At 38.8% G+C, this 142,416-nt stretch overlaps 4 protein-coding genes across 4 annotated transcripts; 3 read left to right on the forward strand and 1 right to left on the reverse strand.

The window, feature by feature from the left end:
• The first annotated feature begins 6,531 nt into the window (after nucleotides 1-6,531).
• ticam1 (TIR domain containing adaptor molecule 1) lies at nucleotides 6,532-9,991 on the forward strand. The gene is made up of 2 exons (XM_058401440.1): nucleotides 6,532-6,617; nucleotides 7,435-9,991. The coding sequence occupies exon 2, from the start codon at nucleotides 7,560-7,562 to the stop codon at nucleotides 9,102-9,104; it is 1,545 nt and encodes a 514-aa protein (XP_058257423.1). The 5' UTR covers nucleotides 6,532-6,617; nucleotides 7,435-7,559; the 3' UTR covers nucleotides 9,105-9,991.
• A 1,673-nt stretch (nucleotides 9,992-11,664) lies between these two features.
• Nucleotides 11,665-20,678, forward strand: timm44 (translocase of inner mitochondrial membrane 44 homolog (yeast)). Its single transcript, XM_058401674.1, has 13 exons — nucleotides 11,665-11,798; nucleotides 13,130-13,237; nucleotides 13,333-13,509; nucleotides 14,467-14,547; nucleotides 14,939-15,088; nucleotides 15,215-15,351; nucleotides 15,730-15,815; nucleotides 16,913-17,005; nucleotides 17,815-17,939; nucleotides 18,025-18,075; nucleotides 18,204-18,293; nucleotides 18,811-18,921; nucleotides 20,090-20,678. The coding sequence occupies exons 1-13, from the start codon at nucleotides 11,769-11,771 to the stop codon at nucleotides 20,207-20,209; spliced, it is 1,359 nt and encodes a 452-aa protein (XP_058257657.1). The 5' UTR covers nucleotides 11,665-11,768; the 3' UTR covers nucleotides 20,210-20,678.
• Nucleotides 20,679-37,342: 16,664 nt separating this feature from the next.
• LOC131360209 (cortexin-1) lies at nucleotides 37,343-51,554 on the forward strand. The gene is made up of 3 exons (XM_058400434.1): nucleotides 37,343-37,512; nucleotides 45,246-45,404; nucleotides 48,346-51,554. The coding sequence occupies exon 3, from the start codon at nucleotides 49,096-49,098 to the stop codon at nucleotides 49,342-49,344; it is 249 nt and encodes an 82-aa protein (XP_058256417.1). The 5' UTR covers nucleotides 37,343-37,512; nucleotides 45,246-45,404; nucleotides 48,346-49,095; the 3' UTR covers nucleotides 49,345-51,554.
• A 775-nt stretch (nucleotides 51,555-52,329) lies between these two features.
• On the reverse strand, nucleotides 52,330-121,599 carry fbn2b (fibrillin 2b). The gene is made up of 65 exons (XM_058400433.1): nucleotides 121,469-121,599; nucleotides 119,099-119,382; nucleotides 110,730-110,812; nucleotides 109,610-109,714; nucleotides 104,894-104,989; nucleotides 104,663-104,758; nucleotides 97,835-98,032; nucleotides 94,111-94,236; nucleotides 89,656-89,781; nucleotides 86,229-86,381; nucleotides 84,522-84,698; nucleotides 84,284-84,430; nucleotides 83,661-83,780; nucleotides 83,412-83,537; nucleotides 83,156-83,278; nucleotides 82,144-82,419; nucleotides 81,836-81,889; nucleotides 81,161-81,286; nucleotides 80,660-80,785; nucleotides 79,689-79,805; nucleotides 78,972-79,109; nucleotides 78,547-78,597; nucleotides 78,290-78,415; nucleotides 77,932-78,159; nucleotides 77,536-77,661; nucleotides 77,212-77,340; nucleotides 76,957-77,082; nucleotides 76,479-76,604; nucleotides 76,228-76,350; nucleotides 75,884-76,009; nucleotides 75,678-75,803; nucleotides 75,443-75,565; nucleotides 75,188-75,310; nucleotides 74,038-74,163; nucleotides 73,835-73,957; nucleotides 73,075-73,197; nucleotides 71,819-71,980; nucleotides 71,475-71,543; nucleotides 71,182-71,307; nucleotides 70,326-70,451; nucleotides 70,079-70,228; nucleotides 69,401-69,472; nucleotides 69,182-69,307; nucleotides 68,907-69,032; nucleotides 68,639-68,764; nucleotides 68,310-68,426; nucleotides 66,956-67,084; nucleotides 66,248-66,367; nucleotides 66,006-66,131; nucleotides 65,643-65,795; nucleotides 65,395-65,460; nucleotides 64,292-64,411; nucleotides 64,016-64,135; nucleotides 63,311-63,433; nucleotides 61,969-62,100; nucleotides 61,388-61,513; nucleotides 60,333-60,539; nucleotides 59,469-59,594; nucleotides 58,624-58,746; nucleotides 58,395-58,511; nucleotides 57,687-57,815; nucleotides 57,206-57,325; nucleotides 56,061-56,292; nucleotides 55,309-55,465; nucleotides 52,330-54,998 (listed from the first exon to the last, which is right to left on the reverse strand). Exons 2-65 carry the CDS (start codon nucleotides 119,272-119,274, stop codon nucleotides 54,624-54,626), a joined length of 8,595 nt encoding a protein of 2,864 aa, XP_058256416.1. The 5' UTR covers nucleotides 119,275-119,382; nucleotides 121,469-121,599; the 3' UTR covers nucleotides 52,330-54,623.
• Between the last annotated feature and the right edge of the window lie 20,817 nt (nucleotides 121,600-142,416).

Genomic DNA, 142,416 nt, shown 5'->3' on the forward strand with positions numbered 1-142,416 from the left:
ATGTCTCGCGAGATTATGCTAATATGAGGAGGTTTTTTTTTTTTTTTTTTTTTAATGAACACAAACATAGTTATGGGTTTCACAAAACACTTTTTAGTGTTTGTAATGGCATCATATCAGACAACGAAAGAGAAAGTGACTGACATTTTTAAAGAAAATGTTTAAGGGAAAGCCTTAAAACTATTGTTGAAATAGAAAAAAAAAATTAAATGATTAAATCCCTGGAATAATAACAAGCAGGTCTCTCACACCCCCCTCTCCCCAATATTCCCCAAGCCCTGCCTTACGGCTTCAACGGTCCAATCGAGGCACTAGCGCGTGAGCGTGGCCTACTGGCCAATCCTAAAGCGGAATGGCGCGTTTGTCCTTTGTGGTGATTGGCGGGAGAATGGACTGTCATAAATACAATCAAAATGGCGAAAGGAGGGCTATATTCCAATGTAATTTTTATGTTGACATATTTTTTCTTACCCTCTATACCCACAACACAACTTTTCAAAGTTGACAGTGGCGTGGGCCTATAATCGTGACCGTAGTAACACATGCGACCTAATAGCAACCAATATTCACATTATATAACATGTTAGTAAACAAGTCAAACTCACTGGTAATAAACAACTATTTGAAATGGATTCATTTTTTGTTTAGGGTTCAGTCTTTATTTAGACCTTGTTGAAAGACTTTATGTTGTAACACTTCGAACTGTGTGGATTTTCTTTGTTATTAAAAATAAACATTGTTTAAAATAGTTCAAACATTTTTAAAGCCAAGTCAAGTCAAGAATCAAGAAGCTTTTATTGTCATTTCAACCACATATAGCTGACGCAGTACATAGTGAAATAAAACAACGTTTCTCCAGGACCCTGGTGCTACATAAACATACAACATATAATTATAATTACAAACACAAAAACAACAACACAGAGCTAGGACCGAAGTTTGTTCTAGGCACATACAGTGCAAAATGTGCAAACAGAGCAAGGACGAGACTGTGCAAAAAAAGACAACACAAAACAGGACACATAGCGCAGAAAAAGAAATGAAATGAAACAAATGAAAAAGTGGAATGAAATGAAACAAAAATGAAATGAACTTTGAGAGACTAAATATATATATATATATATAGCGGCCTGACAATATGCATTGTGCAAAATGCAATAGCAGCGGTTGAGGTAGTGCAAGTAGAAATAAACATAGACATAGCAGCAGATAAGTCTTACATCCCAGGAGAAATATATGTAAGGAATAAAACATGACAAGACTTGCTGCATGAAAATACATTTGCTTTTCATCTATCTATCTATCTATCTATCTATCTATCTATCTATCTATCTATCTATCTATCTATCTATCTATCTATCTCTGTATATATATATATATATATATATATATATATATATATATTTATATATATATATATATATATATATATATATATATATATAGGACCTTAATGTGTGTGTATATATATATATATATATATATATATATAGGACCTTAATGTGCTTCTTCTTGAGCTCATCTGACCATAATACTTTCACCCAGTTCTCCTCTGAATCATTCAGATGTTCATTGGCAAATTCACACTGGTCTGTACATGTGCTTTCTTGAGCAGGGGGCGCTGCAGGATTTCAGTCCTTTACAGCATAGTGTGTTACCAATTGTTTTCTTGGTGACTATGGTCCCAGCTGCCTTACTGATCCTCCTGTGTAGTTCTGGGCTGATTCCTCACCATTCTCATGATCATTGAAACTCCACGATATGAGATCTTGCATGGAGCCCCAACCTGAGGGAGATTGAGAGTTATTTTGTGTTTCTTCCATTTGCAAATAATCGCACCGACTGTTATCACCTTCTCACCAAGCTGCTTGGCGATGGTCTTGTAGCCCATTCCAGCCTTGTGTAGGTCTACAGTCTTGTCCCTGTCATCCTTGGACAGGTCTTGGCCATGGTGGAAAGTTTGGAATCTGATTGATTACTTCTGTGGACAGGTGTCTTTTATCCAGGTAACAAGCTGAGATTAGGAGCACTCTCTTAAAGGGAGTATACTCTCCTTAAGAGAGTGCCCCTAATCTCAGATTGTTTCCTGTATAAAAGACACCTGGGAGCCAGAAATCTTTCTGATTGATAGGGGATCAAATACTTATTTCACTCATTAAAATGCAAATCAATTTATAACTTTTTTGAAATTTTATTCTGTCTCTCACTGTTCAAATAAACCTACTATTAAAATTATAGACTGATCATTTCTTTGTCAGTGAGCAAATGTACAAAATCAGCAGGGGATCAAATAATTTTTCCCTCACTATGTAGTTAATATAGAACATCCACTGGACCAGTTAGTTCCAGTTAATCTCATATTTTATAGCAGCTATAAACATACATTTCTGCACCAGTTTCTTCTTCTCTTTTTAAGTGAATAAGGCAAAAAAAATTGTTACAGAGAAACCTCCCTTACAGAGAAAGTGTATCCCTTCTCACAGACCGTTGTAAAGCCAAAAATTTTAAATAGACATTTATTTACAGAAACCTTCATATCAAGAAGTACATAGTATACATTATTAAATTAAACTCACATATTTACATATATATTCATTTATTATTAGTCTAAGTGTCAACAGTAGACTTGTGTCATACAAGTGCCAACAAATAAGCGGTTACTATAGTAAATGATCACATATAAGAACAAGCACATTAATATAAACAGTCCTTTCTTCCTTTCTGTTCACACACTAGACATAAGACTTTTCAGACACTGCTCACAGTCCTGCCATCTCCAGAAGTCGTCCGATGACTCTGCCATTGTAGGCTGTATTAGGAGGGGTCAGGAGTCTGAGTACAGGAGTGTAGCTTTGTGGAGTGGTGCGGACAAAATCACCTGCAACTCAACGTAACAAAGGCAAAAGAGCTGGTGGTGGATTTTAGGAATCAGACGACTCCCCCAGGCCTAATCAGCATCATGGGCACTGAGGTGGTCATTGTGGACAACTATAAGTATCCAGGTGTCCACACAGACAACAAGCTGGAATGGACCAAAAACACTGATGCACGGTACAAGAAAGATCAGAGTCAGTTGTACTTCCTAGGGAGACTCAGGTCCTTTAATGTCTGCAGAACCATGCTGCAGATGTTCTACCACTTTGTGGTAGCCAGCATCATCTTGTATGCTGTAGTGTGCTGGGATAGCAAGGTAAAGACTGTCAACTGCGACAACTGTAGTCTTACTATAACCCCTCCCCTTTTAGTAGGAAGCAGAGCTGATCCAATGAACACTGTATTACTGTGTTATTATGTGCACTATCCCAATTCACAATATTTACAATATATACAGTGAGGGAAAAAATTATTTGATCCCCTGCTGATTTTGTACGTTTGCCCACTGACAAAGAAATGATCAGTCTGTAATTTTAATGGTAGGTTTATCTGAACAGTGAGAGACAGAATAACAACAAAAAAATACAGAAAAACACATTTCAAAAAAGTTACACATTGATTTGCATTTTATTGAGTGAAATAAGTATTTGACCCCTTTGCAAAACATGACTTAGTACTTGGTGGCAAACCCTTGTTGGCAATCACAGACGTCAGACATTTCTTGTAGTTGGCCACCAGGTTTGCACACATCTCACATCTCAAGGAATTTGGGCCCACTCCTCTTTGCAGATCCTCTCCAAGTCATTAAGGTTTGTGGCTGACCCTTCAGCTCCCTCCACAGATTTTCTATGGGATTAAGGTCTGGAGACTGACTAGGCCACTACAGGACCTTAATGTGCTTCTTTTTGAACCACTCCTTGTTGGCTTGGCCGTGTGTTTTGGGTCATTGTCAGGCTGGAATATCCATCCACAACCCATTTTCAATGCCCTGGCTGAGGGAAGGAGGTTCTCACTCAAGATTTAACGGTACATGACCCCGTCCATCGTCCCTTTGATGAGCTGCAGTTGTCCTGTCACCTGGGGATGGTGTACTTGGGGTCATAGGCAGCATTCCTCCTCCTCCAAACACGGTGAGTTGAGTTGATGCCAAAGAGTTTCATTTGACCACAACACTTTCACCCAGTTCTCCTCTGAATCATTCAGATGTTCACTGGCAAACTTCAGATGAGCCTGTACATGTGCTTTCTTTAGCAGGGGGACCTTGCGGGTACTACAGGATTTCAGTCTTTCACGGCGTAGTGTGTTACCAATTGTTTTCTTGGTGACTATGGTCCCAGCAGCCTTGAGATCATTGACAAAATCCTCCAGTGTAATTCTGGACTGATTCCTCGCCGTTCTCATGATCACTGAAACTCCATGAGGTGAGATCTTGCATGGAGCCCCAGACCAAGGAAGATTGACAGTCCTTTTGTGTTTCTTCCATTTGGGAATAATCGCACCAACTGTTGTCACCTTCTCACCAAGCTGCTTGGCGATGATCTTGTAGCTCATTCCAGCCTTGTGTAGGTCTACAATCTTGTCCCTGACATCCATGGACAGCTCTTTGGTCTTGGCCATGATGGAGAGTTTGGAATCTGATTGATTGGTTCCTTCTGTGGACAGGTGTCTTTCATACAGGTAACGAGCTGAGATTAAGAGCACTCCCCGAGAGTGCTCCTACTGTAATCTCAGCTCCTTACCTGTATAAAAGACACCTGGGAGCCAGAAATCTTTCTGACTGATAGGGGATCAAATACTTATTTCACTCATTAAAATGCAAATCGATGTAGAACTTTTCTGAAATGCGTTTTTCTGGATTTTTTTGTTGTTATTCTGCCTCTCACTGTTCAAATACACCTACTGTTAAAATTACAGACGGATCATTTCTTTGTCAGTGGGCAAACGTACAAAATCAGCAGGGGATCAAATCATTTTTTCCCTCACTGTACATTAATCATACCATGTGCAATATCATACACTATATTGCCAAAAGTTTTGGGTCACCCCTTGAATTCAGGTGATGTTTTTCAGGGGTTGGGCTTGGCCCCTTAGTTCCATTGAAAGGAACTCTTAATGTTCCCAACTTTGTGGGAACATTTTGGGGATGGCCCCTTTCTTTTCCAAATTGACTGTGCATCAGTGCACAAAGCAAGCTCAATAAAGACATGGATGAGCGAGTTTAGTGTGGAGGAACTCCACAGAGTCCTGACCTCAACCTGATAGAACACCTTTGGGATGAATTAGAGCAGAGACTGCAAGCCAGAACTTCTCGTCCAACATCAGTGCCTGACCTCACAAATGCGCTTCTAGTGGAATGGTCAAAAATTCCCATAAACACACTCCTAAACCTTGTGGAAAGCCTTACCAGAAGAGTTGAAGCTGTTATAGCTGCAAAGGGTGGGCCAACTCTATATTAAATTCATGTGCATGTAAAGGCAGACGTCACAGTTTTGGCCTGGCTCACAGTCTCCGCTCTAATTCATCTGAAAGGTGCTCTATCAGGTTGAGGTCAGGACTCTGTGAAAGCCAGTCAAGATCCTCCACATCAGACTCATTCATCCATGGACCTTGCTTTGTGCACTGGTGTGCAGTCATGTTGGAACAGGAAGGGGTCATCCCCTTATCTATCTATCTATCTATCTATCTATCTATCTATCTATCTATTTATCTATCTATCTATCTATCTATCTATCTATATGTATATATACTTTATACTTGTATGAATGTTATTATTATTATTATTATTTTCTACTGAAGCACCAGAGAAAGCCTGTCAAATAAGCTGCATTTGACAATAAAGTCAAGAAGTCAAGAAACTTTTATTGTCATTTCAATCATTTAAAGCACTGTGAAATGTTTCAGCGTTCCTCCAGGACCACGGTGCTGCATAAAAACACAGAGCTACATAAAACTACACAAAACTACAGGTTAAGGACTAACACTGACACGGTTCACACAAAAAGTGCATGTGTGCAAGGACAGAAGGCAATGCAAAACAGACAATACTAAACACTAGAATACAATGCACTCAAGTTCAGGCCTCACTTCCTATAGCTACATAGTAGTACACTATGTATGGCTTAGGAGCATTCTTTTAAAATTGACCAAGTTTTAAGTTTATATATTTAGTTATATATAAGAAGTAGGTAGGGTGTCGTTAACGTGGCTTTTTATTCTCTCTTTTTAACCTGCTCCAAAATTTATGTTGTAGAGTTTTACACTACATGCCCCAACACATCCATTATACGCCCTAGTCTTTATGCATTTTATGTATTAAAGCTTGGCTACACATATGCATTATAAGCCTTAGGTTTTATGCATTTTATGTATTAAAGCTTGAGGTTTTAAGCTTTAAGTTTTAAATAGATTTTGGGACGTTGCTTAAAATCTCTTCCAGTCTACTACAAACTTTAATTTGAAATCATTCCTAGTGTTTCAGAAACAGCCAACATTAGTACGGGTTTTGCAAAACTTTACACATGAGACATGGACCACATTCATTATGTCTGTCTATATGATTTAGGTGCACTATAATGGGTTATAGAAGCCATTATATATCACACCCTATGGAGTGCACTTGCTCAAGCCGTTTGTAATGGAGCCGTCGTTCTTCGACCCAGTGACGTCACCGTTCTCCCAAACAATTTCCTGTTCCTGTTTCTCTATGGAAGAATCCAAAAGCAAGCAGCGTTACTGATTTAGAGGTATGTTTGTAAATTACACAGCAGTGGATTTTTGTTGTTGTTGTTGTTGTTGCTGATGATGTTGTTGTTTGTTTTTTGATTGTCATATTTTTAATGGGTTAACAATATTGTGTGTGTGAGTGTGTATAAGTGTGTATAAGTGTGTAATCAGGATCAGATCGAAAATATATTTTAGCTGCTTTATTTCCTATCAGGCTCAATTGATTTAATTTAAATAATTTAAGGAAGCTAATAACACTTAATAATCCAACAAAGCCTTAAAAAACATTCAAGATCCCTTCAACAACTCATGTACCAAGGAAACTGTCATAAGTATCAGATATTGAAAAGCAAACAATCAACAGTTTAGAATTTAAGCTGGTCTATAAACAAACTAAATAAATAAATAGGAAATGTAAATCTTGTCACTTTTTCTAAAATGTCTGTTTGTGAACATTAGTTAATGTTAAAAGTTAAAAGCAGTTGTTTCCATACCTAGAAATGTATGAGGGAAAAAAGAAGTGTGGAATTTCTGACCCTACAGTTTCCCTAATATATAGCGCATATTTTTTACATGAAGTCTGGAATTTTTCACAAGTGATGGGAGGTTTTAACTTTTCGTAACCTTAGGCTTGCTGAAAGTTCGCCATTTCTCTCGGTGACCTCTTTTTCTGCCGAGATTAATTGTAATTAACATTACCACTCAGGGTTGATTTCGAGTTATTTATTTTAGTGTTTAGGGTTTTTTTTTTCTTTTTCATCAAGATATTTTAGTCAAAAAAGTCTGATCAGTGCAGTCGTGGTAAATGGAAGTGAAATAGATCTGTTTCTTTTGCAGAGATATGGACACAGATATATCAGTTTCATCAGCCTGCTTAGTCAGTACTCGTGTAGAGCATCAAGATTGAACATGTGTGCTGGACATGATGGTTTGGCCAAAACTTGTATTACACTAAGAACAAAATGGCAGAAGAGACAGCACTGGTGGACGAGAAGAAGCTGACAGAGCTCTGTGCGAACCCTAACACTGGGGTGAACAGCCCCTTGGAGCGATCAATCTCAGAATCAAGAGGCACAGAGTATATCTCCGGAGAACCCACAGCTGCTGAATGTCTGATTATGGGTGCCTCCCTCCAGCCAAGCAGGAGGACCTCTGAAGCATTAGAAGCTCAGAAAGAGCCACCTAAACGAGATGATAGCTACCCATCCTCTCTTCGCTCCACATCCACTTCCTGCAGCTCCTACAGCCTAGAAATTAGTGTATCCACTGCTACAACCAATAACAGTGGCAAAGAATCTAGACCACTGCCTCTAAAGACACCTCCAGAAAGCAGAGCTGGTCAAAGCCATGAGGCCAAGCCCCCAAGTTCCCATGATGATCAGAAACCAGTTTCTACAGTAACAAAGTCATATGTCTCCTTAGATCCCAAGCCAGTCCAAGAAAAGGAACACTTATCAGAATTAAAGTTCACTCAGTGCCTAGATACGCATGGCACTTCTGAGATTGTAACCCCCAAGAGCCCAAGAACAGAATCCAGTCTGGAGAAGACATTTTTGTCCACTCCTAGTGATGATGGCAAGGTAGGAGCTCAACCAATCTCAACTAGCCAGCCACAAAAAGCATCTTCCACACAGTATGAAAGCTATAGTACAGAGAAGAAAGCTGGCCAGGAAGAAGAGGACATGTTTTATGCCTTTGTAATCCTGCATGCACAGGAGGACTTTGAAGAAGCTGTTAGACTCAAGTCCAGGTTGGAGTCGATTTCCTCAACAATTGGAGCAACTTTCACTGAGGACTTTGCAGTGCCTGGAGTCTCAACCTTCAGGTGTGTGGAGGACGCCATCGAGAACTCGGCCTACATCATGCTGCTGCTCACGCCAAACTTTAACAGTCATTTAAATGAGACAAACACAGATTCTGCACTCATGAACTCAATTGAAAAGCCACAAAAACAGAACACTGTCATCCCACTGCTGCCCCGGACCAATCGTTTGACTCGTGATCAAATGCGTCCAATTTTGAGAACTAAAAACCCGCTAGATGAAACGAAGGACAGAGACATTTTTGAAAAAATGGTCCGAAAGGTCTTGGACTCCAAAAATATACAGAAACAGAAGTTAATGTGGAAACGTGCACAACTGCTCAAAAAACATCAGGAAAAACAGCAGCAGTTACGGGAAGAGAGACAGTACCACAGGGATATTAATCGAGAGGCTACAAAGGTTCGAGAGTTAGAGGAGGAAGTACGGCGCCTGAGAATGCAACAACAATGCCAGCCACCTCCTAATGCTCACCAGTCCTATCCATATCAGGGTTTTAATGGAAGAACCCAGCCGCCTGGTGACATGCCAGTCCCTAGCCCGATGCCTTCATATTACAGTGGAAACATGTGGCAACAACCACCATCCAACATCTGTATCCAGAATGCTAAATGCATCATGATCGGGAATAACTCCACCATGACTGTGGGAGGAGTTGTAGACTCAGATGATGAAGATAATCTTTGAAAAAATGAAACCTTGTCCTGAATCACAAAAACAAGTGCATTTCACATAACTATGAGAATGGGATTATCCACTGGTCAGGGTTAATATGGTATATGGTATGGTAATACTCATAGTGTGTGATCACTTCAGTTCACTTCACTGTTGACTTTTTCACAACACTGATTAATCTTTCCAAAACTAATTCATTTTAAAGTTATTTTTTACTGCAATGGTTCTCAGTTTTTGAGTTTGGCTGCAACTCCCGCAAATTTCCAAAAAATTCCCTTCCTCTGGATTCACACGTCCACTCAGGTGACTTCACTGAATCCTTTCAGCTGTGAAATCCTCTACTTTTGTAAACATGTTATGATGCTCTGCTGAGACTCCTATCATCTGCTGAAACATCTATCAGACACACAGAATAGTATAGCATTGTAGAACTAAACCTAACAACTCATCACCATGCTAGTTGCCTCTCAGCCACTCTGTCTTTCAGCTTATAAAAACAATGTGATGAATACAAACAGTGTGAGAGATTTAATGGAAAAGTCATTCTTAAAAATATTGTTGTGAGAAAAATGGAGGTGTTGGGGAATTTGAGTTTCCTTTTGTTTTGTTTTTTTGTGTTCATTTTTTCATTCTTTCATTTTCATCTGCTTTTTTTAATGATTAATTAAACTAGGTTATCATACTGTTATCATGCTGATAGTTGCAATGATTTACAGATGCTTGTATATGGTTGATGGTTTCTGCAACATAGTGATTACCAGGACTTTTAAAAGAATTTTAAAAGAAGCTGTTTTTTGAAAAAATCTCAAATATTCATAAATGTATCACATACTAAAATTACAAAACGTCAAATTGTGAGGCTTGTTTTTGGACAGCCAGAGGCAGATCAAGTTGATCAAGCACAAAGAAGAAGAACAGGGAGGTATATAGAAGAACAAAGAAGACGGTGATCACTTCTGAGAAATGACACTTGAATCACAAATGAAAAATGGTGCAATTATTAAGCCATTGTCGTGTATCATTATTGTATCATCAATAAAACGATTACTCTGGACACTCTGGAGTGTTCTTATTTCAGAAGTGGTGGATTATCAGAACTGTAGTTCTGTAGTGCCATTAAAAGGTTCAAAATTGTCTGTACATTTAGCAGCATCTTAAAACCAGACTTTCAGTCATGTAGGTTTTACCAGCTGAACCCGTTTAACAATGTAGTTACTTCACTTCCACCCATTGTCTTCTTATATTTTCCAACACTAGGAATTTATCTTCATGTTTACAGGGGTGAATAAATATACACCATTCAGCTATAACTGTGTGCTTAGCTTGTGCTGCCTAAACAGCTCTGACCCGTCGAGGCATGAACTCCACAAAACCCCTGAAGGTGTGCTGTGGCACTATAAGACGTTAGCAGCAGATACTTCAAGTCCTGTAAGTTGCAAGGTGGGGCTTCCATGAAGCAGATTTGTTTATGTAGGACAGATACTCGATTAGATTGAGATCTGGGTATTTGGAGGACAAGCAACACCTTGAACTCTTTGTCCTATTACTCAAACTTTTCCTGGACAATTTTTGGAGAGTGGCAGGGTGCTTTAGGGAATACTGTTGCCATGTAGGGATGTACTTGGCCAGCAACAAGTAGGTTGTATGTGTCAAAGTAACATTGCCTCCCACCATCTCACTCACAATGACTAAAAGATACAGCGTTTTTCCTTAAGCTTGAGAAAATGGGATATACAATAAGAGGTAATACTTCCAGGTTTTTTCATAAATGGCAACCCTTTATTTCATATTTCACAGACCTTCAGGTTTTGCCGGAGTAGGTTTTCTTTTCTTTCGTAACTTAAAATATATGTGTGTTTTATATTTGTCAATTGAAAAGGGCCAGGACCCAGGGTGGGTGCGTTGGGGTGGGTTGTTTGTTTGTTTGTTTTTTCTCTTTGTTTCTTTCCTTTTTTTTATTGTCAGATTATCATTATTATTATTGTTGTTGTTATTATTATTATTATTATTATTATTGCTGTTGTTGTAATTATTTTCCTTTTTCATGCAAAAACTAAAATGGGATTCTGAATGTTAATCATTATGTGACTCATGTATGTTTCTAATAAAAAGACTTTGCAAAGTAACATTGCCAGAGCCTCACACTGCTTCCTTCCCGTAGTGTGTCATAGCACCATCTCTTCCCTAGGTATGCGATGCACCTGGCTGTTTACAAGATGTATAAGAAAACATGATTGATCAGACCAGGCCACCTTCGTCCATTGCTCCATGGTCCATTTATGATGCTTACATGCCCATTGTAGGTGGTTAGAGTATTGGCTATGCTAAATTGCTCCTAGGTGTGAATGTGTGCATGGTGCTTTGCCGTGTACTTGAATCCCATTATCCCATTTAGGATGTATTCCCACATGTGCCCTGTGTCCCCAGGATTTCGACTCCAGACTGGAAACAAGTTAAATATAGATATCATTGTTCCTATACATTTATTTTATGAAAATTTTCTGATCAGGCTGAAGCAAATAACAACATTGGTATAGACAGAAGGCTGAATAATCTCAGGTCTACTGTCACATCCACGTGAAATTGTGGAATTCATTAAGTGAAAACGTGGTCGTTGTCTCCGCCTCCGGAAATGCGTCACAAGGTCAACAGACGCACACAGGCAACGCGACCAAGATGGCGGCCTCCTTGTGTCACTTTTACCAGGTGAGATTATTTTTTCATTAAAACATTTGTTAAGCCGTCATCAAGCGATGGTATGTATGATTATTAATATGTGCTTTGGCTGAGAAATATTATTTTATGATTTGTAAGGATGGAGCAGTGAAAAGAAACAAGCAGAGGTAACAGCTACTCAGCTAGCATTAGCGTGTCATGCCGGTGAACCGTTCCTTTTACATTTTTCTGACATTTTCCAACAGGATCTCGGAGAATTTTTCTGTTTATTTTGATGGATTGTATTGATATTTGCAAATTCGGGGGGAATGTGAGGTATTGTATATAAGAGCATGATCATAGCTGCAAACATTAGTTACGTGCTTGTCTCCTCGTTGCTCTGTGTATTGCAGGTTGCCTGCATGAAAGGAAATCTCCAGTCTGTAACACAATAAACATTTAATATTGGAGTGATTGTGATGTGTTTAGTGATTGTGATTTGATTTGGGTTTTTTTTTGGTGCTGTATTTTTATTATTCCTGTGTGAAGTTATCGGTTGTGTGCCCCTCTGACGTCACAGGGGGACTTTGATGGTTCAAGATTCAAAGAACGTTATTAATCCCAGGGAGAAATTCCTTTGCCATGTTACAGTTGCTCTAATAAAAATGGAAGAGAGAAAGCAAGAAATATATACTCTGTTATATAAACCGTAAAATAGAATAAATAAATACAAATCCTGTAAATAATGTAGAATAGTGATAATTTTAATAAGTGATAATGGTGAAGTTATCTGTATTGTACATGAAAGGCCCATAATTACTATAGCACCCATTACTGATTATTGCACATGAAAATGTCCCAACACTTAAGGGAGGAATTGTACAGTTTAATTGCCACAGACATGAAAGATCTCTTAAAGCGCTCAGTACAACACTTAGCAGTGATCAGTCTCTGGCTGAATGTGTAGTGGATGAGAGCGGTTGTCCAGGATTGAATGGAGTTTTGACAGCATCCTTCTCTTAACAACAACAATGTGAACTGGGTCCAGCTCCATGCCAAGCACAGGGCCAGCCCTCCTTATTTGTCCAGTTTATTTCTCTCTTCCACCTTCATGTTACTTCCCCAACAGACCGCTGCATAGAAAATGAAATTACTTTTTTAATAAGCGAAAAAATATATTGTCAGTAGTTAATGTGGTATACAATATAATTGTATAATATGATATATTTAATAAACAATACGACAAAGATAAAAGGTGCAGAATTGGGAAACTGATCACTGCAATATGCTTATATCTGCATACTGTTCAAAGCTATACATTGTGCTTTGAGTGTTTTTTGGATTTTTTTAAAGTTGTTTTGACTCCCTCTCTCTTTTTTCAGCACTATGGCAGGAGGAGTTTAGTATTACTCACTACACGCAGTTGTTTGTCCACATATGACAGCTCCCGTGTGCACAGGATATGTGGGTCTGTCACAAGTGCCTCACAGGTTTGAACTATCCCAAGTCTATGCATGTTTTTACACTTGTAATCAGCAGCTGGATCTTTCTGTAAAGTGACAGTGTAATCTTTGTGCTTTTGCAGGTACGGTATTTATCAGCAGACAGAGGAGGGCGAAAAGGCTTTTTAGGTGAATTTCTGGACACCTTGAAGCAGGAGCTGAATAAAAACAAGGAGATGAAAGAGAACATTAAGAAATTTCGTGAGGAGGCCAAAAAGCTGGAGGAGTCAGACGCACTTCAACAAGCTAGGCGGAAATATGTAAGTTCTTTCCTATAATGAGCGTCATTGATATTTACGGAGCAGACATTATGATTAATTCATACAGGATAAATAACAGAGATAGGAGTGTGTTATGATGTCGCTGTCCTCTGGAAATATCCATGCATACAACATACTGTAGGTATACAATATATATGGATCATTTTTCAGAAGAATAAAATAATATTTAAAATAAGTGCGTAAATTATAACAGCTTTCTATTAGTGCCACAACTAATCAGCTACAAATGCCATTGCTTTTAAGGGAATGAGCTGTTGACTTTTTATATTGTGTGCTTTAATCTACCTTGTAAACTAGATATTTTGTCCTGCTCTAACTATTCCAAATTGTTGGAACAGTTCATATGTAATTCTGGAATAATTCTCCCTGCAGACTTTCTGCTGCTAGTTAAATAGTAAATACTTAAAAGGCCTCAAAAGAAGAAGGAGGAGGAGATGTGTGTGAGGGTTCAAGGGAAGACTAAACCGACATTGCAAGCTTACAAGCTGCACTTTCTGCAGATTTGTACTGACGTGTGTACGATTGGTTCAGTACTTTATGTAGTGCTATTAAAATTTCAGGAGACTTTCCACAAACACAGGTTACCTGCAGTAAAGTGACAGAATGAACCTGTTTATTAGGATTAATCACAGGCTTGGTTGTTTAGTGAGTTTGTCCATGGAGTTCACCCAGCTGGCATGAGCATTTTTTGTGTGTGTTTAAAAAAAGCAATAAATAAGTCACTCTGGATAAGGGCATCTGCCAAATAATGCGAAGGAAAGAAGACAACATCTGTTTGCTGAGTAATTATTGCCTTTGCATTTGTGCAATATGCCAAACATTAGCTCTGCATAATGTATACTGAGGCCTTTAGTACATACTGAGAAGGAAACTTTCATTAAAATGGTTATATCACCAAATTATTGTCTTTCTCTGTGTTTATTGATCTCTCTGTAGAAAACCATTGAGTCTGAAACAGTGAAGACTTCAGAGGTGCTGAAGAAGAAGCTTGGGGTGCTGTCAGAGACGGTCAAAGAGGTGAGTGGACTTACACAGTACATTTAGGACGGATACATGGGTTGTAAATGGGAGTCTTATTAATGATAAAATAATAAACATTGTCCGAAAGGTAGTTCACTGTTCATCTTTGTCACTTGGCTTGTACCCTTTAGTTTGTTTACTTAGAATGGAGCATGCAGTATAGCTTTAAAGCTTTACTCTAAAAGGTAATTACAGTCCAATATCTAAAATATATATTTTTTTAATAACAGTACATTACATCTGCATTTCTCAAGGTGAAATTCACATATTAAAGGTACAAATTAATAGTTTACAACAAGGTTATTGTATAATATACAAGTATATTATCTATTTTTAGAAGACTTGTGCTCTGTGTACAGTGTATTGATGGTTGGTTGTAAACCTGTAGGGTTTTGAAGAGGTGGGTCGCTCGGACATCGGGAAAAAAATCATGGAGGGCATGGAGGAAGCAGCAAAAACAGCTAAGCAGTCAGCAGAGAGCGTGTCTAAGAGCGGAGAGAAGCTGGGAAAGACTGGAGCTTTTCGAGCAATATCACAGGTCAGAAAGAAGACTTAGAAACTTTGTTTCGAGCTTATTTTTGCTGTGAGCATCGTGGAAACATTCACGATGACCTTTTAGTCAGATATGTCCTAAACCCAGATGCTTGTGTGTGATACTTCTCAGGGTATGGAGAGTGTAAAAAAGGAAATCGGGGACATTGGTCATAGCGGACCATATAGAGCACCCAGTAGGTTACGGAAGAGAAGTGACTTCTCATCTAAAGCAGCAGAGACTGAAAACAAAGTCTTTGATGCTAATGAGTAAGAATGAATGAATCTGTTCCTTCTCTTCAGCATTTGTGTTCCTTTGTAGTTAGGACTGAATGACTTTTTGTTAGGTGACCTGTCTCTCTCTCTCTCTCTCTCTCTCTCTCTCTCTCTATGTGTGTGTGTATCTATCTATCTATCTATCTATCTATCTATCTATCTATCTATCTATCTATCTATCTATCTATCTATCTATCTATCTATCTATCTATCTATCTCAGGGTGTGTGTTGGGTTGGCAAAATCTCCACAGGAATGTCTGTCTGGGGACATTTGCCTTATTTATTTTATTAATTAGCTGCATAAATAATGACATGAATGGAAGGTCCTTATGCAGATATTATTTGAAACTTGTGTCTGTATGTGTTCTCAGGGAGGCGACGGGTGTCGTGCTTCACAAGGACTCAAAGTGGTACCAGCAGTGGAAGGATTTCAAGGACAACAATGTAGTTTTTAACAGTAAGTCTCTTCTGTCTTCACTCTTGTGAACTCTTGATGCTTTGGGAGAAACTTGGATAAGGTCTTCTGGTTGCTCAAATGTTTGTCAGCAGATGGCACTGTAGCCTCGTCTGAACCCAATGTGTCTTCAGTATCAGACGTGGTGCTAGATGAAAGTTGGCCTTAGAGCTGTGTATCATGTTTTTTCCTGTTAACATTTGTCTTAATGAGGCCCATGAATGAAGCGCTGCAGTAATGCATTAATTCAAAGCGAGCTACATGAGCTGGAATCTGAGTCTCACAGTTGAAGTCTATGATTCATTCAGAATGAGCTAAAGGATAAATTGGATGTTATCTCATGCTGGTATTGGCAGGGTGTCTGTCTTTTTTTCTGTTCGGTTTACTTTAATTTTATTTTCTAAGCCACGCAACAGGATGTTTGAGAGTTAACAGAAGAGGTTTGCATTTTTCAGTTTTTTCAAAATCTTTTATCTGCAGTGGAGTTCTATCTGCATAGGAGTGCCTCCTATTAACTCTCGGGCTGTTAACCGCTGTCAGCATGACTTATTATATATCATCTTATACTTGCACTATTATAAATGATTTGTAAAAAGAGTTATGATTCATGAAAATGGAGTTCTCGTAGTCAGATGATCTTGGCCAAAAAATATGAGGCTGTTAATAGAGGCCAATTAGGTCACACTGTGCTGTGGGTTAGACCTTTATGTAAAGGGACATCAAATTTGCACTTCACAACAGCTTTGAAGCTGGTGTAGACAAGAATTTATGAAAGATTAGAATTTTTTTAGCATCATGTAAACTACATGACTGAATCATCACAGACTCGCCTCAATCCGTGTTGAGTTCAAACAGACTTACTGATGTGGTGATGAGGTACACTGTAGGATACAGTTGTCCATTAAAATTCACAAAATGTTGTCAAAGAGCTAAGTAAAATCATTGTTTGGCCTTAAGCCCGATTTGTATAATAAAAATAATAATAAATTAACTGCTACTTTATGAAAGTCTGTGTTTACTGTATTAATTAGCTAAATGTCTTATAATGGTCACATTGGCTTGTTGATTCTCTAAACCCTTTATTGCTTTTTTAACTTCAGGATTTTTTGAAATGAAGATGAAATACGATGAGAGTGACAATACCTTAATCAGAGCGTCTCGTGCCATCACGGATAAGATGACCGATCTTATAGGTAAAGTGAATCAGCACCTCTGCACCTGTGGTTTACTGATATCAAATAGTAATAGAGTTGGTCTGGAAATAGGTTTTGTTTGTTATATTCAAATACCTCTGATGAAATGGGGAGTAGAAGCGTACCTGATCAGCATCCCTTCTCTGATAAAACATGCATCATTGAGGTTGTGACAGTAGCTGAACAATGAACGATTTATCTTAGGTCATAGTTTGTATAATTCCCCTATATGCTCATTTTCATGTCTTTGGACATGTCTGACCCTGATAGCAGGCAGCAGATTTCTAATTATGTTCAGTAAAAAGACTTGTATTAATACTTTAATGTACAAAATACACGTTTGTTCTGATTTGGTAGATTTTGTTGATGGTTAATTATGTGGAATTCGGAGCACACTGACAGCATTGTCACAGTGAGGGACCCATGTCCTCTGGGCCTGTCAGTACCATTAAAACAGACACATCCTCTCTGCCCATCGTTCCCAAGAAAGGGGCATGGTGTATGCCTTCAAAGAAGGTGTGGCCTCTGCGGCAGAAAGAGGCATGTTTTCTGTAGTGGTCAGTCATAAGAAAGTAGGTGTGGCATTTGCACCCATTAGTCTTGGTGAATAGGAGAGACCTCTTCTGCCTATTAGTTTCAGTGTAGGATGTGTGGTCCCCGTAAAGAAGGCATGGTTTTTGTCCCACAGGTAGTTTTCTGCAGAACGAGAGAGAGAGAGAAGGATGAGAACACTATAATATAATGGCATGATGTATTCAAAATATCTAAAAGTAAAAAAGAGAGCATTGGTGATCTTTGTTCCTTCATAGGTGGCTTGTTCTCCAAGACTGAGATGTCTGAAGTTCTCACTGAGATCTTGAAGGTAGACCCTAACTTTGATAAAGACTCATTTCTTAAACAGTGTGAGAGGGACATCATTCCCAACATCCTGGAGGTGAGTGCAACACATTTAACTGTAGCAAAGTGACATGTATGCTCGTGTGCCATTTTGAATTTATTCTTCTTTCTGTTTTTTTAAGGCTATGATTCAAGGCGAGCTTGAGGTCCTGAAGGACTGGTGCTATGAAGCTGTATGTGGATATAATATATATAAGTATTACCATGTGTTCATGTGATGTGTTGAATTTTCTTACAGAATGACTTGATTCTGTAAATGACTTTTTTTTTTTGCTTTTTTTTTTTGCTTTTGGCTCTGCAGACCTACAGCCAGTTGGCCCATCCAATTCAGCAAGCTAAAGCGATGGGACTGCAGTTTCACTCGAAGATCCTTGACGTCGACAATGTAGATGTGAGCATTAAGCCGACAATATGCAGGAAATATGTTACAATGCTCTTTTCTGTTCACATTCCACACTGCTTTTTTTAAAGGGAGACATATATGCTCTTTGGCTAGGCTGCGTGCTCAAATGAATTCCCCTAAACGGATTTTATTAGTAAAAAAATATATATAAATAAAAAAATAAATAAAAAGTGAGGTGATTTTAAAAGTGTGTGCACATGCTGACCTGTTCACACTACATGACTAATTAAATAGCATGAAATGTATTATGTGTCCGGCGAAATCATTAGAACAGTACCATTATATTTATTTTCCATAAACAGACCATTAGTATTCACTTCAGCGCTCTCGCGTTCATTTTTATTCTGAAGACGTAAATCAGTTTGTAACAACTAATGGAGCGTGTATGCAAAAGACAAATGCTTTCTTCTCAGGAAATGCAATTTAAAATCTAATTCAGTTGTGTGTGTGTGTGTGTGTGTATGTATGTATATGTGTGTGTGTGTTTGTGTGTTTGTGTGTGTAGCTGGCCATGGGGAAAATGATGGAACAAGGCCCTGTCCTCATCATCACCTTCCAGGCCCAGCTGGTGATGGTGATCCGTAACACCAAGGGTGAAGTGGTGGAGGGTGACCCGGTGAGTTATGATGCATATTGAGGAGGTGGGATTGTTGGCCCCTGGTTCACTAAGTGTCCAGGTGCTGGTCTGTTTTTTAGTTAAAACAATGTGTAACATGGAACCCAAGTCCCAGAGCAACAGTTAGAGCTAATGTAGCACTTCACTCTGCCCTAGCACTAGCGTTCATTTTATTATTAAGTGTGTTGGCACACACCTATGCAACAATCTGTGCAGGATATCTGCAAATGCAGAAGTATATATCAGAAAACCAGTAAACAGAAATTCTGCATATCACTGCTGTGGTCACTGGTATGACATATACCTACAGAGAAACTAAGCAGCAGAAATTGTAGCTTTAGGCTACAAGTCATCAGTTAAAGGTAAAATAATAATTTTTGCCTGTTTTTTTCCCCCATTTTTGTCATTTCAGATCAGCTTTTATTAGCCTGGTGATATTGACTGGACCTGCTTTTGGTCAGAGCTGAATTAAGAAGCACATAAACACTGGCTGGCTCATTAATATGACATGAAGGCTTTCTGACAGCCTGTCGATGCGGTTTTAATGTAGATGGAGCTGTTTATTACAGCAGACCACTGACTGAGACACAAGACAGGACACTGAAGTAGCCAGGCCATTTTAGACCTTTAAGAGCCGAGAACATTCTGTTATTTAGACAGTAAAAGAGTCATTTTTCTGCATGATGATGCAGTCAGTTAGCCAAGTCTATTTCAACCAAGTTATGTTTCTCACATAACAGTATATTCACTCATTTAATTTAATATTGTGAATGTCTGTTTGTAATTTCATTTATCAGTGAACTAAGCATATAGCATTTGCTATGATAATTGTGGAACAGATTATTGGTTCAATAGACTTCCAATAAATGTTGATCATTAAGGCTCATGGTATCAGTGCAAAACTAAAGAATTAAGTCAGACAGGTTGATTGAGTACATTTGGAATAATTGGCAAAATGGGAAGATTAGATTTTCTTTTTAATGAACTATCCCTTCAAAAAAGGAATAGTGTCACTGCACGTCTCTTTCTCTCTCTCTCTCTTTCCCGGGACAATATTTTATCTGGGATTATCAGCCCTACTTCATACTCTGCATATTTTAAGATATATAACAAGGTTCCTTAATGCATACGTGTTTCTCTTTCTGTCTGTGTGACCTCTGGTTCTTAGGAGAAAGTCCTCCGGATGATGTACGTTTGGGCTTTGTGTCGAGACCAGGAGGAGTTCAATCCCTATGCTGCCTGGAGGCTGCTGGACATCTCGGCTTCAAGCACAGAGCAGGTCCTCTGAGGAGCCTGAATGTGGACACACAAACGCAAACACACGGCTCAGGATGGAAGGAAGTGGCTGTGCACACACACTCCACTGTGTGACACTTTCCCTGAAGCATGACTGTACTACATGAGCCGTGTCGTATCACTGGACCTGAGAGTGATGTCACACGGTTGGATGTACGTGACTCTCGCTGATTGTGTTGCATTTCCACTGCAGATTTGTGTTCAGTTCGTCCCTATGCAGTGGGGTGTGTGGAAAAGCAGTGCCATTTATATCAAATAATGACCTTAAAGGGATAGTTCAAACGGATATTCTAACTTCGCTACGGATAGTGGAAAAGTTCAAAAGCCAACGTAATTCTAAAATCCACCTATTATTAGCTACATTAGCATTTTTGCCCAGACTATATCTTTAATGGTTGAGATTTGTATAATACAATCATTCCCAGAAGTTTATGATCAAATAAACTATAACTGTAAGAACATATTTGAAGTATTTAATCACATTTAAAAATGTGGCAAATGTTTGCAAAACTGATCCTTAAACAGGAAGTTCCACGCACTGTAACATAATTTTTCACTGTTTTTTTTTAAGTTACAGCATGTAATACAGTGTTAAAGTAAAATCAAATTATACTATAATTAAAAAAAAGAACCAGGAAAGAAATTCTGCTGTTGCTAAGGCATAGACCGACACATTAAAACTGAATTTTAAAATAAATAAGTGAAAAAGGTTCAATGTGTAAATGAGATCCATTGTGAATGTTTGAAACAAACATAAATTCATGTTGAAGGACAGGTTTCGCCAGAATGAAATTCATGAGGATATGTTTTGTTTGAAGCTTCTAATGAGCCATAAGGCATAAGTAGCTAACAATTAAAGGAAGATGATCACAAAAGACTGCATAAGGGGGCATGGCCTCTGTGCCTGTCAGTCATAGAAGGGGTGTGCCCTCTGTACCTGTCAGTCATAGAAGGGGTGTGCCATCTGTGCCTGTCAGCGTCATAGAAGGGGGGTGGTCTCTGTGCCTGTCAGTCATAGAAGGGGTGTGCTCTCTGTACCTGTCAGTCATAGAAGGGGGGTGTGGCCTCTGTGCCTGTCAGCGTCATAGAAGGGGGGTGGCCTCTGTGCCTGTTGGTGTCATAGAAGGGGGGTGGCCTCTGTGCCTGTTGGTGTCATTGAAGTGGGGGTGGCCTCTGTGCCTGTCAGAGTCTCTACAATCTACGACTGAGAGTTTCAGCAAAAGAGGTGTGGTGTCTGTACCTGTTGGTCTCAGTGAATGAGAAGTAGCCTCTAGCACTTTTATTCCACTAAAATTGATTTGTTTACCGACTCCCATTGAAACTGCTCTAAATCATACACTAACTTGTGGGCTGCTTCAAATATATTTGATTGTTAATCCCTTACAGTGTGTATTATATCTTCTCCAAAAAGCAGATGCACACTATAGCATGAGAATGGGGGTTGGCTGACACAGACATGGGGGTTGGATTTATATTCCAGCACTGAAAAAAATGATGAACAAGCGCAAGCATTCATCCATCGCTGAGCTCGGCTATTTCAGGCCTGTCTGCCATGATAAATCCCCCTGCTGAGGCTCACAGCTCCTCAACACCCACATCCCTTGATATGATTCTTGTGGGTGCCAGCGAATACAACACACCTCCACAACCTGCTCCTGCCTGAAACCATATGCAATTGTGTGTTAACACCAATACATTTAGCCGATAAAACACCTCTGACTCTCCGCAAGCATAAAATCTGTGCATTATCAAGAACAATTCCTTTATTAGCAGAATTAGAAAAGGTCATCCCTCGCTACTTTTCACAGGCTTGTGACTCGGAGAGAGCATGCTTTAGAATAAATAGCACGTCTTGAAGTTTCCACAAATGGCCAACGGCGTGAAGAGACATGCAGGAACACTGAGGTGGCAGATTAGAGACACTTTGTACAGGTGTGTACAAAGATAGTGGCTGTGTGTCTGCATGCAGGAGCCTCATGAGCATCACGGTTCTTCAGTGGTCGCCAAAAGCCCTGTCAGAATCCAGAAGCGAGCTCGTGCCGAAATTAAATTTGTGATCACCCCAGACAGACACACCAACTCGGTTACTAAAAGCCATAAGGCAGATTCTTTTAACGAGAATCTATAATTCTGTCCAGGAAGGAAGCAATGGCTAATTTGGTTTGTATTGATCACGGAGTCTTGTCCCGGCTTGACAATGTCCCGATTGTGGCTTTCAGGAGAACACTTTATCACCAGATTTAACGTGAATGCAGACATGCGTCGGTTGTGCTCCAGACCAGAATAAATCGCACTCAGCTCTCAGCTCTCTGGTGGTCAACTGAAGTCCCTGCTTCAAAACCAGCACAAATAGCAAAACAAAACAATTTGGCAAGATAGCAAATTAAATTTTATTGGTCACGTACACAATCCTCCACAATACGACATGCAGTGAAATTTTTTTTTTTCGTCATAAAAATAAGTATAGACTAAGTATAGAGTTACAATAAGAAAAAAAAGATGATGTAGGATGGCAGAATAATAGTGCAGATATGTGCAATTGTAATGCAATATATGCTGTGCAGAATCTAGTTGAGGCAATGCATAGAGAAGTCCTAAAAAGTCCAAGTTCTATGTGTTGTCCTGGTTGAGGTAATGACTGGCCTGCAGGAAGAAACTCATCCTCTTTCTCTCTGTGTTGGTCTACCGGGAGTGAAAGCACAACAGAGAGAAGAGACCATTGATATCAAACTGAATCAGTGTTGCTTTACTCAGCTGTGTTAGTAGTAACGATGTTGGCTGGATAACATTTTCTTTAGTTTTGCTCTTGATTAATGGAAGTCTATCTCACCCAAAGTCTTTTCAGTAAACAAATGCTGAATTCTTTATTTACTTCAGTCTCATTTATAAACTAAACAGTTCAGTGGATTTAAATGGAGCTATATATATATTTTTTAAGGGATAAACATGACATGGAGACCTGCAATGCAGCCAGACAGGAAGCTGAGTTACTTGTACCACCCTGAAGATGATTATTTTCTAGTGACATTCACTGTTTTTATCCAAGGAACCAGAAACTGTTACAAAGAGCTGACATTGGAGACTCTTTCCATAAACATTAAACATTCCCACACAGAAAACTTCACCAGAGCAACAACACATTATTATTATTATTATTATTATTATTATTATTATTTAGATGTTTATAGATTAAAGTTATTCATACTGACTGCATATCTAAGTGAGAACACTGAAGAACAAGATGAATCTTTAGCCAGAAATATACATTTTCTATGAGAGTTTCATTATTTGTCAGCTACATTAGCATCATATTCATTATTGGTTAGCTACATTAGCATGATATCTCCAGTGAAAAACTACAGAAACAAACATGACGGCTGTATTTAAGGTGGTGATTGGGGTCAATTTGATTTAGTTTTTCATCCAAGTGAATCACCAAACAATGAAATCTCTTCATAAAAGTCTGAAATGATAGCAGTGAAGTCAAACATTGCTGCTGATAAAAGTTTAATGCTGATATCTTCATTGTGTCAGTGACGGCATCAGATATAAACTTTAGCAAAAGGAAAAATCCTAATCCTTCAGTGATGCACTTGAAGAGAAGTAGTGGATGAATTAGTATGCTTACACTCATAAAATCTTCCTAGCAAGAAATTACAGCTTTATACGCTTTGAAATATTAATGTTGAAGTGTCAGAGTGGCATGTTTGGGTGTAAATCCTCATGGCTTTATGGGGCCTGCCTCAGGAGCGCAGTGAAACAGGCTGAGCTCAGCTGCACAGCACAAATTCCCATCAGTCATCTCTCACGCAGCATGTTAACATGTGTCCATCGTCTCCCACACGCTTTCAGCTCCCAGCATCTACGCTGCCTCGGTTCTCACACTTGACCGTTGCTCATCCATAAATTTCAAGCAATTTCACTGGTATTGATTTCACCAGTAAAGATTTTTCATGTGTGTAACACGCTCTGGCAGATGTTAGCTTTGTCCGCAATTCATAAATAATATAAACCAAAAGAATATCTTTATTTATGTAGCACTTTTTCTCTGAGCTTTACACAGAAGATGAAAGTATTAATGATCAGCCATTAATAAACTAATATTTATAGAAAATGATTCAAATCATGAAAATAACCAAGAATGATCAATAAATCAGGCTAAACAATTGACTAAACTATTTAAAATAATTACATTTAATATCATCCAGAATTTTTTAAGAAAATGAGTTTAATAAAACATATATTACGATACAAATACAATGTGCTCTCTTGTCATTGTTTCATTATATCGTTGCCTACTTTTTTTTTGTCTTCTGAAGCATGATGAGTTTGAGCCAACGCAGCCAAGACAGAGGGTGCCAACATTTTTCAACCCACGATAAATCACAAGGAGAATGCCAAAACAAGTGTGGATGGTGTGCATCTGTTCTGTTTTGTTCCTTGCCACAAAGTCTCAAGCAAACAATTACATAGAATGTCCTTGTATGCTATAGAATTATGATTTCCCTTCACTGGAACTAAGGAGCCGATAGAACGGCTTGTTAGTCAAGTTTCATCTCCTTAGACAGTGAATTTCACACAATTTCACAACTATCATGTTTCTGCTTAGCTGTGTGCTCTAATGAAACATTCAATATGACATTCATTATACATGCATGGCTATAGGGGACAGAATGATTCCAAATTGCTGTATGGAAAAATGTGATTCTAGTCCAGTGTGGCTACCCTGAAAATAGCCTATTAAACTGAATGCTTATGTTTTCCTCAGTCTGATGCTTTTTTTTCACGTAACATCACTGAATGGATCTGAAAGTAGTTTGATGAAGATATTTATAAAAAGGATTATGTGTAAACTTGGCCAAATTGGCAGTGGTAGCTCAAGGCTCTGGGTTGTTGATCAGAAGTTTGGGGTTCAAACCCCAGCACTGCCAAGCTGCCTTGAGCAAGGCCTACAACACCCCCTGTTCCAGGGGTGCTACATCTTGGCTGACCCTGTGCTCTGACCTCAACCCTCCAAGGATAGGATTTGTGAAGAAAGGGTTTCACTGTGCAGTAATGTATTTGTGACAAATAAAGAATACTTAATTTAAAATATTCAGTGAAAAAGTGAAAAAAAAATAGTACAGAAGCATACATTTGTATAGTACAGTGTGCTTAAGTTGTGCAACAGGTATTTACTTTTTATTTTTTGAGACAGGAAACAGCTTTTAATTGTCCTTGTTGTCTTGCTAAAAGTACAGTGCATGCTCTTTCCTATTCTCAAACTGACACGTCGCTCAAGGAAGCAGTGTCTTAGCACTGATCAGAGAGAGGCATGTCATTCTTCTTCATGGCTGAGCCTGAGCTATGAGTGAGTGAGCATGAACTGTGTTTGCCATATTATATGGCGGTATCATGTGTACACTGCTGAAAGAACATCTCATTAGCATGTGGAGAGTGACAGTTTGTCCATGAGCTGTCTACTGTAATAAATAGCCGTATTAAAGTGCGATACAGCTGCTCTGAGCCGCGGCTTGCTCGCCTATGAAACGGTGGGCATGGTGCAACAAGGCTGCTGTGCTTTGATAGATGAGCCCTACACCTCTGTTACGCATTTAAAGAACAGAAGGGGGAGAGAGATGGAGAGATTTAGGAAGACGGCCAAGCTTTTGATCAAATATGGAAAGACAGGAAATTAAACCATGGACAAAAATATATAGAAATCATCCTTTGTGGGGTTTTTTTCCATGCTGATGACTGATTAAAAGAACAGAGCCCATTTAATTTTTAATGGAGTAGTCCAGTCCTGATCTGAGTCTTAACTAGGATAAAAGATTGAATATCATGCAATCTGCATACTGAAAAAAGACACAGCTATCAGAAGAGTGTGATTCTGGAGTTAGGGCAGAAAATCTGAAAATCACAGAAGAGAAAGAGTTTACATATGAGGAGAAAATTCTACAGATAATGCCTACCTACTTAATCTGTAATATGTATCACCAAAAAGAATGGCTGTATCTCTTTTTTCATTAAGTATATAATCCATTTATGTGAACAAATTAAAGTAATTTGGAGATAGAAATAGAGCAGACAGGTCTCCTTCTGTGGTACTGAAGGCCTCCATCACTGGTACATTTTACATGTACACTTTTTGGCCACAGGTTTCTGGACACATGACCATCAAATCTTCCCCAACCAGTTGCCACAAGGTTCAAAGACCACAATTATCTCTGATATATCTCTTATGGCCAAGGCTCATTGATGTATGTGGGGAGTGAAGGCTAGTCCGTGTGATCCGATCCAACAGACGAGCTACTATTGCTCAAATTGCTGTAGAAGTTCATGCTGGTTCTGATAGAAAGGTGTCAGAATGCACAGTGCATGACAGGTTAGAGCTGTTTTGGCAGGTGGTCGTAATGTTATTCCCAATCGGTGTATAATGGGCAAGTGTAAGGATCTGAGCGACTTTTACAAGGAGCAAAAAGAAGATTTAAAGCTGAAAAATGTAAAATCCATCAGTTTTGCCCATTCAGCTAGAATAAGTCAGGGATCTTGTGGAAATAACCTTTATACAACTTTCCAAATGGCTTTTATGTTTTGCCAGTTCCACAGGCAGTGTATCAGTGTTTCTTTATCCTCCTGATCTGAAATAATCCTGTTGCAATTTTGATTAATTTACTTTAACAGCACCTTTGACAGTAGTTTTGGCTGTAAGGCAAATGACAGGCTTATATTAATGTGCTTGTTCCAATATGTTTCTATAGTAACAACTTACACAGGGGCTTGTATTGATGATGCACATAGGGGCTTCTACTGATGTAATCTCACATCTCTAACTGTTGATATGTTTACATAAAGAGACGTTTATTTAACATGTGTTATAGGGTCTCTTGTGTTTCTTCATTGTAACAGTCAGAGGTACAGTGTATAAATTCCCCATCATAGGGAAAATCTTAAGGACAGAGCAGTTTACCAACATAAACAGAGCTAGTGGAAATGTACCTTGACACCAATGATTAATACTCAGTAGGTTACTCATGTCTGTAGCAGTACTGGTACTGCCTTGTGCATATTTTCATTCTGAATGTATCCCAACAGACAACCTGATTTTAAATAAATAAAAGTATAAAAAAGCTATAGTTTTATATACACTCAACATTCACTTTAAAAGAAATGCCTGTACATCTGCTCATGTATGCAGTTATCCAATCAGTCAAACATGCGGCTGCAGCACAACATAAAATCACGCAGATACAGGTCAAGAGCTTTATATAATGTTTTCTTCAGTCTTGAGAATGGGGAAAAACTGTAGCCTTTGTGATTTTTACCATGGCATGGCTGGCTTTTCAGTGTTTCAGTAATAACTCAACTCTGGCTTTTCATACATTGATGAGATATGTTATGTTGATAAGAGAGTTCAGAGGAAAATGCCCAGATTGATTCAAGCTGCTGGAAGTATATAGTAACTCATATAATTACTCTTTACAACTGTGGTCAGAAGAAAAGTATCTCAGCATGCACAAAATATGGAGGTTGATGGGATACAGCAGCAGATAACCATCCTGGGGTCCACTCGAGCCAGCCAAGAACAGGAATCTGAGGCTATCATGTGCATAAGACATCTGAAGACTGGGGAAAAAAAATCACCTGGCCTTCAATTGTCCATTGTCTGTTAGTCTGTGCCCAGATTCTTTTTCTTGGCTGGTTGGATAACTGTATAAATAAACATGTCTGTGAGTGTGTCTCTGCAGTGATGATGGGAGACTGACTCTCACTTCCAGAGGCTTTAGTGTGGCCATGATCCCTCCATGTAAGGAAATCTTTCTAAATGTGGTCGACTTAATGATTAATGCAGTGTGATTAAAGGGGGCCTCACCCGTAAGAAACATCGCTTAATTTGGCCACCACAATTAACTGTGCCACTCCCTTTTTTCCATAAGTAACATCATTTATTATTTATGTGCTCTGGGTCAGTAAGGCTTCATTTCAAACCAGCTGTAATTACATTGGAAATGGCATTTCATTAGTTAACTGTCATTTTAGCTTTGGAGAATAAATGAGTTCCAGGCTGTTCTAATATCTAATGTTTTAAAACCCTGTGAACAGTAAAATCCTCAGTATTAAATTAACTCTTTGCTCATTTGTGATTTTACAGAATATATAGAAACATCAATTTATGAATTTAGAATCAAAGAATAAAGCCTTTCTGATGATTTGTAAGCTTTACCTTTACCATTACTACATGCATACATATTGCCAGTTTCATTTCTATCTATCTATCTATCTATCTATCTATCTATCTATCTATCTATCTATCTATCTATCTATCTATCTATCTATCTATCTATCTATCTATCTATCTATCTATCTATCTCTTAAAATAATTCAAAGTCATATTTAAAATCAAAAAGGTGCTTTAGGTTGTTAAGCTTCTACATGGATCCTTTTCTGAAAATGAATCCTTTATGGTTTCTCCCAGAGGAACTCTGCAGGTTGAACTCTGATTTTGAAATCTGTTTTAATGGATTATGTTAAAGTTAAATTTAACTTTATTTAAATTAGATCTAATGAAACGTATAATTCATAATGTCTATAATTAAATTCAAATTCCAGTAGTCAGATGTACTCGATTTAAGTCTAGATCATAGCAACAGAAATATAATTCATGAAGTTCTTTATTTTCAGTAAAACTTGGCAGAACCAAAATAAGTGTTCTTCGAGCAGTAGCTGCTTTAGATTTGAAATGGGTTTTACTAGTTATACACTATTTACAAGTAAAACCCGAGAAATCTATCACGATTTAGGGACATGCCTAATTACATTTTTTTTCAAATAGTTAATTTAAATAAATAAACTTACTCACGGTTTATGCATGCTGAGGTTCATGCTTTTTAAGTAGTAATGTAGTAAATAATGTTAGGTAAGGGATCCTTCATGTAAAGTAAATAAAATCTGATCATGATGCACTAGGTCTTCATGTCACTGTCTTCCTGACTTGCTTAGTAAATTATATGAGTGCCAATGTGTTCTGACATTCGTCAGTCAACCGAATCAAATATCAACTGGAGACCATTCAATTTAATTCATTCCAATTCACCACTGTTTACTATTTATGTTTCTGATGTTATGACAGATTTATAATAATCACTAAAAAAGATCCTTTTGTTTGAATTATTTTTTATATTTTAAATAGGGGATATTAGCTAAGCAGGCTGAAATAATAAACAAGATGAAGAATCACTAAAAGGTGCACAATATTGCCAAACGTTTTGGGATGTCTGCCTTTACATGCACATGAACTTTAATGACATCCTATTCTTAATCCGTAGGGTTTAATATGAAGTTTCTATCGGGTTAGGATCAGGACTCTGTGCAGGCCAGTGAAGTTCCTCCACACCAAACTCTCTCATCCATGTCTTTATGGGCATTGTTTTGTGCACTGGTGTGCAGTCATGTTGGAACAGGAAGGGGTCATCCCCAAACTGTTCACACAAAGTTGGGAGCAGGAAATTGTCCAAAATATCTTGGTATGCTGAAGCATTAAGAGTTCCTTTCACTGGAACTAAGGGGCCAAGCCCAACCCCTAAAAAAACAACCCCACACCATAACCCCCCTCCACCAAACTTTACATTTGGCACAATGCAATCAGGCAAGAACCATTCTCCTGGCAACCACCAAACCTAGACTCATCCATCAGATTGCCAGTCAGAGAAGCGTGATTCGTCACTACAGAGAACACATCTCCTGCTCGGCCATGAAAACCCATTCCATGAAGCTCTCTACACACTGTTCTTGAGCTACACGAAGTTTAGAGGTCTGTAGCTATTGACACTGCAGAAATTTGGCAACTTGCCTCAGCATGCTCTGACCCCACTCTGTGATTTTACGTGGTCTACCACATTGTGACTGAGTTGCTGTTCCCAATTGCTTTGTTATAATACCACTTGACCGTGGAATATTTGGTAGATTTTTTACATCATTTCACTTTATCTATTTTATTTCACTTACATTCCAGTACACGTTCTTTTATTTCTTTTCTGTGCTAAGTGTCCTGTGTTCTTTTGTGTTGTCTTTCTTGTATTTATTGTCTTTTGCACTGTCTTGTCTATGCTCTGTTTGCACCTAGCTGCACACTGTGCACTTTACGTGGCTAAGACAAACTTCTGTCCTAGCTCTGTGGTGTTGTTTGTTGTTTTGTGTTGAACTTGTTGTTGTATGTTTATGTAGCACCAGGTCCTGGAGAAACGTTGTTTCATTTCACTATGTACTGCGCCAGCTATATGTGGTTGAAATGACAATAAAAGCTTCTTGAATCTTGAATCTTGAATAGTAACGATTGAATTCACTGAGCTCCTGAGAGGAACCCATTCTTTTAGAAATGTTTGTAGAAGCAGTCTGCATACACCTGTGATTGGAACACCAGAATTCAATAATTTGGAGGGGTGTCCAAAAACGTTTTGCAGTATAGTGTATATTTAGACTATGCAAAATTGTAAAAACAATACAAAACAAAACAAAAAAACTAAAAAACAGGAGAATAGTGTTGTGTAGATGAGGAATTGGTCTATACAGGTAGGAATGTGGCATATCATCAAACAGAACAAGTAACCTGGAATATGGCAGTTGGAAGCAGGAGACATGAACAAGGCATGTGGACCACCAAGATAAGAAATTTCCCTACATACCGATGAACATACACATTACCAATGCCCTGACACAAGTTACTATATTTCCTTAATAGCAGGGTCACTGACAAAAATATATTAAAGTACATCCTGATTGTGTAGCCCAATTTATTACAACCCATAATGGATCTACTGCTGAGATAAAATATTAAAAATTTGCACAGATTTTCCTAAGTGAAGTCCCTGTAAATGCTACGTGACCAGCATGCAGACTGTTCTGTAAAATGTTTGATCATCTCCAGAAGAACGGGCAAAATGATTACATAGCATACTCTGCCAGTCAAAAGTTTCTGAGCACCTTGAGTTTCACATGTTTCATTGCAATTTAATAACTAGTATTGCCACAGACTGAATACAGTGATACGGAACAGCAATTAAATATGGAAAGCTAAATCTTTGTGGAACTTATTAACTGCTCACTCTCAGATCCTAATGAGACTCTAAATGAGCGCATTATTAAAGGCTAAAGCCGTAAAGACTGTAGATAAAAGGCTAGTATTAACTATAAAACATAAATATATGGTGAACAGAAAAAGTGTAATTAGAGAGCTAATGATTGTGGCATTTTATGATTAAATTAGATCTAGAATGTTCCAATAAAATAAAGTCATTTCCAACATTTATCAATTCTTAAAACATTGAGTAATAAACGTTTCTCCATTTATACCTATTCCCAATCATAAATCTTAAAATATAGGGCAGGGGTGTATTATGTTATCCACAAAGGGTCAGTGTGGGTGCTGGTTTTCATTTCAGACCTGATTCCACCTTTTAATCAGTTGATCTTGGCTTTAAAACAGACGTGTAGCTTTTGCTTGGTTGGAATGAAAACCAGGACCCACGCTGACCCTTTCCAGGTAAAACTGGACACCCTTGAAATAGGTCTTTACTAGCAGTGTACATATGATTACTACATTTAAATTTGAAACATTTGGCAAAATAACTTAGCTTCAGCTATGCTCTAAAGAGAAATATTTATCATAAGAACTTATATTTCATTTGCTATCTAGTGAGATCAAAATGTATGAGGCAACCTGTTGACAGAACCAGAAAAAAATGGTTCAAAAAATTCATCCTATGGGGAGCAGAGGCAGGCAGATAGATGTTGACCTGAAATAGTCAGGAAATGGATAAATATATGCAGCAAAAAATACTTCAAACAGTAGTACAAACCGCAGTGAAACCTGAAACTCAGTCACCTTAAACTGATTGCTTTCTATAAGATCAGACAAATTCAATCCTGAAGGTCACTGAAACATGTAATGTGTTCATAATGTGTTCAGCTCCCTCATGCATAATAAACCCATTCCCACTGGGATTACTGGAGTGATGGCTTTCCCTGGAATGTTGATCGATACTTGTGGGGATTGAGGAGAAGGAGAAATGAGAGGCTATCAGTCCTAACTCACTCCAGCAAAAGGCACTGCTGGACACGCCTACTTTATCATACGGATAACCTGCAGGGGCTTCATGCTGCTCATGAGATAAAGCTGTGACTGAAAGCACTGGTGTGTGGGAAACATGATTACACTAAACTACTAATATTAGCTGCTTTCTTCGGGAGTGTATTTTTTGATGTTTGGAAATAAAAACAAATCTTGGATGCTCAGGATAACATCTACATTTCAGACTTCACTGCCATCCAGAGTTGACCACCCTAGATTTTAGGGTTGGGGGGGAAACCTGTAAAAACAAACAAAACCAAAACACCAAAACAAAAACAAAACAAAAACAAAACACCGCAACAAAACCAAAAACACAACAACAAAACCAAAACTTAACAGCAAAACCAAAACACAAGAGCAAAGGCAAAACACTACAACAAAACCAAAAACTCAACAACTGACCCAAAAACACAACACCAAAACCATAACACCAAAACAAAACCAAAAACACCACAGCAGAACCAAAAACACCACAGCAGAGCCAAAAACACCACAGCAAAATCAAAACACAATGATCTATAAACAGACAGTTTTTGGTTCTCAAGAGACAGAAAAGAAAAACTCTTGCACTACTGTTAGGAGATTGCAATTGAATAGTGACAATGCTACAGCCATTATTAACAAAATAATCTTGGGGAAATATAAGAATGCAGAAAAAGGCAATTAGTGCTTTTCACAGAGTGTCCCTGAGAGTGCATCAGCAGCACTAATTCAAAAGTATGTGGTGGCTTTGACATCTCAGAGGAAATGTTTGCCAGCCATCACCCATCCTATTAGGGAGAGAGTGGGAATTGGCAAAATGATCAAATTGGGATAAAATGGAGGGTTTTTTTGAAGAAAGCTGGCACCTGTTGCCAATAAAAGTTCTAGACACGTCCCTGGAACCTGACTTTTGGTTCCATGTACTGAAAATGAATCTTCAACATGACAGCTGCAGATTTGCCCTGTTGACTAATTATGCTTTGATTTGTTGCTTCTTATTGCAGTTGGTTTCAGCAGTGTTACAATTCACACACTTACATTCCTCCAAAGACCAAATTAAGCATTATTGTGTTCACTTGTAATTAAAACAGGATCGTTTTAATGACTACTCAGAGCTACTGAAGGTGCCTTTAATTCTGCTTTTATTACTGAAGGATAAATTCACTGTCTGAATCGTTAACTTTCTGCATCAGTATCATGTATATATTAACGTGTAGTCTTTCAGTGATTTGTAGGCACCTTTAGACTGCAGCTTTTTATTTGTGTTGTTCTTCTATGAAGCTTGAATTAATACCCGGTTTTGCAGTAAAAGATATATTGAGACAAATTCTCACTTTTCATTATGGAATGCTAATACAACACTTCTCCTTCTTATCCTCCCACAGAGAGAGAGAGAGAGAGAGAGAGAGAGAGACTGTACAATGCACATATAAAAGAAAAGCATAACTGTGTTCTTACAGCCGCAAGAGTTCTGGATGTGAAGCAGCCACTCAGGGATTATCAGACCAAAAACAGACTGCTTAATGGCCTATTAAGTAGTGCTTTGGTGTGGGAGTGCATGATTAAAACAAAGAGGTGCTGATAATCAGCATTAACTCTCTCTATGTCGCAGAGCTCTGCACAGGAAATAGCAGGAGAAAAACAACATAGCCCTTCCTTTGATTTGGTGTGGCTCTACCTCAGTTTTTTTTTTTTTCAGTTTTCTCGGATGTGACAACATGAAGCCAGCAAGTGCTCAAGCTTTATTAATGCTTTTCTGTGATATCTGCTTAGCTTAGGACTACTGCTCAGAGTGTTACTATAAGGACTCATTTATTCATGGTACTATGAAAAAAAGGATAATGGATTAAGCTGAGGTCTGAGCGTTATATCATTTCTCTATCATCAATAGTGATTATAATCCACTGCTGCTTTCATATGATTAATCAATCTAGAATACAAGTGACTTCATTTAGTTCATCGATGTTAAAGCAATTTAGACGAACGGATAAAATATTTCAGAATCATGTGCTAATCAGTATTTATTGTAAAAACAGCAAAATGCATAGACTTAATTTTAACATTAAAAGTAAGAACATTGTTGCTAAGCAACCAGGAAACATTAATGCAGAGCAAAAAACTACCTAATAATCAGTGCGAATGATTCAGCTAACTAGCAAGTTACTGTGATACTGTGAAAAAATAAAAAGACAAAGACGGTAATGAATATTAACATTTGCGTAAAACGTGCTGATAAATTACTAAGAAAAGACTCCACATGTAGCATCAACAGTTAATCAAACCTACCATCGATATAGAATTAGGAAACATCCGAAATAAGCCCCAACAATCTGAAAAGTTTTATACCTTCCTACATAGAAGATGAACACTGTCCCATTTAAACAGTACATTTCTGACAGCTCTGTGCAGTACAGCTGTGAAGGCAAATTGATCTTTCTCAATATGGCAACCACCCTGGAAGTTCAGTTTATGCAAATTTTCTGTCCCCTTGTGAGTCTTTTCTAAGTAATTTATCAACATATCTGAGAGAAACGCTGACATTCTGATACTTTTGTCTTATTTTCACTGCCACTGCGTCTTTACATTGTATAAAAGGCTGAAAGGCTGCTAGCTAATTAGCTACAATCACTAGCATCAGTTATCTTATGCTTGTCATCCATATTTCCCAGTTGCCTAGAAACAGTGTTCTTATGACTTTAATCACTTGAATATGTGTTTGCTTTTACATGGCAGAAGCTTAAATATGTGACTGAACAAAGCAAATCTTTATCAAGCACACAGATGCCTCCAGCTGTTTTTCCACATCAGTTTTGTCAATGTCCAACCACAGCATATGCACAATTCCAAAGTAGTAGCTGTATTTTTCCTGTACTTTTTAGCTGCATTTGCGCTTTAAATTTCATGCAAAAAACAAACACCCAAACAAACAAACAAACAAGAATAAACCTGACACACCACTAGCTAAAATGGAAATTGGCCAAACTATACCTTTAAAGTGAACCCAGCAGTGGATCTTTGACCAAACGAAAGTCATTTAAAGACCTCCAAAGGTTAATGAGGCTTATTGTCCAGGGACTGAGGAAGATGCTGTTCGTTATGGAAGAAGGGCCATGTGGTGCTTGAGGGGAGGACAGTAATGACACCCCATGGATCTCATTATTGAGGTTATTGATTCGATTGAGCCACCTGCTAGCCAACTCTCTCACTTTCCCCATCTCTCTTCCTATATTCATTTTACGCTGCCCAGCAGGATGTAGACTGCTGGGGTGTCTGCCTATTACATTCCACAGTGGAGAGCAGTGTACCTCTAATTGTGGACACGTTTGTGTGTGACAGTATGGCTGGAGAGGCATCGCTTGTACAATCTGACCTCATGGAAAATGTGCTATCCATGAGTGGCACAGCTGAAGACTGGCTGTGAGGAGGAAGTGGCAGCAGGTGGCACAGATGGCCAAACGGTCGCCTGCCCTCGCCCGGGGCTCTGGATCCCATCTACACCACTGAGACTGGTCTGGCATCTTGGTAGAGTCAAGAGGGCGCAGGTCGAGTGGAAACCTGTGGACACATTAATCAGAAAATAAGTTAATGAGGTATACTTATACAATACCCAAAACAATTGGTTCTGATAATAGCTTAGTATGTAGCACTGATGCTAGCTCTGTTCTCTGATGCTGGCACATTCATATATTGTGACACCGCTGTTTCAGTGTAGCTACAATTTATTTATTTTTTTGGCATCAGAAATAAGGCATGGCTCTTTCAGCTGAAATCAGAGTAGTTTGATGTAGCCTGTAGAAATCACAATATTTTCCAATGCAACTCAAACTTCAAAATATCTGCTAGACTGTAAAGCTTGTTACTGCAATTTAAAGACTAGAGAAACAGTACTATTGTCACATTTGTAGCAAAATATGCAGTGTTGAATTGTATTTTAACTGTGTTTCAACTGGCCTGAAAGGAGAGTAAACATATATATCTGAAGCAACCATCTCTGCACTAATCCTAGGTCTGCACTACACCTACACCTACCTGTACACTGAAATATTGGCAGGGGTTTCAGGCCAATTCACACCTTCACACCATTCCTGCTAACAAATGCATTGTGCCACAGGTATGAATCTTACACACAGCAGTTAAATAGCAGGAATTCCCCTCCGTTCATTAGAGCTGTAGCCTCTTAGATAATGAAGCCAACGTCTTAATAACCTCCAGCCATTCTGGTCACCAGGACTATGTTTGTTGTCATGGTTACACTCCTCTATGATTAGACTACACAGTAATCAGGAGCATTGATATAGAACTGTATTTGATATAGAGCTTTCATATTTACAGGTAAAGTATCTATGCCACCTAATTTAGAAAGAAATATATTTTCCAAGCACATGGATAATAGTTTGAAATGACAATGCATTATCTACAAGGACACAAAAATTTACCTATTTGTTGTTTACAAATCTTTGACATCGAACAAACTTCTTTATTTACTACTACTTCCACTACTACAAGCATTATTATATAGCTATTTTATATAGCTATATACTTTTGTATGTATTTTTACTTATGAATGTTTCATGATCTACCTTGCCTACTATTATTTATTTTGTATTGCCACACTGACACTACTACTCTAATATTTATATTGTCTCTGTTATATTTGAATTTCTTATTTTATCTCAATTTCTTGTCTCATACATACCTATCTGCAGCAAGAAATAGATACAATAAAATAAGGGAATGACAACCTTCAGCTCAGTAATATATATAGATTAGGTTTACTCCGTTTTTATGCATGACGCACTCGCTGTACATCTACCCATTAAACGAGTCTGGCACTGCGCATGTGCAGCAGCATATCAATATAGAAAGACTGCAAACATGTCAGTTAATAGAAAAAGTGAAATAAAATGATGGAACCCATTTAACCCGAAATGCACGAAGACATACTTTAGGTTATGTAGGATGGTTGTTTGCTTGTGCGTGGGTGAGAAAAATCTTTGTATTCGTTCCTGGTTACGAATCGACTCAGTGATTCAATTGTTGCAAAGAGTCGTTCATAAAGAAATGAATCGCTCACGAATTGCTTGTCACTACCCGTTGCTCGATGCTGGTATTCGAGTTCGTTTAGCGGGGCTGCAAAGCGACTGAAGTTTCACTTCACTTGCCATCTGATGCAGGGCATATTTGCCTTTCTTGGCGTAACAGAGGTAAGATCTGATATCTTTAGTCTCCGTTTTTATTTGCACGCATTGCATGATTTCCCGTTTTGTGCTGTTTGATGTAACGTTACATCCTTTGGATTGCAGACAGCTTCAGAAACTTCCATCAGATTTATTTGCCACATTGGTTAAAATAGCAGAGATAATATGCCGGGGGGGGAAAAAAAAGACTGAGATTTGAAGTAATCTTATTCCCAGGCTTCATTATTTATTACTTGAATGTAGTAGTAATGCTGTGTCATATATTTAAGTGCAGAACAGCCTCAGTTTTAATGCTCTATTCTGCATCTGTTGAAGAATGCATCTCATATATACTTAAAAAGGTGGAATCTCTCAACATTATTTGTATAGATCTATTGATCATGCCTGAATGTATAAGTATATGTATAAGTATGTACACTCTCATTCACTGTCAGAAAACAGGTCGCGTATTCTTAATGATGCAAGGGAGTTTTTTAAAGGTCTAAACGAGTTTATTGGTAATCTACATTCATATTCAGTGTGAGTGATACATAATTACGGTACAGAAGATGTCACTTATGTGTTCAAGCAAGCAATTCTCTGTGCGCAAATCATGCAAACATAGGAGAAAACAACCAATAAATATTTGCATGTGAATATATTTATATATATATTTATATAACTACATTTGACTCAGTACATACTGCAAACATATTAAATGTGAGTAGATTCATTGCTGTACCTGTAATCACTATAATCATGATAAATGCACCGTGGTGAAAGTTTTGGTGCAGTCAGGAGTCTCAGTGGAGTCGTTTTCTTTTTACAATCACTGCTCATGTTCGTCGTAAAGAAGCCATTACTAGTCTGTGATTCCTGTTGCTCAACCCCAAAACAGATTTGATGAAATAACACTCGGACTGTAATTGCTGGTCAGAGGTAACACTGGTCATAACCTAAAGATGACATAGAATCGTTTACCTCAAACCATGACCTTAACCAGAGACACTGCTTGCATACCATACACTGAAAGAAAGGCTTAAAAAGCGACCTCATTGGTATGTTATTGGATTTCATCTTGAACATAGTGGAAAAAAAAAAAGTTTAAACCCATGTAACACTGGGTGTTGATTTGTTTATTCTAAAAATATATTTTTAAATAAAAAAATGTTTATTGTTTTGTGTGAAACACTGACCTTATTGTTCATTTATTATTCATGATCGATATTTGGAGAATATAGAGGTTTCTAGCAAGGTTGGAGACACTTGGTCTACTTTACCATTTACAATATTTTATCAACTCATTGACTTGTTAAAAGAACCATCTACAGCCAAGTCTGTACTTCCTAGCAACCAAGTTTTAGGCTAAAATCACTTTATCTAGTTAATGTTCTCACAAGGACTGGCCAAAATACAATCCCAAAGCATCAGTATTTTACAGTGGATTTTGGGTCCTTCTCCTCATCCGTAGTCAGTCTTCTTTTGTCACCCAAACATGTTGTGTTTAGCCAAAAAGTTTGATTTTGGTCTCACAGACATTTCCAATTATAGTTTCAGTGATGCTTGATGAATTTTTGAGCTGCATTTTTTTGAGAGGTTGTAAGGAAGGGCATCTTTCAATGTTTCTCAAGAGCTTGTTGTTATGGAGATGGCATCTAGTAGTTGAATTGGTATTTATTTTTATACCTGACTTGTGCGGCTCAACAACAGCCTGTCTTTATAGTGTTAGGAGCCTTTAGTGTTCCTCATAGTGACAGATGATAACGTGATTGTCATTGTGTGCAACCTCACAAAGGTTACTTAAAGCATTCAAAAAAATACTGCAGGTTAGAGGAAAGAAGACATAATATGAAAGACGTCCAGGTTTTGAAATCTTCTTATGAAGAAGGTCAGTTTTTTCCCCCGCACACAGATTAATATCAGTAAATGTTTTGAACTGAGCTTGGCATGGATTAAAGAGGAGGGTTCAGTTTCTTTTCCAGATCCCTACTGAAATATTCATTTGAGCTATAATTTGGAGCCATTTGATAATTGACACCATGTCTGGGTTTTTATGATCTTCCCAGTCAAGAGTGCCGATTTACAGTCTGGTCCAGTGGGTGTTAACTTGTTTGTATTGGATTCTAGCATTTTGGACTCATGTACTGCTCAGTCTGCTAAAGAGGCAAATACGGAACACTGCTTTTGTTTAGTGTTTTTTTTTTTCGAAAGGGTTTTGAATTCTGGAGGCTATGCTAAAAAAAAACCCTTCATATCTGGTTTCTTTTATTTTTAATCCAAGCTTTCTTCTTCTGGTTTACGAGCTGTAGCTTTTCATGCACACACCGTTTGCTCTACATCAGCATTTTCATTTTCTCCTGCACAGATTTAATTACTGTATTTCATTCTGTTTCCGCTGACAGAAGTTCAAACTTAAATCCGTTTTTATAATGCCGCTCACAGCACAGATGGTTTGACCTTTTTTCTGTCCCTCCCCATTGTCCCTTGCCGTCCTTTTGACATTTGTTGCGTTTTGATGTGATGCCCTCAATGACAGACCGCTGGAAGGGACTGACATGTCCGTGGGCGGCTAGTCCCCGGCTGCATGTCCTCACAGCAGGTCATCACGCAGTGAGGAAGTGCTGTCCTCTGTATGTACACTTCAGAAAGTGCTGACTTGTTTTTTTTTTTTTAACAGGGTGTGTGCAGTGAGACAGAAGATTCTGGGCATCAGTAGGGTTTGTGTCAGTCCTATGACTGTGACATTTCTCTGTTAGTTCCCCCTTTGAGTTTGTTTGAAAGGTAGAGCTCACTGAGGACCTGTGCTGCTACATACACTCACCCTGTCAGTCACTCACTGCCATCTGTGCTGTCCATTCCAGCTTAATATTTCATGCTGGGATTTGGGCTGGGAATTAAAGATGCGGCAGGTGGGTTTGACAGAGTGCTGGCATATTCCCTATGACTGAGCTCCAGGTAGAAAGTGTGCACTCAACCAGTCAGTTTGAATAAACCTGTATCATGTAACACATATTTTAAATTTGTCACTTGAGTTTGTACTCCATGTCCATTACATTTTATGTACATTTTATGATTTATGTAGGTCTCTAACTTCATCTCTCTGGCGCTATCCATTTGGCCATGCCTCTCAAAACACTGAAGTAGTAGGAGACTTTTATTATAATATTCATGCCATTTCTAAGTTATTCGCGAATTCTGAAATTCTTCACTGGTCCTAACAGGATCAGAGGCAAAACCTCCTTCACTTTGGGACTGCCAGGCACAGAAGCTGAGATGCCTTCATTAGGACTGACAGATACAGAAGCCACGCCTCCTTCACAAGGACTGACAAATACACAGGTCACACCTCCTTTGTTATGATAGCCAGGCACAGAAACCCATTAAAAAGCTTTTATGACACATGCAAAACTGTTCAAATAGCACACTTTTTTTTGAAGCAGAAACAGTAGCACTGAGTCCACATTTTGTTCTGTGACATTTTGTTCCAGATCTACAATTGTGATTAATACCAAAATTAGGTTCTGCTCTAGGCAGTTAAGTTGTTCTCATTGGAAAGCCTCAGTGGTCTGCGGTGGGATGGGAGGCAGCTGTGTTTGACATAAAGCCTATCAGCAGCAAGGGGTCTTTTGTGGATAGCCACTGGGTTCCTCCATTACAACGGACATCAGTGGCACAGACTAGGAACAGAAAATTACTCTGTCATTTTCCAGCACAGCCAGCTGGGTCATGTCCAGAAAACCACTGTTAGATTTTTCTTTATTAGTCCTGCTACTGCTTAGAACGAGATTTTTAAAGTGATTACTTCAAAGCTGGCCAATGATAGATGTGACTGTACATTTATTTGGAGAGGATGGAGCAGGGAGTTTAGCAGTCTGAGAAGAATTATCATTTTCAGAGACACAGCCAGGCTCAGTGAAGGGGTGGAACAAGGATTCTCTAGTGGGCTCTTATTTTGAATTTTGGCATACTAATAAACATGGCACAGTAGGCTATTCATTTTCCCACCTTCCTGAGCTTGAGCACGAATCGAATCTGCTTTCTTCTCCTCCCACTTTTGGGCAGCAGCACTATTGTTTTCTAGTTTAAGAATTATTGCTGAGAGTCCAAGAGAGCAAATTGGTCATGTCTCCCCTGTCAATCAGATTACACTGGTAATCATGGTCATCTGTGAGTTTATGCATATGGAAGGGAATGGATAACACTTTCCTTAAAGTGTGTTACCTTGCCCTGTGATGCAGCATGAGGAGCAATTTAAAAAGCACTTGTTAGTCATCACCCTTGAGGGTCGCTAGCTTTCATACAATGGCGAGAGCTGGCTGGTGGATAAGAACTGGCTAATGTGTGTGTGTGTTTGTATTGAGGGTCATTTAGCTGTCATATAAGATTGTGGGATATTAATTCACGCTCAGTTTATTATATTTTTAACCGATATCTAGCTTTATTAAGTGTTGACTGCTGCTGGATCTTAGTCAGGAACTCCCTTGTAAGGCTTGTGGATAATATGTGTGTGGACCCATGATTCTGAGTGGAACTGTTATTCAGTACTCAGTTTCAGAGTGGCCCATGGTTCATGGTTCAGGGTGGGCCTGGGCTGGTTTAAACTCTACTACAGTTCTGGTGATGGCAGACAGTTGACTCTGTTAAGCCGGTTAAGTAGGAACTCGGGCTAAATTGTCAGCAGGCTGAAACATACTTCTCTTTGACATTCTGACCTTCACTGTAAAGTTTTCTGCTTTCTCTGTTGCCTTTCTTCAATACAGCAAAATGGTAATAAGTAAACATCTGCCCAGATGGAGTTATCAAAAAAAAAGTTGAAAAACTGGAGCTCCCTTAGTAACAGTAACTAGGATGTAGATAGTGGATGCTGGAGAGGGAACAAACTCAAGAAGATTAGATGCCTGTAGTTTGGGACGTGTCTTTGTTCAAGGTGACCTTGTTTTTAAACAGGATCCTATTACTGGAGAACAAAATGTTCTCTACTGATCAATGATTTGAGACAAACAAGAGCACAGAACCAACATCAGAACTTGTGTGATTGATGGCATAAATAGCTCTTCTGGACTTCGCCACACATGCACACACTCTCTCTCTCTCTCTCTCTCTCTCTCTCTCATTCTCTCTCTCTTTCTCTCTCTCTCATTCTCTCTCTCTCTCTCTCTCTCTCTCTCTCTCTTTCTCTCTCTCTCTCTCTCTCTCTCTCTCTCTCATTCTCTCTCTCTCTCTGTGAGTTTCTATTGTAGCATTTGTTCTGCTCACACACTGTGTTTCCTCTTGCCCTTTTCTCCCAAACCCATTTTATCTTTATAAGCAGACAGTTGGAAGGAGTTCAGCTAATTTCCCATCGAAGTGCAGGCCATCAGCATCAGCTGACTGTCAGTTTGGCTATGATATTGCTGGAGCGTGAGGGGGTGAGGGTGGGGGGTTCAGAACAGCATGGGTAGATGCGTGGCATTCATCTTTAGATCATGGCCTCTAATTCATTTTGCAGAAGGACCACAGACAAGTAACAAATAATGATAAATCCAGGCTCTTCAGTGCCACCGCGTGAGGGATGGCTGCTGGTGAGATCAGACGCTGTGGGGGACGTAATGATCGGACACAGTGGGGACACTCTGACTCTAAGCTCCCGAGGACAGCATATTACACCAGCGGACACACGGGTGCTTTAATGGAATGCCATTTATGTCCCTGTTTGCCCTTGTTTGTTTTATCTGTCAGCAGTGAAAGAAAACCCTGAGGGTCTTAGATAAGACACAGACATGTTTTTGAGGATCATCTCTGTCCCTGCTGGGAAAGAGAGAGGGTAGGATTCCGGCGAAGAAATGAAAAAGAGAAGCACTTTTAGAAAGGAGGCAAGAGAGAAGGAAGAAAATGAAGAAAGTAAGTGTAAGAGATAAAGAAAGAACAATAAAACAGACGAAATGAAACCAACAAAAAAAATTGAGATAATGGATGACCAAGAGAAAGGAGTGGAAGAATATAAGAAACACAATGATAACAGAGTGAGAACGGCTGATTGAAGAGGAGAGATTGAGTGCGAGAACTACAGAGGGAATGGAGAGCAAAGGAGGAAAAAAAGGATATGAAAAAAGATAATAAAATGAGCAAAGGAAATGGTAAAAGAAAACAAGAAAGTAAAAGGAAAGAATGAAAGTTAGATGTCAGAGAATTGATGAGATACATGAAACAGGAAAATGAGGGCTAAACAGAATAAAGACACAAAAGAAAGAGTTAAGAAAATTTGAGAAAAAGAAACAATGAATGTAAGACTGAGAGAGAAAGACTGAAAGGGAAAAAAGCAAGCAAGCAAGCAGTGAAAGAAAAAGTAAAGAATGAAAGAAGGGAAAAAATAAGTGACCAAAATAACATAAAACAGAAATAATAAAAGAAATAAATGGAAAATGAAGATTAAATGAGAAAAAGAGGATGATGAAAGAAGTGAGAGAGGAAATCTAGAAATGTAAATCAAGATAAGGGAAGGGATAAATAAGAAAAAATGATAAGGGAACTATTGGCAAATAATCTGAATATTTCGTACATTTATTTGTGACAATATAGCTGCCAATATAATATTTTAATATGATAAAAAAAGAGCAAAAGATTGACAGAAAAGGAGAAAAAAATAACAGAAAGAATGAAACACAAAATAACAATTGGCAACTGGGCAAATGGGAGAACAAGGTTATTCAGAAAACTGAATAAAAAGAAAAAAATTAAACTTAAATGAGGGAGAAAATAAGAACAGTGGAGACCAAGAGAAACAATATTAGAAGATATTGGAAAGATATTAGACAACTTAAAGGAGAAAAAGAGAGACAAAATAAGAAAGAGGATAATCAGAAATGAAAGAAGAATGAAAATAACAAGAACAAAGGTTCATGAGGTCTGTCTGCACCTATAGGACAGCGGAAACATGTTTCAGGATTAAATGTCCACATTCGTGATCAAGATGAAGATCAAATTCATATCTCAAAACTTTAATGTAATATGAACTCCACAAGTGACCTTACTAGTGACCCTTAACAAGCTTTCTTTGAATTAGAACTTTCCAGAAGTCAGCTGCCTTTGTACTGCCTCATTCTCTCCCCAGATCTCTCCAGAGTGAACCTGACGACTGAATTCTGAACCTACATGTTCAGAGTCAGATTACTATCAACAATTTGGCAGGATGACCAGGATGACCACTGAACCATTGAGGCATGGGTTTAAGTGCTAAAGGATGTGAGGCAGCTTGCTACAATAGCAGCTGCAGTAAAAGGAGTCTCACCTCCACCTACTGCACCATGCACTGGATTCAGGATTTTTTTTTGTATATGCAACAGTATGACAAAGCAGCTTCACAGAAATCTAGATGTAGGTTTTCATCCATATCAAGAAAGCTATAGGTGAAAAACTCCCTGAGGCAGGAGAAATGAAAAAGAAACCAGGAGAGAGGAACAAGGATCAAAAACCCCATCCTCTTCTGGGTGACTCGGATAGCGGGATTATAAAGAGATCGTGCTCATCAGGATAGAATTCTTTCAAGGCGATCAGTCAGAAGAAACTCCTATTGATTTGTAGTGAAGGTTCCTTGAAGAACACAGAAGTGGAGTTGAACCATGCCATCAAAAATATATAAATGCCCCCAGGGCATAACAAAGCATTTGAGTGTTTGTATGCTATATGTGTGGGAATGATGACAGTATGTGGCTGTATTTTATGCCGTCTGACTCGGAAGCAGGTATCTTGGTAACCTCACCATGTCCTCTCCTCTCCTGTAGGCTCTGATGTAAACGTTTTGGGGCTCATGCTGTGTTGCCATCTGCTTTGCTCTCTGGACAGACGGGCACTGCCTGACCCCGGAGTCAGAGCCTGGCACTGCCCCTTTCATCTGAAGCTTCTCCCTCTGCACGACCTGGAGGACACACAGAGCATATGAGGTCCTACATGTGATTTTTTTTTTCTTTTACAGTCCGTGTTGTGAGTACAGATCATGTTGTAATGTTTGTAACACTGAACGTGTTGGTGGTAAAGGATATGAAGAATTGCTTGGCAGCGAGCTCATGGCTTAGAAATGATTCAAAAATATGATCAAAAAGCAGCTGTGTATACATAGAGGGTTTACATACTAATGATGTCATTAAACACTGATATGTCAATTATTACATCCAGGCCCATTTTAGTGAGGTCTACGCTGCAGGACTGTAGTAAATATATCAAAATGCTGAATGCGTACTATTTAAAATGCTCATGTTAATAATACCGATCTTCCACGTCGAGTCAACTCCCATCGGGTTAGACATTTATTAGACAAACTTATCCCAAATTATCAGAATGTTATGTACGGTAATGAGTAAGAAAATTTGCAAATAAACTTTTCTAGAGTTGATATCTTAAAATAGAAAACTGCAGCTTTTTCCCCACAGCAGCTACAGATTACCAACAAAACCTTCAGAAATGTCTGGGCTCTGGACCTCAACATTACTTTGCTAACATAACCTTATTACATACTGAACAAACATAATAAACAAAAATAACTACTACACACCAGTAGTTTAATTATTGGATTAATTCTGCGTTTGGAAGCACTGATGATATCCTACTGGACAGTATCAGATTTTTGTGAAACCTTCTCCTGGGATTTAGCTTTAACAGCAAAATCTTTACATTCACTTGCACTTATTTACACCTTGCTGTCTGATGTCAGCTCTCGGAAACCATTGTGGGTCTTGAAGAACAGCTGATCGATCTGCTTTTATTGATTAAGTCATTTGATTAAGTGTGTGTGTGTGTGTGTGTGTGTGTGTGTGAGAAAGGGCAATGCGTATGAAAGAATCTGAACCACAGAACTATAGACAATAATGAAATAAACAATAATTTTAAATAAATTAAGCTTTTTAAATGAGATATAATGTCCAGTCAGCTCCAGAACTATTGGCACTCATAATTAAGTTATGTGAAGATTATTTAAAAGTAAATCTGAAATGATTAAAAGCTTAATCGATGAAAATATGAACTAAATGTAATGACTTAAGGATGAAAGTTAAAAACAAATCAAAAAACAAGTCTCGAAATTATTGGCACCCTATGCATTTTAGTACTTTGTGCAACCTCTCTTTCAGTCTGCTCTGTTTAAGTTTGATGACACTGGAGAATTCCAAGTGAGTCTGAGACTTTTCCTCAATACAGACTCTATCATTCTAGCATTTCTCCCATGCCTTCTCTTCACCGTCCTCTCCTTCTGTCCATTTCTCACTCTCCTTCTTTGTCCTTCTTTGCCTTCTCTAGCTTTATGTATTCTAACACAGCTGTCAAACCAGAGCTAACAGAGGCATGGACACTTCTTATTTTTCAGTGTTCGATTGCTCCTCACAGCAGTGTGTTAATAATACTGAAACACAGCCCTGATGAATGGGCATGGCATTTACTCTATTAATGTCTCAGTGTGCTGTAGTTCCTGACTGCTAATGCTGCTGTAACGAGGCAATCACTGACTGATCATGCTGTCAGTGTGTCAGAGTAATACTGGAAGCATTACTAAGATCTGATGCCATTTTAATTCATGGATGTGGTAATAGACATCAAAAACTAATTTCCTGCTGTTGTTCAAGTATGCAGGCTTTTCACAAGTTTACTGGATGAATGTAATTCCATTAATGGACTTATGGTCTGGCTGTTATGTACTGTATGTTAATGTTGGACCTGTTAAAACCTCAATCACACAAGAATTTTTGTAGGGCATTTTGTAAGGCTTTAAAGGAAAACTCTACCCTGAAACAGTATGTTTGTGATGTATTTAGTGATTCTGGTCCGAATTTGTTGGCTGGTGATGCATTATCATTAATCCTGTGATAATTTATTGTTAGCACGGTTATAATTGTGTTTAATAGGAAAAAAAATCTTTAACAGAAGATTTAACATAACAGATGACTATCAGTTTTTGCTGTTAGGTCCTAAAAGAGCTAGAGCTTCTCACCATTTTCCAGCAATAGATGATGTCATATTAGTGAGAAATCCAGCAGAGTCTCATAATGGAAAGCAGCTATACTAGTTATAATAGAGACTTGGCTCGGCTAGTTAGCGATGTATGAGGTGATGAGTGTAACTGTGTTGATGAGGTATTAAAGTTTTGGAAACTGATCTATTTGGGGAGGTGTGACCGCTGGACAGACTGAAGGACTAAAGGTCTGCTGCATCGATCTCATTAGGTAGAGATGAAGGAAGTGCTAAGTCATGTGCTGCTGTATCAGCAATGTGGGTAATATAGAAAGCAAAGTGAAAATCGAGCAACATGCCGATTAAAGAAGTAAACAAGTCCAAAATAAAACAAATCTTTACAACACTGAAGATCGCGTGTTAATTACAAATGATGATATGCAAATCTTTCAGGGTAGATGTTTCCTTTTAGCTACTGTTCAAAAGCCTCTGATTTTAAATCCCAGCACCACCAAACTGTCACTGCTGGGTCCTTGAACATCAAATGCTCACTTGTATCCTGACTGAACTGCACTGGAACTGTAAGTGCCAGCCAAATGAATAATTGAACATTCATATTTAAAGATTGTGTCTTCATGCTTGCCAATGCTAACCAACTTTATTTAGTAAGTGATATCAGGTAAAATGAATATATATTTGGTTGGGGAATGTTAGATATAACCTCATGCCAAGCTGTAATAAGTGTATCATCCACTTTGGATCTTCTGCTACTTATTCGAAAGACTTTAAAGAAGTTGTCAAAGTCAAAAAAGTTGACAAAATCTATTCACATCAGAGTTGTATGTGATCCCTGAGGATTGCCACTTATATTTTGCTGACAAAGAGCTAGTGTGAGTGGAATGTTATCTCTTAGCTTTGTCAAATGCAGGTTTTGTGTGTTCACAGGTGTGGACCAAGGAGATAAGGAAGACGACTAGAGGCATTCATATGTGTAATGGATTGCTAAAACCTGGACTGGAGAGGCCCAGACTTCTTCACAGCCCCACGGCCTTCAATAAGTGACTCAATAATAGATTCTGAACCTTCCGAGACCGCTGTCTATCTGTCACTAGCTTCCTTGATTGTTAACATTGTTAGACGGTTTGTGTAGCACTATCAGCTGCTTGTATTTCTCCTCCCTCCAGTGGCCAGACACCTTATTTCGCAACTACTATTATTATTATTCTGAATGCATCCAGCTGCTGTCCCACTGATCTGATTAGTCTCAGGTCTGCAGGCTTGGACACGCTGAAAACAGGAAACAAGGACACATGTCATCAAACCATTTACAGTTCAGCTGTGCTAATCTCTGAAAAGCAGGGTCCAGCTTATATAACACCTGGACACCAAAGTCCCATCTGGATCAATTTAGCTGGTGTGAAAGCGTGTGTGCAATAGCTATCTGTCCCTTGCCGTGTCATGTCGTCTTCCCTCGCGCCACATCTGCTGTTGAGAGGATCAGACGTGCTGGGGCTGAAATAAGCAGGCTTGTCATTTTGTTCTCCTTGAGGGCAAACTGAGGTCCACAGTGCTGCCACTTGTGTGAGATTGTAAAACTCTCAGAGGTTCTTTCCCTTTCTGTCCAATCTGGCCGAGCTGCCCATACTCCCGAGTGTCCAGACGGTGTGCAGGTTCTGCGGGCGTGGCGTGTGGAGGATGAGCGATGTTCCCCCACTGGAGTACGAGCCGCTCTCCCCTGCGCTCCCCAGCAGGCCACCGCTGGCTGCAGACGCTGAGCAGAGAACGGCTCTAGCCTTCGTGGGCCTGCTCATGCTCTTCCTACTTTTCCTGCTCGTGCGCTGCTTCCGCATTCTGCTTGATCCCTACAGCCGCATGCCGGCCTCGTCCTGGACCGACCACAAAGAGGGCCTGGAGAGGGGCCAGTTCGACTACGCGCTGGTATAAAACACTGTCCGGCGACGGTGGACGAGCCGAGAGCCTCTGCCTTCGCTCTCTCTGTGGTCAGCCCTCGACGACATCCCACCTCCATGTGAATCTCCTTTCATCGCATCCTGTAGTGACTCCTCAGGTTCCCCTTAGAGCAGTGCTGCCTGATCCATGATCCACTTTCCCTTGGCCCATAAAATCTGCAGAGCATTCGGTCAGAGTCCAGTGCTATGAACTACTACTATTCCATCAGTTATGAAAAACTAATACAGTTTTGTCAAATTCTGTTTTTCACATTCACTAGTCCAGACTGATGCATATTTATTGAGTCAGTATCAGGTGTTAGTCGTTACCAATAATCTACACAGTGTTTTAGGTGTATATGTGGAGTAACACAGTTCCAGAGAAATCTTGTTCCAGAGACATTTTGTAGGTTCTTCATCAGTTAAGCAAAGTGCTTCTTAGGATGTCACAGTACCCAGAGTTAGACCCATTTTATATCATAGTCAGAAATAGATTTATCTCATTTTAAATGAATAAATACAGATGCAACAATATGATAATTGGCATCTGTATCTGATCAATGATAGCCTGAAATTATGAATGTTCATCAGATCATTTTTGACCTCTCATCCAGTCATCTTATTGTATTTTTTTTAAATGCTATCAACTAGTCCAGTCAGGAAAATTACCTCCATCTCAGGTCCATCATTAGTTTAAGGACAGTAACATCAGGCACCTTCACTGTAAAATTTTCTTCTGAATATGTTCTGCAATTATTAAAGTGAATAGTTTATACTGTCAACCCGTATTAGAGCTCTGATATCCGCAACACATCAAAATTGGTCAAAAGTGGCGTCGCTAAATGTCAACTGGGCAAAGTATTAGTTTTTGATAAATGGGGAACTGTTCTTGGTAGTGGACTCAGAGAAAGTATGCACTCGATATATTTTATTCCATCACCATTCATGTCATAATTCACATCATAATGTTTGGGAACCCACTGCTCAATTAATACAGGCTTTCATTATCACAGCAGGGCTGCCATATTGGATTGACTATTTCCAAGCTAATCAGCTATACCCTGCCTCATTCACTACAGACCCAGACTTTAACTGAATGAAAATGTATAGAATTTATAAATAATCATCAGACAGATAATTCTGAGCAGCTTCAAGCAGTAGTCAGATCACAGGCGCAAATATAGTTACCTAGCTGAAAATGGAATAAAAGGCAGAACCAATAGAAAAGAATGACAGGCTTTGCTAATCTGGTAGTCACAGCTACAGCTATGGCAGCTATGTTAGCTTTTCATTTAAAAAAAATAAAAAAATAAAACAAATTAGCTAGCTAATGTATTAGCTATTTACTGGACTTCATATTGTCCAGTTCGATCTACTAATTTGCTGATGACCTTTTTTCTTATTTATCTTTTTTTAATTTGTATGTACTTAGCTCACTTACAGCTAGCAGAGAAGAGAAGTACCTCACACAGGACTGCCGTAATCATCGTTTTGCTCTGCTGAAATAAAACGCAGTGTGACTGCTGCTCAAGGCTACATTCCAGTCCAGAGCTTCACCAACCTGCTGTAATAGAGACCGGATTAACATATTTACAACCGTACTTTTATCACTTTTGGATAGAATTGGTTATCAAACACCAGATATATAAAGAGTGTACACCTGCTACGTGAAAGTCCCTTCAGACTGCTGCCTTCAAGCACGCGTAATTAGCACTGTACTTTTCCCCTGATGATGTGTTATTTCCTTGGTGTTTACAGGAGCAGAATCCCCTTTAAGATGTCAGAAATGTGATATTGCTGCAGTGTATTTCAGTGTATTTGTATCATTTACAAGCCATATCTATCTATATTTATGCCTTGGACAGTGTTATGTTGTGTGGCCATTAGCCGTAGCTGATCTGCCGAGCTCTGTGACTGTGTAGTGAGTTACTGTGTGAGTTTTAGAACTACTGAAAGTGCTTTATTTTTGTATTCAGGCTCAGATTTGGAGTCTCCTTTTGCTAATACTGTACTGTATGTATTCAGTTTAAGATTTCTAGCTCAATGTCTTCTCACTGGATCAAGAAAGAAAAAAAAATTCCCATAACAATGTGTTGCTTTGGTGTGTTTTTGATATTTGTACTGTAAGCAGATTGGATATTTTCCTAACTCCTTTGTTTTTGCTAAGCTGGGGCAATTGTGTCAAATAAACAAGGGTTTTATTCACTTTATGCTTCAGAAATCCTCAGTAATAAACTAAAAATGACAACAGACACTTTCTATGTGATCACAAAGCCATTTCACATCAGCACCCAAAAGGAGTCAAGACATGTTTTGTGGTGAGGTTTGTGCTTTCAGTGTTGCACTGAAGCTACAGCTAACAAGTGAATAAGGCTTACAGCTCCCAGTGTTGCATGAATCAGTCATTACACACTCACCTCAAACTGTGTTGAGTTGTTCAGTATTTCAAAGAGACTTCCTGATCTGGCACGGTATGACACATCGTTATCTCTAAAACCCAGTATGTTATAGCGCTATCATCGCTCCATCTTGAACCTGAATCACTTTCTTTTGCAGAACATTTTCTGTGTCACTTCACAAAGTCATCAGAGACGAAGCAGAATTTTATGTTAGAAGTAATTCAGATTATAACAGGGTTTTAAAGGAGAATAGTTCATAAGAATGGTTATTTATGCAAGTAATAACAGTGACACAGTGGCGTGCGCTGTAATAGGAAAATAATCAATCCCAGGGTGTTGTGATGCAGAGTTACTCTTCCACCCAGCAGCTGATTATCTTTCCAATAACAAAGCAGAACCTACATTTTTTATGCCTGGGAATGAGTAATACTTCATCTGTTATTGGTACACTGTGGTTTAGCATCTGCGTTATTGGTGCACATGTATTTCTCTTCCGAGTCTCTTACTGAATTCTACTCTTTCACAGATATTCTAGACAAAATGTGGCTTCCAGGGTCAAGGAACTGACACACACACCAAAGCATTTAAAAACATAACCCATGTTGCTTTATTACCATTTGTAGTGTTTTACAGGTTGTTTAAAAATGGCATGTAGCTGAACAAATGCTGCTAAGAATTCTTTTATTTCCAGAGTGTGGTGATGCTCAGATACAGCCTCATTCCTATATGTTCACAAAAATACCGCAGTGTGTGTATGTGTATGGGTGTGTGTGTGTGTGTGTGTGTGTTAAACAGTGTTAGGGGCTGCCGTGCCAATCCATCATGAGCACCACAGATGAAATCTGTTCAGTTCTAAGAGCATGATGATTACTGAAATATTTCAAGTTTGCTAACGATGTTGAAATACAGTACACACACGCACATTCGTTCTTTTACATGTAGTGGCAAATAAAATTATGATTAAAAACATTACAAAAAAGATACAAAAGTATACAAAGTTCCCATGTTAGACGAATGGTTATGCATAAATATAGCTCAGGCTGTTTTTGTTTGGTTTTTTTTGTCTTTTTTTTTTTTTTTACAGTGCAGTAACTTTGGATGGACGATGTAATGATTTTTTAGCACCAGAGATAAAGGACCAGACACTGCAGTCAGGCTGCACCAGAAACAGTACGATTACTCTGAATGTGCATTCCTCCATCCAGCCCACTTCACACTGACACCAGGTTGGCGTTATTTCAGTGAGTGTGGCATAGAGGACGGCGCCATGTAAACAGTGATGGGTATCACTCAGTGTCTGGCAGCAGTCAAGGACGCCATTATTAATTACGGAAGCAAAGTCAACAGCACTTTTAAGTCTATTGCGTGTTCTGTTCGGTTTTGTCAGCCTTGATGCTCTTAAAAAAAGTTCGACATTGAAAAAAAAAATCTACATTTCACTTTTAAAATATACAATTTAATTTTCAAAAAAAGCGAGATTGATATTGGTTTTCAGCATTGAGACAATACAAAAAAACAAAAACAGACAAACACAAAACTTTAAAAAAAAAAGAGAGAGAGAGAGAGAGAGAGAGAGAGATCACGATTGCAATCTGTAAATTGAGACTGCATTTCTGTAGCACTGATTGGAGTCATTTAGCACCTGTTTATTCCTTGAGAGAAAACAAGAACGGCAGTTAATAAGAGTCGTGCTTAAGTGTGTGATGGGGTCTGGAGTGTCAGAAAAATCAGCTACATTATCGCTGTAACGTTTACGATTTAATGGTACAGCAGCTTGTGTGTAGTCGTGTTGCATGTCCAGCTCCCTGATTTAATGAAAAGCAGGTTTGATGGTAATTTTTGGAGACGTTTTAACTTGTGAGGTGAATTACAATGACAAGGAAAACACAAAGAAGCCCACAACTGATTACCATCCCCCTCTGATGAAACTATGATTTCGGCTTGGGGCTGAGCTTAAAAGCGGCACTATTGTGAATCACAGCTTTCTGAAGGTACCTTTAAAATGAAACGACTTTCACAAATTACAATTAGAAACTGCACCTTTAAGATCTGTATGTTTGAGGTATTATGACATGGCAGCAAATGCAACATTCTCCTGAAACCTCCAGACCTGGGACCATTTGCTCCAGAGGTAAAAGCAGTATGTGACTCCGTTAAGGTGTGGCCAATTTTAAACCTCATGTTTTTACCTTTAGACAGATTTCAGTTCCGACCCTGATCCAACACTGGCTCTAGATGTAGACTGCTGGATTAGGTTCAGAATGAAGTACTAGGGTTAACGCTTTAAACCTAAAGGAGCAGGCTGAACCAGCCTTGACATGATCGACTTCCGTTTTGACCTGAAACATGGTTGTTGTTGCAGTCCTTCGTGACTTAAAAAAATGAAAATAAAAAACAACAGTACAATTCTTTATGAATGACTCAATACTGAATGGAATATCCTTTGACCCCAGTGTTCACTGAGATTACAGAAAGGTCAGTGGTTGTTCAGGCCACACGTTCAATACATTACATAATGTTATGAGACACAGTTTAACTGTATGTGCATTTACAGGCTGATATAGTCGCTACATTAAGATCTAAGAGGAATATTGGATTGTCGTGGATTACAGGGAAAAGATTTGGGCATCAGCGTAAGTCCGTTTTTTGGTCATTTTGACAGTTTTCATCTGTCACTATTGGCTTAAATACCTTTGTAGCTAATTAAGCTTTCTGATTGTCTTCATGCATGTCTGGCTTGACTGTAATGCTTTGGTGAAAGAGGGAGAGCAAATAAGTAAAAAAAAAAAAAAAGTGTGTGGTGATTGAAGACAGTTCTTCAGCATTATATAAAGCTCTATAGTGTAGGGACTGGGGTCAAAGGTCAGGAGTGCGCTCAGTGCAGGTAAATGTGCAGCTTGATGCGCAGCGCATCTCCGATCTCCCCCAGCAGGTAGTCAGTGTCATGCTGGTCCTCCAGCTGGCGGAGTTGGCGTGGGCCGTACAGGGGCAGCGAGGCGATCTCAAGGCGGTACGAGCCGGCCGGGGGAGTCTTACGGCCCAGGCGCAGAATCGTCTTACCGTCACGGCGCTCTATCAGCCTGAAGTGCTCAGCCTGGTTGCCGTGAGTGATGATGTAGCGGATGTGATGCTCCAGAGGCTCCAGGGCTGGAAGTAGCTCCAGTAGCGGCTCTCTGTTCTGAAGCGAGGCCAGAGACAGATTCATGGGGATGGAGTTCTGAGTGTCCACGCTGGCCATGCTCACAGACTCCTGCAGCACACAGATGAGATGGAGTGTTAAAACGGAGAGTCTGAGCACAGACATCACTACAGCCAGTGTGACAGAAAGAAAGAAAGAAAGAAAGAAAGAAAGAAAGAAAGAAAGAACTTCAAAGACAGAAGGGAAATAGATAAAGCAAAATGATAGATAAGAAAATAGTTAAGAAATAATAGAAGAAGGAAAGGATAATATAATAAGGATCAAATACAAAAAGAAAGAGAAATGAAGATGGAGAACAAAAGACAACACAACCTGAATGCTGAACTCAATTAAATATACAGGGGCTTAATCTGTAACAAACCTTTAGCTCGTTGTCTGTAGCACTGCGTCTGTGACGGCCACCTTTGTCGGCGTTACCGTTAATCTTGCACTCGTAACAGGCTTCGGGTGAAAGAGCGCTGTCCTCATCTTCCTCAGCACCAAACTGACCCTGGAAACCCGCTCCTGTGATACAGTGCCTACATACACACACACACACACACACACCACACTTATCAAACACTAATCTACTGCAGGTTTTTTTTTCATGCAACACTACTGTTTTGCTGGCAAATTCTGAGCAAATCTTTGAGTATATATATATATATATATATATATATATATATATATATATATATATATATATATAATTGGATGATGTTTAGGTGTACAGGTATTCCTAATAAAGTGCTTGGTGAGTGTATTATTTATAAAATATATAACAATATAAAGAAGAATAAAAGAAATATGAACAAAAAAAAAAATATTAACATGAAATGCATTTAACATCAAATCAGCTGCTTTTAGTTTGTAATTGCAGTTTTTTCTTTAAACCCAAAAGATATTACAGTATCTAAGATAACTCAGAGACACAGATTATGACATCATTTATCATGATATTATATCACCATTTTGACCAGTCTTAATGTATCATTTCTTATTTCTGTTATGTTTCTCTGTAGCAGTATTACATTAAAAGCTCATTATATCTAAATTTACCGAATCTAGTTAAAGATGATGTTTGTGTGAATTTGAATTGAGAAAGTGGAGCAGGGTTGGTCGTTTCAGTCTTACCCCTGTCCTGCTCTGTAGAAACCCCCGGGGCAACCGCAAAGGTAACCACCGTCCGTGTTGGAGCATCCGTAAGTGCAGGGGTTGTTAGACATGGTGCACTCATTAACATCCTGGCAACCACCGCCGCTCTGCTGGAAGTCGAAGCCTGACGGACACACGCACTTGTAGCTACCCAGAGTATTGTAGCACGAGGCCGAGCCGCACACCTGACTGCCCATGCACTCATTCTCATCTACACAGCCGGAGGGAAACAGTGAGAGAAAGAAACACAAAGAGAGAGAAGAGAGTGAGTAATGCCTCAAAGGTTATAAGTTGTATTTTAACAGTCTTCTATGGAACTCCTGAGTCACCTAAGTCAATAAAAATAGTACTTTTATTTTGTAAAACTAATTTTCCATGTTCGGGAAATTATTCAGCCTACATACAAAATATATTATAATATGTACAGTAATATGATAATAAAGTCAGCAAATAATCATCTTTCTTTTTATAGACACATCTTTACTACTACTGCTGAACAAATCCACTACTGAGAGATCTTACTGTTTTTTTCTTTTCCAATATAAAGTTCTCTTAGAGCTTGTATGTGTATTTCTGGAGTTTGTCTTTAGGGTTCAGAATTAAAAAAAATTGACATTGTACCACTAACAAAGGAAACACGAGGCACTGAATGTAAATGTCCTGAATATACCACAGATGTGCATATTATATGATGTGTATATAATTCACATATGAAAATCTTATTTCGGAAAAAAAATAATTCAAGTCTTAAAAGCTAAACTTGATATTTTCTCTACCTTATTACATTTGATATCAGATTAACAAAATAGATAATAATATACAATCTGATTATTGATTTAAAATCCCCATATTTTTATTGGGTTTCCAGGAAATCTGATAACAGCATTAATCTATGATACAATATAGTATCTTACTATGGTGTTTACATGGTGAGGTGCCAAAAAGAATCTGGTAACTGACAGTCAGGTAATTATTAGCATACATATCAACAAAAGAGGGATTTACTATTTCACCTTCACCTACCTTTCATTTGTGTTCTTGCATTTCTTTGCCTTAATGTTTCATATTTGTTTAGTCGGTTGATTTGAGAGGTGATGTGAGAAGCTATGCTGTAGGACACTCACCCACACACTGGTTCCACTGGTAGTGTTGAACGTAGCCCTGAGGACAGCCACAGCGGAAACCACCCAACATGTTCTGACATCCGTGCTGGCATCTGTGATTCCCTGTGCACTCGTCCACATCTGTAATGCAACAAGTTTTATAATATGCTATAGGCTAAAGTTTTGAGGAGACTCTAATTTGCATATTCATTCATGGAATTCTCAATAAGAGTAAACAGTAGGTTGCTTCTGTCCCTCTTCCTGTAGTCTAATATTTTATCTTGAGCAACCTCCATGTTAAGCACTTTTATGTGCAATGATTTTTCATTATAGAAAATATCTCTGCTATATAATATAGAGGCTGACATTTCCACAGCAGATCACACTGTGAACGTTAATCTGGCATCGGTTACTAGCTGTTAAGGGTCAGTGACACTCATTGTGTCCTATGGTGCTAATGCTCTAACCACTGACATTGAATGCCTTACTGTATTATCTTTACCTTCACACTCCAGTCCAGTGGTGTCCAGAGAGAAGCCCTTCTGACACTCGCAAGAGAAACTGCCGGGCGTGTTGTGGCAGGATGCTCGTGATCCACACAAAGTTGGCTGGTTTGTACACTCGTTGTTGTCTGCCGGGCAGAAAAGTGTAATCAGAAGCACAGAATTTTCAGCTACATTTCTGAGTACTTAGAGAAGAATAATGATCTTGAACCTATGAATATATTCTAATGAATACACTTACATAGACAAGGTGGAGCTAATATTAGATCTGGTTTTGTCTCTAATTACTTGGTTTCTAGTTTGTGTGTGTGTGTGTGTGTGTGTGTGTATCAACCAACACCATTTGTGTGTTAACAATTGTATCCAAAATGTAATTACTTTAAACATGTAGTGTGCCTATGCATTCAATAAGGCTATAATTTGAAACCACCAGAAAGAGCAGCTGAGCTACATTATGCATAAAAATGAAATCGTTAATCGTTTTATTATGAACTTCAACATCTGAAGTTGATATATATCTCAACCACAATTCACATTAAAACAATTTTACACAGGGATTTTTTTTAATGCTCCCATAAGTCAGAATTCCAAATAGCTTCCTTTCCACTGCATTTGCTTCCTACGTAGTGTATAACATAATGCCTTTATAGAACCTTGATGTATTACACTATATCTCCAGACACTAACGCGGCTGGAGCTAAGCTTACCGATACACGCCGTCTGGTGCTGAGTAAATCCGGAGGGGCACTTGCAGGTGAAGCCTCCAATGGTGTTCACACAGAGGAACTGGCAGTTGTGTTGCTTAGTGGAGCATTCGTCCAGGTCTGGGTGTCAAAATGTCACATTGTTTATAAACCATTACTTGTACTCCTGAACTCTACATGCTGCAACTCAAATCTATGTATGCAGTGAAGCGATGCAGAAGGAAAAACTCACCTTTGCAGGTCTTTCCATCTGGCTGCAGAATGTACCCTCTGGGGCAAGAGCACAGGTAACTGCCCTCTGTGTTCTTACACAGGAAGTTACATGGCTTGGGAGACTGAGAGCATTCGTCCAAATCTGAAACACAATGGAATCAATCAATCAGGACACACATCAAGAGCATAAAGTTATCACTGTTTATTTGTCAGTTTTACTATTTGCTTTAGATCAATCAACATAAAGACGTAACAGCTTGTTAATTATATAACATCCACTATACATGCTGTCCACTGTAATGTTCATTTTCAACTTAAGTCAAATGCAGTATTAGATCATTCAAATGGCAGCTTGGAGGTTCTGTCTAAAGCTTTTTAGCACCTTGGACTTGGATTTTGGCTGTTTCTAGGGCAACATTTTACCAGCTAAAACAAACAGTATATTTAAGACTGGAATCTACATTTAAAAGCCTAAAATGCTAAACCATACCATGTATTGTGAGGTCATTATAATGAAATTATATGTAAATCATGTGGAGTGCAAAGTCCTCATAACATACAGTACACGAGTTGAACACCTAAATAATGTTTCTATACATTACACTTTTATGCTTTATTTTGTCCTAAGGGACTGCAAACATTTGCACTTAAGCATTTAAATAAAACTAATGTAATTACTAAATACATTTTGTATATAAGAGATCGCTAGATAGGAACATTTAGAAAATATATAGTTTTAAAATTTTAAAGTTCTCATAATTTCAGTAATTCTGACATCACCTAAGCACACAATGAATCTAGATATCTTTGCTGCGCTCATGATATGTAGGTTTTTAGTGACTGAGTGAAATTTGAAGGCCGTACCGATGCAGGAGGTGCTGCTGAAGTCGTTGGTGTAGCCCACATTGCAATGGCAGAGGAAGGAACCCAACTTATTAATGCACTCGCCATTCTTACAAAGGTTTGGAAGAACCTTACACTCATTGATATCTGTGAAACAAAGAGTTATATTCACATTAAATGCCATGAGTGACAAAAAATATTAAAAAACTCAATTTTATGTTTCTGTATTCTATTTCTATATAGAACATTTGCTGACTCCCCAGAGATGTGGTGCAGAAGTGAACAAGCAATGTACTGAAAAAATATAGTAGCAGTGCCACTCAATGTAATTAACCACAGATCACTGACTCCAGTTTTCTGAACATGAATCAGCTTGACTTCTGTATTAGACCCTTTGCTGCGGCTTATTCAGTCACAGGCAATGATGACAACTTAAGACAACTTAACTGACCAAAGACAAGACATTAGATCTTTTTGTTGGGTGGAGAGTTTAAAGTCCTACATCTCTTCAAACATGGTAGAACCTACTGGATTTTTTGTGTAATATATAAATATGAAAATATACTTTATAAACTTTTCAAAAATTCTTAACATGATGTTTGTGATGAAACCATATTTTTTTGGAAAATGTGGGGGAAATGTACATCATGTTCTACAATGAAAAAAGGCTATCAAGAATGTATGCTGATATTTAATATTTCTTCTCACAGATAAGCTTGCCTATGATGAGCGAGATAAGCTCTACTAATAAAAAAAATCAAATCCGGTGTTAGCTATGTTCTATTGGTGCAACACATGATGCTTTAACCATGGTAACATATATGTGGCTGCATGCTGCCATTGTCCTTGCAGTATATCCCTGTTAATCTAACTGCCTGCTCTCACCCCTGCCGTCGGTGGTGTAGCCCGGTCCATGTGGGCACATCTTCTTGTACTGCACAGTGCCAGGCAGGGGGCAGAGCTCGCACTGCTGTCCCCAGCCACGGCCTCCGTTACAGCAGCACTCGGATTTGGTGACGCTGTTGCGGTTGGTGGAGGATTGCTGGCACATGGTCTGTAGAACCTCAGTGAAGCAGAAGCCCTGACGGTTATCTGGGAAAGACAACAGATGATCAGATGGGTAGCTTTGCATCTCTGTGATTTCATTGTTAAAGCCTTCTGTGGTCTTGAAAAGGAAATATTTAACAGTTAAACTCGATGTAACTTGCAATATCATATGATGTGATTAATTAATTTGATGCTGTGGTCTGTGTTTCTCATATTATTGATCTATAACCTGCTGCCACCATGGAATAATAATCGCACCCAGATCATATTTTCTTTCTGTGATCTATCTCCGTGCTGGCACACATCCATCTAGCGAGGGTGTGCATCTTTCCAAAATTCCAAATTTGTACAAAGACAATGATTTTAACAATTTCAACAACAACCTCTATAGTTTAATTATTTGAAAACGGTTTTGATTTTTGTTATTTTAAGGTTTGTTTTGGGTTGAGCATGGCTTTCAGTATTTAGTTGTCCTATTACTTGCTATTTCATAGTAAGATCTCTCCTTAGATTTATATATATAAGTATATTATATAACTATTTTAAGTATTGGTATGCTGCTATGAATTTTTACACTCTCCAGTGTGTGCAAATTCACAGGATGTGTATGAGATAAATCTTGGAAAGAAAAAGATGCCAGCATGGAAATGTTATTCTAAGATAGTTTTGCAAACTTGTTATTGTACATGTGATAGTCAGGTTGTCTGTGTGGGTGTATGTTAAATAACATTTGTGGAGGTGTCACATAGGCTTCTGTTTTCACTCACATATCTAAGAATCATGTCCATGCAGACTTGCTAGTGACAGATTTGTTTATGTCTGTCATGCATGTTATAGTGAAAGCATATGTGTGGCACTGCGTGAGTATGTGCTCCTTCATGGCAGGTTCTTACCAATGCACTCTGTGCCTGTGGAGCTGGGCTCGAATCCTTCATTGCACTCACAACGGTAGCTGCCCACTGTGTTCACGCAGCGGCCATTCTTGCAGATGCCAGGCTTGCTTCTGCACTCGTTCAGGTCTGCCAAGGAGACATGCAGAGGAGGGGAATGAGGGATATAGTGAGTCAGGAGGAGTGGGTGGTCGAGAGCATGGAGACAGTGAAGACAAACCGAAGCAGAGAAAAAGAAATGAAAAACCTGAAACTTAGTATAAGAACCAATACAACACAACAGATATTAATATCACTTGAGATTTATTACAGTATTTATTGCAGATCCAAAAACAGAGTCAAACACTGGAGTTAGTGTGCTCTTCTTTACAGACTGTTCTTTTTTAATGTACAAATGCATTCACTGTGTCTGTTCACAGCAGGATAGTGAAAGTCAAAATTGTTGGATAGAATCAAACTGATACATTGATATCAGAATGTTAACCTTTTCCACTCACAAAAAGAGGGTACTAACTGTACCTTTCCTCATCGCTGGGATGGTGCCCATTAAAAAGCCCTTAAATCTCAAATACACAAACACTCACCCATACAGCCCTCCCCATCAGGGCGTCGGGTCATTCCAATTGGGCAGATACACATAAAGGTGCCAATGAGGTTTTTGCAGGCCATGCCCCTGCTCTCACAGTCATCTAGCCCCTCCAAACACTCGTCCTGGTCTAGACAGAGAGAAAGACAGATTAACAACATTACACACAAAATCAAGTTGAGTGCAAAAGCTTGCATACCTTAGAGCAAAAGGATGAAGACATTTAGGTGTGTTAGATTTCACTCATTTCCAACAAAATCTATTAAACAATAAGTGTAAAAAAATCAAAATGATACAAGCACAAAACTTTCTATTTTCATTCCTTGATGTAATGTGTACAAAATACTCTATAATCACTAGTATAACAAAACACTTCAGATTCTGATGTGGGAACATTAGTTTATATTGTTCAAGCCACTTCACACTACTCTGCGTCTGATTATTTTCCTACAACAGCAAGCCCCACACTCTTATTTCTTATGTAATATTCACCCCCTATTCTTCCTGAAATACCCCACCAGATACCTTACACTCCATTATATAAAATCACATCTGAAGGTCTGAAGATTACCTGCTGTATGTTCTACAACACTGGCTTGTTGCATGATAGCCCTATACACCCATTTCACACACATGATAAAACATACACTGATCAGCCATAACATTATGAGCAGTGAGAGGTGAAGTGAATAACACTGATTATCTCCTAATCATGGCACCTGTTAGTGACTGAGATATATTAGGCAGCAAGTGAACATTTTGTCCTCAAAGTTGATGTGTTAGAAGCAGGAAAAATGGGCAAGCGTAAGGATTTTAGCGAGTTTGACAAGGGCCAAATTGTGACGGCTAGTCGACTGGATCAGAGCATCTCCAAAACTGCAGCTCTTGTGGGGTGTTCCCGGTCTGCAGTGGTCAGTGTCTATCCTTTAAGTCCTATAAGTATCCTTTAAGTCCTGTAAGCCCCTCCATGGGCCCCACCTCGCAACTTACAGGATTTAAAGGATCTGCTGCTGAAATCGTGGTGCCAGATACCACAGCACACCTTCAGGGATCTAGTGGAGTCCATGCCTAGATGGGTCAGGGCTGTTTTGGCAGCAAAAGGGGGACCAACACATTATTAGGGAGGCAGTCATAATGTTATGCCTGATTGGTGTATAATTATGTTTTTTTTTATCCATATATCATTCGGTTGCAAATGTTTACACATCACTGCAAGCAAAGTTTTAAAACTAAGTTGTAAAAACAGTGATGTGTTATAGTAATGTGAGTATAGTGTGTTCGTCCTGTGGGGTGGTAATTAGAGGCAATGGCCTCTGTTAACAAACTGTGGAGTTTCTCACCTCTACACATCCTCTGATCCTCCCTCAGCACGTACCCTGCAGGACACATGCACTCGTACGAGCCGAACGTGTTCACACAGCGGAAGGCACACAGGAGCGGGTTCACAGTGCACTCATTAATATCTGAAAAAGAGGTAAAATAAATAAATAAATGTCTACAAGGCAGCCTCTGTTGAGTCCAAATGGCCACACTGTAGAATTTTTTATTACTATTTTAAAGATTAAGTGATTTCTGCATGGATGTGGGTGTGATTGCATATAACTGGTTTACAAATAATGTCTTGCACATAAATTACCTAAAAAGTCTTCTTTAATTACTTCTTCATCAAAACAATATTAATTGTATGATCATAAACCTGCCTTTGCTTTAGAGTGTTTATGAAACACATATCATGCTTATGCTTTAAAACTACAAATCTCGAGTCTCAAGTACTTTTTTCATTCCAAACACAAATATGTTTTTGAATTTCATGAGATTTTGCATTTAAATCTTAACATTTATCAAATATTTTTTTTTGACATTTTCCTACATTACTATATCTATTTTTATATACTGCATGTTACACAGCTTACTCATTTATTAATTGTGATTAACTTCATATATGTGTTGTACAGTATTATTATTATTATTATTATTATTATTATTATTATTATTATTGTTGTTGTTACCAGACACATGGCATTCTGTTCTGAGTGCACACACACCTTCACAACTCATCATGGGCCCAGGTTCAAAGCCCTCCTGACAGGAACACTCAAAGCCTCCCACCACATTAGTGCAGGTGCCGTTACCGCAGGGGTTCCCGATCGAACACTCGTCCGTGTCTAATGCATAAAGAAGAAGCCATCATACTAATGATCAGCAACATGTGCCTCTTGTTAGAGATGTGTTAATGTGTGCATTTGTTATGTTAATTACTTGTACCATATGTGTGTGTGAGTTTGTATGTGTTCACTGTGTGTATGTGTGTGTGAACTCACCCACGCATTCGATTCCAGTGTAATCCAGGTTGTAGCCGAAGGGACATTCACAGCGGAAGGAGCCATCAGTGTTGATACATGCACCATTTTTACATGGGTTATCCAGACACTCATTCATATCTGTACCAGCGAAAAAGATGAGGTATGTTATACCGGACACATGAAGGTGACCACAGATGATCTAGTGGGACAAGCTCTAGACCTTTGAAATAAATATTATAGAAGAAATTTTACTGCTTGTGTCAGGATATTAAAGGGTAATAACAAAAGGGTTTTTGTAAGAGAAATGTGTAGCTGAGGCTTTACACATTATTAACACATTAAAGGTCAAGTGTTTCTAGTCCTTTATTGTTTTATAGATACCTTTAAAAGTCTATAATTTACAATACTGCTTTGCAATCTATGCCACTCCTTAACAAAATCTGGTTCATAAATGATCTCTGATATTAAAGCCAGATATTAAAGACATTAAAGTGAGTTTAGTGCTAACATTACAGTCAAAATGATCAAGATAACGATTACGAAACTTTCTGAAAATTTTTTTTACCCGATAGATTTTTTTAAATAAATGCTATTTAAGTCAACAGTTCGTATCAACAGTTCATACTGCCTGCCCAAATGAAGAAGTATTGGCTTTATAATACTTATATTGCTTTCATGATTTATTCAGGTTTTATAATTCTACTGAGGACAATGAGAATGCTGGAGTGTGGACATTATTCTGTTACTGGATTGCGATTCATTTTCTAAGCAAAGAAATGAAGTGGTATATTCCTTTGCTGCGATGTGTTCTCTGTACAGTATTTGCGAGAAGATTGTAATGAGTTGCATTGTGGATATTTCTCACTTGGAAGTTTAAAGCTTTTCTTAATAAACACATCAGAATATGCTATAATTCCTCTCATTTGCACATTTACTCAACATTTATATTACATTCTGTCATTACCTAGTTTCTGCATAGCATCCATATTTCTCTGTTTCCTAGCAACAGTGTTCACAACTTTAAGCGCACGAATAGTGAATTTGCATTTGCTTTTTGTGTAAGGGTTTGTGATTTCTATCCATGTATATTTATTGTGTATTTTGTATGCGAGGAGTCTTACCCACACGGCCTTCTCCTCGTCCAGGCACAGCGCCGTGACCGTAGGGACACAACTGTTTAAATGCAGCTGCACAGGGACAAGAGAACATGACAGGGATTAAAATGGAATTGCTGGTCAGTGTACATTATGTAGTTGTGTATATATGATTATATATATATCCAACATCGTATTTACTTTTATTATTTATGTTAAATGATTGAATGTTACAGGATGTTCAGTAAGTGTAGCCAGGCAGTGAGCATCATTACCTTGGCCTTCCTGGGGGCAGAGCTCACACGGGTCACCCCAGCCTTCCCCGGGCATCAGGCTACAGCAGCAGTCAGCCTTACTAATGTTCTGAGGTTTGGGAACAGAGCACTTGCTGGCCTCGAAGCGTGTGAAACAGAAGCTTGTGCGCGTGTCTAAGGGGAAGAGATAACAAGGGGAAAACATTGACAAACTTAAATGTTGACCACTTAAGGGCTCACTAGATTTGTCAGTAGGCTGTTTTTTTTCCCACTAACTTGGAAACACTGCCTCACATCTTCTATGTCTATGTTATGTGGCTAAATTATTTACCAATATCAGAACTAATACTAAAACACTTTAAATATCCAACAGGTCACACTCACCAAAGCAGCGACGTCTGTTATCAGACAGAACAAAACCTGGCTGGCAGTTGCACTGGAAGCTTCCCTGTGTGTTAATACAGTGGCCAAACAGACAGAGGTTGGGCTGAGATTCACACTCATCGATGTCTGTGGAGAAATGATGTGAAAGAAAGAGAGAGAGAGAGAGAGAGAGAGAGACAGAGTGAAAAACAGAGCTTTCACTAATCTATTGTTTGTTACATAGTGAAAGGAAGCAGGCTCACCAACACAGCTTTCGCTCTGCAGCTCATAACCTGGAGGACAGATACAGCGGAAAGAGCCGTCCAGGTTCTGGCAGGTTCCAGGTGAGCAGGTGCCCGGGTACGTCACACACTCATTTATGTCTGCAAGCAAAATAACATCATACAAACTGCACCACAAACTATGATCTCAGGAGTGTTGAAATAATAATTATTCAAATTTTATTCAGAAAAAAAAAAAAAAAATCAGTACTGATATATCAGCAGGGGATTCTAGAAGTTTCTGATCTCATACTTTAAAATGAAACCTTACTTAGTTTGAAATGCAAACTTTCACTAACTGCGCTATCCCATGTAGGAAAGAAAGTTTAAGAGCTATTGAAAGGGGGAAAAAATCAAATCAAAAATGTATTTCTACATAGGAGGAGATCCCTGCTGATCTTGTATGCCCTTCTTCAGCTCTGTATATGGTCAGGAGTTTCAGTTCCAGCTCTTACGATTCAGTTTGCTCTCATCATTCAATTGATTCATAAGTGCTTACAGAAACGGAACAAAAAAAAAGTACACATGCACTGAGTGTTTTATAGTCTTATAGCAGTATAGAGGATGCAAGCTTTTGAGCTAGCTTTTAAAGATGACTGCTGACTGAGACTACTGACTGTCTAGGCTGATAATTGGTACAGTCAGTGAGGAATTCTGCATTGTATAAGTATGATAATGTTATCGACTTACCAACGCAGTTCTTAGAGTCGGGGGTGAGCTCATAGCCATCCAGACACAGACACTGGAAGGAACCCAGACTGTTGATACACTGACCATATCTGCATACCTGACCTGCCAGAGTAGTGCACTCGTCCACATCTGTGCCATGAAACAAAACATACGCTTAGAGATACACAACAAACACTCAAAAACAAACTCTCCGAGACACACACACCCACTCAGACAGAACAGATTCTTAGAGACGCAGCAAACACTCAGACACAACAAAATCTTATTGCTAAGACACAACAAACTCTCAGACAAGCATTACACTATTAGACAGACAAAAACACTCAGACACTACAATAGACTCTAATCAGAAATACAACAAGAACACAAAAAAAACTTCATAGACACGCAACAAACACACTGAGCAAATAACAAACACTTAGAGAGACACAACATAACAACAGAGATAACTAACAAGCTCTCAGAGACAAACACACTGAGCAAATAACAAACACTTAGAGAGACACAACATAACAACAGAGATAACTAACAAGCTCTCAGAGACAAACACACTGTCACAGACAGAACAAACCCTCAGAAACACAACAACAAAACATATAACTCTTTGATATGGGGAAGTTTTGAGCAGAAGCAGCTCATTTAAAACTTTGTTGAAGTAAAAATTTGTCTCCTGTGTCAGTGGTTTGTACATGACAAGTTGTGTTTTTTTGTCTTATCATCTTTGAGAACGAGAAAAAAAGAGAAGCTGGTGAGGGAACTACTGTTTAAAGCGACTATAACACTTATTACACTTTAATGGTAACTATAAATGGATGAAAAGTAGGATGTGTTATTCATAAAAAAATAAAACATTATTCTAGATTATTATATTATCAGCAAATTGCTTGTTATATGAGGAATCCAATCATTTGCTTTTAAGACGTTGCTTTTATAGGAAAATCAACAGTAACTCGTCTTCACCTCAGGCTTCATGACATCAGCACACTGTTTATTCTTTTCCTACAGCAGCACCATGTGTTGTGTTTTATTCATTACATAATTATCCATAGCTTTAGAAATCAGGGAGGATAGAGTCAGAGGGACATTTCATGCTGACATTTTCCATCTTTTCAGACATTAGTCATTATATAAACAATGGCAGATTACACAATGGCACAAATTCAAGTAGCATGTGTTTGCAGAATGTGCTCAGACTTTCCACATCCCTAGTAATGAAATGTGTTTGTTCATTTTTTCTGTTGTTTTGGGGCAATAATATAAAATCTTTGTAGCTCTGATGCTTTATTGTGTTGCCTCTTGATGGTTATTAGTAAAACAGTGTATATGTTTTTCTTCACCCTTATTAGATACTCACCCATGCAGTCGTTGTTGTGTGTGAGCTCAAAGCCTGGGAAGCAAAGGCAGTTATAGGAGCCCACAGTGTTCTTGCACGTCCCGTTTCCACACGGCTGTCTCTCACACTCATCAATGTCTGATAAAGAACGAGTGAATAAGAGGAAAAGAGAAGGTCAGAGAGAGATTAACACATGCATTCAGGTCATTATCTCATTATCTTATTATTGATCTGGGTCATGAGTGTTTGGCAAAAGCAGGACTGAAAAGCATTAGTCTAATCCAAAGTCACAAAGTCATGAAGTCAAATTCTTTTTCTTTTTTTTGAAGAAGAAGGAGACACACACTCACCCATGCACATGGTAAGGTCAGCTGTGGCTTTAAAGCCGTTGTGACACAGACAGCGGTAGCTGCCCTGTGTGTCGATACATTCACCATGGCTGCACACATTGGGAATTTCCAGACATTCATTACGGTCTGCAATAAAGAGAGTCCACACACATATCAAACATTTAACAAAAATTTGAAAAATGTAACTTGGAAGTGTGCTGCTAACCTACCTTACTCATCATTATATAAAATGATGGACCCTATGTGGCTTTTGTAAAAACAGACTCACCCACGCACGCTCCACTGGGGGACAGCTTGAAGCCGGGAGAGCACTCGCAGCGGAAACTGCCGGGGATGTTGTTGCAGTTGGCGTTGCGTTGACACAGGTTGTCCCCGCTGTTACACTCATCAATATCTTAGAAACCAATAGGGAAATAAAGAGGAACAGCAAGTGATACAATCAGTCACAGGAGATATAACTGTCATCTGATAGAACATGGTGTGTCTCCTTACAGAATGGACTGGCAGGTGTATGTGTATGCATGCTTGAATGTGTGTGTGTACCTTCACAAACCAGCAGGATGTTATTGTAGCTGAAGCCCATAGGGCACTCGCAGCGGAAGCTGCCTATCTGATTGATGCACGCTCCATGGGCACAGATCCCAGGAATCTCCCTGCACTCGTCAATATCTGGATTATGAAACACATTTCAGTTTACACATCATGTATTTGCCAAGCACGGCTTTATAAATTCTTGTCACTGATCTTTACTACGTGTCTTACCAATGGGTTTTCCAGTGTGGATATCAATGATAAAGCCTGGAGCTGGGTTCCCACACAGGAGCTCATACTCCGCTACACAAAGCATAACACAAATATTAGTGTGTAAGACACTGCAGCAGCAATTAGAGACAATCAGTGTATTTAATGTTGCTTTCCAAAATGGGTCCCTAGGTCTGGCAGCTGTTGTGGGCAGCATTTGTACACTATCCCATTCATAAAATGCTCTGAGGTTTAGTATTTCAGCCAAATATGAAGTCATGAATGCATGTTCCCATAATTCTGCTCCCCAGACCATGAAAGATTCCATAAACATGGCAAATCAAACTGCTGCTTAGACTGGGTATGTCTATAAATTACTAAAATAGCATAATATCATAGATTAGCCACCCATTTAGTTTCTCCAAATTTGTCTATTAAAATTTGTTTTTGAAAAAGGCTTAGAACAACTTAATACAAAGCCTTAATACAAAGATCCAAGATTCGATTCATAACTATTTTAAGAAGTAACACTTTTGGATGTTTTATGCTGGGTTAGTATTAACTTGACACAGATGTACTTGATGACTTTTAAGGGGATAAAATCTTTTTTCTGGATTTCCAAGTCAAGTCAAGCGTGATGCCCAAACCAAAAAACTAGAGAGCAGACAGCTATCTCTTCTAAAAAGTGAGGACACTCACAGGTAGCTGGAGTCGGACAGGGCTCACATGGCTTGTTCCAGGCTTTTCCCACATTGTAGGCACAGCAGCACATCTTCTTCGTCATGTTAAAGGACAACTCGTTCTCACACGTGTCATTAAAGTTATGGTAACACACGCTTTTCCTCATGTCTGTAAAAGAAAAGAGGACATCACAGAAGTGGTGAAATGACAATGCATAATTATGTAGGTGTTAGATTTCTGTTTTTTTGATAAATAAGTGCTTTACCCATGCAGTTGTTGCCACCATTGACCTGCATGTACTCAGGAGGGCAGACGCATGTGTAGTTGCCCAGTGTGTTGTAACAGGTTCCTGGGCCGCAGATGCCGATGTGAGTTGAGCACTCGTCAATATCTGGAAGAGCAGAATTGCAATAAAAGAAGTTATTGAGTGGCTGGAGTAATGATATCTTTTGTAAAATATCTTTTTTTTCTCTGGAACTGCAATGATGGTTCATTGTATCTCCTCTAATGAGAAACATTCAGTTCAAATTACATCCTGTTCTTTGTCAAACGTAATAGTGGGCTGATTGTTTTAGCCTTGTAGGCACTGAGATATCGATTTTACAAGCAGATGTTTCCTCTTGATTTTGGTAGGCTACAGATTTTACAGCTGTTAAAGAGAAAAAAAAATACTCAGACTGTCTATTTTCCTCACATTTATTACGAGGAGAAGAACGTTCATCAAAATGAGACTAATCCCACAATTTCCATTTTCTATCACAATGGATTTGACCAGGATGTTTGACAGCTGACCGGTTCAGGAGAGTTTTTAATCATTTTCATTTAGTATGAAATGGTAATTATCACTACCATTAAATTAATATAATATGATATAGGAATATAACATGGGGAATAAGTTGTTAATCCATTCATTATTTTATGGATTTTATTAAATTAATGTATTAAAAGAACATCATTCCTGAAATGATTTTGACCACAAAGTTACCTTGATCAATGCTATACCACTTTCTAAGTAAATTAATGTAAATGTAAGTATGAGGAATATTAACCTTTGGAATGATTTCTCCTTTAATAATTATCTTTAATTGGGAATGAGGGAAATGACTTTTTTGCACTGTCACCTTCACAGATACGTGTCTCCTCGTTAAGGAAGTATCCAGCAGGACATTCACACTGGAAACTGCCAAATGTGTTGACACAGTTGCCCCCCTGACACAAGCCGGGCAGTTCCTGGCATTCGTCTATGTCTGTTCAGAAGGAGAGAAAGAGGAACTATTAATGTGAGCATCAGAGTGGAGACAGTAAAGCAATTAGCAGCCAACGGTCACAGGCGTGGCAAGGATACTGCAGATATACACACATACTAATACGACAAGGACACTCAGAGCACACACACACACACTCTCTTTCTTACCCTCCAGGATGACTGTGATAGGATTTGGTCTGAAGCCTTCTCCTCCAGGACACAAAGTTTTGTATTCAGCTACATAGAGAGAGAATTTGATTAAAATTTTTTTTCATGATTTCACTACAAATAACACAACACATACACACGCACTGCCTATGTTTAAACGAGCCTTTCATACACCATAATAATTATAATGATGATAATAATAATAATAATAATGTTTTCACTTATTATATACTAATTTGTTTTATAATTATTATTATTAGTAGTAGTAGTAGTAGTAGTAATAGTAGTAGTATTTTATGACAGTTTTTGGTGGTGAGTTGTCTTGATCAGCTGAAAGAACGTACTAGAGTTGATTGGGGGACAGAGTTCACACGGATTTCCCCAAGCTCCACCCAGAGAGCAGCAACAGGACGCTCTCGACACGCCCACTCCAATCTCAGCGCTGCATGAAATGCCTCCATCACCCCGATCCAGCGTGTCCAGGAAACAGTTACCCACACGTGTGTCTAGAGATAGAAAGACAAAGTGGCAGAGAGACATGAACATACATTTAACTCAATTCAGTTCAACTTATTTGTATAGCACTTTTAACAATGGACATCAAAGCAGCTTTACAAAAGTATAACAACATTTTTAGGAAAAAAATTATAAAGTTTAAAGTTAAGTTACTATTTTATCCCTAATGAGCAAGCCTGAGGCGACTGAGATGATATGAGGAAGAAACCTTGAGAGGAACCGGGCTTGGCAGGGAACCTCATCCTCATTTGGGTGACACTGGACAGTAAATAATGTAAATGTAAATAATGTCCTTTCTACAACAGCAACCAAGAGCTCTTGAGGAACTAGTAGGTCACTGTAGTTTCCGAGTTCATTATAGACTTAGCACTAATTCCTTCCTGTCACAAGCTGACAGATGCAATGGCAGTTCAGGGACGGTAGCTCAGCAACTCAAATAGTATATTGCAAATCCTTTTGACCTATTCCATAGCCTTTTTATAACTAATGAGATCGTTCTGAATGAACATCTCAGGGCAGATAAGTGTGTAGGTGCCTCTTATTTTTGGCTGACACAGCTGGTTGATGTTGCACATTTCTATAGTCTAAGTGGAAATGAAAATGATAAAATCTACCATAATGTCTCTTTTATTCTAAAGAAGCAAAGAAGCACATTCTACATTACTGAATAAACACACACACACACACAAAATGTCCCTGCATCACATCTCATCTAGTGCATGTTATTCATAAGGAGTGCCAATACATTTAGAACTTGTGAACTTACCATACAGTATTTACATTAGCAGATGTGGAAAGTGACAGGTGACTTTAATTCTTGTGTATATTTCAGTGACAGCAAATGGCTATAGAATTCAGGGTTGTTTTTCTTTACATTTTTCAAAATAAATTGCCTCAATTTCAAATGATTAACTCCAGTCTTGTGCACGGGTTGTCCTTTGTGTTTAATAGATTTATTATAATATTGAAAACCGTGTCAATTGCACTAGCACAATGATATGGTCTTATGGCTTGCTGATGTAGGGAGAGATTTTACTCGTTGCTGTTTGGCTCTGTCATGTGGCTGATTGACTGACACACTTACCCACGCAGCCTACCCCTGTGGGATTGAGCTCAAAATCTGGAGGGCAGTTACACATGTAGCTTCCTGGCATATTCACACACAGGCCATTAATGCAGTTCACTGGGTCAGCACACTCGTTCACATCTGAGAGAGAGAGAGAGAGAGAGAGAGAGATGAGCTGTTTGGTGTGGAATATGTATTTCACTTGAGCTTTTCACCACCTACTATATGTCTGTGTGTGATAAAAAAAAAATCCAGCACAAATCCAAGACGTGGAAAATTTCTAATTCTAAGGTGATAACACCCTTTCAGTTTTTATGCAATAGTTCAATCAAAATGGTTTAAAATAAAAGACATTTAGTAGTCTGGTTTGAACCAACATAAGTTGGTTAAGGAACAATGTTAAATAAAGCACTTTTTGAGTCTTTTTTGTCACTGTAACTTGTTTTTGGTATTGTCTCTGACTTGCCTCTAATATAAAACAATCTTTGACAGCTGAAGGTTTTTGAAAATACTGAGTTGCTCTGCATTACAGTTCATGGTCAACAGAAAAATACTGACTCTGTATCCAGAACAAAAAGCAAACTGAAACTGGTCCTAGTTCCTTTTGTTGAAAAGAACAACAAATTGTGTTTTATATGTTTTGTAGCTTGTATGTACAACATACTGGACACCAGTGAAAGGTGCTGCTTTACATTATTTTATTAATGAGAATTGTTCTTAACATATATAGGGTGTGTATTACACTCCACCGTGACCAGTGTGCAGTACTTATTGTCACCTGTGCAGTTGCCTCCACTACGGTCCAGTTCGTATCCATCATCACACACACAGCGGAACATCCCGGGAAGATTCTGGCACGTTCCAAACACACAGATGTTCTGGAAGTTGCACTCGTCTATGTCTGTGTGTATACAAAAAAAAGTGAGTGTTTGCTGTACATGCATATAATTCGTGTGTGTGTGTGTGTGTGAGTGTGTGTACCCTGGCATGTCTTGCTGTCCTCAGTAGGAGTGAAGCCCATCTCACACTCGCAGCGGTAGCCTCCGGGAGTGTTCAGACACTGGCCGTTCTCACACAGGTTCACGTTATCTGCACACTCGTCTGTGTCTGAGAGACAAAACCAGATCGCATGAACTTTTACACATTTCTCTGTGCACAGCCTCATTTTGCATGACTGAATCAATAAGGGCGGAGCTACAGTTACACTGAATCAACCAATCACATGCTTGAGATGGAAGGAGTCTCCTGAGTCGGAACTTTTGTAACGCTTTCTGCTACAGGAAAGTCATCAGGAGGGAGACGTTTGCAAATAACATAAGCTGTGATTTTTTGTATCTTCAAAGACACAAATAAGAGGTTTATGAAGGACTATTTATGGCTGATATATTGCAAGTGATAACAGGAAATTAAACAGTATTTGAGGGAATTCTAGGCAAACTGCTGTGGTATAAAAGAAATTAAACCCTTCAGAATAATATGTATAAAATGAATAACTCCAGTGTGGTTACAATAACTCAGATTATTTACCTCTAACAGAACCCCCACCCCTTGCTAAATGCTAGCTAAGAAACTTATTTACTTGCAGAATAAATATGAAAGAAAAGAATATGTGCATAGATTTCCACGTTATATCTCTGTAAATATATGTACTGTATCACAACATGCACAGAATATAAACCCAATATAAGTGTTAATGTCAAAATATGTATCGTTATAAATACTTATCTATATGTAACATCACATAGCCACTGCTGGAAAGGTTAATGTTAAACTAAATGGGAAACGAGGTCATGTTAGATAGCTATAGTTGTTTAGACTAATGGTGCTAATTATAATGTGCATTTAATATCAGTATTTTATGTCAAGCAGCAGAAGTGAAATGGAGGTGAGGTCACATGTTCATGTTTGCAGCTGGCTGACTGGATTTAACTTAAACGCTGCCTGTGGTCCACTCAGCAAATTCAGGCTGTAAAGTTCTCTCTCCATGTGTGAAAGTTTAGTTTCCTAAACACAATTGGCCTAATAGTGTCCATTAACCATTTTCCATTACTACATAATGATTGTAATGGTAAATGGAGACAATTAGAAACAGTAAGCGAAGTGTTTTTCAGCTGATTGATGTTTCCTGTACCAGAGCAGGAGAAGCCGTCTCCGTTGAATCCCTCCTTGCAGGCGCAGCGGTATGTGCCGGGAGTGTTGACACAGTCAGCATTGGGGTTGCAGTTGTGGTCCTCTGTGGAGCACTCGTCCAAATCTACACACACAACCCACAGAGTTAGAACTTGAGACGAAAAGGAGCTTGTATCTAGCTGTAAAATGTAATAGAAATGATGATAGTGTGGAAGGTCCATTCTTTATCACAGTGTTGTGTAGCATAGTCCCTCACCTGAACATTTAATTCCATCTCCTTCCCAGCCGTCTCTACAGCGGCATTTAAAGCTCCCAGGTACATTGACGCAGGCGGCATGCATGTCACAGTTATGAGCACCGATCTCACACTCGTTGATATCTAGATTAAAACAAACAATGAATGTGGACTTTTAAAAAATCTAGTTATTTAAGTGGATTAAAAAGACATTACACACACACACACAAATAGGGAAACACACACACACACATACCTGTACAGCCAGTAGAGCCTTTCTTCACAAAGTATCCTAGCTGACAGTGACAGATGAACGAGCCCTTGGTGTTCTCACATTCACCATGCAGACAGATGTTGGGATTCAGGTCACACTCATTGACATCTTGAGAATTAAACAGGTATAAGTGTTAGACGGTGAGGGAATAACTGAGCATGATGTGTGTATGTGTAGTGTTTTCTCACCCACGCAGGAGCGCATGTCCATGGAAGCCATAAAGCCGTCGTAGCAGAGGCAGCGGTACTCTCCGGGGATGTTGGTGCATTGACCACCATCACAGATATCCGGAGTGTCCTCACACTCATCGATGTCTGATCAAAAAAAAAGACAGGACATGTCATTGTGTGTGTATATGGGTGACCGTGTTTGCATTGTCTACACTACCATTACACACATGGATATGTGTGTGTGTGTGTAATTACAAGCACAGGTCAGGCATTCAGAGTATATGGAGGTCATTGTATGTTTGGTTATGTGTCTGTGCATATACACAGTGTGTATTTTTTTTTGTGTATATATGATTGATTACCAGCACAGGTCCTAAGGTCAGGCATCAGGGCATATCCCTCACTGCAGCTGCACTCGTAGCTGCCCTCTGAGTTTGTACAGTGTGTATCACAGCCTCCGTTCATGATTGTGCACTCATCAATATCTACCAAAACACACAAACTTCGTCAACAACATACTCACAAGTTTTACTGCTTTCAAATATATACAATGTACTATATTCCAAGTCTTGTGTGTGTGTGTGGTGTAAAAGTGTGAATGCTAGTCACTTACCCACACAGCCCTGCCGGTCAGGAGTCACCTGGTAGCCTGTGTTACATGTGCAGTGGTAGGAACCCACCAGGTTCACACACTTGCCATTCCTGCAGAGGTTGTTACTTAACTCACACTCATTCACATCTGTAGGGTTAAAAGAGGAGAGACTATTGTTTGAGAGACTTATACTTACATAAGTATAAGTGGATAAAAAAGCATGACACGTCATTCATCTATGTTTGGAATAAAACACTTCAGGATGTGGAAAATAATCAGCTTTGGGGTGATAACAGTAACTCCACTTCACATCAGGTTGCTGATCAGGCCTCATCGGATCACACTACCCTGTTGTTGATTATTTTCCTGTAACTGCACACTCCCAAGTGTTTTATTTCCTACTTAATGCAGAACCAGAATATATATTTCTTGAAAATATAAAAAAATAAAATAAAAAAAACTTTGTGTGGTGGTATTGTGACATTTCGGCTGTTTCTACCTTCACAGGCGGAGCCCTCAGGGCTGAGCTGGTGACCTTGGGGGCATTCGCACTCATAACTGCCCTCAGTGTTCAGACATGTACCTCCACGACATAGCAGAGGATCCCGCTCACATTCATCAATGTCTGAGAGAAACAGAGAGAGTGGTGGGAGAGAGAAAGCAAGAGATAAGAGTGGATGACAGATGTTATACATTTTTACAGACAAACTTGTATGTACAGGGTAATGAGCGTGTGTGTGTCTGTGTGTCTCACCCATGCAGTTCTTCATCATCATAAAGCCACTCTCGTAGCCATCGAAGCACTCACACTCGAAGCTGCCAGGTGTATTCACACACGTACCCTGACCACATAGGTCCGGAGAGATAGCACACTCATCAATGTCTAAGAAAGAATGAAAGAAATATTACAAAAAGGTACAGAGCAAAAAATCTATTTAGAAATATCTTGCTAGAGATTGTGTGTGCTTGTGTGTGTGTGTGTGTGTTTTGACCTTGGAGATATTTGACAGCTTCCCATAAGGAAAACTGTTTCTTTACACACAAAATAATGCATGTGTGTATGTGTGTGTTTGCCCACCTGTGCAATTCCTCTGCTCCATGGTTGGCGCAAAACCATTGTTACAGCGACACTTGAAACTGCCAATGGTGTTCCGGCATGTTCCGTATGTACACAGGCCCTTAAACACTTTACATTCATTCACATCTACCAGAAGAGAGAGAGAAAGGAAGCAGAGTTATACTGCAGTACATATACAGTTGATTATGCTTGTGCATACAATAAAATAAAAACAATTTATTGCAAATAACAAGTTTAAATAGAGACGAATTTCAGGTGTCATTTATTTAAATATGTCTTACAAATAAAATATAAATGAACATTATTAGAATCTGGAAGCTGACATGTTTCGAAGACTCAGTCATGACAACACGCACTCCATATGTCCAAAAAAAAACATTTTATTTATAGTAACACCTTTGTAGAAGGGTCTGCCTGTGATGATGTCTCCTCTGTTGGCGAAGCCTGTGCCTCGAGGGCAGATGCTCTTGTACTCTGGGGTACCAGGTTTAGGGCAAGCCTCACAGTCTGCACCCCACGCTTCACCCACCGAGCAGCAGCACATGTCTAGACGATAACGGCCTGGCACTGGCTCGCCACACTCATCCTCATCCCACTTCAGGTAACACTGCTCACTGCGGATATCTGAACACAAACAGATCACAGCTGATATAAACAGTATATACACTATACACTATAAACTGAATGCTGTATATTACTTTTGCCTCCAGTCACAGCTAGTAAAAATGAATGAAATATAAAGTTGCATTCTCACCGACGCAGGTGCGGCCACTCTCGTCCAGAGAGAGCCCCTCAGCACATTCGCAACGGAATGAGCCGTGTGTATTCACACAGCGTCCGTTAGTGCACACACCCGGGAAGACCTCACACTCATTAATGTCTGACAGAAGGACAGAGATAGAGCCTTGTTCAGAAACTTTCTTGTGTATAGTTAAACTTGGAGTTAAGTAATATGCTGGCAAAGACTGTATGTATATGTCCAGCAAAATGAGCAAATTCAAGATATCGTACCTTCACACACAAGTCCCTTCTTCCGAGTGAGACCACGGGGGCAGTGAGTGTCTGCAGAAGAGGAAACAGCTGTTATTACATCTGGGCTGAACAGTATTGTGTTACTGTGTGCTGGTTTTGTGTTCTATGTCATGACTGCAAGCTAGCTTTAAAACGTAAAGTGGAAAAAAATGTTAATAACAGAATTGAATAGAAAATGTAAATGTTATAAAGATAGCTAAAATTCCTTTCTGTGTTCCTGTGGATTATTTTGGTTCTCTTTTTGGTTACTGTTTAAGTATTAAGAGGTTTCATTTAAATGGGAAAAGCTCTACTGAGCAACATATAGAAATCTTTATGATTTTACAGTTGTGTTATACGTTTCTCTTTGCATCTCTGTGTATATCTGTGTGTGTGTGTGTGTGTGTGTGTAGATGTTTACTCACTCGCTTCACATATTTCACATGGACTTCCCCATGCTGCACCCAGAGTGGAGCAGCACTCCGATTTGAGTGTGGCTCCGTTGATATTCACCTCACAGTGACCGTCTTGAGCATGTAGCCAGCAAGTACCCTTCATACTCTCTGTATGAAAAAATGAAAAACAGAACAAAGTGAAATTCTGAAAATGTGTGTATATTTGACTGTGTAGTACTGCTGGTATTGTCAGAAATTGTAACAATACCAATTTAATAATCTCTCCTTTACAGGGACTTGTATTTGCATCACTGAATAAATAATAATCCATAAGTAATGGATAAAAAAACCCTTGCTATGTCATTCCTTAGAAAATTTAAAATTAAAACTGATTTTAATTGCTATGGTATAACACTTATTAACTTATGGTTGCGCCATCATCCTGTCATGGCTTATTTGCCTACAAGAGCCAATAACAACTCTCCGTGAATATAAAGCCAATTTGCCAATAAAACAGTAAATCCATGTGTTTTATTCATTATATATCTTTAGCTGACAATATAATGTGACATAATTTATGTTCAATAGTTTATACATAATCCATGCAATATCATTGGTCAGTTATTGCTTTTCTAAAAATCTGCCATCCTTTTAAAAGTGATTACACGTAAATGATTTGGTGGTGGATGAGTAAAAAAAAAAACATTTAGCATGAGCATAATACTTCAGAAACACAGATGTTCTTACCCACGCAGATGGTGTTGGAGTCGAGTCTGCTGCCGTGAGAGCACTCGCAGGTGAAGGAGCCGGCCACGTTCCGGCAGATTCCATTGATGCAGGGGCTAGACTCACACTCGTTAATGTCTGAAAGACAGAGAAACGATTACGATACTGAGGCTGTGTTTGTCTGTCTGGATAAAGCAGACATGGAAAAGATGTGTATCTAGCACATAGACCTTAAGACAAATACATCAAGTGAACACATCCGAAATAAATGACAAACGATCTAACATTTCTCATTGCCAGATTATTCAAACATAATAGGACACCATTCATTTTAAGCTTAAAATCACAAGTGTCTCATTTGATTATTTCCAGAAATAAATGTTGAAAATAAACAAACCTATCTGCCAATAGAATATGATGGATTAAGGATCTAAAAAAAGAAGTAATAATCTTATCTAATTAGGAGAACTTTGAGTTGAATTTGCATATACGTAAAATACAGTATTTTTCTTGCTAAGATATTGCTTTTATTTTTCTTGCAGTAAACAATTAGAGCTAGGCAATATGGAAATATAATATTGATATCAACTGATAAACTATCAAAACATAATTTTAAGATATTGTGAGTATCATTCACGCATACTACTACTCTACCAGAAGCATTCTGTGGATCAGGAAGACATCTGGCACATCCTGCTAGCTCTATAACAGTCAAGTCTGCATTTTATTATGTCCAGTTTCAATAAACTATAATCCTGTTGTCACTTCCTCCTTTAGTCAGACAGTTCTTACATTACCAGCTGCAAAGCATAAGCACAAAAAGATGCTCTTGCACGCCAGTAGAAAAAGTCAAGAAACAAATGTGGCAATTATAAATGACTGAAAAGCAAAAAAACTGAGAGAAAACCCGCCTTAAAGAGTCATCGCTGACATTTCACATGAGCTACACATGCAGACTGGGTTGTAAAAAACAGTGAAGTTGTGAAAGTCACCTTCACACGTCTCTGAGTCAGCTTTGAAGATGAAACCTTTGGGGCAGGAGCAGGCATAGCTACCAGGCGTGTTCCTACACTGGCCGTTATCACACAGCAGCCGGTTCACCAGACACTCATCCACATCTGGAACATTACAGAAATCCACCAATGAATATCAATGAGCACAAAAAAATGTGTAGTACCTCAGTTTTATTACTAAGAGTGTTGACATTTCATGAAAGAAAGGTTTATTATCATTGAGAAGTGGTGTGCCTAACAAATAACTACATGTCTGTATGTGTGTGTGTGTGTGTGTGTGTGTGTGTGTAAATTGTAAATTCTAAGAATAAAGATTGCAAAACTGATATATTGTGTAAATATAATAAAATAATGAAAATAATATCGGAATGTTTTTACTGATGCAAAAAGGAGCCCCTGGGAAGTCTGTGTTTCTACTAAAATGACTGAAACTCAACACAGTTCCTGTAGCTCTGAAAGCCAGACAGGCATATCACTCACCCACGCAGTTCTTGCCACTGGTGTCGGACTCCCAGCCGAAGTCGCAGATGCAGCGGTAGCTCCCACGCAGGTTCTCACACACCCCGTTTTTGCAGATGTCCGGGTTCAAACCACACTCGTTGATGTCTGAAAAGCAAGAGATGTGTAAAAAAATAAAATAAAAAATCTGGACGTGTATGGTCTGTTGACCTGGCATTCATTAACGTTTTTGGATTGACCAAAAATAATTAGGCAAGTTTTTTTTCCTTTAAAATAAATGAACTCCCTAGATGTTTATCAACAATTCTTGGTAGATTAAAGATCACCAGTGTTGCCTGATGTACTGCTAACTGGATCACTACGTGCTTTTTAAACACAGCGAGAGGAGTATGACATGACAGCTAAAGAATTCTACAAGTCCTGCATTCACTTACAATTTATTTGTACATATTCTTTTCCCATATTTATTCTTTTAGGAAAACAGAAAAAAGCTCCAGAGCACGCATCTGAACCAGAGAACAAGAAGAACGGAGCCGACTCTGTTCATTCTCAATAGTGCTATATTGGGTATGTTTTCATTTTCATAAAAATTAGATTACAAGCTTTCATTTCCAATTTCATTTTGAACTTGTTTTGGAATTGGAACGTACATGGTTCGTGAGTGCATCATGTGTCAGTGTGTATTTATAAACTCACCTCTTCCATCTATCGTCATGCCAATACCACTGCTGCACAGAGCCTGGAACTCAGCTGGGGAGAACAGGGGCTCAGTGAACTTTATAAATCTATCACACACATCAGCTCAAGGCTATGATATCAGTGTTTATACAACAAGCACCGTATAATCTTTTCCAGTATTGTTTTAAACCAGATGAGAATAGAAATATTAACAAATTTGTCTTGCCATACATTTCTCTCATAGATAAATGAACATATTTTATTCAGTTCCACATCTGGATTAACTAGGGATTTTATACTTTAAAGCAAAAATCTGGTTGTTTTACCCGAGTTGCGAGCAGGGCAAGCTTGACATGGCTGACCAAATCCATGCTCAGGACTGGCACAGCAACACTCCGACTTGGTCACGGCACCAGGGAACGGCCGCGAGCATGAGCCCATCTTGATGGCGCCGTAGCAGGTGGTGCGCATGTGTGTGTCCACACAAACACGACCATCCAAGTCAATGGCCAGCCCGGGTGGGCACTCACAGCGGAACGAGCCCTCGGAGTTCAGACAGCGGCCATTCATGCAGATACCAGCCGTCTGGCATTCATTGATGTCTGTGAGATTAAAAGGAAGCAGGGGGTTCATGAGACAGGCTCATTTCGAGATCCAAATGGCACCTGCTGCATGTGTGTCAGTCAGGGAGAATTTTCTGCTATATGCTAAAATTATATTCTATAGTCTGCTTTCTCCCATCATGAATCTGTCAGACATATGGAGTCTGCTCAAGAAATCTTCAAATAGCATGTGAAGCCAATTTGCCAGGAAAATATTCATGATATTCCACTACTAGAAAAAGAGCTTAGACAAGGTTTAGAAGAACATGACCAGCATGAAAGAAACAACAGAGTGTACTATATATCACAACATATCACAGCATGTATAAATAACAACAAATGATCACATAATAATTACTAAAATGTGTGTGAAATGTGTGTTTACATTGTATTAAAAAGGTGTGTCATATTATATATATAATGTGCACTAAACATATACTGTGGGCTTCTTAAGCCTATTGAACTTATTCATGTTGAACTTATTGATCAGTCATTCATCAGCCAATCATTTGGCTTTAGTATAGAGATTCTCCTGGACATCAGATCAGTTGTGTTACATAAGGATTCCTGTGATTAACTCCAATTTCTGCAAATGGACCTAATCTCTTAGGTCCATTTTGATCAATAAAAGTTTGCAAACAAAATGAATCGCTTTAAAAAAAACATGAGTAATATCATGAATTTAGGTTCATTGATTTCCCAAGCCGATAGAAGACCCCAAGCTGCTTCTGCTCACCGACACAGTAGCGTCCGTTTGGAGCCAGGGTGAAGCCAGGTTTGCAGATGCACTTGAAGCTGCCGTCCTCGTTGATGCACATGCCATTCAGACACATGTTGGTGGTCGCACATTCATCATGATCTGAATTATAAAAGAATCACAGACAACACTATCAACATAGCAAATAACAAGAAGATACTCAGCTAACTGTAAAGGTTAGTGCAAGACGGTGAATATAAAGCATCTTAAGGGTGTGAGGAGTTTGCATCCTCACCTATACAATTCTTCCCATCAGGACTGATCTCAAAGCCAGCATTGCAGATGCACTGAAAGCTTCCTTCTGTGTTCACACAGCGGCCGTTGCGGCACATGATTCCGTTTACGATGCACTCGTCAATATCTGAAACAATAAACATTAGGAGAGGATGTTAAGATTTTATTGCATGTGCATCTGGATCAATGTCTTGTGAATATGCAGTGTCGGAGAGTTCTCCTACATATGAAAGCATTTTATAACTCATACCGATGCAGGCCTGCTTGGTAGGGGTGCCCTGATACCCCTCGTGGCACTTGCAGTGGTATGAACCTGGGGTGTTAATGCAGTCTCCGTTCACACAGGGGTTACTGCTACACTCGTCCACATCTGCAAGAGAAAGAGGAGGATATAATCTCATAACCTAAAAGGCCTACAGATGGCAGCAGAGGAGAGGAGAGAAGAGAAGAGAAGAGAAGAGAAGAGAAGAGAAGAGAAGAGAAGAGAAGAGAAGAGAAGAGAAGAGACGAGACGAGACGAGATGAGACGAGACGAGACGAAACTCTGCTTTACATCAGACTGTATTACATCACCCTGTTACTGTTTATTTTCCAGTAAGAGTATGTCCACAAGAATTTTATTTCTTATATAACTTCATCTTGAAGCTACACAGTTTCCTAGAAAATGTTCAAAATCTCTTGCATCATTCTTTATTTGCTTCTTACAAATGTATTGGAAACCTATAAAGTTGCACAAAGCCAGTATCAAATTCAGATAATTCTATGTATCAAGTGACATCATTGGTTCCAAATGTTCAAGCAGTAATGGGTACAGTACAGGGTATGGGTACAGGTCCACTGGGAGGTGTGTTTATATGACTATGCATTTGTTACCTGTACACTGGCCAGGCCCCTCCTGACTGTAGCCCATGTTACACTCGCAGCGGTAGCTGTTAGGGGTGGGAATGCAGCGGCCGTTCAGACACAGATTGGGGAAATGCTTACACACATCGATGGTTGTGCTGACATTCTGAGGCAGGACTGGAAACCAAACAACAGGACAGAGTGATCAATCCAAGACAATGCTTTTAACTATACATAACACAACACATCAGACACAACATAAAACTACCTATAATTGGACGTGTGTCAGGCTTGTTCCAGTCTCCTCCATTCCCGTTGCCATTTCCATTGCCGTTGCCGTACCCATGCCCATTCTGTCCAGGATGCTTGTGACCATTAAACATATTAATAGTCTCTCTGCCGGTGGTGAAGGGAATTCCCTCAATGCACAGCCTCCGATATTCATCTAAATGTACAGAGAACAATTTTTACATTGTGTAATCTGTAGCCTGCTACTACTGCTTAATAGCCAGCACGAAAACAACGGTTCCAAAAGGTCCTGGAGTTTTGTATGTATCCAAAAACATATTTTTTTCATCCTATTAACTATCCAACAAAATGTGTAGCATATGTGAACTTCAACTCCTTTGTAGGTGCTGAGAAAATCTGGCAGTATTGCTTTGGGCTGTATTGTTGAAAATTTGGATCAAAACACTGGATCTAAAACTTTGGATCAAGTGTAAAGTTGTTTTTAATACGTATTATCATTTTTGTATATTTGAAACATTTTTTTGACAATAACTGGCCTTAGAAATGTGTTAATCCTGCATACTTTGTTAAATGTATACCACTGTAATAAAATGCAATAATACAACCACAACCCCTGAGGATCCCCAGACCCTAATTTCAGAACAAGGGCTTTAGAGAATCTGAAAACAGCTAAGGTTTTTCAATATGAGTCTGAATGACATTAAAATGTGTGATGATTCTCAGCCTTTGTTTACTTATTGGTGTTAGTAACTTTGTTAGAATTTCTCTTGGTGCTTTCTTTGTAACTCCCCATAAATAGAGAAAGAGAGTGGCTTAGCGGGTAGACTGTGCTACACACACACACACACACACATGCAGACAGAGGCATGAACTTGAACTTGACAGAGCGAAAGCTGTGAATCCTTTTATTATTTAGTTTTCTTGGGATTTTTTTTTTTTTGGAAATGTGCTGAAAAGGGTGGACTGTATGAACGTACGCCTGTCTCCACCCTCAACTGGCAGCACTTTACAGAAATGATGTATTTTAATCCCATTCCTCATCTTCCTCACCTATGGCTATGAAATTGTCTCACTGTAATTAAACATGTAGGATAAAATATATACAGGGAACATTATATTTATCTAATGAAATCCTCCAGCTCTTTTTGATTAGTGTAGTCTATCCAGCTTTAGGTTACCTCCCCTTTGTTTAAACAATGAAATGCACCTCTTTTTACCTAATTCAAATTCACTGATAGCAGTTTGCATGTGAATAAGTAGAGTGTGTCTATGAATATATCTATTAGCATAAACAGAACCACTGGCCTTGGCTGGTGAGCATATGTGTTTTCTGTTAGATGGCAAAGCATGAAGGCCATGGACGGAGATGAACCGAAGGAAAAGAGGCCTATCACAGACTTTGGCAAACACTCAGTCTGTACATTCCTGTGGCTCATACATAGACTCTTACAAGCTTGAAGCCAAAGAGATGGCTAGGAGTTGGGTTAAAAAGGGAAGTATTTAAAAAGCATAGAATGTCCGAGGATGGTTTGTGAATCCCTGGTTTTCTCACTTTAAGTGTCTGTCCAGAGCATTTACACTACCCACACTGGTTTGGAGTTATTTTTTTTGTGTGAATTTCAATTTGTGTGGGTTTGAATTCTATTTTTTTTTTTGGCTGGTTGTTTTTTGTTGTCTTATTGTGAGATCTTGTGTGCATAAATTGACATGTATTCCGTAAACTCACCAGAACCCCGAACTGGACACATCTCTGGGAGGTGACCCATGGCCCAGCAGCGACCCGTATCACAGCAGCACTGCATCTTGGTGTATTGGCCTGTCATTTCCATCGCACAACGGCCATTAGCCAAGGAGGCGAAACACATACCCAGTCTCTGATCTGAAAAAGAAATACAAATGAAAAGAGAGTCACAGACAGAGCAAAAATTAAGGATTAAGGAACCATACATAAATCAGTCCAAACATTTCATATGAAGAACTTTAAAGGTACCGCGTCATTTTTTAAAACAGCTTTAAGAACTGTAATAATAATAGACTTCCAAAAATACTTATCTGCAATAGTGTTATGTAATATATTTGGTTAGTTTCTGTATTTTTGCTTCTGTTTATTTTTTCTGGAGTGTAGGGGGTCGGTGGTTTGGTTGTAAATAAAAAGATAGGGAAGCATGTCACCCATATTTTCTGGATATCTGTTGACACTGATCACAAAATTGCTTCAAATCTCATGTCATTGGACTATGTGAATATGTTAGTCACTCTTAACCAAGTCTAGCAGAGGTATATGTCGGAAAATGTGTATGAACAATAATGAAGAAGCAATGCTTGTTGAAATTCTCCAACTGCATGTTCCAGCTTTAACATGATCTTTTGTCATTAGACAGCTCAGCTAGTAGGCTACAACTTAAGAAAGAGTTCTTAAAGAGTGACTGAAAGAGAAATAAGAGAAAACCAATATAAAATCAAGCCAAGAGATGGAAAGAGATGAAAGAAATACTATGAGAAAACCCAGACAGAAGAAAAGCATATATGCCAGCTACATGGTTCATCTATTGCCAAACACACTCATTTTCACACTTTCTTCTAAATGTGATGAGTCACATCCAGCTTTAGAATTCTGAGGTCCTTGCTCCAAGATTTCCAAGTACTGGCTTTCTCCAGTGAGTATTTACAGGAAGTCAGGTTCATGTGTGCCCTTCTCATGGCCAGCTTCCAGGAAGCCCCTTTATGAGGCAAAAGCTGGAGATGTCAAGATGGGGTTAGAAAATCAACATAGTTTTGAAAGCAAACCAAAAATGGCTCTGTGACTGAAAGTTTCCCCTGGTCAAGGTCAAAGAATGGGGCTGAAGTGTTTAGCGGAGCTTGTGTGTTTAGAGAGAGAAAGCACAAGCATGCAGGAGGGGTGGCGCATGTCGATTAGCCAGTCTAATGAGACAGCGCTCTGAAATTAATCAGTTCCATGTGGAGCACTCATGACCAGTTCCAGTCAACATAGGCAGCCATCTATCTGGAGGCTAAACTGCTCATTTTAAACCCAACCAGCCAGCCCACTGGGACACGGTGGGGCAGAGAGAAATGTAGCTCAGGGGGCATGAGGGGTGGAGGCACAGGGTTTTTCTGCAAAGGCCGTGACGGAGATGATAGCCGTAATTGGAACCAGATCTTTTTATTTCTATAAACACAATTGCAGCCTTTCTCTTTTCCCTTCCCTGTTTTATTCTTTTTTCTCGGTGTGGGATTTCACAGTATGACACAGAATTGGCATAATTAGTGTGGCATAACTTTTTTTCCAGCTTTCTCCAGAGCTAGTAACAGGCAATTCCTACCTCTATTGCACAACAGCTTCACATCTGGAAAAGTGAAACCTACCATGTGCTTCTTCTGACATATCACGCTACCTCATCTTTTCAAACAGCTTGTCATGCAATTAAGTAGCAGGGTATATGGAGCACTCAGTGTCCTACATGAGCTGGTAGACATTAATGGTTGCTTAAGCTCACTGTAATAGGGAGGAAAGGAATGTCACCAAAACAGCCGAGACAGTTATGCTCTGTTGGACTCTAGTTATCTTAATATCGAGATATAAACTTGCGATCTTCCAATGATGGAGCAAAACCAAAAGCAGTGGCACCACCCTAGACCATGACAACTTTGCTATGTTCCCCCATGCTAAAGCACTCATAGCCTGCATAACAAAGTGAAGGTGATTTCTGGGGCATCCCATATGAAACACAGTTTGCACTTCAGGATTTTAGGCAACAAATCTGTGTCAGGTTAGTTGGGTCCAAGAGAACTCTAAGTATCTCTACAAACAGACAGGTCACGTGTATAGTAGGAAAAGACTATTCTGGAATATATGACAGTACATTGCCTAAGCCTTCATAAATTTGCTCGTAAAAATCATTTAGTTCAGAGGTTATGATGGTGTGGTGGGAAAGTGAGAAAATGGCTGTCTCCTAAAGAGGGAAAAACCTATAGGGAACGAACAAGGAATAGAAAAGTAGAATTAAACTGCAATAAAATAAGAAAGGACCAAAATAAAGCCGGAGAAAGAAGAAGTATTTAGAAAGTCAGTGAGTCAGAGAACAACCCCATGCCAGAGTCAACATCTAGCCTTAGTGTAAAGAGGAAATAGCAGTCTTGTGTCTCCCTGCTGAGCCCTGGACTTCTACTCCCCTGAGACTGCACTGTAGCAGTCCAACTTCCCAGTACTAACAAGACCTGTTTTTGGATTAGTCCACATTTGCAGGCCTGAAACTTTCCCAAAATAAATCCAATCGTTTGCTATCCACTCACTGTTCCCATATCAGTCCATTACCAGTCAGTCTGGAATGTCCACATCGTCTCTCTAAAGATATACAGTGGACAATAATTCTATTTCCACAACCCCATAATCCTTTGTTTCAGCTTTGGGAATGGGAACAAAGCATTTTTTTTAAACATCTGCTGCCAGAAACATAATTTCACTGGTCCCTGTTCTACATGACCCTCATTTAGGGAATATTTACCATAACGTGTTCACCTGAACTGGTCCATGTGATCCATACAACCTCCCCTGATTTTGTGTGATTGCACAACTAAAAGAAGTCAGTGATGCAAGCCATTAAAAAAGACATTCCTCACAGACGGCAGATGACGAATGGGTACAGGCGAATACGACTTCTCCATTATAATAATCACCTACTTCCTGCGTTCAGACAGACAGATCTTTGAGAAAGAGTTCAGTGGGTTTGCTCAGGAATGAAAGAGCCTTCAGGAGATGCTTATATCCATTAACACCTGTTGGTGCTTTGCAGCAGATGTGGAGCTGAGTCATACATACACACACTCCACGTGCCTGGGCTTGCAGGGGATGACCATAAGCCAAAAGGCCAAATGACTCATGCTGGCAGAGGGAGAGTGGTGCCAGATGTCAGGCAGGTGTGTTTGTATGTGTGTACCTGTATGTACATGTATGTACACGAATGTGTGTGTGTGTGTGTGCTAAGACTGACATACATATTTGGACTCACCTGTGCTGTTAACAGTAGGTGCCTCATTAGGTCAGGAAGACAATATGTGTATCTGTTTGTGTGTCTTAACTAGTCATTAGTACCATTTTTGTCTGATGTTGTAGCCAGAATTACAGGTCAGGGAGAGTGTGTGTGATGTCTTACCTATACATCTGGACCCATCTGTGCTGGTGACGAAGCCACGAGGACAGGTGCAGACATAGCTGCCAGCAGTGTTGGTGCAATCTCCCCCATCACAAACCCCAGGGATAGTGGAACATTCATCCACATCTGGAAAAGTAAAACAAAATAACAATAAAAAGCTGGTCGTATGGAACCCTGAGACACACTGGAATTTTTTTTTTTTTCAAATCTAATGTTTATACTTTCATTTTGCATGAAAGGTGGTACAGATGTTACAGATGTACAGACTAGATGACCAGGACTAGACTTAGGCTCCCCTGATCTTCATTTTCTACAATTCTCCAAGACACACCAAGCCAACATTTTGAAATTAGCTCCAAAAAAAGGCTAAATGATGATCACCCCCACTGCAAAAGCTGATGCAAAAGCTGATGTGCATTTTCTGTCCAGGATATTACTCTTCAAACCAGAATGCGGCACTAGTCTATATTCATATAAAAAAAATGTAAAAAAATTTTTTTTTTAAAAAAATAAGTAAGGTAAAGATTCACTACAGAACATGTGGTGAACAGACACCAGCAAGGTACTGGCTGGTACCCTGCAAATTATACTGGCAATGCTGAGCCATAAACTTTCAATAAGTACTAATGAATTTGGTGTATCCCGCCTCTAAATAAGAGTAATGGCAAAATAAATAGCCGTGTATTCCAATAGGACGTCATCTTAATGCCTGTATACACAGCTGTCTCAGCTTGGTTGTAAAAAAAACAGAAAGGCAGCAGACTCAGCTCGTCATCCAGTCTTCAGTGGCACTAGTAGACGGTTCATTGAGGCTTTTCTACTCTGCTGAACCTCTGACATTCATTTCCAGGACATTTATAATCCTTGCTGCTCTGAGTGCATTGGATGATGTAAACCAGGAGACGGTTTAAGAGCTGCAGGTGTGGATATGGGTTTTCCCCACTCTCGCATGGCAGCACCTACAAGACTGGTTTCAGCAGAAAATAACTGCAGTTTGGTGCCATATTTTATGTGGATGGGAGTGTGTGTGTGTGTGTTTACGCGGAATGGGAAAGTAAAGCAGCGAGCAGCATGAGATGGAAAAAAATATGTATATATCTAAAATGTTGCATTTATTTTTAGGCGTGGATATAGTCTGGGTGATGACTGATTCTGTCATTCAATAACATGTGTGTCGATGTTGCAGTATTGTAAAAATAGTATCTGTGTAAGTAGCAAGCCAAGGAACCGCGGAGTCACTCCATTAGTGTTGGTTTAACAGGCATGATAAGAGTCCGGCTAAATAAATCTGACGTCCTGTGAACCAGCCCAGACTTTACACTGGCCAGACAAGAGGGTGTATGCTAAGGGAAATGACTGCCACCTGAACAAACTGTGAGTGCTGTGTGTATTATCTGGGTATACTTTCTGAGTGTGTGTGTCTACACATCTGATTAAAAATTGCTTCTTACTGAGCAGCAGTTCAATTCTCAAATCTGGCTAATCGGAAGGTGTTAATTAACATCCTATTACAGCAGCTTTGACAATAGTACAGGCTGTAATTCAAATCATATGTTTATATTATTTTGCTCGTCCTACTGAAGTAGTCTTCAAAGTAATAGTATGTTTTCTGCCATGGGAATATCTTCAGGACAGACGAGTTTGAGCTTTACGTTTTCTCAGTAAAATAAACAAGCTAGAAAGATCAAGAGAGAAAAATTCCATTCTTAAATCCATTTTTAAATCAAACAACTAGAAATTGCATCTGTTAGCAATCACTGTGTTAATAGACAAATGAAACACTTTTCATTAAATAAAATAAACACAATTTGCTGTTATAGGAAAATAGTCCACTTCAGGGTGGGATCACACCATCCCACTGTGGATTATTTTCCCGCGTGCCCAGAAGTGTTTTATTCCTAATATATACAACACGTTCGCATGCTTGCCTGCGTGTCGGCTCGAGGTCCTTCTACACGACCATTTTTGAGCACCCTTTGCGGCTACGCCATTCCAGATGTAAACGATTCTATGTTCAGCGCTAACAGATGGCCCGTTGCCAGCACCCTGTATTTACACGAGGAGAATGAGAGAGCAAAACAAGGGGGGAAAAAAAACAACTGAAGACCAACACTAACGTGACCAATATCTGTGTCTTGCTGCCTTTCACTCCTTGTTGCAGTTGTAGACTTCAATTAAAAATAACTCCATTTTTGGTGTGGTAGGATGCAGCACACTCATTAGTGCCTGTGAAATATAGCTTTTAGCCGCCAGTGGCAGTAGAGCAAGACTTCCTTCCTTAGAAATTGCCTGTTTAAGCTGCAAGTAGAGTTAAGAGGCATAACCTGAAGGTGCCTGAGGGTACACATCTCTGCAGTTCAACGCTGTCTTGTAATTAGCTCAGCTGCTCCACGTAAGCAGCTCATGTGTGACACCGGCTGAGTTCTCACAACCTAAACGTGGTTTTTCCAACAAGGCACTGCAGCTCAGTGACCTTTTAGTCTCCCATGTCCACCTTCTTTCCACTTCTTTTTCTCTATCACTACAATTAGGTTAGGAAGCAATTGTGTAAATTAGATTTTTGCATAGACAATGTGTTTGTGTATGTGTTTGTGTGTTAACGTCTATCACTCGCTTTCTCTCTTACTTTCTATGCCCTTCCTGTAACCTTGATAAAAATTCAAAATAGCCGAGTCAGACAATGCACCGGATTCTTCTCAAGCCTCTCATCAGTCAGCAGTGTACAGAGGTTAATTTAATGACACTGAGAACACGTGGATCTCTGAGGACAGTCTGGGTTTAGAAGAACATGTCTTTCACTTTACTTAAAGAATGTGAAGGCACAGGATCAGGTTATAAAACTATAGCTGTATATCGATGTTTAACACTAATAGAGATATTAGTTTAAAATATATATTAAAAAAAGTATTATATCATCAGTACAACAACCATGTTAATTTTTTCAGCTCAGTGAAGAAAAAGTATTTTTCAACCTGTATGAAATGTGGTGAAGATATCCTATTGTATATTGTATTTCTGGTTTATGGAGGTGGAAATAAACTTGCTAGTCAATATTGAGACAGGATGCATATTTTTGTCTTGTACACCAAATCATGTGCATGATTAGTGCATCATGTATCCAGCTAACAACAAACGCAAAGCTAACAAAGGTTTAAATTTAAGTACATGGTCAATTAATATTATTATTTTTAGCCACAAAAATGGGAAAGAGCAGTTACATGAGAGACTACATAATGCTAGACAAGCCTATTCTTCACCCTACCACATCTCTCTCTCTATCTCTTTCTCTACCCCCCAAAGGCTATGGTAAGATCTATCAGCTTTTACCCCCCTCTAGACTCCACTTGCATGCTTGTTTTCACTTTTCATTGTTTAAATTCCAACCAATTTAAGTCAATGCAAATTAACCTACCCCAAAGCAGAAACAGACACAAAGTGAGGAAAAACCCTAAAGCCTTAAACATGTTGGCTAATGAAATGGCAAACAATGCTGAGAAACAGAGCTGCATTCAGCTGGCTATCTGATCATGATAACAAATGCATTTCAATAGCATGGTGTGCTTTGGTGAAGTCTGATGATAAGCAAACAACTTAATTATGTCCGATTCTTAGAAGCATGCACCAAAGATAATCACTTTACTTTTCATCTTCTCATGTAACACCAAGACTTATCGTTTAGTAGAATCTCGAGTAATAGAAGCCAAGTTACATGATAATTGGATTCTGGGAGCAAAGCCACGTCTGCCATGGACCACAAACTGCACAGGCTCCACCTCGCCATCTTACCAAAACACTTAGCTTTCGGTGAACTTCCACTGCAAAATCTCATTGCTTAATCAGCAATTAATCAAACTTTGCTTTTTTCATTTTTTCAGCAGACTCACTACTTAAAAAACATGCTATAAATAAATAGAACTGTTATCTTACTGACATCCGACATCCATTGAGCTGTCTATATGAATTTTGCACTATATGGCTTTCATCACATCCTGACTTTTTGATATTTTTTATCTGGCAAAGAAAGGCTCTGCCAATATTTTGGGCAAAAAGTTCTTGGTGCTCTTGGTTTTATGTCTAAAAAAACACTGAATCACTGGTGGAGTGTTGATGGTAAGACCACAGTAGAAGCACAAGCTTTCAAGCAGAACCTCTTTAAGAAGCGAAGAACTCTCAACTACTCAAAGAACCATTCAGAAATCCCCTGAAAATCTTTTGTACTGCTTCTATTTAATAGAGAATGTTATCAAAACATTCTCTAATGCCTGACTGGTGCTAGAAGTTAAGCCATAACGGTAGACAAAGAATTTTTCTGCGTTGTTTTAACATGTTTTGATTCACAATGTTTCCAACTTAACAAAAGGTTAACACAATGAACTGCCAATGAATGACAGATTGGACACCTAATTGAGCAAAGCAACTTTTTCTAACTGAAAATGAGCTCTAGTCATGATTTACCTTCACACTTCTGGTTGGTCTCACTCTGTCGATGGCCTGCAGGACATTTACACTCGTAGGAACCCACAGTATTAATGCAGTTCCCTCCTGCACAGAGCCCAGGGATAGCCTGGCATTCGTCCACATCTAGAAGGATAGATTGAAAACAAGAAGATTAACATGTTGCATATTCTTCACACAGATTTAAATTATTAACAGCATCATGTGTTATGTCTAAAACGTTACATTTTATTCATTTGTGGCCTAAGCAACATTTAACAACTTGCCACTTAGCCAGAATACAGCTGTGAATTTACTAAGAGCCTCTAACTCACGGTTTCATTTTTTTTCCTTTAACCATTCTGTTAGCCAGAGAACCCGCTGTAGCCAAAACAAAATCTTTTTCTGGTTTCATACAAGAGGTGACCCAGGAATGGACTGAAGAAGAATATGAGAGGCTGGAAATCCTGGCACCAGTGCAGTCTCATAAGAGTAGAGCACTTGTTCAACACTTTCACCGGTGCACTAGCACCTCTTTCCTCTCAGAATGCAATGAGCTGGCCAGTAAACCCGAGTGGCGACCTGACCCATGAGGGACGCTCCTTCACACTCGTTCTTTCTTCTTCCCTTTTTCTCTCTTAATTTTCTGTGGGTTTGTAAACGCAGGTTATGTTTAGCTTTATTGTTGTTTTGTCCTCTGTCTTTTACATTGTCCCTGCAGTACACAATACATAGCTTTCTCTAGCCACTGTTTTTCATATTTAGTGTTATTTTTATACTAAACAATACATTTACAGTCTCCAGATGCAACGGATATTTTTACTTTATCTTCTCTGATAGTCTTGCCATAAGCCTTTGGATAGTTTGTCAAAAGATTAGAGTTCTACTCAAAACTTCCTCAAGAGACCTAGACAGATCTGTATATAATAGATCTGTAATTCTATCTCGTCTCTGTGAAGAATCTAAAAGTGTTTTCTTAAAAAGACAAACCTCAGACCGTTTAACATATTCAGCATTTTGTTGGAGTACGACTGAGTTGTGTGTTATCCACCTTGATGTTGTTTAGGCAGGTGGAAACACTGCAGTCACACATAGGTGCAGGTTCAGACAGAGAGCGTCTGAGTGAAGTGGTTCTCAAGTGAAGTCTAGTGTGATTCCATTGCAGTGAGAAAGGGATTTGATCCTGAACTGACTCAACTGCAGGTAGTGAACCAGTAAATCTTTTTTTTTTCTAATTGTGGTCTGCTACCCTAAGCCATGAGATGCAAACTGTGCCAAAGCACAGAGCTGTAAAACTACAGGAATGACGTGTTTTGGATATACCTCCAATTAAAAAAAAATATTTATTTCTACAAATTAGGTTTCTCTGCACACTTGGCATTGGGTTTACACACCCCTCAGTCAGTGTTCTTATGCTTACTGCTTATTTTAATCTTGTGAGCTATGAAACCAAATCATATACCAAACATGCAAAAGGATTCATTTTGGAGACTGTAAACAGGCTAATAGGTGGGAAACCACTGTAAAATGCTAAGTTTAAGAAAAAGATTAATCACTCCCAACTTTTTTTCACTTTCACAATATTTTCCTTTCATTCTTGGGTTTTGTCAGTCGGCTTATTTTAATCTATTTAAGTTTTTATCTTCAAATACCTGGAATGAGATCTGATGGACCTGATATGAAAGGACATTTTAGCTGACAGACAAAAAGAATTCTCTTTCTCTTTCAGATAATCTGTACTGATGGTAACTTTGTAAATCAATAAAGAGCTATTGGCTAACGGCAGATTTTACTGCTTTTTACATCTACCTTTTACTTTGTGCCTTACTGACACAGCAAACACAAACTGAGCACAGCCTCATTATCAGTCTCTTTCTTTCAGCTCCTTTCCTCTATCATATAACTCACATGGGCTTTACTTCTGAAAAGAGCTACAGTCTGCTTTCAATCAAACGCGTCACTTATCTGGCTTCTAACACAGATCCAAAATAGGTCTTGTCATTAAAATGTACCCAGTGTCCATCACAAAGCATCTGGGCAAAGCCTGCTGCCCGGAGCATGATCCTCTAGCTCAGAGAGCACATGTGTGTGTGTGTGTGCTTTGAATTCAGGCCAGGCTTAAGAGCTGTCTCCAAGGTCTGATATTTAGGTGTTGGGGTATTTGATTTAAAAAGAAGCCAGTGGAATTTCACTGACTTTAAAGTTTTTTTCTCCAAGTCACTTATCAGAGACCTCACAGAGTCTTTGAGTATTTTTATGAAGTCTGCACAGCAGTTGGGAATCAGGCAAAGACTAGCCAAAGCTGTGACGTGGAAATAAGCTCAGAGGCAAGGTGAGGCTCTCTCTGAGCTTCAGGAATGGGCAGATTATCTTTTTGTCTGATCAGTTCATTCCACTGAAATCCCTCAAATTTGTAAATGCAGGCCTTTGTCATTTTTACTGTGTCATTATGTTGGGGCACATGGCCTCAAGACAACATTCCAACATGTCCACTTTTAAAGAGGCATCACTATCAGGGAATTACAAAAGCCATAGCCTCAGGGTCCTTGTGGAGATCGTCTGGAGACGAGCATGTAATGGAGAAACCAGCTTCAGTCTAGACCTGCTTAGGCGTTGTGACAGAAATGTCATATTAAACTGCATTATTACACACTGTGACTGGTCGTTAGTTCAGTCTCATTCAGTCACGTTGACCAGACAGTGCTGTTCCAGTGCTGCATTTGTAGACTCCATGGTGTGTCCTGTTGCTCTGTTTTGTGAGTCTTGACTTGAGGCCTAACACCTCCCCTGCTCTGTCAACTTGGAGGAAGTCTCATTGAGATGTTTGAAATGGTGCTGAAGAAGAAAAGGCCACATTATTTGCTCTGGAACGTCTGGAAGCTCAGTTATCTTCCTGTGCCTGAATATTAGACTCTGAATTTCAGATTTTTCAGTATTAAGGCTGGGTTAAAGTGTGGCATACGGCTTGTCATTGGCTGAGTCGAAGAATGCAGCTGCCACATACACTGCATAATCACACTCATGAGAACACATCTGCTTTCAGACCACAAAAATGGTCTGTTGTTGAAGTAATTTCTGTCAGCTGAAACAGCAGGTGATAGACTAAAATTTAAGGCTTTAGGCAACTGTTTCTTGGGTGAATACATTTAATTCAGCTTAATATTTGCCTGCATAGATGCCAATTGTGTATCGCATTCAACTGACACTGTGAAAACATAAGACTTAAATAATAGCTGACTGTGAACCTCACTGCATTTTAGCAGCTATTTTAATATTATAACCTGCTGACTAGGGCTGACTCATCTGCTTTACTGTTTTGGCTAGAACATTAATACTGAAGTTTTTATTGACTCTTTAACTCTGACATTTTCTGTTTTCCAAAAAGTCAAAACTGCAAACAGAGTCATTCATTTGACCACACTGGAAAAACTAGTACTAGACCTATGAAAGTCATGACAGCATACTGTGGTGCATTTACTTGCCTTTAAATCCAGGAGATCATGAATTTGAAACCTGACAATAACATAGCCAAAGGTGCAAAACTGGCCATGCTTTCCTATTGATCAGTACAACACTAGCCAATCATAGTCAATTAGTCTCTGAGCTAATGTTTATGTAAAAGGCTGAAAAAGGCTAATGAAAAAAAATTTCCAACACACACACCATACAGCCCCAACACACATCTTATCCGTAACCTGTGTGACTTTCATGTGTTAATAACCCTCTTCAGTGTATGACCTCTGACCTTGGCAGGCACCACTGCGGATGTTGGGGATGAACCCTCGGCGGCAGGGGTGTGGCTGTGCAGGGCACATCTCACACGGATGGCCCCAAGCTCGGCCAATGGTGGCGCAGCACAGCGTCTTGGTGCACACAATTCCACTCAGCTGACCCTGGCACATCTGGTTGTTGACCTGTGTGAAGCATGGTCCAGTCCTGTAGTCTGAAAAAGACAAAAAAAACCCCATAAAAGTGAGAGCTTTAAATACCAGAGATAAAACTCCTTTTAACTAGCTCTTGGCTTATAGCTCTAAAAATGTCACCTGACCTCACCTAACCATCACAACAACAATTATTATATAATAATATATGACAATAAAAACATCCTTTCTTGGGGGAATGCTTTAGAAGATATAGATATTGGAACATGGCTGTGGTTGAGCTTAGGGCTCTGTGTAGGTCACTCCAAACTTGACAAACCATGTCTTTATGGAGGTCACTTTTTTCACAAGGGGTATTGCCAGGCTGCAACCGTTTCAGGCCTCTTAATTCCAGTAAAGGGAAATTGTAATGTTACAGCATACAAAGGCATTCAATACAATTGTGTGCTTCCAACACTGTGGTACCAGTTTAAGAAAGATCTCAGACGCAGAGTTTATTTACGTTCAAATTGGGTAGAATTTACACTGGCTAACTAATATGTAGGCTTCACCTAAGAGGGCAGAAAAGCTTCTCTTATGCAACAAACTGACCTTGTTTTATAATTATGAGCTCTATAAAATTTGATTTACTGTCTTCAGTAAACTCAAAATGCTCATATAATGTCTAAGTAGTATTATTAAGCAGTTTATTAATATGGTTAAACGCACACTCCTGGATACATCGGAAAAGGTTGGGTTTTTTTTAACTGAGACCCAAATATGGTAAAGAAATCAGTAATACAAGAATGATTTGATGATAAATCTATAGACACATGAGATTGCTCTGAAGGGTTAGATACATTTTCCAGTAGTCACGATCAAATTTAGGGAGAAGGTTGGAACTTCATGTGTAATGAAAGGGAAATCACTTTCATTCCACAGAGGAAAGAAAAAGTAGGTCAGGAAGAAACCATTAGAAAGAAAAGTGCTATAAGAAGAGAAACCTGCCTAAAACCACTCCCCTGTCCCTATCCCCCTTCTTGTCCTCTCTCATCTCCTCTCCCTTCCTGTCCTCTCTTGTGTGCACCCTTGACCTAACAATATTTCCTGGATGATTTGAGTGCAGGAATGTGAGTCCTCCTCAAGCTGGGGCGACCCGCTGGGTGCATCCTATTCACATCTGGATCCAATTAATAATGCCTGGTTGTGACTTTGGAGCAACAAACCCCAGCCAAAATACATCCATCCATTCCTCTCTCATTCTACATTGCAGCTTTCCTACAGGTTATGTCACATTTAGCAATCAATCCTGTTCAGAGCATACATTAACATAAAATCAGATGCAATGTCTTTGAGATAGAATGACAGCATTAGATATGATCCCTTGCTCGGGTTTAACTGACTGAGACTGACTAGAATTATTTACAGAAAAGCTGATCGGAGAAATTGGACCACATTCTTGGGCGTAAAAAGGTTTCATAAATGTTTACACTGAAAGAATCTGGTTAAGAGTATGCAAGAAGGTGAGAGAAGGACATCACCTGCACAAGTCTGCCAGTCATCAGTTCCCTTCATCTGCTGGAAAATATAAAGCTCTAGAGATTCAGGGACAGCCAAAATCTGGCCAAGTTCAACGTGGTTCTGTCTGTGTGTGTTTAAGAATAACTGAAGAATAACTCAGCAAAGCACTGTAAGGCCAAACTAAAGACTGAAGCCCAGCAGCTTGTTTTAACAGACCAGACTGCAACACTAAGTCGAGAAGTGAAAACCGACCGACCAAGCTGAAAAGTCGCCTTGGCAATGAATGAATGTATGGACCAAATTCACAGAAACACCCCGAATCCCAGACAGATTAGCCAAAGGGACCTACACGAGTGTGACGCAGACAACATTCGGAAGCAATTTTGACTGATTACGGTTCAAGCAGCGTGATTGATCAAAACCGTTCACCTACACCCCCATCCCATTTGTGCAAACCTTTTCCATTTAGTCAGTACCCTGATCCTTTGCCAGATGATTCTGGCAGGAAGTCTGTGATTCAGAGAAAGACATATTGTGAATCACATGACAGAGCTTGAAAGGACCAAAAAGAAAAAGTTTGAAGCTCTTGAACTAATGTATGGAATTTACAGTGTTAAAGAGGCCAAGATAAGGGTATCAGTGTACAGTAAGATCTGATTCTGGGAATTTCAGTTCATTATACCCTAAAGGGTCTTGGCCTACCTTTATCATTTACAATGTTAATGGGCCAAATGTGATAAGCTGTCATGAAAGAGTGCAGATAAATGAGAAATTGGCTCAGTGAAGGAATGATGTCTAATCTGGTCTGGAACGCTTAAGCCTTGGGGCCCAGTCTAGCTCTGCAATTAATACTAAGGGAGTCTTAACTCCTGCCAAAAAAACATGCTCTGTAGTGTACAACTGAGAAGTTCCTCCAATTTGATGCAGCCTATTGCTGACTGGTTTGAAATCTGAATAAATTTGAGAAGGTTTTGACCACTAATGGCTTGTTTGTCAGAATGCTTCATTAGAATCGCTCCAAGGACCACCCAAAATGAGCTTCGGAAAGCCTTGGATGCTTGTGTGTGTGTGTTTTAAGAACAGTAAGAAATTGTTGGTTGGCAATCAAATAAGAGGATGAATTAGCAGAACATGTAATAGCAGATGACTGGTAAAATTCTTTCATATGTTACTACTGGCCAATCGTTGCACCGGTGGGCGGCACATTAGGACCTCTATGTTTCAGAGTGTGACCTTCCTGAACTGCCTCAACCCCCTCACTCTGAAATCCCTTTCTGCCCTTCGGAAGCATGTTCTGTAGAAGTCATAAAACAGGCTTAAAAGATTCTTGCACCTTTTTTCAGAGACACATATGGTGTTGGGCCTTGAGACAGTAGGAAAGGAGTGTCGTCAGCAGTGCAACTCCTCTGGAGCAAAATAGGGTTAACTTTCTAAAAGGCAGCAGACACTATGTATAAGGAATTGATCTATCTAGCACTGGGTAAACCACTGTCCAAAGGGGATAAAGTAATACAGGGAATACAGGGTTACCAAAATGCTAATGTACACAAAAAAGTCTAGAAGATTTCTAGTATACTTGGGGACCTGAATGTTAACTCCATATGGGAGAAGAATGGATCCATTCACACAGGCCTGACAAGAGAGGCCCCTCATGAGAAGAAGGGAAATATTAGAGACTCGACCCTTCCCATCAGGATTGTAACTTTTCCTGGATGGGTAGGCCTATGGGTTTACAGCTATGTGATTTACAGGACATCTAAACAGGACAGTCAACTGCGTCTCCTCTATTTGCAGAGCTCCAAAGTTTAATGACCAACAGCAGCATTTTCTCCACAAGCTTCTGTTTCAACTTCAGCTCACACTTCTGCATTCCAGTGGTTAGCTGGTCATTATGGGTATCTTCAGACTTGGAAAGCCACAAGCTGACAATTAAGAGACCTGGAGGGGGGTCCTTGAAATTCCAAATAACCATCTCCAGCAGTGAATGATCACGTTCTCCTGAAGCAAATAAGTATCCGACTGCTGAATGAACAGGCAGTATTCATCAGCGAGGTTCACTGTCAGTGATAATGCAGAGTAAACACACATGCATGAGGAAAATGAATAAACCCAGCACTCAAGACACTCTTGAAACCTTAACCCATTACACTATTCTCATAAAGCCAAATTTATTGCACATCCAGCTGATCTCTCAGGAATTCTTCTGCAGATGGCTAGTCTTTCCAAGTAATTCCAGCTATTATGCTAGCAGTATGAGCTTTTATGTGCATCAGAAATACTGAAGTGTCAGTGACTGAGTTTCTTTCTAGACTTTCTATCATCCATGACTTCACAGTAACCGTGCATGTACTTTAATATAGCTTATTAATTCACAGAAAAACAGCGCTCATTTGTGTGAAGGTCTTAAAGAATGTGTTTTACCCTCATTTATTTACTTTTATACTAAACCATATAGGAATGAATAAAACCCTTCCCTAGCTTTCCATTACCTCAGCAGTGACATGATTTACCCATGCTGTACAGTGGCGGACTACAGCCTAGTGACCAGACCTGGACAGTGGGTTTCACCTTTTGGGAACTGGCCAACATCAAGAACAGTCACCCATTCATGTGAAAGTGTCAAGCATGAAAAAACCAATAAAGCAAAATGGAAACCTCGGATATGAGATGACGTTTCAATTTATAAGCAGAAAGTCGAACACAAATGTAGTCTGTAATTTAAGTCACATTAGCACAGGGCATAGTCTAATGAAAATCCTCAAATTCTCATTAAATAAGCAAGGAGTTTTATGAGCTTGAGACTTAAATATACTGACATTTTGGGTAAACACTTCATGTCAGTGCTGACGGATGAGCATTAACAGCTCCCTCCGGCAAGAGCTAAGAATGAGCTGTGTGGGGTTCAAGATTCAGTCAGGAGGCTAGTGGGTACCTGCTGGGTGCCTTAAGCAAGGAGAGAGAGTCTGAGAGAGTGTGGGACCGAGAAATACAGAGAGCATTGGCCTAGGTGGTAAGGAGTCCAGTGACCACCAATCCCAGACTGTTTATTCTGGCTTGTGCAGGCTTTGCTTTGTGTACACAGCTGGCAACTTCATTTTTTGCTTCCCCTCTCTCTTCTCCTCTCTCTCTCTCTCTCTCTCTCGCTCTCTCCTCTCTCTCTGCAACTGCCTACTATACTTCTTGTCAAATATCCAAAAAGAAATGAGCTCTGCTCTCATTCTGGACTCTCCCTTATTTATTTCCAGATGCTCCGCCTGCCTCCCCCAAAGTGTTTTCCAAGAAAACAGAGTCCGCTGGGGGAAGTTGCAGCATAGAGACAGAGATTACGACAGAGTGCAAGAAGAAGAAATGTGAGGTGTCAAAGAATGGGTCATGCAGAATGTCTTGCGCTGCCCAGTATGTAAAGGCCGCAAAACCCTACCCCAGAATCCCCTGAGCTTTAGGACTGGTTTAGACTTTGTCAAATGTGCTTCAGAGAAGTTCCAGGAGTTAATGTTCTGGAATATTCCTGGTTTTTCAGAGCAGCAGGTGGTTTGTAGGCTGTCCATCAAGTAAGGGAATGTAGTAAGTAGCAAAGAATAATAGATAGTGTACATTTTGTTGTCTTTTCCAACAAAAGCGTAATTCAACTGAGTATATTATAATGTCAGTTGATCTGTAGGCACAATCACACTATAAACTGCTTTGTGATCGGTATGGTTCAAGAGGAAATAGGGATCCCGATTTATTGGCTTCGAATTGAGATCGTGATTCTCAGTCTTGATTATTTGGCAAATTTTTTAAAGAAATTATAAGTGTATTTATAACAGCAGAGTAGGGTAGCTCCATTTTCCTCATGGATGATAGCCTCCCTGCATTCTCAGTTACTATGCTGCCAAAATCCTGACCAAAAAAAACAGCTATGTAGAATAAAACTTTATTTATATTAATGTGCTAAAGTGTGTCCTCAGAAAGTTAAAATGTAATCAGCAACATTAACATCTGGTAAAATAATTAGATGAGTTCTGCTGATGGGTAAAAATCTGTCTTGATAAACACACTCCATGAGTAATGCATCACTGGAGAGATTTGAGAGACAGCACAAACAGCCATGACTCACTCAGTCCACTCATTTCATACATTAGTCATTGTTTGTTTAGTAACCTGGGGAGTAACATATTATTCAATACATCAAATTAAACATTTATTATTCTGTTTCACTACAAGTGGAAGTATGGATCAGTTTGGATCATCACAGCTCTCCCATTTTTCTTCTGTAGACTCACTGAGCTTCGGATGAGGTCATGTGGCACAGCGTCTACAGTTACTGTTCACAGCAAATAAGGAAAAATAGTGACTGTTTGTTTTGAGCAATGTCTGGACACATGCAAATGCTGCGGAATATATGATGTTCAATAAGATTATTAGATAAGATTAAGATTGAGAATAAGATAAGATTGTTCTTTATTCAGAACTTGTTAAATCGTCTCAGATTACAATTTGAAACTCAAACGGACACGCTAATTTAATATGTATGTAGCTAAGCTACAAGCTGAGCAAGTTATGCTTCTCTCATACATCACTACTGGCTAACAGCTGATTAGCTCACATCACATCATCTGTGTAAACTCCAAGAACCCATTAAAAATCATGCTTTTGAGTTCTCGTTCACGCTCTCATGGCTGAAACCTGAGATATTATTCAATGAACCTGTGTTTTCTTCCACATGGTGAGCTATTCTTCATTCTCAGCCATATTACCTAATCAAATCAGCATTCAACAACTGAACCTCAGTCTAAACTACTCTGCTAAATCTATGCGCTTTACCACTTGGTTCATTTTTCAAACCATTTTTCAGAGCTGACTTATAATTAATGACCATTCACAGTGAGTCAACCAATTTGGAGGAATAACATGGAAAAATAGAAGCTGGCCTTACTAACATGCCTCTGGACTTAAATCTTGGGCTGTGCTTTTCTCACGCTACAATACTGTATAAATCAACCAGGAAAACATGGTGTAAAAAAGAAAGGATATGCTATTGACAAGCCCAAGTTGTTTAAATCTCCCTCTCCTAAGAGCCATTGTGTGTGTTTGGGGAAGGGGTGACCTACAACCGAGTAGGAACTAGAGGAACTAGGAACTAGCTACAATTAAATCTGGGAGAAAAGCAAAAAGGGTCATCTTAATTATTAGCTCTAACATTGACTTACCTCTTTCACACTGTGGGCCTGTAAATCCATAAACACACGCACATCTGTTTGGTCCGATGCAACGCCCGCCATTCTGACACCCGTTCTCACAAACCGCTGTAAATGATAAGCCAATTAGTTCATAGTTAATATTCAGCGTACATAAACCTGTAATAATGTACATGAGCCAACGAATAATGAACTGTGTGTGAGGTTCTGAGTATTCATTTTAGATTTGAGAATTTTACTCACGCTGCCCACAGTGAGTTCCTGTATATCCCTTCAGACATGCACAGGAATCTTCATTACAGGCGCCTCCGTTCATACACCGGACACTACAGGACTGAACTGCAAAGAAGAATGAAAGATTAATGTGCAGAAATTATGGAGGTGTGAAACCAATTTTTCAAATTTTTTCAATGTGCTAATAATCCAACTGATAGGTCATAAAGTTTCATATCTGAATAAACTGATTGAGGATAATCCAATCCAATAAAAGAATAAAAGTCTGTGTGTACGCTCTGTTCATGTGCATTCAGGTCACGTTGCACAGTGTGTAAGAACACAGTTTGTGTTAGATTTCTAAACATTTTAAAATATCTAAGAGGCGTAACACAGTTTGTGTTAGATTTCTAAACATTTTAAAATATCTAAGAGGCTTGACCAAAGTAATGTTTTGAAGCTGGCCAGATGTTAAGCTATGCAACAGATTTTCAGCAAGGATGCAGAGCATACACTCAGTAAAAATGGAGAAAATATATTGCCATTTGCGCCAATTTGTAGTTATTCACAAAAATGGTCAATAATGTAGTCTTGATTAGATCAGCAAAGGCATTGTAATACTTCATAAGAAGTACATTTTATGTTATTTTCTATTTCAACAACCAGACAATCCTTGTTTATGAATACTGAGCCAATATGAAATCCTTGTATTCTCCCAGTTTATTCAGTAATCACACTTGAATTATGTTTTGCTGATATAATACAAAAGCAGAGTGTTTGAATACTGCTGAAGCTGAATGAGCTAAGGCCATGGTGTAATGGTGATGTTAACACTAAACCGTGATCCATGCATATGTGCAACTTTGGAATGAATTACATGCAACGTGCTAATAAACAGAGACTGGCTATAGAACTTCCAGCTTGGAATATGTATAAACAGTTCATCTGGAATCTGCAAACACAATGAATTGATTTGGATTGGTGAAAATCTTTGTATGTAAACACAACCATTGTTCCATTTAATGGCCCACACAGAAGATGCTGTAGCAGTAAGCTTGTATAGCTGCAGGGGGAAATCTACAGCAGACGCAAAGCTTTAATTAGCAGTCTAGTCTTCTGAGCTCAACGGGGTTATTGTAGAGTCTTTAAAGGCAATTTTCTCCACTCAGTGGACATTTTTTAGGCCAACAAGACCAGACTCTTGCCTGTTTCAATGGAGAGAGAGCCAAGCTTACTACGTAAATACATTGTCATGTTTGACATTAAATAACAACTACCTTTTCTGCCTGAGCCACATATACAGTAGACTGTATGTGTATATGATTACTACAGAATGAAAGCAATGCTTTAACGACCCCCTCCTTCTTTATAGGTAGACTACATGGTAGAGCAGATCCTAAAATTATTCTTACTCTCTACTTACATGAACATCAGACATACCTTTTACCTCCTATCAAATGGAAGGCAAGTAGGATTCCCTGTAGCTTGTTTGCATTTATTCAAAATATTACGTTGCCAAATGTTTTGAGAGAGAATACTATTAGGCATTCTACTTACAAGAATGTTTTTTGTAACAAAAATGATTTCAAGCATCTCCGATTGTTTGAGTGGAAAATGTGACTCACTGTGTATAATGTTTATTTCATAAACTCATTTAACCATTCTCTTTATGGGTGCCAATAATTGCGGAATGGACTCATCTTTAAGGGTGGGGAATCCCATAGCTTCCCAGAGGAATATTTTAAAGTGCACTGCCTCCCAGCAGTTGTTTGAAGAACAATTTTGAGTTCTTGGCCAAACTGTGTGTTTACACAAAAGATCGTTCTGAGAGGCATACGGAATTTCTGTGTGGAGAAATCAGCCTCGTTTTCTAAGTATTGTGTGTGTGTGTGGAAACAGAAATGTTCCTTTGTTCTGTCCAAGCAGACATGCTATAGAACAAGATCAGTCATGTAAACCAGAAAAGGTTTTTTTTTTTTACATGCCATGAATTCAGACAAAAGACTGCAGAAGTGAAAAGAAATGGGAGAAAATGTAAAAAAAAACAAAACAAAAAAAAAACACCTTAGCTTTTATCTAAATTCACATGGACAGAGTAAAACTAGAGGGAAATCAGACACATCTCTCCTCTCATAATTCACTATTCTGTTTCGGAACTTTGACTCTGTGTGTGTGTGTGTGTGTGTGTGTTTTAATGTGCCCAGTTGAGCAAACAGGTATACCGATGACATCAGTAGCTAGACCTGCCGACAGGATGTTATAAACTGGAGTGCTTTGTTAAAAAAATTGAAATAAAATATAATTATAATAATAAATATAATTAAAAAAGTTGTACTAATTAATACATTTTTTTGTAATTAATAGTAATCATTTTGTTTCCTTTGTAGGCTTTTGAAAAAAAAAATTAAAAACATTAATGGAAAAACCCTAAATTATTGTCTAGCTTTTCAAAACCTACAAATCCACCACTGTGGTTTTTGGCCATTTTCAGGGGCGAAAATTTGGTTCTAGCCCAGACTCCAGCTTTGTCTTTCCTCCCCATGAAACCTGAACAGCCTCTCTCACTCTTTATAATTTACAACCATGTCTGATGAGCTCCCAGTGTCTCACACACATCTCACATCTCACCACTGGCCAGGTTAACAACTGATTAAGAGCCTGAGAATGCAGGGCTAGAGCAATCAGAATAGGAATTTTAATTGCGGTTCATAACTATAGCAAAGACGAAGGCAGAGGAGTGCAGCTGTGACTCCTTGAACACAACTAACAGTGGCCAGCGGCTGTTACTGTGGTTTGTTATTTATGGAGTAATTACAGATTCATCGGTGAGTCATAAACATGGCCGCTCTCTCGACGGCTCAGCCATTCAGGCTTTACGAACGATGTTATTACTGACCTATCAAATCTCAGTAGATTTGCCAAAGAAGATGAGTGTGAGTGTGAGTGTGTTTGTAGGTTTAAAAAAAAAAAACAATTCGCATTCAGTTTCATAATGTCTCAGCACTCCAAGATTCCAGAGAAATTACATGGCTGATTTCACCATGAGGAGTCAATTGACTGTACAGTTTTACAACCTGTGAGACCATAGACTTAAGTTAAGTGTCAGTTTATTTGTCCTGGACACTGTTACTGTAGAGTAATGTAAGAATAATGGTCAAAGTTACAAGAAATGGTTATCTAAAACACTGATCAGATGATACATCAAGATGAAAGATGGAGTTACTCATAAAATAATGACTAGCACATTGCTAGCATGTCTAAGATTGCTAATTAGGAATCTAGGGATTAGCTAGCAGCAGCAATAAGCTTGACTCTTAGAATGGTTTCAGATTAAGAAATCAATAAATCTAGAATAACAGTTTAAGAGGGAAATGCAATTTGGTCTGGGGGAAAAGTTGCTATTTCTATTATAAATTAAGTGTCAAACATTTAGTTTATGTTTCTTTACATTTTACATCAGAAAACAATAAAACTTTATCAAGCCTGGAAGGCACAGTGGCTTGGAGGTTAGCATGTTTGCCTCACAACTCAAGGTTTAGGGTTTTGATTCCCACCTCGACATGTGTGCAGAGTTTGCATGCTCTCCCTGTGCCTTGGGGGTTTCCTCAGGGTGCTCTGGTTTCTTCCCCCAAGACGTATTGTGGGCATCTCTAGTGTGTGTGTGTGTGTGTGTGTGTGTGTGATTGTGCCCTGCAATAAACTGGTGTCCAGGGTGTACCCTGCCTTGTGCCCTGAGTCACCTGGGATAGGCGACAGGTTCCCTGTGGCCCAGTAGGATAAGTGGTGTAGTGGATGGATGTCCTATTTCGTAAGATTTCATTAATGTGAAAACTAGGACTTCAGATTCAACAATGTACTAGACTTCTATTAGATGATTATTTCAATACTTACCACTTTCTCATTTAAATATCATCATATATTAAATTGTTTCTTGCTTGTTGACATCAAAAACACGAACTCTATGAAAGAGATACTAATAATCTGAATGGACATCTTAGAAAATCAATTGAAGCTGCTCACTAAGCCAACAACTGGAAGCTATCAGATTATTATCGTCACTGTACATTTTTCATCTTTCTTACATACAGCTGAAATCTAAATCTCTATTAAGTGTAAAAGCAGCTATCATTCTTACATTCCACACAGGTCACAAACACAACCAGAAACAGAAATATTTCTCAAGATTGCTAAAGAAACCTGGCAAGCCAAGCAAGCTGGTGTGAGTGGAGGAAATACTCAAGTGACATAAAACACACATGCAGGCTGTTCCAAATACCCTGAAGCCCGAAGTCTAAATTTTTTAATGTTTGGATGGTGATGAAGGGATGTAAAGTCAAACTTTTTTCTCAAAGAAATGTGTGTGTACGAAACACAGGTTTCGTACATATACTGTGTATACGTTGCCTCAGGCTTTATCGTTAGAGATAAATATTAATTTATTGTTTCTATATTTCGGCAAAACCGTTTTGAGACAATGCCCCGAATTATGCGCTACACAAATAAATTGAATTGAATGCTAGGAAGCAAAAAATATCACTGGAAAATCGGATTGGATTAAACATTTGACAGGTGAGTGTAATATCACAAGCTGTGCAGCACTGGTGTACCAAGGCACATACATTATTTCTGAATCTGTATAGCTGTAGAATTTACTCATGAAGGTCCAAAGCACCAGATGTTTCTGTAACTTTTCCCTGGTTTCTAATAACATTTTTGTTACACAGATTTCATCATGGGTTTTCTTACCTGCAGCGGCTGCAGCTCCACAGCTGGGAGCAAGGTGACCACTGGAGCAGGTACACATGTTCGGCCTCGAGCAGAAGCCATCGCCACAGGAGTTCCTACAAATTGCTGAGAGGAGAAGAGGTGAAGGTGGTGAAAAGAGAAAGAGGAAATAGTAGGTGAATAAACATGGCTTATGAACCAGAAAATAATAATATATTTATGGGCTTTTACAGCAAACATCACTGTCCTAATGAGGGATGATGACAGTGATGAAAAAACATTCACTATCATAAAGTTAAACAAAAAAAAGAAATCTTCTGAATTCAGGGCTTATTTTATATTATGCATCAATCCCATTCTTTAGACTGAGTAGGAGTTTTTTTCCCCATCAATACGAGTCCTGATACTGACACCAAAATGTGTAGCCTACTTAGTATTAATCAATCATGGAAATTCAAATTTATGTAAGACTGTGTATATTGGTTACTACCATGTGCTGCTACAAATAAACTGTTTGTGCTATGTTTAAGATTTTATCTGCAATAGAGAGTGCAAGGGACTGACCCACCTGAGAGCACAGAGCATGGAATTTAAATAAATAAATGCTAGCATGATTGAGGAGAACTGTGGCATGTCTACATGCTTAATACACGGCTTCATGTTCACGCCATTCCTTTGCATATGCAAACTCGTGGTTATTTTAATGACTGTGGGATTGGATGTTGGTATCGAGCAAGTTAAGGAGTACAAGTAAATGAATATTTTATTAATTACTATAAATTAACAGCTAAAGTTGAAAATAGATTAGTTATTACTGTATTCTGTAAATGCCATAACCATCAGAGGGTCCAGACTTTTCCAGGACACTGTACACTTATTAATTTTATTGTAGATAATAAATACTGTTCTTTAATGTCAATTAATAAACAAAAAGCTATGGAGCTAGCTTTAAATGCAGTTTATAGTGTATAGCCAGAGGTGAATGCTCCATGTATATTTGTGCCTTAGTCATCCTGGTAGGCGTTCTCTTTTTCCATTTCCCCTTTATGGACCCCTTAACATATCACCCATCACTTCTCAAAACAAAAAACTTCCTGGACCACGTTAGCTCTCAGTCATGAGACACAGTGGTGCTACTCACGAACTATACACTGGTTTCCCCCAGGCAGTGTTTTCCATCCCGGACAGCAGTAAGGCTGGAATCGAGAACCACACACATTGGGCCTGAAACAGAACAAAACACACCAAAAGTATGTACAAATATTAATTAAAACACTACTCATGATTGCAGTGGAAAATTGAATTAGAAACATGTTTAATTCCTAATAATTTTAAGCTAGTGAAGAGTGAAGTACTATTATACCCTAATTAAAATCTAATAAGCACAGCACGAGAGCCACCAATCAGACGTTCCTATAAAATCAGTGACAGTCCACTGTTTAACCGAGTTGGTTATAAAAAGTATTTCTGCAACAGTGCAGTGTGGGTAATAAGCCAAATAGCAAACCTATCAGTTAAGTTAATTAAGACAAAACATGGACAATAGCACTCAATTATACACAGTAACACTAATAGATAAACTACACAAAGGCAATGTACATGGAAAGAGGAAACTACAGCCATAGGATTACATAATGCTCACAGCATATAGATCGTTTCCATATGTTCATGTGCATGAAAAAAATAATAATTTAAAATAACTACATGAACAAAGCTGTCACTATATGAATCTACAGTCTGGACTAGAACAAAATCAGCCCATATGTCACTTCCCACTTTTTCATACTGTTGTGTGTATTTCTCTAAAGACCTCGGTGGTGCTGTTGCATTTGGTTCCACAAGAGTCCACAATTATCCACATTAGAACATTTATTAACAGAGAATCTAATCTAGTCTTTGAAAGCAATGCAACTTAGGCCTGCCCACACATTTACACTAGATCTGACCGAGTGACTTGACCGGGCTTTCAACATTCAGCTCTGTAATCAACCATGAAAATCTCAAAAATTAAATGGACAGTTAAGAGTCAATATAACAGTTTAAGGCTGATGTGGCTTTTAATGTAAATGTGGTATGTATTTTTGAAAAAAAAAATGCTTTAAACACACTCTTCAAGAGGGTCACAGAGAATGGCGCAGATTTCTCAGTAACTCTGAGCTGTTTTTGGCTTAGTTCCAGCCATGCAGCCTACTTAAAGAGTTCAATATGAAGAAGTCTGAACACATGAGATTAATGTCATAGCTGTGTTTAACGCTCCCCCAATTATCCGGCATTTCTGAGAGAACAATGTTTGTACCATTCTTAGAAAGGGTTCTGTTTAGTACCAAGAACTAAGAACTATCTGAAGTGAAATTATCCAGTTTCCAGGCTATAATAGACTCCTGCTGCTACATGACACCTTGGGCAAAATCAGCTTCACATGTGGCAAAATGTCTGTGAGTTTACACACTTTGTTCTTGCTTATATCCTTGATAAAAATAAAACAATCTGAGGTCCATTGGGAAATCTGCTTTTTCTGTCCATTTGTCTGCTAAAGCCGAATTTTTTGTCTATCAGCACCTGGTTACGGCTGTTGTCCCCAAACAAGCAACAAGGTACATCCATCTTTACACACACACACACACACACACACACACACACACACACATTCTTATTCTGCAGAAATCAAGATGTCTCATGAAAGCAAGTTTGTAGACAGTTTAATGGATTCCAATGACAAGTGAGAAATATCAGAAAAAAACAATGACAAAAAGAAGACACATAAGAGAGAGGAGCAAGGTGAGGAAGACGAGAAAGCAGAGAGAGAGTGAGAGATAGAGAGAGTGAGAGACTGAGAGAGAGAGAGAGAGAGAGAGAGAGAGAGAGAGAGAGCTGAGTATGTATGTAATGTAATGAGTAGCAAAGACACTGCCAGAAAACGTGCACGAGACAATTGCAGTTGAATGGAGGTGAAAGGGTGAAGGAGATAAAAAAAAAAAAACTAGAGCCTAAAGACAGGAAAAAGAAATGGTGGGAAAGGTCTAAGAATCGGCAGGAGGGAAAGAAAACAACTTTAAGCAAAGTACATGGGAGGGGTGGCAGAAAACAAAGCCGTGGATATCAGGCCAGACAATGATGGAGCACCAGCTATCGGGGTAAAAAAACCCAAATGGCCGCATTTCTCAGCCTAACACGCTCACTCTTACAACATGACAAATGAGCTCTTACATACAGAGGATAAAAGGAACATGCCAGAATGTATCCCCCTAGACGTCTCTCATCAGCCTCCGCTAAATGCCACGAACATAGCTGACAAGTTTGAGCCGTTACAATTCCTGGGGTTGTTGTTTCTCGCATCACACTTAAACAGTGGTTGCCTTAGACCTCACAATATTCCTCCCCAGGGGATTATGGCAGGGTCCAATCTGATATGACTTTGAAAGGAAGCGAGTGAACTGTAGCCATTTTTAGAGGCATTTACAATTAAAATATATTTAGAAAGCTAGAACAATTAACCATTTAAAGAACCTTTCAGTTGTTTCATGTAAGGTATTCTTTTACATTTTTTATAGTTACCAATATCTGTTTAAAATTAGCGTAAAATTACGTAAAATCGTAAGAGATGTGGTCTTTTAGAAGAATATTTTGACATTGCAAGACAGTACAAGGCAGATTTGTGCCCAAAGAACTTATTTATTTATTTGTTTGTTTGTTTATATGAATTCACAATATGGAAGTCATACAAATTTAGATATTATGTCATAATAAAATGCTACAGCAAATGTATAGCAACATGTTTCCCTTGTTGTTAGACGAAAAAAGTCTGTCAAAACGCACATATGGTCAGACCTAAACTGCTGAAAAGCCCTAATGTTACAACTAATAAAATAGATAAAAGGCACAAAACTTTTTGGATTTTGCTGTTCCTATGTTTTAACAAACTATGAACGTAAATGCTTGTTTGTCAGATGCTTGTTTATATAACTTGTGCTAATTTTGTACCTAATCAATACCAGGCTGCATTCAAGTAACTGAAACTAGGAGAGTTCATAAGACAGCCACATAAGGCCAATTAATGTACAATGGTCGTAAAATGGATGCAGTAGCCTGAAAAAAACTTTTAAACGTTGGCATGCTAAGAAAGGAGCCTGCTGTCTGTCAACATGATCTCACTGAAACCAAAGGCAAGAGGTGCATTTTTGGCAAATTCCTTGTAAAAGCAGCGTCAGGATTTTGACATTTTCAAAAGCCAGACCCCTGAAGGCCATTGACCTATTACTGGCCAAATATTTCAAGACAAATGAAGCAGGAACCAAGTTTGTTCCTCGCAAAATGATCTTGGAGCAGGGCAAAAGGTCATAAAAAAGAACATGTCACCTTGGGACCTCCAAAGCAGGAAATTCTTCCATGGCCTCCAGCTTAGTTTTCAAACCCATAAAGAACTAGCCAGGCACATGGAGAAACATTCTTAGCAGACGTAATGGCAAACGCAGGACAATGTTGATTCAGGAGCCCACCTAAACAGGTCAAAGGGTGAGTTACTGGCATCTGCTCTAAGCTTAACCTCCATACTGTTGCTAGCAGACTCTGTAAATCTGCCCACGGTCTTTGCAGGTCCTGCCTGGTCTTTTCCAAACTCCTGGCCTGGATGACCTGTGATGACCCAGATGTCTAGACAAGACTTTGCTCTAAATGAGCAAACATGGAAGAATCTGCAAGTTCTCACATCTTACACCTTACATTTTTTCCAGTGGATAGTCTCTATTGCATACTACTGTACCAGGACATTCTTGGGAAAAAACTAAACATCTAATTACAGGAAATTGAATTAGAAATTAACATTACGTTTACAGTAATTTACTGCCAACAGGATTGCCAAAAAACTACTGTATATAATTTACAATAAACATCTGCAAACATATTTTCAGTTCTGTAATATCTTACAAAGTATAAAATAACACATAATCCTGTACATTTGCTCATCTGGCTAATGCTTTGAAAAAGCATCTTGCAGTTGACGCAGGATACAACAACCTTCTATAATTAAGCCTTATCCACTGATCCACAGCAATTAGCTCAACTGGCTTGTACTGATCCAATGCCTCTTTTAGTCTAATCTTTTAGTGTGAGTTGATTCAGTGGTGAAGAAATTCAGTCTTGTGGTGGCTTAGTAGCTAAGAGTAGCAGCAAAAAGTTAAAAATCCTCAGCTTAGTTGTATCCTACATTAACTGTATGTCTTTTTTAAATATGATATACTATATTTATACTTTATATTTATACTACGTAAGATATTACACTACTTTTCTATAAATAAGTTTACAGTTGTTTATTGTAAAGTTCTTTTTACTACTGACTTTACAGGCACCTACGTAAACTTTATAGCCATTTTTTGCAAATGCTGCTTTGTTTTTTGTCTGTTTTTTAAAGTGGAGTACAAATTGAATTTAGCTGAATTAAAACTGCTCACACAGGTTTCAAGAGGAAGACTGCTACTGCTGTCTGATGCTAGATTATGAAAACCAAATGGTTTACGGCATTCCTTACAATATCAGTGAAGAGCAATATAAATTCACATGCAATAAAATGCAATCCAGATGGTTTGATTTTCAGGTATATGGCATAAAGTATAAATATAAACTATATACTATAAACCAAATCCATTTTTTACATCCTATCTATTTATTTTTAGACCATAACCATAGCAGATTATAACAGAGGTTTTCTGCATGTCATTTGTAAACTCTTCCTTTTCCCTTCCTCAAGCCAATAAACTTACACAATGCTCATTTATAAATATGCACTCCATGATTCATACAACATTTGTTGTTCATCACAAAATTCATTGTGCATGAGGCGTTTGAAAAGCTGTCCTGACTATTCGATGAAAACAGACAGCCCCTTGGCTGCAGTCTGAGTGGCTGACTATGATTCTCTGCATTGAGGAACATTCTCAAAGCCAGCAAACGTTCAACAACATCTCCCTTGTGGGCATCGCTGGTCTCCTAGCCAACGTTCTGCTTTTCTTCTGAGGTCTTTGAGTCCAATGCAGCCTGCCGTTGGTGGACCAGAGCCACAAATTCTTACGTATCACTCTGCTAAAAGAGCCAATAAATCAGGCAGACTGCACATTAAACAGGCTGCTCAAACAGTCTGAAACAGGCAAGATGGCCGCCACACAGTTTTAACGTCCAGCCTATGATTTTTCATCATTGCATTTCTTCCAAAAAAAGAAAAAAAAACCCTGTTCATTTCATGAAGGGAAATCAAAATGGAGTTGTTTGGAGACAACTGTACAATTTTGATTTTAATCAGGCTAAAGTTCTATTGTTAGCCAACACAAACAAAATGGCAGTCTTGTAGCATGGGCAATATGACAAAAATATCACATCATGATATGTGAAAATGTCAGTTTTACTGAAGTTAGAACTGCAACATGAAATACACTACCACTATGTAAAAAAAATTCAAGAAACAGTTATTTTAACATCCAACCAGGTTTACTCAGTGTTGTAATGAAACCCACTCTTCAAAAACACATTTGTTTAGGGTAAGTCACAAGGGAATTGTTGAGATAAGAACAGGAATCAGGAAGTTGTGCAAGTTCACAGTCCCGCTGAGCATATCGGCATTTGCATGTGTTTGTGTTTTCTAAATTATGCAGCACAAATCAGTACAACACAAGGTTCTGCCTCACTGAATAGATTATTCATAAAAACTAATGGTGGGAAAACTGGCCAATAGATCTAACCATCTGGAGGGCCTATGCTTTCCAGGCTTTTGCGTGCAGAGACAAAAAGGTTCCACTACACATGTTGTTATTAAATTCTGTCATGATTTCTTGTACAGAAAGAGAAACAGAGCCAGGAGAATTTAGACACTCAAGCCAAAAGTATTTATTTAGGCCTGGATGACTGACTCACAGACATTTTTTGAAAAATCAGTTCTTTGTGGGCAATGCAAGGTCCTGCTTAATGTAATTACAGATGATTCAGTATAATGGTGATGTATTTCTGTTAACAGTGCTTTCTGCCTTGTTGTCACCTGCAGCCTGGAAACAAATGTCCTTTGTAACAGCTCTCAAGTGATGGGGATACCTCATTTCCTGTGGCAGCTTGTGGGGGAGTAAATAAGCAAAGACAGATGAGAGGCTGAATGGAATAACTGATCCTGACATTTGAGACCACGGAGAACAAAACATCATTTGTTGTTGCAAAAAATTTTTTAAATATACTGAAATCCACACGGTTCTGTGGGCTCACAAGTCTGTCCCAAAAACACTGAGCGGCAAACTGCAAAAAATGTCTTTAAAGCTACCTTCATCATCCAAAGCTTCATGTTAAGTGACAGTGTATTTACAATAGCTTTTGAAAGAAAACCACTGTGAAATGATCCTACTAGTCAAATGTGTAGCATTTATTCAAAGTAACTAAGTAAGAAAGGAAATGCCCATGTCACCAGCATCCATTATTTCCTATTACATTTACTGTTTCCGAAAATTGGCAGGTCACATAACCTGACAATTTTCACCTATATCTACACCTATACCTATATTTCACTTACACATCACCTATATGTGCCTCTTTAAATGTTCATTCTTCATCCTTAGTTTTAGTATGCCTTTAATCCAGTGATCAGCATTGGAAAGCAAATGAGCACATGCTTATTCTTAACCAAATGGCAATACAGTTATTTTCCAGATTTTTTAAATAAAGATTGTCCTACGTGCACTGGGCAGTTGTTTGTTCACAATACCTACAAGAAAATTTCACATGAGCAACCCACTTTTGTCTTTAACGCTTCTTATTTATGTATAGTTTCAGGCTCAGCAATGCACTCACAACTGATGCTTGATGCATCTCAATAGTTCAGTAAGCATTCAAAGCTAAGTGCCATTAAGTTTCATTTCAGTCATACAGTCTCTTTTTTTCCACACATTTGCTAACATATCTGAGGTAAATGTTGCTGTTTGTCTCAATATCATGTTCAATTTGTCTGTCTATTGTCAGCATAAACGACTTCATTGATATATTCATGCTAGATAAATTGCTACCCTCTGTGCTTATGCACAGTGTCCATGTTTCCCAGTTGCTAAGCAACAGTGCTCTCACAACCGATGCTGATGTTTCTCAATGTGGCTGTTCAGTTGGCAGACAATGCTAAATGTAATTAAAGCTTCGTTTTAGTCATATGATGAAAGTTTCCAACATATCTGAGATAAATCTCATTTCCTCTGTTAAAAAGTCTTATAAAAGACTTTATTGCCATGGTTTAGCTTTAAGAAATGTTACATTTGGTCATTCATATTACCAAAGTTTATAATTACTACCCATATTTTCAGTTGCCTAGCAACAGTGCTTCTGCAACCTTTCTCATACCGTAGATACTGTAGTTCTATTAGCAGGCAATGCTAAGTTTAATAAGTTTACTATACAAAAATGTATAAGAAAAATCTTGATATTCCTGAAAGCATTTTTATTGTTATGTCTTTACATTGCAATTACAAGAGATGTTAAGACTACAGTCAAGCTAAATAGATATCCCTTAGGGATTAGCTTGTTTATCCTCAGTGCCAATGTTTCCCAGTTGCCTATCAACAGTGATTTCACAACTTCAACCACTTGAAGAATGAGCATATGCTGTGCTTGCCTTTTTCCTACACATTGATATATGTACCTGAGATTCTGTGTCCTGATTTACACTGTGATTAGAAAAAGGCTTTTTGCAATGCTACGGTGCTAATGCTGTCTCCCTCATAGTGCCTGACCTGAAAAAAAAAAGTACCGGACATTTCCAGGGCAAATGTGCAGTTTTGTTTACTTCCATAACCTTGTTTAGTTCCATTATAACATTGCAGGTCTGGAATCAAGAACTGGGTCATAATATCATAGCAATTCCACATGGGTTTTAGGATTATCATCTGTGATTATCAAATCTGTGAAACTGAATACTACAACCAAGAAGCAATGGCCCAAGGAGGGAACAGCCCTTTGCCAATTGCAACAAACTGACTAGCAGCTACTTTGCTAATGCTAACAGAACACAAACAGAATATGTTAAAACATGAAAATAATGTATGTAGTTATTGTATAATGATGACATTATTGGACCTTCTTAGAAGACAATGTTAAATGAAAATCTAAAAAATCAAAATAGTCCATTAATGCACCCCTGAGGGAATCTTAATGAATCTATGTATAGCTCTATTAAAAACTCTTCCAAACATCTGCTAAAAAATATCCAAAGAAGCCATAAGGAAACAATATTTCTAACAAAGGATGGTACTTGGATGGTATAACATGTTTCCAAAGCCATTATTAGCTACAAATTATGGTTAACCTATTAATTATGTTCAAATCTTTCCATAGTCTTTATTATGCTATTCACTAGTAAACACCTCAATTAACACCTATTTTTGCTTTAATATAGTGTTCCACTGGAAACATTGGCCAATTCCTAAAAATATCTGGAGGTTCATTAAACAAGCTCCAGTACCATATTGGTGGGAAAATGGTAGTGAACAAGCCTCTTACCCCCTGAGGGTGTCCTGTCCTCTCCGGCGCACCCTCTGCTGGACCTCCCCCTCTGGCTTTCCATTAAATAGGCTCGCCTGCAGGCCTCCATCTCCCTGAGCCTGCACCGTCTGGAGAGACGCCCAGCAAACGGCAGCCCATCCCAGCACCACCCTGGCCACAGTCCAAGCCCCCATCAGCCCACACCGTGCTGCTCCCCAAGTCCTCGCACTTAACACTCACTCTGATCACCTAGACACCTCTGAGCTCCACTTGTCCTGTCCACTTTCACTCCAGGGTGAGAGCTGGGGGTTCAGAGAGGGGAAGAGAGTAAATAAGTACAGACTATATACTGCCTTGACCTTGAGCTGTATTTGATTATGTATTGGTTGTTGTGTCTCTCATAGTTCAACAACTAGGTCGGAAATTACTTGAAGACAAACCCTAGTATACTAACACAAACAGTCTTCACTCAAATATGCAATATCATGTGACCTTTATTGCTTTACTCTTACTCAAGGAATATATTGTTTTCCAAATTTAGCTCTGATAAAACGTGGCTTCTGCTCTTGGCTAAGTGACACGGTATGTGTTTATTCTGGACGCAGGTGTGCTGCTTGAAGAGAAGATGTCAGTTCTGCTGGAAGCATGGCGTAGCTCAGTCCTCCAACATCCACATCCACTTTAATTTGACAGCATATTAATCATCTACAAAAGGGTTCAATGCTCATCTTAGATTTTTCCTGTGAGTTGTTTTTGGCTTTTTTGGTTTGTGACCAAAGCAATCCCCATGGCTCAAGCACCTTCACTTTTATCTTGATATTTAAACAGCTCACACACCCACGATGGAACGCCAAACCGTAAGCATTTATGAACACACCAATAGTAAGGTCAGTGAGGGTAATGGATTTATTTGTCTGAAACTACAAATGATCTGCTTGGCTGTATTTTAGGCATACATTTTAACCTGTACATGGGAAATAGATTTATGCAGACTCTGTAAAAAGAAATCTGTCGGTCACCAGGGAGAAACAAAATACATGGCCACACACAAATGTTAAAACGATCTCACAGAATTTCAGAGACAAAAATTCCCTTTTAAATTAGATTGAGCAACTGAATCAAATCTCAGATTTCAAATCTAAATCAAGCCGAATCAATCCAAATAAATATCAATTAAGTACGAAACAAAGTTCTAACAAATCACACCCTTAATATCTATATAAGTGACTTCTGGTTGGAAGAAATGAGTCCCACTGGAAAGCAGAAACTTAAAAAACCCATAGTTGATCTTTATACCATCCAATAGCCCATTATGCCCACTCGATCAGAGCTTTCATGAGCAAAGCGATGGTGAATTACATACCAGCATGTGCGGTTTTACAAGTCTACATCGACCGCATTAGTGCAGTATAGTCTTGAATAGTAGCCAACTGCTCAGTCCTCTCATTAAAGAAAGAGTTCAGGTTAAATAATGGGCCTCAGAAGATTTATAACTGGTAGAAATGGGTTTTAACTCCAAGGGGGTTGTGAAACAACTGGGTACAGGGACTGGGTATTTTCTTTTCAGCAGGATATATTTGTACTCCACTAAAGAAAGTAATATATCTCTTTAAAACCTGAAAGGCTGGCTTTAAATTAAGCTGAACTAACCCCCTGGTATACAAACCCTCTCTCTGATAACCTGCAGACTTTATTATACAGTGTGTAGTGTAGTCTTTATAAATCTACATGTACTGTCCACACTACACACAGTGTCTAAATGCAAAACTGAGGCAAATGGTGTTGAGCAGATACTTTATTGTTTCAGACACACACACACACACACAAAAAAAAACAATTAAGGACACCACTCCAATAAACGCTAATTAGACAATTATGGGTGCGATCATAAACGCTTCCGGTTTCCAGTGTGCACGCGCGATATTGTTTAATTATCGCGATAAATATAATGGCGCGCGAGCTGCAAGGTTTGGCTTGGGGACGAACCAAAAAAGTTTTGAAAAGCACACAAGAAAAATCTCAGATCAGCAAAACAAAAAAAATAATAATTAAGCACTAGCTAGATATAGACACAGCATAGTCAGAACATATTTCTGCAAACATTATTAAACCAAATAACTGGTGGAATTTTATTAATCAGCATTAACCATCACCTTTTTTTCGCTTAGAGAATATATGGAAATATGAAACTTGTTGTGCATCAAGCAAAATGTAAATCCGATCGAATGAATAAACCTAACTTTCATGGAATTCCTGAATGAACTCATGGGTCGTTATAACTTTTTTCTCCACTCTACTAACGTTACTATTCATTACAAGTTTAAGTGCAATGTCTACCTTTTAGAACAAAATGCAAATTTTTGCTTACAAAATCTTTAAGAGAATTACCTTATAACTGTCGGAGTGCGATGAGGCTGTCCAGCCCGGAATCCGAGTTTTGTAACGGGATACGCTGCGGAGGCTGAATGGGGGAAAATTGCAGCGCTGGCTCGAGAGGAAAGAAAAAGTTTAGTGAATTAGTGCAGAAAGGGAAAGGGGAGGGGCTTCCTGTAATGCGTAGATAAAGGGCGGGGTTTAGAGCGGACAGTGTGAGAGGGATGGAGGGGGTGACCAGCATACCTTTACTGCCATGAGATAATTAAGACCAAAGCAGACAGCAGACTTACACTGAGGCTAGGAAATATTTTATTCTGAGTTGGGAGTAAGTGGGAACAACACATACACTAATTCATCACTAGTTCATCATTTCAGTCATTCATTCTAGTCAAGCTGGCTACTGAAGTGGTTACTATGTGTTTTTATGTGTATATTTTCTCCTTTATTATGTGTACGTGTGTGTGTGTGGTGGGAAGCATTTTTAATATCTTGGTGAGGACTGAATGTTCCCATAAATATAGAAACCATGATCAAAAGTGCTTTTGGCAAACTTTAGTTTTTTTGGTGCTCTGGTTTTGATTAAGATTTGTGCGTAGGCCTAGCATTAATTAGATGCATAATTCTGTCAGTGTAAGGTCCTCACATTACAAAATTGTGTTTTTTTCTATATCTCAATGGGGAATATCTGACAGGTTGGGTGTCACCGAAGTCTAGAATTGCATTATTGCATTTTTTTTTTTTTTTTGCATTCTCAGAGCCCATACATTCAGCAGCATTTGACAAATCTGTGCCTGCATCAATGACAATATCAGACCAGCTTGTTTGCTCACTTTTCCTCTGTAACAACATGGTCACGACTTGACGGCTTGTCTGAGTACCAGCTGGGTGGCCGAGCAGCTGAACACACCGTCACAGAGGGAGTGCACACTGATGACATGAGATAGCAGGTTTGGGATAGCACTGGTGAATCTTCCTCCAAGATGTTCTAAAGAAAGCTTCTATCTCCTTCAAGCAGCTTTTACCTTTACACTTTTTTACCGTGATTTCCCTGAGCTCCAAACTTAAAAGATGCTCATGAAAACCCCTTCAAGTCTTAATTACAAGTGGAACATTGGAAACTGATTTAAATCTGAGTTTACAATTTGTGCAATTTGCACTTTTATGCTTTCATCATGGTCTGATAATTCTAATGTAATATATTTACAATATGAGAATTGCTAGATAGCAAAATATATAATGGAACTATAGCGAGCTATTGTTATCTGATTATATATATATATTATGATCTTGTGTCAGAAAACATAAACCTACAACCTTACGTCTAACTGTTACATTGTACTAATACTAGAGACTCCTTGTATAAATGATAAATAAATGTCTCCTTACAGAAAACTCTATTACTCCTATTAAACATTTTAAATAGCTACACATTTACGTTCGTTAGAACGTTACTGTAAAAACAATAAGATATTAGAATAAGCACATGAATATAAACCTGTTATTTGCATCACAGCTGGAACTACAGATGAAGCCATGCTGTTCTTAAAATGATCAGAATTGAGAGAATTGAATGCTGTAATTTGAAGTGAACTATTCAGGGAATTATATTAGACATGGCTGCACCCTGTATAGAGAGTCGAGTCAAGTATAGTGCACCATATAGTATATAGGGAGTGAATAGAGACACTGAAACAACAGTCTTTATAGTTTACAAAGAATAGTGAGTAAGATACCAAAAGGCGTCCAGTGAGCAGCACTTATGTAAGCAGAAATGCTTTGCTGATGAGAGAGGACTCAGGGAGGATTCAAGATGACAAGAAGTCTAGGGTAACTCAAATTACCACTCATCAGTGGTGAGTAGAAAAGCCCCTCAGTATGTACAACACCTCTTATATACAGTAACAGTAGACCATGTTGGGTTCATCTTCAACAGTCCAAGTTCAGTGAGAAAGAGATCTCAGATAAAAAGCGCTTGAGCTCTTAAAGAATAGAATTTTTTCTACTAACATAAAACATAAAAATTCTAGTGTTTAACACTCTTATTTCAATAAGCGAGCATAAATTCCAGCAAAAAAAGACCAGTGCTGGTGCTTTTATCACACACTTATGGGCAGGATTCTACAGTCATATACTGTAAGAAGGTTTATGAACTGTCTCCACATGAGTTTCGGTTTGTTTTGCAACCCCCATGGGTCACACTGCATCTGCTCCAGAATATGGGATAGGAAGAACTTTTCTGACTCAACCCCCCTTCCCCCAAGGCCATTGCTGTTCACCGCCCTCCCTTTGTCCTAAACAGAACCACATTTTCTGCAGAGCCCAGTAAGATGGCTTCCTTCCCCCTATATTCACTGACTCAATAAAATAAGTTAAATGAGACTGGAATACCCTTTAATGCTTCGCATGGCATGAGGTACAATTAGATGTCTGTTTCTGTCTCATTTATTTAGACCCAGGTTTAACCAGGGTAAGTGGACATACAGTAGAAGCACTGTTTCTTTCAAACTATGCAGATTATCCATTATAGCACCGCTTGCTATGTGTGATTGACTTTTGATTTTTGTTGCCCATTTTTCATGTGCTCAGAAAGTCGCTGTGTGCAAAGTTATGTAGACAACATATCCTGCAGCAACCAGATGAGAATGCAGTTTGGTCACCATATGGGCCCAGCGTCACATGATTTCCGGTTCAGACTCATGTCTCAAGTTGGAGTAGAGAACATTCTTGAATGAAAATCAGCACCAAAACTTAACTTGGACCACTTTCAGACTGCGGCACACCAAGCAAACCTATTTTTTATTTTTCAATGTAAATAACTTAAGGACGCATTACAACAGAAACTCTGTTGTATCATTATTTCACTTGTGTCATAGGATACTCATGAGAAGTTGGGTGGGACTTTCACAAAATGATACCATGTCTTATTCTCTAATATATTTTCTGGCACAGCAAATGGTTTCCAAGTCCAAATACCAGATTTTTCCTAGACTTCATATCAATCTCTATTTAATGTAGCCATAAAACAACTCAGCAGCATTTTGCTTTTTAAAACAAGGTCATGCCGACAAGACAGGAATGCGGTTATTTATTTAAAAAATGTAATTTGGGATCCATTCCTTAAACTTCACTAAGGGCTTTATCCTGGTCATTATTGTGATAGATCCAGAGCCTATGCTGGGAACACTGGGTGCAAGGTGGGAACACATCCTGAATGTATTCCTTGGAATAGATGAATTTTGCAGAAATATTTGTATTTACAGAAAAGAAGAGCACTCGGAATTTGAAGTGTGTTTAGACAGTATGAGGTATAAAATGCATTAAGTCTCCAAATGTGCTTGGTTTCAGTTCATGTATATCTCTTCTACATCTATGTCTCATACACTGCCAGGATAAACAGACTGGGTTGTTTAGAGAAAAAAGGGATCGCACATCTAGTATAGCATATGAAATGTATGAGAATGGAGGTTTGGATGTGTTTCTGCAATGTGTTTGTGGTTGAGTCTGTGGAGTGTGGGTGGAGCACAGCTCAGTTTGGAGAAACTCCTGGCTAGAAAGACTCAATGAGGACTTTCCTGAAAAAAAAAAAAAGAATGGGAAAAGCTCTTTGGTTCTGGGGAGAAAAATGTTTTAGGTGACGTCAGAAGGGTCAGCATAAGCTCATTAGACAGAATCATTGAGGCCAGTCAGATACAGCCATGGTCAAAAGGGTGCACTTTGTGGTCAGTGGGTTGAAGGAGCCACCACTGGCTTCACTATAAATCTTACTTTGAAGAGGTCGCTCTTATTTGCCCATCGTTTAGTCATTTCCTTCAAAACATTACAGAACAGAATGAGGTTAGTTTTTGGGAAACTTTTCTTCCATCACATATGCATAACTGTAAGCCACTTTGGTTTCATTTACATTACAGAAAGTGGTGCAAATTCATATTTTTATTGTTGAAGTGACACAAATCGATTTTTTAGGTTTATCCTCACCAATAAACCCACTATTTGGCTCTTTCCTGTCACATAACAGCTACCAATTTAGTAGTGTAATGGGCAAAACCTGCTTTCTCCAAGGCTCTTTAGGCCTGTTGCTAAATTACAGTTTTTGTCTAAACGTAACATAAATCAGATTTCCCTGAACTGTGTGAGCACAAAATTCCATTGGTCTAAATGTATCACAAACTCTGACTGAATGAAGATTGAAGACCTGAGGTGTTGATGTTGCTTTTTAAACGTGGTCTGGACAAATACTGTATCTGATATGTTTCCTTCAACCTTAATTTTTAATACATTTATACATATGACAGTGTCACTGATGTTTCCTATCCTGTACCCAAATGTTCATTGAATCAGAAGTGATATTTTGAGCTGAAAAACCAACAAAAACTTTGCATTTGGCCTTTATTCATCTTGTAATGTTTATTTGCTAGTTCGGCTTGCTCATTCCTTTTATCACTCTACTGCAATGATGGACTGTCTCTCAGTCAATGGAATGATAGACTGACTTCTAGTTAAAGTGAGAATGTAGCCTGTGATTCCATTACAGCTCCTCATTCAGCTTTCAAAACACCTTGTTTCTTTTTTATGACCACTTGGTAACCGTAACCTCATCTACCCTCTAGCAGCAGCTGTGCCCAACCAGTGATGTAGAGCAGCAAGAATGTAGGACTTCAAACAAGAACTGGGGACAAAAGTGCGTTGTGTTCCGGCTCTGGGAGCATGTCATCTCATAAAGCGCACTCCAGCAGGCTCTGTGTGTCGGTTTGTTCCTGTTAGACTTGCGTGTCTGTATGGTTTCTGAGAATATGGGGAGAACGGTACATGTGTACAAGGCTCCCTGAGTTGATTGAACACATTGCACATCATCCCTTGGGTTTGGTTTATTACCTCCTAAACACACAGAAGGAAGACACATGAGCGAGAGAGAAGGCAAGAGACTTTCAGTCCATGTATGTGGAGTTTTGAAATAATTCGATCATGCAGTCAGACGTCCTGGAGGTTGGACACCTTGTAAATCCTAAAAGTGGAAAAACAGGAGACAAAAACAGAGAGCAAGCAGAGCAATTTTAAGAGCTGAATGAAATATTTGCTCACTTATACCAGTAAAAACTAATAGTTTTCTGATGTATTACACACAAGACCGCATAACACAGCGGGGAATCCAAACAATTTATCCCAAAGGAATCTGTTCGAAACATAGAGTAATTATAGCTTTACATCTGATATTGATGTAAATCTGCTTTGAATGTGCTTCAAATGAATGTGCTTCAAAGAATTTCATCATTTCCTTAAGTTACTTCCTTTCCTGTCTTCTGTATGTGATTTGTTTTAACAAGAAAAGATAGAGAATGGAGAAAGTGAAGTCATGCTATTGAGTATTCTACTGAGATTAAAAATTTCTTCATTCTTAACACACTTTCGCTCACCAAACTGCAAGATGTTCCTCTTTTTAAATGTTACAGGCTGCGTCTCAAGTAACACACTATTCGTTATATTCTAACGTTCCATAAGGTTATATAGGACCTGCAATCGGATAGGCTTGATGACAGATAACAACCGGGCTGTAATGTAAAAAAAAAAACAAAACAAAAAAAAAAAACAAGGCGGACTCTGCCTATCTGTCTCTAAGTGTGTGTAACAGTTTGCCCTACATCATTCTTATTAAGTCATCAATGAGACATCATCATACAAAATAGTGTATGCTTAACCCTAAAGGCATCATTATCAAGCTGTTGATAGATATTCATTTTATATCCCCTTCAACCAACCATAACTTATTTCTGCTTATTATACTAGAATACTAGAATATACAATTTATTACATAAGCTATAGATAGATAAACTGACTTCTTTTATGGGTGATTATTTTGGGCAAATTGAGCTATATCTGTCCTAAAGCATCTGCATTTCATTTTCAAAGACTAGGGAAAGTCATGTCCAAGTTGTGCTTGTATAGCCTTAGGCTCCTTTTTGATGAAGTTAAATCTCAGTACTAGTGTAAATTAGACGAGGCCATGCTATGTGAATGATTTTGAAGTTCAGACTACACAAGAGTTCTCTTTGTATAAATGTTATTTATACTTGTTATTTTGCTGAAATACATTAGAGCATGTTTTTGCTGGGAGCAGATTTGGTCCACAAGATAAGGGTTAATTTTGAAGAAACTGACAAGCTGTAAAGAAACTTCCTAATACTGTTTCTGCTAAACTATGACCTGAGTCTGAATCTAATTTTCACTGCCCAGTGAGGGAATAGGAGATGTTTCCTTTATGTTGACTTTGGTTTATGCAAGACAGTAACACTGAGCACAGACTCCAGCCCTCCAGAAACTCAATACTCTTTCTGCTAGGATTCAGAGCTCAGCAGACTGTCGCTAAACAAAAATCTTGGTCGTTCGTAAATCTGAGTAACTGTGTCTTCTCAAACTTAAGCCTGGACCAAGTGACAGTTAAAACAAGTTGTTCAAGCTAAAATAAGCAAACATGAGTTTTAAATGTCCACCTAATGATGTGAAAGGTGAGTTTTTACCCCCTTATGCATCTCCTTTTCATGTTCAATGCTCACTTGAGAGTGAGCAAGAGTGAGAGTGTGTGTGTGTTGGGCATATAAACTGTGCTTAAGTGCGAGTCTTAGACAGAGCACATTCTCCTCAGTAATAATAAACCTGGCCTTTGTCCAGAGATTGGATTATTTGCACAGCAGGCCTTCATCTCACCCACCCTAGCCTTAATTATTTACACCAAAACCAACCCAGAGCAGACATTCAGCAGCAGACACTCTTTCTGCCAAGGTAAGAATGGGGGTACACAGAATCAACCAAAAAAAAACCTGCTAAGTAAGCAAAATCAAGCGACAAGGATTGTGATTTCCTTGATTTAAGTTTCTCAGCTGACAAAGCACGTTTGAGAAAAACTGAAATTGTAATGGCGTCCTTCATGGCAAATTAACCGCTTAACCGCTCTGTAATGACAGTGCCCAGGTTCCAGCTAACATGCCTTAGACAGCCTGTTTACGGGAGGAATTAGACTAGAACAGATGGCCAAATGGTGGGATGGGACAGCATGGATGATTATTAGGGGTTTTACAACAGATGCTGGGTTTCTCAGTACCTGTGCATTATATCTGTCTCCTTTCTCTGTTAGTTATAAGATGTATGGATTTTGTACCAGCATTAGCACCAGTGGGAACTACTGGTACAGAGAGACACAGCATTAGTAATCACTAATTGTTTACACACAGTGCATAATACAACAAAAAAAAACATCTGATTCAAACCCACACAATAATTACAGACAAAATAAACTGAAACTATGGTTGCTTATTTAGGACATAAAATGTGTAAAAATCAGCACAAATGTTTATTAATTTCCCAAATATTGTATGTGTTTTAGGATCAAAAAAGAACAAATGAAGCGAAATATGGGACAGTGGTAGCTCAAGTGGTTAAGGCTGTGGATTACTGAATAGCAGATGCCACTACCGGGCCCCTGCGCAAGGCCCTCAACCCCCCTATTCTAGGGGCCTCCATCGTGGCTGACCCCGTACCCTGATCCTAATCTCCAAAGCTGGGATATGCAAAGAAAAGAATTTCACTGTACTGTAATGTATGTGACAAAAATGTCTCCAAAAAAATTATAATAAAGAAAATTATTTCTTTATTTTCAATATGAGCTAGATTTTGAGCCCAGAAACATTTGTAACATTATTGACATTATTGTTTGCAAAATTTATACATGCATTCAGCAAATAGCATTTTCATCAGTTACGTAATAGTTATCATGTAGTAGAGACATAAGCGATTTAACCAATCAGCCAATCAGACAATGGAAGAATGTTTATCTAAGTGCTTCTTCCATGATAAACTTACACACTGGTGTCTTTGAATGCTATAATCATGATATATCACTGTTACTGTAACCACCGTAAATGTCTCAAGTTGCTAGAAGAAAACCTAGAATGCAAAGAGCAGGGCCAATTCCATCAATAAACACAGGTCCTGAAGTGTTTTATTCCTCTTATGCCACAACAATTTCTTAGTGATTGCAATTTGTAATTTATTAAAAATATTTTTTTACCCATTTATTGTATTTGTTGCACTTAATGTTGTGGAACTTCTGTGACACAAATGAGCTACTTTTTACCACATATATCATATCAGTTATGACTAACAATACACCTTATGACCAATCAGAGTAGAGAATTTGAAAGCACTGGCTCTTTGTGCTCCATTTTAGGACAGTTTATTTTTAGTTTTTTTTAAATGCCCAACACCCTTGAGAGTGTGTTTGTGTGTGCGTACATTTACTTGTGTTGAGCAGATGATTTTATTCCAATATCTGTGTGACATCTTGTTATAGCAACAATCTAAATTTAGGTCTGTGCATTAAAAGAAATCAACAACATGTAAGTGAAAAATGCATCCATCTTGTCTATGTAAGAATGTAACAATTGCTCAAAAAACAAACTGAATATTGCTTTATTATATATTACCTTACTCTGAAAATGGCTCTATTCATGTATCTGTCGCCTTTTTATCCCTTTCTAAGGGCTGCATCTGTTTCAAGTCATGCTTCTCCAACATATGGAGATGCTTTAATGACATTTAATTACATCAGTAGACCACCCAGAAGTCTTGTGCGTGATAGTGGTCTTTGAACCAGTCTACAAGCAAAGACTCCTTGTATCCAAACACAAGAAGTCACATGAAAGTTGACCCAAACGGTCACGTTTTCACAGTTCACGCTCTCAAACTCACACGTCTTTGTGAGTGACACCATCTTGTCTTGGGCTTTTCATTTGCAGAGTCAAAATCATTTTGTGGCAGGGTAAAGTTTGGACAAAGTCCATCAGGTGACCAGCTGTGTTTGCCTTCTTAGCGATAGCTGAGCAGGAAGCCCAGTAGTGTTTCCAATGCACTTACACGCCGCTATAAACAGTCACATAATCAGCTCCATCAAATGTCAGAGGCGGAGAAACTGGCTGGTGTGTAGATCGAGTCCTTTTCAGAACTCCTTGCCTGTCATCTGGAGATCATTTCTGCCTGAATGCCCCGGTTGTATGCAGGTAGGTGTGTAGCCGAAAGCAAGAGGATGCTCCTCAAGTACAAAGCCTAACATCTGTTTGCAAAACGTTAGCAAGTGGGATCCTGTACACCAGAACTGTGGAGCAATGGCACCTCAGTGGAACTCCTGGGAGGAAGCTTTGAAGTGACGCCTGGGGTCAGTCAGAGGCTGGGGGAAGGGTGGAGACCCAACACTGACGGGTGAAGTTAACCAGCTGTTAGATACCCCACACTGACAACACACCTTTCCATAAACAGACACATACTGAGAGCTATCAAGGTTACTGGAGTAGAAGCTCTCCCCAAAATATCATCAGCAAAAGATGTTTGTTGTCTAATGTCTGCATTAGTTTTGCAATAAGAGGCTAATGTAGCTAACATGGAATGGAAGTCTTTCTCAAGTAAAATGTTTTCTGTAGCTTCATACAGTATCCAAAAGAATGCTGTGATTCAAGATACAATGGAACTTTAATCTATAAACATGTATGAAACTTCACAATGTAGCTGAGCTCTAGATGGGAGGGAATCATGGACAACCAGAGTAACTTTTTCCATATTGCAATTTGGTATTATTCTGCCCTGTATGTCTGAATTACAACAATGTTGCAAAATACATGAAGATCCTTGGTGTGTATTTACAGAAAAGCTTTTGTGTGAATCTAACAAACCAAACATATCTTTGCTACTGACTAGCAATCTGCATAAAGGCAAAACTTGTAAAATGGTTAGATTACATGGGTGTAAATCACGTCAGGGTATGTTTCATATTTAGGATGCACTGTACCCTGAATTATTCCTGTTAGATATGCTGATTCCAATTAGTGTGTTTGTACTTGCTGAAAGCGTGGAGTCCTTGAGTATTTCACAGACATATTCTGCATCTGGTAACTGTTGAGACTTGGCTGATGAACATGTTCAGCTTGTTGACATAGCCACAACTAGCACAGCATAGTGGTAGTCGGTTATGGCAGGCCAAGGCCACTTGAGAAGAGAGTGGATAGAGGATTGGCTATAAGAAAACTGCCTGTGGCCTGGAAGGAAAGGTTATTTTTCAAGCAAATGCCTAGACATACTCTTCTCAGACCAGACCACACTCCTCGGGATTAGCGTGTGGCCTACACCCAAAATGACCTGTCTTCCTGAAAGTTATACTTCAGACACAATTTTGAGTCAGTTGCTGTGAAACATGATAGATACCAGGGTGTTTTGATTGATACCCCCATCCATTCTGTTTGTGCAGTGGGAAATCTGGCACTATGAGCTTGGAGGAAATCCTTCGCTTACCCCTCCTGCCATCCCCCTGTGTGAATACACTCAGCTGGAGTTAGGAGATCAGAGCAGAGGAATGTAGTCCTCGCAAACACTACCTTGTCTCTTACCACTTGTCTTTGTTATGTACCTCCTCCTTGATAATGGTCATGTGCTCTGCTAGCAGTGAAAGGCAAATTCTTGTGTCAGATCAACTCCAAATTACAGCTATAGGAATTTCTGATGTGTAGATGGAAGGTAGGAGTAATGTGGATGCAGAGCTATTCTATCTCAATTACATAACTGATCTAGAGTTTGCTCCAAGCTAAGGAGTTGCCAACGCACCCTTATGCTTGGACCTGCAGGGGTTGGTTGTATTTAAGTGCTAATGAGGAATTGTTTAACACCTCTCATTACAGGGTTGCTAAGTCATCATGATAAGTGATCATGGTCACACCAGGGTGAAAAGGAAACCCTCAACCTCAGAGAACACAGGTGTGAGGAATGATCTTACTATCTGATACGACTTGCTAATTAGCCAAGGAATCTAATCATGTCAGACCTGGGGAAACACTACACTGCATTATGTGGCAGCCCCCCAAGGCATTCATTTTAGAAAAGGTCAGCGAAGAGTGGTTTAGGTTCTGTGGTAGTGTCCAGAAAACGGCGTTTCCTTTTCAGCTCCTGACAGCCTTACAGGCAATCAGAATCATAATATGACTCATTTTCAGTCCTTCTGGGGTTACAGGGTGGAGACAGCATCTTTTTCTAGAAGAATTTAGAAGAAATTTTATAATAATTGTAGGTGAAATATTGTCTTGCCCTTTGTTCCAACAGGATAAAATAGAGAAATCTGGTCAAATCTCATTCATTTACTGTAAGGCTTCACCAAGCACGTGAATTATTTTCTAGTGTGTCACTCTGAGTTAACTTTTAATAATTATATGGATAACTGAACATAGGTCTCTCCTTTAAGAAAAAAAAGTTTCCCAATAAATCCCCATTAGAGAACTATAACCATTCAACAATCCAAGACCCTGTATGGAAGCATAGGCCTGAGAATTTCTACATTGCTACATTCTTCTTTTTACAAAATCTGGCTATCTTTAGTCCATCTTTGCTCTCTGTCTGTCTGCTGCTGATATCCAACAGAAATAATCATCTACATTACATTTCTAAAGAAAAAAGACTGCTGAATCTGATCATCTGACTACCATCACATTGTAGTCTAACTAGCACAGGTATTTAAGTCACATATTGTATTACACTCCTTGCTGGTCTTAAGTGATTTTAACATGTATGTTAGGTTCATGTTGATGCTAGCTTCAATATTTCATAATTTTTGTGTTTAAATTATCTTACTGTAAATAAATATATCCCTGCACTTGCACCTCTACCAATTCCTCACAGTAGCATTCCTGAGTAACAGTACTTCCTCTAAAGCTTACACTTAATTATTGGTTTCTCTGCTTTTTCTACACAATTTTGCACTTGATTAGCTGGTGGAAATTAAGGGAAACTAATGTCTGGTCTGCAACATTTATATCACTAACAACTCCTTTATCACAGGCTTCCCCAGAGCAAACAGCAGACATTGCACATTTTTGCCCTTTCCCGAGGAATCAGTGTTCATTATTGCTTGGTTTAATTATGTGGGGAACTGCAAAAATGCAGTCTGTCTGGTACCATGTTGATTGCCAGTTTGGGAAATGCAGCTTTATATGACAGATGCTTGAATTGCATTACGTGCCTTCATTGCTTACAGTACCTGCTAAATGAACACATCTTATTGCAACTCACAGATAAGGTCTGGAAGCAACATTCATTTTAATGAGCTTTGCATATATCAGTTATAACTCATTTCTCTCAGGTTTCTGTGTACACTAGGAATGTAACACAATGTCAATAGCTCAGTCTGTATGTAATTTTATGCTCTAAATGTCTGTACCTTGAGAACAACTGTATTTGGGTTTAAGCCCTACCCTTAATGCCGGCATTTTTTTAAAGCCCTACCCTTAGTGTCAGCATTTTGTGTGAATCCTGGCTCTCATGTTTCCTCAATTTCAGTTACATCATGAAATTGAGGAAACCTTTACACAGCTCTAGTTCAGATCAATTAGGAACATTTCATTGTTTCTGAAGGCAGAGCTGTAGGGTTCAACTTCCCATTAGGCCACAGACACACTAAAGTCAAATACAGGTACAGATACAGATATTTGGGGCATTAAACAGAGAGAGAATGCAGATAGTGACATTGGGTTATACTTCTATGATACAAATTAATGTAATTCATTTTTTAAATTTTGGATATAGGATCCCTAAACCATATTAATACAGTGTTTACTTAGCATTTAAAGCCTACTCTTGCCACATACATAGGCTCTAAATAGCATAAAAGTAACATTCATGATAGCAGTGCATATTTTTTGTATTTTTAATGCTTCACACATTAGTTTTCATCCTTTACACATTAGAGGAAGTTCAAGATGTGGATTGGAAACTCTGACTGGAGAAGTTTTACACTATGGTCCTTGTGCTGCTCTTGCTTTAATTAACAAACGTCTGTTGTCTGCAATCGTTCAGCTTAAAGGGAAGTCATTTAAATGCTTGCTGAGTGAGTACTGCTTTCAAGTTTTTTTGACCTTCTGCTAATTTGTAATGTCCTGCCATTGAGGATAACAAAACCATCACATGAACTAATGTTTGCCTGTTAATTAAGGCTGTAAAAATGCAGATGAGACAAACTGCTCAGTAAAAGGTAAGCTTGGCTTGAAAAGGATGACATCATGACCTCCCCAACGTGTTTTAACACACATGCACGGGCATACACACACACACACACACACACACCAGACAGCTGGAGGGGAGTGTTTTATGGAGATGAGGATGGGTTTTAAACATTAGCACATATTTGGAAAAATTCACAGAAACCTCTTATTGATACACACCTATACATTGTATGAAAATCTAACAAGTTAGAATAAATCATTTGTAATGGAATGTGTATAGTAGTATTGCTTTTCTTTCCTCATGCCTAAAAAATGCTTAGGTTAAAAGTTAAAAAATGTTTACAATTTCATTAGCCTTACTGTGTATGCTGGAAGCATGTGTTTCATAGACACGTATATTTAAATAATTGTCTGGTTTTGTTGAGTTTTAATCACTTTAATAATTTTATATTGCTTATACTGGCTGGAAGACAAATTAAAGATACTCCGTTTTTTTCTGTAGTAACAATATTAGTCATTAGGAATAATATAAAGTCTAATAATAAACAGATTATTAAGGGATAAACAATAAACACATAATCATTGATGATTGGTGACTTTGGTTACTTTGGACAAATTGTAATAGTTTTAAAAAAGGCCATGAGACTGTGTCTGTGTAACTAAGCACACGTTTATATCATCACCTCATTTTCCCGACTGACCCTCAATAAGCTGTGAAAAAAAGGGCTGACGTTTCTCAAGAATTAGGTCTGATTCCACAGCTGTGCTATCTATGGAACGAAGAGCTCATATTGTATCATTTGGAGCTCAGTGATAGGTGTGTCCATATGATGGAGCATTCAGAGGGATTAAGTCTAGATTTAACGCCACTGTGAAAGAGAATCAGATGAGGATTTTAAAGAAGGGTCATAAAAACGATGTGAGAACGGATTCAAATTAAAATCCCAGATCAAGGAATAGCAGGAATGTAGGGATACTTGAGAGATACTTAAATGGATTTTTATCAAGTTCACCGAGCAAAAATGAACATTTATAAACCTGCAGCAACACTGCGGAATGCTATTTCATACAACCGATAAATGCATTTGGGCATAAAAGTATTTTTTAAGCCTGAGAAGCATCTATAGAACACGTGAAGCTTTTTGAAATAAGGTGAAGGTGAGGAATGAGATCAGTGTGGAGTATGATATAAACTGCTGGAAGGACAGAGAACACTCCTACACTACACATTCTGTTGCTAATGCAATTTAAAATTGGCATATGATAAGGATGAATACCAAGTTGTCTAACCGTAACAGTACGTAGAAAAACACAAAGTAGATAGGACTAAAAGAAAAGAAAGGACTCCAGGACCCAAAATATGTTCTTTTTAAAATGTCTGCTTAGCATTTAAAATGTCAGACAGAATGATTCCAATTATATATGGTTGAATTCATACACTTAGGGCAAAATAAAGAAAAAGACCTTTATTTTAATCATAAACCAATGTTCCTTCGTTATCGCAATACCGAAAATGGTTAAAATGAGAGTTCATAAGTTTTGCACCTCCTTTCTCAGTGTGACATAAGTGTGCCTTTCCATCTTCTTTCAAAAGCTTTTAGATGTAATATTCCCTCTGCATATACAATGTTATTTATTCGTCTTTAGCAAGCACTTTATCCTACTACATACACCAATCAGGCATAACATTATGACCACCTGCCTAATATTGTGTTGGTCCCCCTTTTGCTGCTAAAACACAACAAACTGTGATGCACTGTGTATTCTGACACCTTTCTATCAGAAGTAGCATTAAACTCTTCAGCAGTTTGAGCAACAGTACCTCGTCTGCTGGATCAGACCACACGGGCCAGCCTTCACTCCCCACGTACATCAATGAGCCTTGGCTGTCCATGACCCTGTTGCTGGTTCCACAATTACTACACTTTTACCATAAAATAAAATAATTAAAATGCTTCAAAAAAATTTATTTGCATTAATGAACATTTATTCCTGTTACCTGAACAATCTCACTCCTATGAGATATTTGGACAATTCCGAAGAAGTTGGATCATCTGACATTCTTCATTTTTTTTCTTTATGATATTGCAATATTGACTGACAGGGTCATTTTGAGTATACCAATTTGTTATGTAAATTCTTAAATTATTAGAACGGATGCCATGTATTTAACCATTCTATGCTTTAGAAAAACCTCACCATTACTCAGAGCAAGATGCAGTCATTGCCAGTAAAGAAGCTTTGTCAAAAAAAAAATTTAAATGATGTAAAAAAAAAAAAACCCTGAGTGCTACCTGGCATAGAAATAGAGGAATGTATGTGTCCCAAGTTTCAGTATGTGTCCTAAGTTTCAGTATGAAACTTCAGTATGAGTCTTGTTTGTAACATTAGTATGCTGTCTACATTTTGGTCTTATTCACTTTTTCCATTATAAGAAAAGTAGTTCCACATGACAAATAATTCAGCAAAGTACATTGGTAAAATTGCCCTTTCACAATAACACAGCCACGGTGTAAGAATAAATTCCAAACCCTCTCATTAAACTCCCATTCAGCCTACAGTTTAATGTAATGTTCTCCTGTTTATATGAAGCAGCATTCCTATTTATTGAACTATTTCCACAGAAAGAGAAAGATCTCATGATACAACTATCCACCATTACTCTCTCATTCTCTCTAAATGAATTCAATGAATTTTGTGGATAAGGTTGGGAAAAACCAACTCTGTCACAGGCTGCAACATGTTCAGAAAGCAAAAAGAGAGTCAAGCTCATCCGAGAAAGCAGAACCACATGCCAGGTCCAAATGTTAACTCCCAATGAAGACTGGGCTATTTTTTGGGGTGGGGGGGTTTGGGGAGGAGGTTACACAAAGCGTAATAGTGATTCATATACACGGTCAAGTGAGGACTCTAAGAACAACTCGTGCCCTAAACTAGTTATTGCATCCTCCCTGTCACTGTAATGCAGTCTTAAATTTTAACAAGGCAACGTAATCTCCATCCTCAACAATTGAAACCATTGTTTTATTTACATATATCTGGGAACACTTTGCCTGTTTTCATGGGATTATGTTTGGATCTTTTTTTTTTTTCTTTTTTCTTTTTTCAGATTTATTTTACAGACATTAATATAACAAAAGGGTCTTTATTACAGAGCACATTACCTAGTCATTTCATGAGAGCCAGAAATGAAGTGAATATAAAAGCAGTACCCTCTAGTGTTGAAATGCAGAAGTGCAAGCTTGTTATTTTTTTAGAGAATTTTAGAATCAGATTTTGTGATGTTTGCTTCAATAGCTGTATTAATATCATTAAAAAGTTAAAAGCAATATTATGTTAATAAAAGGATAAGAAATCAGCGAAAATCAACCATTTCCATAGTTTTTCAGAAAATACTTCAATCCTCATTCTGTTTTTTAGTAATCTCACACAAATTTGCCAGCATATTTGAGAACACAGTTAAAAAGCATTTTATTCATCTTCTTTCATCTTAACCAGATCAGAATGAACAATTGTTGTTTTTCAAATAAGCATTGTCACATTTTGTATCTATTCTTCCATGATAAACAGCCTCTTCTCTCTCTCTCTCTCTCTTTGCCATGTTGGAAACACTGATACTGGAGACTCCTTCTATAACTGTTAAAAAAATGTCTCCTCATAGGAAGCCTCACCATGATAACAATTACACAACAAAACACAAAAAAGTTTATGTGGAGGGTCCACCATATTAGTCCTTGTGTAATATATTTCACATGAATATAATGATTGCAGGCAGAACTAATGTCAGAGCTTCTGTTCAAGAAAATTCAGAACTGGGAATTCACCAGTGTTTTGGTATAATAAGAGAGTTTAGAGTGGGTATGATGTAATTCTGTAAACTCTGCATGTCTGGACTGCTGACAGTTTTAACACAGACATATATTTAGACAGATCAACTATTTTACAGCTCTGGAGCAGAGGGGGTTAGGTGCCTGGATAAACAGAAGGTTTGCATTATTAACACCTGCAGCAGTATGGAGGAAAGGTTATGTGATACACTACTTTCTCTGGAGAAACCTCAGTCTTTTCAGGGTGACACACTGGAGATGTGTTACTCAGAGACAACAGCCACAATTTATTGTTTCATGTTAGGTTGAGCTTAGTTTGAGTGTGTAAAGCAAGCAAAGGCTTTCTTCTTTTGTATAGAAAGTTGTGGGTGGTGGGTGTATAGTTGCTGAGCTCTTGGGGTTCAGTAGCTCCTGCCAAAAAGAACAGGAAGAGAAATAACAGTGGGTGGAGGCAGGTTTGGCGGTGACAGCAGTGGGTAAAACGAGCAAGAATTTTCTCCCTTGGTGAGATCACAAGCTTTGAAGAAACGCCTTATTTCTAGACTAGAATAGAGGCGCCATTGTGCTGGGAGTCTGAGAAAGCAGCCAGCCGTCTGGCAAAGGGAAGCAGGACTAACTCGAGTACAGGGGGTGGGAACTTTTTCAACTGACAGGTCCAAATAAAACCTAATATTCAGATTTTATTTTATTTTATTTTTTAAAAAAGCACTAATGTATCATTCACATGAAAATATACTGGATTTCTTTTAGGAAGTATTATTAAAATAATTTTTAAATGCTACTTTATCATTGGTAGTTTCTTATTATTGACCATGTGGAAGCTTTATATTTACCTAAAGATGTACTTAGTATTTTATAAATAGTATTAAGACATACAACAACAATAATAATAACAACAACAACAATAATAATTATAATAATAAAGGTCATTTGCTAAATCACCATACATACATAATTATTTTATTATTATATATCACAATATTATTATTATTATTATTATTATTATTATTATTATTATTATTATTATTATTATTATTATTATTATTACAGCTTAGTAGTTAGCATGTTTGACTCACACTTCCAGGGTTGGGTCTTGATTCTTGCCTCCACCCTGTGTGTGTGTGTGTGTGTGTGTGTGTGTGAAGTTTTCTCCCTTGCTTTTGTGGGTTTCCTCTGTGTGCTCTGGTTTCTTCCACTAGTCAAAGTTTGTGTTGTAGGTGGATTGTCATCTCTAAATTGTGTATGGGTGTTTGATATATACACTACCAGTCAAAAGTTTGGACACACCTTGTACTACTGCACACCATGTTTTTTGTTTAGGGATTTATTTTCTACATTCTAGAACAATATTGGAGATTTCAAAACTATGAAATAACATACATGGACTTAAGTAATCCATATGTAATGACAACAAAAAACAGTCAGTTGTTATTTTAAGACACGAAGGTCAGGTGTTCTGGAATAGTTCTTGCAAGAACAGTATTGTCAAGTGCGTTTACAAAACCCATCAAGCACCATGATGAAATTGGCTCACATGAAGACCATCCCAGGAAAGCAAGACCAAAACTTACCTCTGCTGCAGAGGAGAAGTTCATTTAGAGTTACCAGCCTCAGAAATCACCAATTAACATCACCTCAGATTAGAGCCGTTATGAAGGCTTTACAGAGCATAAGTAACAGACATATCTCAATATCAACTGTTCAAAGGAACAATGTAGAAAGAAATAAACATCAGGAAAGATCATGGAATTAGAAGGTGTGTCCAAACTTTTGACTGGTAGTGTATGTATATACACTATATTGCCAAAAGTATTCGCTCACCCATCCAAATAATCAGAATCAGGTGTTCCAATCACTTCCATGGCCACAGGTGTATAAAATCAAGCACCTAGGCATGCAGACTGTTTTTACAAACATTTGTGAAAGAATTTGTGAAAGAATTCACTGAGCTCTCAGGAGCTCAGTGAATTCCAGCGTGGAACTGTGATAGGATGCCACCTGTGCAACAAATCCAGTCGTGAAATTTCCTCGCTCCTAAATATTCCACAGTCAACTGTCAGCTGTATTATAAGAACGAGGAAGTGTTTGGGAACAACAGCAACTCAGCTACGAAGTGGTAGGCCACGTAAACTGACGGAGCGGGGTCAGCGGATGCTGAGGGGCATAGTGCGAAGAGGTCGCCAACTTTCTGCAGAGTCAATCGCTACAGACCTCCAAACTTCATGTGGCCTTCAGATTAGCTCAAGAACAGTGCGCAGAGAGCTTCATGGAATGGGTTTCCATGGCCGAGCAGCTGCATCCAAGCCATACATCACCAAGTGCAATGCAAAGCGTCGGATGCAGTGGTGTAAAGCACGCCGCCACTGGACTCTAGAGCAGTGGAGACGCGTTCTCTGGAGTGACGAATCGCGCTTCTCCATCTGGCAATCTGATGGACGAGTCTGGGTTTGGCGGTTGCCAGGAGAACGGTACTTGTCTGACTGCATTGTGCCAAGTGTAAAGTTTGGTGGAGGGGGGATTATGGTGTGGGGTTGTTTTTCAGGAGCTGGGCTTGGCCCCTTAGTTCCAGTGAAAGGAACTCTGAATGCTTCAGCATACCAAGACATTTTGGACAATTCCATGCTCCCAACTTTGTGGGAACAGTTTGGAGCTGGCCCCTTCCTCTTCCAACATGACTGTGCACCAGTGCACAAAGCAAGGTCCATAAAGACATGGATGACAGAGTCTGGTGTGGATGAACTTGACTGGCCTGCACAGAGTCCTGACCTCAACCCGATAGAACACCTTTGGGATGAATTAGAGCGGAGACTGAGAGCCAGGCCTTCTCGTCCAACATCAGTGTGTGACCTCACAAATGCGCTTCTGGAAGAATGGTCAAAAATTCCCATAAACACACTCCTAAACACACTCCTAAACCTTGTGGACAGCCATATATATACATCTATATGCTCTAAGTTCCCCACCTTATCCTTGTTTTCATTTAGCTATTTTTAACTATGAAGCTACATAAAGCATAAAGACTTATTTCAAGGAAAGCAGCTGCCACCCATCTGGCCATGCCCTGTTAAGCACATAGCCTTGGACCACAGCATCATTAAGAAATGACCTCACTAATCAGAGAACAGTAGCTTCAAATGTGGGTAATAGCAGCACTGTGTGTGTTGGGAAAGACAAATCCACCATGTAGACTATGTAAAGGACGGGTGTGTTGGCAGCTGAGCATGTCGTGAAATACAGTTGTCCTCTTGGCATTTCCCACCTCCCTGACTGTGTTATTGCTGTGTGTCAGTGGGGCACCAGACGGGGCTGCCCTCCTAGTGCAACTTTGACGCAAATCCGCCTCACACAGTTTGGCATATCTCCAGCTCATGCTTTGTTTTACCAACACATATGTTTTTTCTTCTTTCAGACAGTGTCTCAATTGAGAGACTGTAACTAGCTGAACTTAGATGACCTCAGGATGGAGCACGAAAACAAAGACAAACACACTCTGGTACAAATTATTAACATAACTCTTTTGTCTAAGAGTAATCATTGTTTTCTTTGATAGTTGTGGCATATAACTCCTTGTCTTGACATAAAATACATAACCAAAGAAACACCATGTCCATTACAAGATCTTCATTCCATAGCCAGGAAGTCCCCATGGAGAGGGTGAAGAAGAATCACAGGCAGTTTCAACAGCCCATTGCTCTCCAGGCCTTAGGATTTATATGGCAGGTTTTGATTGGCTCTGGGTTGAGCCATTTCTTCCAGAGAGCTTTACGTCTGGTTTACAGCTGCTTCTGCTCAGCCATCCAGCAGTGCTGAACCCCACACTGACTAACCATAGCTTTATGGAGGCCCGGAAACACCAGAGAGTGATGCAGTGATACACAAGCCTTAAATCAGGACATGTAAATGTGCAATTCTAGGTCCAGTGACTGGTTGAAGTATTTGTGAGGATGGTAAAATAATTTTTATTTGACAGTGATCACACATTGCTCTTTTGCAAGCAGCTGTAATTGTTGTCTAACATAAGCTAGCACTAGTATATTCATGCAGTAAAATTTCATCAGCCCATCTCTTTGTAGTAACATTCAACTAACTTTGAATTTGACTCATTTTTTTG

Source organism: Hemibagrus wyckioides, linkage group LG10 (assembly GCF_019097595.1).
Source record: "Hemibagrus wyckioides isolate EC202008001 linkage group LG10, SWU_Hwy_1.0, whole genome shotgun sequence".
NCBI lineage: Eukaryota > Metazoa > Chordata > Actinopteri > Siluriformes > Bagridae > Hemibagrus > Hemibagrus wyckioides.

What these genes read in the sequence shown, in the direction of transcription:
- timm44 (XM_058401674.1), top strand. Translation starts at nt 11,769, where the DNA reads ATGGCGGCCTCCTTGTGTCACTTTTACCAG. An exon ending in CTGTCACAAGTGCCTCACAG is followed by an intron (nt 13,238 to 13,332) that starts GTTTGAACTATC and finishes GTGCTTTTGCAG; the next exon opens with GTACGGTATTTATCAGCAGA. An exon ending in AGGACTGGTGCTATGAAGCT is followed by an intron (nt 18,076 to 18,203) that starts GTATGTGGATAT and finishes TTGGCTCTGCAG; the next exon opens with ACCTACAGCCAGTTGGCCCA.
- LOC131360209 (XM_058400434.1), top strand. Translation starts at nt 49,096, where the DNA reads ATGAGCGATGTTCCCCCACTGGAGTACGAGCCGCTCTCCCCTGCGCTC.
- fbn2b (XM_058400433.1), bottom strand. Translation starts at nt 119,274, where the DNA reads ATGGGGGCTTGGACTGTGGCCAGGGTGGTGCTGGGATGGGCTGCCGTT. An exon ending in AGGCTCTACTGGCTGTACAG is followed by an intron (nt 75,566 to 75,677) that starts GTATGTGTGTGT and finishes GTTTTAATCTAG; the next exon opens with ATATCAACGAGTGTGAGATC. An exon ending in CCACACTGGAAAACCCATTG is followed by an intron (nt 69,308 to 69,400) that starts GTAAGACACGTA and finishes TTCATAATCCAG; the next exon opens with ATATTGACGAGTGCAGGGAG.
- ticam1 (XM_058401440.1), top strand. Translation starts at nt 7,560, where the DNA reads ATGGCAGAAGAGACAGCACTGGTGGACGAGAAGAAGCTGACAGAGCTC.